The sequence below is a fragment of the Aethalodelphis obliquidens genome, unplaced genomic scaffold, assembly GCF_003676395.1.
Source record: "Aethalodelphis obliquidens isolate GAN/ISIS:26980383/991018 unplaced genomic scaffold, ASM367639v1 scaffold32, whole genome shotgun sequence".
NCBI classification, from domain to species: Eukaryota; Metazoa; Chordata; class Mammalia; order Artiodactyla; family Delphinidae; genus Aethalodelphis; species Aethalodelphis obliquidens.
In genome coordinates, this window is record NW_020837976.1 from 3,041,888 (window position 1) to 3,184,453 (window position 142,566).

The 142,566-nt window shown below is 43.6% G+C and overlaps 5 protein-coding genes across 20 annotated transcripts in view; 2 read left to right on the forward strand and 3 right to left on the reverse strand.

Moving 5' to 3' along the window:
* Positions 1-2,566, reverse strand: part of SLC35D4 (solute carrier family 35 member D4) — a 108,228-nt gene extending 105,662 nt beyond the window's left edge. For 2 of the 4 annotated variants that reach the window (XR_003437254.1, XM_027127608.1), the window contains exon 1: positions 2,366-2,564. Coding sequence is in view for 3 of the 4 variants with exons in the window: in XM_027127608.1 (XP_026983409.1) it covers positions 2,366-2,470 (105 nt within the window). In the remaining variant the exon portion in view is untranslated. Of the gene's footprint in view, positions 1-2,365 lie in introns of all 4 variants that reach the window. The other 2 variants (XM_027127610.1, XM_027127609.1) reach the window with 2 other exon arrangements.
* Positions 2,567-9,778: 7,212 nt separating this feature from the next.
* Positions 9,779-42,524, forward strand: RIOK3 (RIO kinase 3). 3 transcript variants are annotated; one of them, XR_003437253.1, is made up of 15 exons: positions 9,779-10,019; positions 17,700-17,815; positions 18,434-18,579; positions 18,673-18,780; positions 18,967-19,076; positions 20,746-20,889; positions 21,566-21,693; positions 27,152-27,349; positions 28,558-28,717; positions 30,435-30,515; positions 30,604-30,693; positions 31,590-31,697; positions 32,667-32,922; positions 36,642-36,811; positions 42,275-42,524. XR_003437253.1 is itself a non-coding variant. In XM_027127607.1 (13 exons), the coding sequence occupies exons 1-13, from the start codon at positions 9,957-9,959 to the stop codon at positions 32,772-32,774; spliced, it is 1,560 nt and encodes a 519-aa protein (XP_026983408.1). In that variant the 5' UTR covers positions 9,832-9,956; the 3' UTR covers positions 32,775-34,686. The 3 variants fall into 3 exon arrangements, 1 of the variants encoding a protein (XP_026983408.1); XR_003437252.1 differs by lacking the exon at positions 36,642-36,811 and having other exon boundaries at positions 42,275-42,516; XM_027127607.1 differs by lacking the exons at positions 36,642-36,811; positions 42,275-42,524 and having other exon boundaries at positions 9,832-10,019; positions 32,667-34,686.
* Positions 42,525-47,242: 4,718 nt separating this feature from the next.
* RMC1 (regulator of MON1-CCZ1) lies at positions 47,243-68,424 on the forward strand. 3 transcript variants are annotated; one of them, XM_027127603.1, is made up of 20 exons: positions 47,243-47,497; positions 48,197-48,273; positions 50,941-51,025; positions 51,883-51,939; positions 53,068-53,154; positions 56,835-56,975; positions 57,284-57,387; positions 58,963-59,052; positions 59,143-59,248; positions 59,951-60,062; positions 62,934-62,978; positions 63,231-63,284; positions 63,916-64,044; positions 64,528-64,634; positions 66,143-66,262; positions 66,575-66,652; positions 66,952-67,056; positions 67,143-67,211; positions 67,303-67,528; positions 68,259-68,424. In XM_027127603.1, exons 1-20 carry the CDS (start codon positions 47,396-47,398, stop codon positions 68,336-68,338), a joined length of 1,974 nt encoding a protein of 657 aa, XP_026983404.1. In that variant the 5' UTR covers positions 47,243-47,395; the 3' UTR covers positions 68,339-68,424. The 3 variants fall into 3 exon arrangements, with proteins under 3 accessions (XP_026983404.1, XP_026983405.1, XP_026983406.1); XM_027127604.1 differs by lacking the exon at positions 66,575-66,652 and having other exon boundaries at positions 47,266-47,497; XM_027127605.1 differs by lacking the exon at positions 58,963-59,052 and having other exon boundaries at positions 47,266-47,497.
* Positions 68,122-115,630, reverse strand: NPC1 (NPC intracellular cholesterol transporter 1). Of its 4 annotated transcripts, XM_027127598.1 has the most exons (25): positions 115,467-115,630; positions 104,695-104,817; positions 103,664-103,770; positions 101,542-101,717; positions 95,136-95,303; positions 94,319-94,568; positions 92,490-92,563; positions 91,539-91,909; positions 89,872-90,098; positions 87,029-87,129; positions 84,737-84,839; positions 81,891-82,080; positions 81,247-81,429; positions 80,355-80,469; positions 78,446-78,573; positions 78,210-78,350; positions 76,735-76,824; positions 76,141-76,331; positions 75,708-75,823; positions 74,927-75,056; positions 72,734-72,934; positions 71,614-71,845; positions 70,527-70,640; positions 69,553-69,715; positions 68,122-68,948 (listed from the first exon to the last, which is right to left on the reverse strand). In XM_027127598.1, the coding sequence occupies exons 1-25, from the start codon at positions 115,521-115,523 to the stop codon at positions 68,866-68,868; spliced, it is 3,834 nt and encodes a 1,277-aa protein (XP_026983399.1). In that variant the 5' UTR covers positions 115,524-115,630; the 3' UTR covers positions 68,122-68,865. The 4 variants fall into 4 exon arrangements, with proteins under 4 accessions (XP_026983399.1, XP_026983400.1, XP_026983401.1 ...); XM_027127599.1 differs by lacking the exon at positions 103,664-103,770 and having other exon boundaries at positions 68,379-68,948; positions 115,467-115,599; XM_027127600.1 differs by lacking the exons at positions 103,664-103,770; positions 104,695-104,817 and having other exon boundaries at positions 68,379-68,948; positions 115,467-115,588.
* An 11,856-nt stretch (positions 115,631-127,486) lies between these two features.
* ANKRD29 (ankyrin repeat domain 29) overlaps positions 127,487-142,566 on the reverse strand; it is a 44,609-nt gene continuing 29,529 nt past the window's right edge. For 3 of the 6 annotated variants that reach the window (XM_027127612.1, XM_027127613.1, XM_027127617.1), the window contains 4 exons: positions 138,918-139,016; positions 137,215-137,310; positions 134,886-134,984; positions 127,487-129,993 (listed from right to left, as the gene is read on the reverse strand). In XM_027127612.1, the coding sequence (XP_026983413.1) occupies positions 129,910-129,993; positions 134,886-134,984; positions 137,215-137,310; positions 138,918-139,016 (378 nt within the window). In that variant the 3' untranslated portion in view covers positions 127,487-129,909. The remainder of the gene's footprint in view (positions 129,994-134,885; positions 134,985-137,214; positions 137,311-138,917; positions 139,017-142,566) is intronic. The other 3 variants (XM_027127615.1, XM_027127614.1, XM_027127616.1) reach the window with 2 other exon arrangements.

Here is a 142,566-nt window from a genome sequence, read left to right on the forward strand (position 1 = left end):
TTATAGAGAATTGATAGATCATATAATCAAAGAAATCCCTACTAAAGAAACATAAGTATACTCAAGTTTCAAAAAGGCTTTTTTTATTCCTCCCCAAAAAATCACACACTGGGAAAAAAAATGACCTTCCAATTCATACTAAAGAGAGGGACTAAGTGAAGTAAGTCAGACAGAGAAAGACAAATATCATATGCTCTCACTCACATGTGGAATCTAATTTTTTTTTTAAGTGATACAAATGAACTTACTTACAAAACAGAAACAGACTTACAGTTATCGAAAACAAACTTATGGTTGCCAAAAGGGAATGTTGGGGGGAGGGATAAATCAGGGGCTTCGTATTAACATACATACCCTACTATACGTAAGATAGATAACCAGCAAGGACCTACTGTATAGCACAGGGAACTCTACTCAATATTCTGTGATAACATATACAAGAAAAAAATCTGAAAAAGAATGAATATATGTATATGTATAACTGAGTCACTTTGCTGTACACTTGAACTAACACAACATTGTAAATTAACTATACTCCAATACAATTAAAAAAAAAAAAGAGAGGGGGGACTTGCTTTCCCCAGGGTCACCAGAAACCTGACAATCTCTCAGTTGGGGACGCAACAAAGTGGAACACACAGCAGCTGGGCCAGATATTGTGGACATCTGACCCCTCAGCATCGTCCCAGACCCCGGAAGTGCCATGTTATAACTGCGGTAACACCAGAGAAAACCAGACAAACCCCTGGACACTGTTTGTTTTCTCGGGGTATCCACTTTAACTACTGCCCAGTTTACCTAAAAATCCACCGCCTTCTGTGTTTCTCTTCAAGTAAGAACTGCATCCTGTTCATTCTTCCCTTTGTTTTCCTTCCATTTTTAGGGTTTTGTTTGGTTTTTGCATTCTTAGGATTTTTTTCCTAACTAATTCTTCTTAGGTATATTACATTTTTAGGTGTGTTTTTTAAGGATTTGTTTAAAGCTAACTCAGCTAAGGTCAATTTGTATTTCTATTATGTCTTTTAACCAAATTTACAGCACATTATGAATGGGAGAACTGTATTTTATCTTTCTGGGTATCTTTTTCTATTGTTTTCTATGATTGAACACTTTAAGAATTTTTTAAAAGCCTAAAAACCATTAAATGGCTTTAAGCAAGGGTTCTACTGATACTTCACATGATCTGAAAAGTGCAATAGACTGGTGTTGGGCAAGTTTACATTTATACTTTTTTTCCCCATGGATTAATCAACATGTAATTCCCCTTGTATGAGCTCCTAAATGCCACAATTATGGTTAACTACCTGTGCTCTGGTCTGTGTTTCCTAGAAATGGACCTTCATTCTTCTCTAAAGTCTATTTACTCACACAATTCAGTTTGTTCCCCTCCACTTTTCCATGATATTTTCTTTGTAAAACTGAGACAGAGAAAGGATTGAGCATGTGGGCCATGACCTACATCATCCTCAACAATGTTCATGACGATAACAAATGCTCATTTATCGCTATTTGCTAATAGTTCTTTTCCAGAGAGCAAGAGGGTTTTATTCTCAAGAGGCAGTGGGGAGAGAGCAGTCAAGACCCTACAGTGGGGGAAGGAGGTCCTGAGCTCCCTATTGCCACTTTGGCTTGGTGTCCACCCTGGAGTCCAGAACAGGGGGTGATGCCCCACCCTAGCCCACAGGGATCCAACATTTCCCTGCATGGTACCAAATCCAAGGCCAGCTTCTCCCTCCTAACAAAACAAAAACATGGTACCACTGCTTTTCTGCCTCCTCATCAAAAGAGTTCTACGACATTAAACAAAATTAAGTTTACATCTTATTTTTTAAAATAATTCCATGAAAAAATCTAGAATATACTGGAAGTGCCTGGGATGGAGACATAGAAAAAATAGGTTTGAGAATCAGTGGTGTGAGGCAGAGATGGAGATGGATTGATATCTTCTATTTAAAGGTTTCTGGAACCTTGTGGGGTTCTGGGGCAGGGGCATGTTTAGAAGAGAAAGCAGGATGTGCATGATTTCTTCGCCTACTCTTCCTCCTCGAGGGAACAGGAGCCAATTGCTTTTTCTTTCCCTAAAAAGTGGTCCACATATCCAAAAATTAAGTTCCTGGGAATTCACCAGTCAAAAAAATCCAGTTTCCCAGGATATGTAAAGAATGCATTACAGGACGAGAAATGGGGACGGTACCGTCCAACAAATCTTATTTCTAAAAGAGCATGGTACACAGAGTCGTTTTCTTCTCCATCGTCATCAGGAACAAATCAGATAAAAAGCTGGAGGCAGCATTTGTTCTACACACGATTTGGGACTAAGATCGCCCACGGGCAATCATCAGCACCCCGCGCCCGCCTTCCTCACCTTTTCGTTAGGTAAGAAGCCCGCCCTCCTCACCTTGTTCGTGAGGTAAGAAGCCAGGTAGCAGGTACAAAACGTGAGGCCGACCAGGCACCTCCTCATGCACATCTGTTAATTTGCGCCCCTTCCCGGGGACCCCGCAGAAGCCCCACGGCCGCCGCGCGAGCCGGTCCACCTCCACCGCGCCTGCTACGACCGCCACGTGACTGCGAGCTCAGCCAATCCGCGCAGGGACCGCCCCCCGGTGCCTGCCTCTTAAAGAGGCCGCGCCTTCGCAGGCCTCGTAGCCTCGCGGTGGGCGGGGCGGCACTCAGCTGCCCAGGACAGCGGAGGGAGGAATAAGTCCCCCAGGGCTGCTACCGCCCGTAGAGCAAGAGCGGACAGTAGTTGTAAAAAAAGTAGAAAATGGTAGAAGTGGGGAAAAAAGCAGCTGACAGAACAGTTCACAACAGTCCATTAGCATTTAAAGAAAAAATGTCCATAGCTAGCTCTAAGCGGTGGGAGCAAAATGTTGTTTGTGCTTTACTGAATTTTCCCAATTTTCTTCATCGAGTCTGTACTACTTTTGCAAACGACACAAAAGAGCTGACAACAAGAAATGTTATTTTAAAAGAAGGAAGGCTGAGGGGGCAGGAACTATAATCAGCGTAGTTTTTTCTTTAGGAGAAGTCAATCCAATTGCTTTGAAATTTCCATAAAATAAATCCTTCCAGAAGTAGAGCTTCAAGCACAGCCCCTATTCCTAGTCTCTAGGGAGGAAAAATGACCTAGTTAGGCTTCGGGCAGACAGTAGTAGACATGCACAAAAACATACTGAGGGACTTTGTCAGGAACTAGAGGTACAAGTGTCCGCACATATAGAAACATACAGATTTTTAGAAATACCCCATGCACCAGGAAGCCTTCACTCTTTTTTATCTGTATGCCCAATGTAAAATTGCTTATCAAACTGTATTATCCAAGAAAATACTGGATATATTGTCTCCACATAAAACACAAATAAACTAAAAATTTATTTTTCCTTGACAATATTTAGGAAACCTATTTCAGAGCTAAACAGTCCTTACAAAGAAACTTTTTGCCCAATAGAATTTGCTTGAAATAAATGGTTGTTATATACCTGAGATTTCCCTGGACTCTTTTAAGAGGTGAACAAATTCAATTCAGGCCTTATTACTTCCTAGTTATTGCTTAACTTATTTTCTTTGACAAAATTTGCTTAACAAGCAGGAACAACCAGCACAGTAAAGAACCATGCAAATAGAAGTTGACATTCGTAGCAAAAGTGCTGTAGATCTTACCAGAAGTATTGATTTTTCCAAAGCTGCATTATTCTGTTCCACAAAACAAACTAAACTAATACTGAATAAAAATGAAATTACCAGGTCTTACATTGATAAATAACAAGCTGCTATATATGAGACTGTGTTAGACCTTCTATTCACACAAAAAGATTTAACTAGTTGTATTGTTAATTGAGATCTTTGAGGCCAAAGGGTCATTGTCATTAATTTGCTTTTTGAAAATTGACTGTTAAGTGCTCAAAAAAATGTTTCTTGAATAAACAAAGAAGGGAGCTTGGATTAAACAATAACTTGTGGGTTTTTTCTCCTCAAAAATCTTTTTTAATAATGAATTTTTTGACAGCACACATGGACAATTCTCAAAAGATGGCAGAAGTGGCTGTACACTTTTTGAAACTTCCTAAATTTCCCTTAGGAAAAAAGAATATCAATATCTCTTATGGATATAGATGCAAAAATCCTCAACAAAACACTAGCAAATGGAATCCAGCAACATAAAAAAGGAGTACACACCCTGACCACAAGTGATTTATCCCAAGAAATAAGGTTAGTTTAACATCCAAAAATCAATTAATGCAATACACCATATCAATAGAGTAAAGGACAAAAATCACATCACCATCTCAAGTAGAAACAGATAAGGCATTTGACAAAGTTAAACACCCTTCCATAACAAAAACATAAAAAGAGGAACTTCCCTGGCGGTCCAGTGGTTAAGACTCTGCGCTATCACTGCAGGGGGCACGGGGTTCAATCCCTCATCAGGGAACTAAGATCCCACCTACATGTTGCAAGGCACAGCCAAAAGAACAGGGACTTCCCTGGTGGCGCAGTGGTTAAGAATCCGCCTGCCAATGCAGGGGACGCGGGTTAAAGCCCTGGTCCGGGAAGATCCCACATGCCGCGGAGCAACTAAGCCCGTGCACCACAACTACTAAGCCCTCGCGCCACAACTACTGAAGTCCTCACGCCTAGAGCCTGTGCTCCGCAACAAGAGAAGCCACCGCAATGAGAAGCCCGCGCACCACGATGAAGAGCAGCACCCGCTTGCCGCAACTAGAGAAAGCCCGCGCGCAGCAACGAAGACCCAACGCAGCCAAAAATAAATGAATAAATAAATTTTAAAAAAACATAAAAGAAATTAGAAAAAAAGAAGGGAACTTACTCAACACAATAAAAGTCACCTGCAGTTAACATTATGCTTAATGATGAGAGACAATGCTTTTCTCCCTAAGATCAGGAACAAGACAAGGATGGCCATTCTTGCCACTTCTATTCAACATTGTATTGGAGGCTCTACCCAGGAAAATAAGGCAAGAAAAAACTTTAAAGGCATCCAGACTGCAAAAAAAGTAAAACTATCTCTGTTACAGATGACAGGATTTTGAATACAGAAAATCTTCATGAATCCACTAAAGAAATACTATTAGAACTAATAGATGAGTTCAGAAAGTTTGCAAGACACAAGATCAAAAAGTCAACTGTATTTCAATACACTTGCAATTAACAATGTGAAGAAGAAATTAATGAAACAATTTCATTTAAAATAGCACCAAAAAGGGGAGTTCCCTGGTGGTCTAGTGGTTAGGATTCGGCACTTTCACTACTCTGGCCCGGGTTCAATCCCAGGTCAGGGAACTGAGAGTCTGCAAGCCCCACAGCTGTGGCCAAATTAATTAATTAAATAAAAATAGCACCAAAAAGAACAAAATTTTAGGAATAAATTTAGCAAAATAAGTGAAAATTTATACTCTGAACACTACATAACATTATTGAAGGACACTGAAGAAGACCAAAATAAATGGAGAGATACCCCATGCTCATGGATCAGAAGACTTAATATTGTTAAAATGGCAATATTCCCCAATTTGATCTACAAATTCAACACAAAACCCCATCAAAATTCCAGTTGGTTTATCTGTAGAAATTAATAAGCTGATCTTAAAATTCATATGGAAATTCAAGCGACCCGTTATAGATAAAACAATCTTTAAAAAAAACAAAGTTAAAGGACTCATAGTTCTTGATTTCAAAGATTACTACAAAACCTCAGTAGTCAAGACAGTGTGATACTGGCATAAGAATATATATATATAGATCAATGGAATAGAAGTGAGATCCAGAAGTAACTCCTCACACTTATGACCAATTGAATTTTGACAAGGGCACCAAGAGAATCCAAGGAGCAAATTTAACCAGTAGTTCCAGGACAACTGGATATCCACATGCAAAAGAATGAAGGTGGACCCCTACCTCATACAACATACAAAAATTATCTCAAATGCTAAGTGAAAGAAGCCAGTCACAAAAGACCACATGTTGTGTGATTCCATTTATAGAAATAGCCAGAGTGGGCAAATCTATAGAAACAGAAAATAGAATAGTGGTTGTCTGGGGCTAGGGGAAATGCAGAGTGACTGCTAATGATGTGGGGTTTCTTTATGGGGTGATGAAAATGTTCTAAAATTGATTGTGTTGATGGTTGCACAACTTAGTGAACATACTAAAAAATCATTGTATTGTACACTGCAAATTGGTGAATTATATGGTATGTGAATTATACCTCAATAAAAGTGTTATAAGAAAAAACAGACCCCCCTAGCAAAACCACATCCCATGGAGACCATCAACTTCAAAACTAAGGGAACGAGGATAATGACAATCCTTGAGAGTGCTAGGATTGGAAGTGGCCATGAGGGGTAGCTCTGGAGTGCTGGTACTATTCTGTTTCCTGATGGTTGCATGATGTGCTCACTTTGCAATATTCATATAGTTGTGTATGTATTACTTTGTATGTGTATTTTACTTCAATAAAAAGCACACAGTACAAAGAGACAAAGATATGGAAAATATGAAAATGTGGTTAAGAGTCATGGTGGACAGAATGAGCAGGTCTAATTCTATTTAATATGAATTCAGGGACTTCCCTGGTGGTCCGGTGGTAAAGAACACACCTTCCAACGCAGGGGACGCGGATTTGATCCCTAGTCAGGGAACTAAGATCCCACATGCCACGGAGCAACTAAGCCCATGCACCACAACTACTGAGTCTGAATGCCTCAACAAGAGAGACCACATGCCATATCTAAGACCTGACTCAGGCAAAAAAAAAAAAAAAAGAATTCAGTAAAAAGAGAATACATAGAACGTGAGAGGTATTTTTTCCCAGAACTAATGTAAGGCATGAATCCTCAGATACAGTGAATCCTGAGCAAACCAAATGAAAAGAAATCCACTCTTAGACATACTTACATATTCAAGTTCACATTTTTATTGTATTAAAAATATACAACATATAATTTGTTATATAACCATTTTTAAGGGTATAGTAGTGTTAATTACATGCGCATTGTTGTGCAACAGATTTCTAGAACTTTTGCATCCTGCTAAACTGAAATTGTATACCCACTGAACAACTCCTCTTTTCCTGCTCTCCCAGCTCCTGGGAACCACCATTCTACTTTCTTTCTACTACTTTGGATACCTTATCTAAGTGGAATCAAGTACATGTATTTTATTAAAAATTATTCACCTTTTGTTTATCCTTTATAGTCAGAACATTACATCAATTTAAAGAAAATAATGTGCAGTAAAGAGAACAAACAAAATATTTGTTATTAGAAAATGGCAATGGGGATTTCCCTAGCAGTCCAGTGGTTAGCAGTCTTGGCTTTCACTGCCAAGGGCTTGGGTTCAATCCCTGGTTGGGGAACTAAGCTCCCACAAGCCCCAGAGCTTGGCCAAAAAAAAAAGAAAGAAAGAAAATGGCATTGGGTTGCATAACGTTCAAAAACCACTGTGTCCCAACTGAACCTAACTGACCTATATCCATAAAATCCCACTCTAGAAACCTTATGAAAATACTGAGTCATCACTAAACATATAATGGACTTTCCTATCCTTACACTACTGTTCCTTCCAGCTAAATTAGCTTTATAGCTTCTCTCCAAACTTCGTGGTCTAATTTGATAACACCTCCTCCATGAAGCCTTTCCACATCTCATCAACCCACAATGAATCCTGAAATATTTGTTGTCTATAGCTGTCATGTGGCAATTAATCATGCACACTTTCGAGACAGAAGTTTTGTATTATCATTCAATGTTGTTTTGTGAATATGTTATCTCTCCAACCATATCTCACCGTTCTTTTTTTCTCCCACAGGACTTTAGGAATATCCTAAGCAGTCAGTAAATATTTGTTGATTGCCTGAAACAGGTACTTGCAAAATAGACTTAACTAATTTCAACAATAAAGACTAAAGAGCTTTATTTCAGTTCCCTTTAGAGACTGAAGAATCTGCTGATTCCACGTGCTGAGGCAGTGCAAATTCTAGAATAGCTTCATCTCTGTTGATCACCAGCGAGTTTATCAACAGAGATGATAGGAGTAAAAACTGGAACTAAATCTTTTAAACATTGTGCTTATTCCACTTCACAGCAAAATGGCCATTACACCATTCAAGAGCTCACTGTTAAATAGCATAGGACTAAACAAACAGATAACATACAATAACATGCTGTCGTTGGTAAACCCCATTTTTCCTATTAACAATATTTGTAAATGTAAACTGTAAGTATTGTAAAATTCTATTGTCCTTTTTAAGGAGCACATAGTTGGTGGCATCAGGTATATACCTTAACTGTTGACACACAACCATTAAAATTGTTAACCCACAAACTCTGTTCTAACCTGGAACTCCAACTCAGGATGAATAAACTTCCCTTGTCCCCACAGCCCACCCTCTCTCTTCCCTGTCTTGAGTAAAACCTTAGTGTCCTCTGAGACTATTCATTTTTGTCTAGTGTGCAAGGCAGGGGAGAGGGTCTGTACTGTTTGCTCTCTCCAGTGCAGCTCCCAAAACATGATTCCTGCTGCCTCAGGAATACGGCTCTCCTCTGGCATCTCTGCCCATCCCGCTGTCACTGTCTCTAAGATTCCCTAGCAGCAGCATCTACCAACCCCTCTGGATTACAATCTGCACATCTTCTGAAGACCAGCACCTGCTCACACTCTTCCAATTCCACCCCAAGCCCTGTCATCTTGCTGGGTAATTTCAAGGCCCATGTGCATCACCCATCTAACACGCTGGCATTTTACCCTGCTCCCTTAAGCTTCCCGACCTCATCCTCACCATTGTTTCACTGTGGTTTCCTCTCTGGGAATAACCTGCATCTGCTCTACCCTTAAAACACTTAAGGAGTTCACTAACACTCTCTCTCTGAGGTGAAGTTCACTTAACATAAAATTAACCATTTCAAAGTGTAAAATTCAGTGGCATTGAACAGATTCACGATGTTGTGCAACTATCAACTGATATCAAGTTCCAAAACAGTTTATCACCCCAAAAGAAAACCCTTTACCCGTTAAGCAGTCACTCCCCGTTTCCCTCCTCCCCACCCCATTCCCTGGCAACCACCAGTCTGATTTCTGTCTTCATTGATTTACCTATTCGGGATTTTTCTGGTCACTTTATGAAAATCTCCCTACAAAATACTGAATCAAAACTCTGTGCTTCCAATGCGGGGGGCGTGGGTTGGATTCCTGGTTGGGGAACCAAGATCCCACACGCTGCGGGGCGGGGCCAAAAACAAAACCAAAAACTAACAAAACCTTTTATTATGCAGTTCTCTTTTTGCTCAAAGTTACATAACACATTTAAAAAATTTCACATTCCACGCCCCGCCTACTTCCGACAACTGCAATAAAAACAAAATCCGACCGTCTTCTGCAGTCTCTCCTCTAAACCTGACATTTTCTGTCTCCCATACCACCCCAGTTTAGAATTCACCCGGGAAATAATGCATGAACAGAGAGCCTGATTTGCTTGTTTATTTATAGTCCATGCAGTCGAATTCCGTTCAACGAGATCCAGCTGCCCTCTCGGGCAACCGGTTAGGCGGTTCAGGGACAGGGTAGAGCCTGGCCAGCGGAAGCCACACCCATCCGCTGCTCTCCCGGGCAAGGGCGGTCGCCACCACCAGTCCCGAGCCCTGGGCAGCGACCGGAAGTGCGGTCCGCCGGGGGCGGGGAACGGTGACCCAACGCGGAGCCCGGGGCGGCGGCCAATCGGAAGCTAGCATTCCAGCGTAAAGGGCGGAAGAGAAGAGGTCTACTTCCGGACGCGGCTGCCGCCGCCGCCGCCGCCGCCGCTGTAGGCGCCATCTGTCATCTCAGCTCCGGCACCAGCACCCCGTCGCCCCTACCCCGCTGCCTGTCTCCTCGGCGGAGGCTGCTTCCCGGTCCTGCCACCTCTCTGCTCTGTTCTCGTCGCTGACTTCTTACCCCACATGGATCTGGTCGGAGTGGCATCCCCTGAGCCCGGGCCGGCAGCGGCCTGGGCACCCAGCAAGGTGAGTGGCGGTCGGGCCTGACGTACCTGCCACAGTCGCCTGGGCTGGTCCTCTCGGAGGGCCCGGAGAGGGTGGCAGGCGCCGAAGCGGCTCCGCGGGCGATTCGGGAAGTTCTGGGCGGGACCCAGACCACCTCGGAACGGGGGACGGGCGGCGAGGCTGCGGGGCTCGGGGTGGGAGAGGCAGGGAAGGGGCACAGGCTACCAAAGTCCACCCTGGGCGGTTTGGAGTCTCTGTCTAGTTCTACACCTTGGTTTCTGAACCTCTGTAACAAATATTTGGGCAGGACTCGCTTAAAGGTGCTGACATTTGACGGAAAACAAGCACGAACTTGTTTTTCACCGGCCGCATGAATCAGTCCAGTTATACACAGAAAGCCCGACAGAAAGGTGGTTTAGGAAGCTGTTTCCTTAACTTGGCAAGCGTGGTTATCCTACTTGGGCAGTTTCTTGTTTTTGAAGTAGTAAAAGATAAATCCTAGGCGCACCCTCCCTCGGCTCCAGGCTAATTCTCAAGTGTTTACATACTGTTGAGACGGTTATGAAATTCTCATTTACCTGGGTTTTAACGTTTAAGCTTTTCCCTGTAATGGCCAACTAAAATGTTTATTTCACATTTGGTTTCTGGTTTCAGGCTGCTTCTTTTCATGATACTTTCATTAGAAGGTTGAAAAGATTCTTTTGCTACTTTATGGAGGGTTTTACTTGAAAGCAAAAGTGGGTCAATTGCGATTTTGTGTTCCTCAAATTAAGGTTGTGAAGGTTTTTTAACTTCATAATGGTTCTTTTTTGATTTAATGGACATATAACAACATATTTAAGGTGTACAGCATAATGATTCGTTATGTGTATTTATTGCAAAATGCTCACCACAATAAGTCTAGTTAACATACAGGATTACAATTTTTTTTCTTGTGATGAGAACTTTTAAGGTTTACTGTCTTAGCAACTTTCAGATATATAGTACAGGATTATTAACTATAGTCACCATGCTGTGCATGACATCTCATGCCTTATTTATTTTGCAGCTGGAAGTTTCTACCTTTTGACCACCTTTACCCATTTCATGCACTTCTTTACATGCTGACACAGAACATTTGTTCCATATAAAGGGTCACTCATGACTCTTACTAGATCTTCAGACTAGGTCTTAACAGAAAGTGGGGGAAATAAGTAGCTTTTAGGTAAAGCTTTTAGGTAAATTTTTATAAAAGTTCTCATACAACCGTAGAGAGAATCAAATATTCCATTGGCAAATGTGGTTACATCTATGTGTTACTTTGCGTATTTTTTTCTATCAAGGCTTTGTTTACAAGGCCAAGATCAGTAGACATAAAAGGATGAAATCAGTAGAGAGATACTAGTAAATATATACTTTACGTGTTAAACTCCTCCAGGTAAGCATCTGTAAAGCTTGTAAAAATGTCAGATGAAACAAACGTTGCTTAGAATACCTAACCTCAGAACAAACTTACAAAACGAATTCAGTAATAAAATATTTGATATCAGTCATATTTTCATTTAGGTGTACATCATCAGAACTATAAAATTTCATTTTCACTGTTCAACAAAAAATCATCTTGGGGTTTATTGATGTTCTGTTGAGAAGACAGCATTTTCATAGGCAAAACAAATAGAAAGATGCTACAAGTATTAATCATTTCCTTCTCTAACCTCTTGAAAGACTGAAGTGATTATAGAAGCCTTTGTGGAGGAGGTAGAGGTTTGAGGAAAGTCTTGGAAAATGGAAAGAATATTAAAGGCTGGCAGTTCTCGAAACTTTTGCATCAGGACTTCTTTACACTCTTAAAAAACATTGAGGACTCCAAGAATTTTTGTTTATATTGGTTATATCTATTGATATTTGTCATACCAGAAATTAAAACTGAGATATTGAAAAAAATGTTTAAGTGATTATGTTAATATAAATAACATTTTTATATTTAAAAAAACTATTTTCCAAAACAAAAAATTAGTGAAGAGTAGTATTGTTTCGTATTTTTGTAAATCTCTTTAATGTCTGACTTAATAGAAAACAGCTGGATTCTCATAGCTCCTTTTTTCTTCAATCTGTTGCGATATGTGTTAGTTGAAGTATATGATGAAAGTCTATCCTAACAAATATGTAGATTATAGCAGGCATAATTGAAGATGGGTAATAAGAGCACGGTAGACGCGCTAAGAACAAACTGAGTTAATCTCTAAAAATGCATATTTAAAAAAATATTGAAGTGTAGTTGATTTACAATTGTTGTGTTTAATTTCAGCTGTACAGCACAGTGACTTAGTTACACATATACATACTTTTTAAAAAAATTTTATTTATTTTATTATTTTTGGCTGTGTTGGGTCCTCGTTGCTGCGCGCGGGCTTTCTCTAGTTGTGGCGAGCGGGGGCTACTCTTCGTTGCGGTGCATGGGCTTCTCATTGCGGTGGCTTCTCTTGTTGCAGAGCACGGGCTCTAGGCGTGCGGGCTTCAGTAGTTGTGGTGCACGGGCTCAGTAGTTGTGGCTCATAGACTCTAGAGCGCAGGCTCAGTAGTTGTGGTGCACGGGCTTAGTTGTTCCGCAGCATGTGGGATCTTCCTGGACCAGGGCTCGAACCCATGTTCCCTGCATTGGCAGGTGGATTCTTAACCACTGCGCCACCAGGGAAGCCCAACATACATTCTTTTTTATATTCTTTTCCTTTATGGTTTATCACAGGCTATTGAATATAATTCCCTGTGCTATACACAGTGGGACCTTGTTGTTTATCCATCCTACATATAATAGTTTAAAATGCACATTTATATCCTCAGCCTACTTACTACCTTTGAAAATTTTAGAAAACATAAGAATACACATGCACACATTCTAGTAGCCACCAGAGTGCTGCCATCATATCTGATACAGACTCTGGAAAACCTCACTCCACACTCTTGAGAGAATGAGAATGGGAAAGACAAAAACTATCTTAGAACTATTATGAGAATAATTTTGACCTCTTAGACACCCTGAAAGGGACTTGGGGTCCCCAGTTACAAAATCCCAAACTGCTGTTATGAACAAAGAATTTTAGGGAGTATTCCAAGCAGGGAGAATTGACAAACTGTAGGCAAAAGTGAGGAAGTATGTAGCTCTGTTGGAAAGAGCTGTAACAAATGGATTAGTGGTACTCCTCAAAACTGTCAAGGTCGCGGGCTTCCCTGGTGGTGCAGTGGTTGGGAGTCCGCCTGCCGATGCAGGGAACACGGGTTCGTGCCCCGGTCCGGGAGGATTCCACGTGCCGCGGAGCGGCTGGGCCCGTGGGCCATGGCCCCTGGGCCTGCGCGTCCGGAGCCTGTGCTCCGCAACGGGAGAGGCCGCAGCGGTGAGAGGCCTGCATACTGCAAAAGAAACCAAAACAAAACCCAAAGACAAAAAACAAAACAAAACAAAACAAAAACTGTCAAGGTCGCCAAAAACAAAGTCTGAGAAACTCAGAGCCAAGAGGAGCCTAAGGAGACATGATAGCTAAATGTTATATGGTATCCTGGAAGGCATCCTGGAGTAGAAGAGGGCCGTTAGGGGAAAACTAAGGAAATCGGAATGAAGTATGCACTTTAGTTAATAATAATGATTTGGTTCATTAATTGTGACAAATGTACAGTATTTATATGGGGAAGCTGGGTATGGGGTATCTGGGGACTCTCGACACAATCTTTGTGATTTTTCTGTAAATCTAAAAATACTCTAAAATTGAAAGTTTAAAAAAAAAAAAAAGATTAGTGTTGTTGTACAGACCCAGATCACGTTTTGCAGAGATCCTTGTTTTGAGAAGTAAAATTACCCACTTAAATATTGTGCCTAGATTATGTCTTCTACCTGCATGCATGAGCAGAAAAGGGACCTTTCTGTGGGGTTATGGTTCTGTTGACTTGCTTCAAGTTGAGGACTGAATTTTTTTTATTATGTGCCTCCTTCATGTTTGCTTTTTTTTTTTTCAGTTTACTTGATTGTTTCCCCATAGTTGTGTGCAGTAAAACGTTAAAAAAAAAAGTGGGATGGGCAGCTGGGGATGCATCTTTAGGAGTGGAAGGAAGGGGGAATGATTTCCCACTAGTCTGCAGCCAGCCAGATGTGGGAGAATGGTGGTTGTGATGACCCCAAGTTGCTGAGTTTAGTGGTGGCAGTTTCCCAGAGGAGAGAAAAACAAGATTGGTGAGGGGTCTTCAGCAAACCGGAATCAGGGAGCTAGTGATGGGCTTGATAGATGTCATTTAAAGCAGAATAACTAATTGGAAAGGATTGTGTGGAGTTTCCCATCAGATCTTGATGCAGTGGGAAGTTTATGCTGGTGAAGGGAGTAGTGGGAAAGGACGTTGGATTGCTGGGATAGAGCAAGATGATGAAGGGCCTTTTACTCTTATCTCCTTAGATTTATTATTATTTGAACATTTGACAGAGTTTCTCTGTTCACAAGGAGTGTTTGACTTACTGAAGAGTTGCAAGATGACGACACAGGATTCCCCTCCATACACCCACTGGTGCCCATTTGTGGGAGGAGCCCCCAGTGCCTTTTCTAAGCCCCCTCAGGGTGGTGAACCGCTTGTGCCTGTGGAGGACTGTCCCTGCCCAGCAGCTCTCCCTCCAGCCCAGAACATTTTATGGAGGGATTTTGGCTACTGGTTTGAAGAGTTTGGATTTGATTTCAAAGTATAGAAGTTGGCACACTTTCGGAAGTCTTTACTTATTTATCCCACCCAAGGAAATTGTCTCAGTGTGAGGTTGCCCAGCTGAGCCGGTCAGCAGAGGTGCAGGGAAGTACAGCTCTAGAGTCTGAGGCTCCGAGGGGCAAGGTCAGTAGGAGTGGGCAGTTAGGGTATCTTGGTACTCTCTTGGTCTCTGCATGTTTCCCTTTCTGATTCAGTCTATCTTGGGGGTAGGTAAATCTCTGCCACAAAATAACACAGTTGCTGCCTCTCATTTTTGCCTCTCCGAGAGATTTTCCGCTGGTGTTTTAACACCTTAGAATTGATTGACTGCTGGCAAGAGAGTAGAAGCATCAGAAGTGGGTGGGCAGGGACTTCCCTGGTGGTCCAGTGGTTAACACTCTGAGCTTCCACTGCAGGGGGCACGTATTCCATCCCAGATCGGGGAACTAAGATCCCATATGCTAGGTGGCACGGCCAAAAACAAAACAAAAGAAATGGGTGAGCAAAGCAGCTGACTGCAAGGTGGAGAGAAGGACTTTAAAATAGGAGGGATGTAGAAAGGCACCAGACCTCTACCGCCTAGGCACAGCCTGGCAGTTCCATGAGATATCTCCAGGTTTCCTTTTGGCACATCTTGTTCAGTAAATACTTGAATGCCTCGTTATGTCTGAAGCTGTACACTGAACTCTGAGAATGAGAAGACCTTGCCCTTCAAGGGGCTCTTGCTGTGTTGTGGCTGACGCATTTAACTATCTAATACTGATGTGGGAAGATAAAGGAAAGGATCTAATTTTGTCTGATAAAACTGAGATAACCCTATGGAAGAGCTGACACTTAATTGGGTGAAATAGAGAAGGAAGAAAAACCTTTGAGAAAGAAGGGGATGTGTGAGGGGTGAAAGGCGTGGAAGGGTGAAACTATGCCATATTTAGCATTTAATTAGTGTTGCCAGAGTCTAGGATAGGTGAGAGTCAAGACTGGAAGGATAAATTAGGCAAGCTGTGAAGGGCATTCCTTACTGAGAAATTTGGATTTTAGACTGCAGGCAGTACAGCAGTTTGCTTCTCCCATCCCAGGACAAGGTGTTTAGGGAAGCAGTATAGCAAAACACTCTTAAGCCCTACTGCCTTGGTTCAAATCTCAGCACTTCCATCAACAGTGTTATCTTGGGTTAAAAGACTTTTCTGTGTCTCAGTTTCTGCATCTATAAAATGGGGATGATATTGCAACTACTCCAGTGTGTCACTTAATCTATGTAAGTTAGGTGTATTTAGCCAATATAGAGAGTATCCCCGTGGTGCCTGTTATGCTACTGTTAGTCGTTGCAAAATGTGATAGTTCTGAGCTAGAGAATACAGTTATTTGCCTTTTGGAACCTGGACTTTGATCAGACCAAGCATTTCTTGGTAAGAGGCAGCATTTATCTTCTACCTAGAAGATGCAGAAGCAAGTCAGGAGAGTCATGTGGCCAAAAGATTAGCTATATTCTCCAGATTACAGAGAGCGTCAAGATTACAGACCTCAAAATCCTCACCAGGAGAGTGCTCAAGATCTGAGTCAGTGGAAGTCATACCACACCATGAGGAAACCTTCCTGTTGTTTCCAGGCCTGGCCTTATACAAGGCCAGAACAGTTCTGCAATAGGCTAGTATAGGTGGGGGCTGGGGGCATCTCACCAGTCTCAGGGTGAGACTAGATAAAACTTGATTCTGATTCACTTAGGCATAAATATAATGATCATTTATCACCCTTATGTGCTTCACCCTAACAGTTTGAACCAAATAAATCCCTAAACCTCAACGTTATGGAACTTGAGCAAGGGTAAGTTGCCCAGTTATCCCTGGGAGTCACTCCAGCAGGCCGTTAGACCAACTAGAGGGCCTGTACTGGCTAGACTTGATTAAACAAATTTGTGGCCAAAACACTTACCATTATATGCTATATTCTAAATTAGACTCTCAGTAATAGTTAAGCAATGAGTTTGGATTTTATCCTAAAGGCAGTGGGAGACATTAAAACAATAAAGAGCTTTAAGTAAGGAACTGAACCAATCAGATCTGCGTTTTAGAAAAACCATTACGCTGTGGTGTGGAGAATGGAAGCAAGCAGAAAGATGAGTTAGGAGGCTCTTACAGTAGCCCAGTGATGGGAGGATGATACCGGAAAGGGGATAGAGAGCTGGGCAGCTTCAAGAGATACTTAGACATCTTATTCAGTATTAACGGTCTTAATCACTAGACTATCAAATGGAATCATTTGCTGCTGCTAAGTAAAGCCTGCCCCCCTCAAAAATTAGGAATTGTGAAGTAAACCTACGGTTTGTATGTATTTCAAGAGGGCTGAGATAGTGATGCCATCGAGGAGGGCTGAGTGGCTGGCTGCTCTAGAAGAGTCTCACAGAGTATTACTTTGCTCTAGTAGTATTGTTTCAAGAATCTATTTCTCAGCTTCCAAAGTTCAGAAATATAGGATTCATTGTTTGTTATTGCTGTTTTTATTTTCGCATATTCCAAGGTGTCTTGAAAGGGTCTGCCACACACTTTTTACATGTAGAAGACTTACTGCTTAAATTAGAAGGAAGTGTAACTTCTAAGTGGGCTTTGAATTGTGGTAGTTGGTATATAGCCTGTTCCTGTAAGAGGATCTACGCAGAAGCCAAACTATAAGCAGAAGGTTGCTTGGTGAGCATGGAATCAGAACAAGGGGCATTACATGAACTCATTGGCTAGTTGGTGATGCTAGAGTAGCCTGTGCTTCCCCTCAACTGTAAGGACATACCCACCAAGCAGGCTGGAGAGTGCTTTTGGCTGTCGTAGTTTAGGTTTATCTTTGATTAGATTTGAGCTGGGATATATTTTTCCTTTTAAGATGATTTCTGCAAAAAAGGTAAGCATTCCTTTTGAGTTGATTTAGATAGTCTAATTCTCAAAAGATAACCTTATTTCCAAGTTTGGAAAGTACTTTAAGTTCATTATTATGAATAGAATTGCCTTTTTTTTTTTATAGTGTCCATGGGCTACCCCTCAAAATACAATATCTTGTTCTTTGTCTGATGTAATGAGTGAACAGTTGGCTAAAGAATTGCAGCTGGAAGAAGAAGCTGCCGCTTTTCCTGAAGTTGTGTGAGTAAAATTCATAGAGACTCTATTTTATCTAGCAGCTTGTTATAACAGTCTTAGGATTTGATTAGTGATTGTCATGACAAATGATTCAGAAATACATTTAGAAAAGCAGTGCAATAGAAAGAGCACTGTTTTGGGAGTTCACTGATACATGGGTTTTGGTCCTAATTTTGTTACTAGTGTTCAGTATTATCTTGGGCAAACCACTCTGTTTCTCTGGGTTTTAGTCATTGCAACAGTTGAACTCTATTATCAAATAGATTAAAAAATAATGAAGTAGGGTACAGTTTTGATCAAATGTTTGTTGTTTATCTTTTCATATATATGTTATCTCTCCTTTGATCAGAATACAGAACGAATGAATTTTGGGTCTGTTTGGTTTTTATTATAGGCCCTTTAGCTTTCTCTTGAAGCTCTCCTAATCCTAGTTGGTGCTTTCACAGGTGCCTGCTATTGGTCAGAGGGCAGCTGGGCAGGAGAGGGTGAAGGGTTTGGTAAAGTTCTTTTCCATTGTTTCTTCAATACAGTTAACACTGAAAAGGCACATCTCACCCATAACTGGTAGCGTCTCTTTACACAAGCACATTATATTAGTCTATACTGCCTTATTTTGAATAGCGTTGCTGAAGGACCATTTATTACTGGAGAAAACATTGACACTTCCAGCGACCTAATGCTGGCTCAGATGCTACAGATGGAATTTGACAGAGAATATGATGCACAGCTTAGGCGTGAAGAAAAAAAATTCAATGGAGATAGCAAAGGTACTATGACCTTATTGTGTCAACTCCATCGGGTGGTAGAAAATGCTTGCAATGTGCCCCTAAATAAATCTTCAACCATTTTTGCCTTTTAAGTTTCCATTTCCTTTGAAAATTATCGAAAAGTACATCCTTATGAAGACAGTGATAGCTCTGAAGATGAGGTTGACTGGCAGGATACTCGTGATGATCCCTACAGACCAGGTATCTGTGCTTTTATTTTCTGGGGGCATAGAATGGGGATGTAGGAAGACTAAGTATTTTATATTTGTCTTTGAATCTCATTTGGTAATTTACTATTAGATTCAAATATCTTTTTCAGATAATAGTGAATGCAGCAATTTAGTCTTTGCTATTTTTACATACTTGGCTTGTCTTAATCGCCTTTAGCAAAACCAGTTCCTACTCCCAAAAAGGGTTTTATTGGAAAAGGAAAAGACATTACCACCAAACATGATGAAGTAGTATGTGGGAGAAAGAATACAGCCAGAATGGAAAATGTAAGTTACAGAAGTATTACTCTGAATCAAAAGTTTTATTAGAATAAGTTAAAAACATAGCATTCTAAATACAATATCTTTAAATTTCTAAAAATATCCTTCCTCCTTTCTAAGGATATTTTAGATGACAGTATAGCAACACTGTGGGAACTGAGCCACTAATGAGAATATAATGTACCTCAGAATAAAATCCTACATCAATATTAAGAAAACTAGTTTGATTTACATTGATTCTAAAATTAAGAAATGGTTCTTCTGAAAGTAACATTTATTTTTCAGCATCTTATTTTCCATAAAATACCTGAGAAACAGATAACAATGGTGATTGGGGGTTAAGAATGGGAGATAAATATACTTTCTACTGTATACCCTGTTATAATTTTTGAATTTTTTATCTTGTGCCTGAACTACCCCTGCAAAATCAGAAACACAATGTAATTTTTAAAAAATAGGAGAGGGCTTCCCTGGTGGCACAGTGGTTGAGAGTCCGCCTGCCGATGCAGTGGACACGGGTTCGTGCCTGGGTCCGGGAAGATCCCACATGCCGCGGAGCGGCTGGGCCCGTGAGCCATCGCCGCTGAGCCTGAGCGTCCGGAGCCTGTGCTCCGCAACGGGAGAGGCCACGACAGTGAGGGGCCCGCGTACCGCAAAAAAAAAAAAGGAGAAAAAGAAAAATGGCATTTTTTTCCTCCTTCGTAATTATCGTGGTTAATATAAAACATTTAGGCTTTAGAATACAAATACTTGTTAAGTAAACATATTCTAGAAATAATCCAGATCTGACTCTAGAACAACCCTGTCCAGTAGTACCTTCTGTGATAATAGAAATGTTCTGTGTCAGTGCTGTCTAATATGGCAGCCATATTCGACAATTGAGCACTTGAAATTTGGGTGGTACAACTGAGGAACTGAATTTTTAATTTTATTTTAATCAATTTAAATTTAAATATCCACATGTATCTAGTGGCTTCCGTATTGGACATAATTGTCATGGTGTGGGCATAGCTTGTGATTTTAACCCACTCTTCAAAAATAATTGACTATGAAAAAATTTTTTTTTTGGTAAGATTTGGTATGATTTCAAAATATAATGTGTCTTTGTCTGATGTAAAAGCATAAGGTATTTTAGCATATGTTCAAAGCATATGCTAAAATACCTTAGTTTTTAGATGTGTTTGGATGTTTTCTATGCATATAATAAACCTTCCCGGGGCTTCCCTGGTAGCGCAGTGGTTGAGAGTCCGCCTGCCGATGCAGGGGACACAGGTTCGTGCCCCGGTCTGGGAAGATCCCACATACCGCGGAGCCACTGGGCCCGTGAGCCATGGCCGCTGAGCCTGCGCGTCCGGAGCCTGTGCTCCGCAACGGGAGAGGCCACAGCAGTGAGAGGCCCGCGTACTGCAAAAAAAAAAAACATAAAAAATAAAAATAAACCTTCCCTTCCTTTGGGATACAGTTTCTTAAAAAGCCTTGTTTCCCTTTCTGTTGGGCTTACCAGTGAGTTATTTTGCTTTTTCCTCTGTAATACCTGTGGGTTCTGCTTTCATAGCATTATCATCTACTGAGTAGAAAACCCAATCCATGTAAAACTGATTTTCTCATTGTTTTTTGTTTTCACTTCCCCATTTTAAAGTACTCAGATGCTAATTTTTCTTCTTCTTTTTGGCAGTTTGCACCTGGGTTTCAGGTAGGAGATGGAATTGGAATGGATTTAAAACTATCAAACCATGTTTTCAATGCTTTAAAACAACATGCCTACTCAGAAGAACGTCGAAGTGCCCGCCTCCATGAGAAAAAGGAGCATTCTACTGCAGTAAGTATTCTTAACGTTTTTGTTTCTGTTTTTTTAGTGGAAAGATTCATATTAGAAAACTTCATGTTCAGGGAAAAAACAAGATAAAACTTCATGTTTGATGTTTTTTTCATGAGATTGACTTTTCAAATCAAAGATGTAAATGAAACCCAAGTAGCTTTGCCATTTGACTTTTCAGATTTCATGTAGTGGTTATTAATCACTTATTCAAAACTAACATTTCAGTGGTCATAATTAATTTGGACTGTGTAGTTTACATTGCATATGAAAAGTTGTTTCCTGTCATGACATATTTATAATAACTTAATAGTCTACAATGTTTTACCTTAACAAAGATAGTGTATAATATCTGAGAATAATTTTTAAAACTTTAGAAAAACAAACTAATGGTAAGTACATTAGGAGAGCTATTTAAACTTTGGAGATAAAATTTTGACTAAACTAGAGTCTGATTTTTAATGGTTCTTTTAGATATTCACTTTCAAAGACATTAGAGTTACAGAAATGAATTGTATCTCGACAGCACTCTTTTAAGAGCCTATTGTATATACACCTAGGTAAATTAATAATAAAGGTTAAAAAAAGTATATATTTTGAATGTTAGATACTAGAAATGGCTCAGAAAATGTTTTGTGATTACCAGTTATTTTCACTTACAGTGCTTTATCTTTTGTAGGAAAAAGCAGTTGATCCGAAGACACGTTTACTTCTGTATAAAATGGTCAACTGTGGAATGTTGGAGACAATCACTGGCTGTATTAGTACAGGAAAGGAATCTGTTGTCTTTCATGCATACGGAGGGAGGTAAATGAGCAAAATACAATACCATCATATCAACAAAAGCTTAGCCCCTTCTCCCTGATATTAATGGATTTATACAAAATCAAAGTTCATTCTGCATGGCAAACAGTTATTTTTAAAGTGTTATTGTAGGAGGTCTCAGCAGTATAGGGATGTGTAAAGAAAAACACAACCAGGGGTGTTCCCTGGTGGTCTAGTGGTTAGTATTCAGCTCTTTCACTGCTGTGGCCCAGGTTCAATCCTTGGTCAGGGATCTGAGATCCTGCAAGCTGTGCAGTGCAGCCAAAAAAAAAAACAAAACCACAATCATCCCAATTCTGCCATCCAGAGATAACCATTAATAATTTTGTTGTAGACTCCTCCAGGCTTTTTTCTGTGAATATATTATTTTTCACATTATTGTAATTATACCATAACATACAGGCAGCTGTAAGTGGCATAGCAAAATCTGAACCTGAGTTTGACTCAAAACCCACGTCTTTCCACTGTGGGACCCTTTGGTACCAGGTTGGGAGGGCCATACTTAGATCAGTTACCAATTCCTACCCTTTTAATAATGCTTTCATTATTTAAAGAAATGTCTTTAAAGATCATATGCCATTTTAGAGCTTACCCATTTTACTTTTGTTATGAGGGTTTAGTTGAGTAAAGGATGGTATGAGGAAGAGAAAAAATTTTAAACGTGGATGTTGTTGAGAGAACGTGCTTAAGCCAGGAATATGAAGTCACCTGGTTACTTAGCTTTGAAGTCTTACTAGTTCAGCAAGGCTTACTATCTCAGCTATTCCTTTACCTGAACATTATTTATAAACAAAAATGTTAAAATAGATTACAGATGATTCTAGTTTTTTTTAGGTTTAGAAGGTATTTATTTTATACTTAAGGGGATTCAAACAATTATTGGTCAAGTCCTTGTCTTTGTTTTTCTTAATTATTTAACTAGTCTCCCTTTCTAAATGAGACATATACATATAATCATGTATTGAATTATACTAAGTTCCGAAATGAAAGGGATAAAATGAATTTTAGGATAAAATGGCTCAACATATTTCAAGCAACGTGATATGGAGCAATTTACTAAATGTCATTTAAAAACTGACCCTTACCTCATAGGATTTTGTTGGGGGTAAATGAAATCATGTTTTATAATAACTGGTATATATTAATTTTAGTAAACATTTATTTTTTTCTGGCTTTAAGCTCTGTTGCCCTCTTTCCAAATTTCAGTTGAGCGTTCCCTGAGACCAGGCAAACATAACTTAATTGCACAAATTATTTTAAAATGAAAGATTACTCATGGTAGAAATTAAACTGTACAGAAAGGATTAAAATGAAGGTAGCCTTCATCTTACCAGCTGTCGCCCCACAGGTTTTTCCTCTAAGGGCAACCACTATTAATAGTTTTTAGTCTAGCCTTCCAGAAATTTTTATGCATGTATTTCTTATTTTGTTTGTACAAAAGAAATTATATTCTGCATTCAGCATCTTCGTTTTTCAGTTAATATATCTTATATCCTTTTATATTGCTGGTTTATATCATACCAGTTTTATAGTAGAACATTCTACTTTGTGAATATATAGGAATATCTTTGTACATATACTTTGGTGTGTTTTTGCAAATAAATCCTTAAGCTAAATTCCTAACATTTGAAATTTCTGGGGCAGAGACTACATGCATTTTTTTCCCCTTTCTGTTAAATAGTATAAGGTCTTATTGAATGGAGAGTATCAGATTTTGCTCACTGTTTGGGCCTCTGAGCTGGCTATTGTAGCAAGCAATGTTTCTTGATTTCTTTTATTTATTAAAAATTAAAGAAAAATTTTTTTCTTGTATGTCACACCAAAGACCAGAAATCTCAAATTTGTGTTTACATTTTAATGGTAGGGCAGTTGCAGTTTTCTCTACGAGCTAGTCACATCCTCAGGTTGCATACATTCTGAATGTCAGTAGGTATTACCAAATTGCCCTATGAGAAAGTTAACCAGTTTATGCTACCACCAGCAGTATGAGCCTGTTTCCCTCATCCTCATCAGTGCCTAGTCTTATCAAACAATACTTTTTTTGTCAGTGTGAAAGATGAAAAGTACCTTTTTAATATTTTGGTGTGCATTTATTTAATTATGGTTAAGTTTTTTTTTTTTTTTTTTGAGTGTATTGGCCTCTTAAGTTTCTTTTTCTTGTCAATTGCCTTGTTTAGCCTTTTCCATTTTCTGTTTTACTTAATGATGCTTTGATATAATGAATGAGCTCCCTTTCCTTCTGGTGGAATTGGTATTGTAATCTGTACTTTGGCATTTGTAAATTAGCAAAGCTAGAGAGCATTCGGTTTTCAGCAACTGAGAGTAAATATTTTTTAAAGTGTATGTTAGTTTTCTCTGCTACATAACAAATTACCACAGATTTAGCAACTTAAAACAACACCTATTTATTATCTCATGGTTCCTGTTGATCAGAAGTTCGGGCAGGCACGGCCTAGCTGGGTTCTCTGCTCAGGCTCTCCCAGGGCTGCAATCTGCGTGTCAGCTGAGCTGCATTCCTTTCTGGACATGGGTTCCTATTCCCTTGCCACAGTTCAGTTCCCTGCAGCTGTAGGACAGAGGTCTCTACTTTTTGGTTGGCTGTCAGCCAGGGGCTGCTCTCAGCTCCTAGAGGCCCCTGCAGGTCCTGGTCATGTAGCCCTTTCATACAGCAGGTTACTTCTTCAAAACCAGCGGGAGACTCTCTCCCTTCAGTCTCCTGAGACTGAGTCTTAGACAATGGAATGTAATGCTGGGCACGACTATACCATCACCTTTGCCATATAATGTAAGCTATTCAAGGGAGTGGCTATCCCTCCCACACTCAAAGGGAGGGGCTTATACAGGGTTGTACACCAGGGGCTGGGATCTTGGGGGGCATTTTAAGTTCTGCCTACCATAAAGCTCTTCTGGGTTCTGTCAGTCTCAGGTTGGCCAAGTAATCAACAGTTATTTGAATAGTAATATGTTCTAGATTTTTCAGGGAATAAGTGTATAACATGTTTTCTATTGTCAAAGAGCTTATGGTATATCCAAGAGGAGAACGTTACAGTAAGAACCGTTATGGTCCATTAAAGATAATACATAATAGAGTACGCAGTTAGACAAGTGAGACCTCAGGATAGGAATAGAGAACAGAAGAAGATCATTGCCGGTCACATTCAAGGAAGAGGTCATGATGAAGTTGGATCTCAACCTGGATTTTAAAAATAGGTTAAAAAAAAAAAAAAAAAGACAACCCTCCCCACCCCCCAGTACTGAGTGCAAAAAGCTATTTGCAGAATATATACAGTATACCATCTGTTTAAATTTTTAGTTATACAGAATGTAACATACATGGTTTTTTAAAAATGTATGTTTGTGGATACTTACGTATGTGTGTGTATCTTTTTAAAAAGACTAGAAGGGTACTATTCATGATTGTGATTGTCTCTAAAGAGTTGGAATGGGGACTGAAACTACCAGGGGTGGTAAATAATCAAAAGGAACTTCAGCTTTATCTGTAAAGTTTAATTCTTTTAAAAAAAAAAAAAAAGTGGGGTGGGGGAGGGGTGCTGAAAATGGGAGGATTGAAATTTAGGCGATGAGACTTGTCAGTGAGGAAATTAGAAGGTATATACGTAGAGGTAATAAGATGTAAAATTGTGTAAGCAAACCAAAAATTGGTAAGGAGGACCTTAAAAGCTAGGCAGAGGGATGTGTAATTTAGTGAGAAACACAGAAGTTTTTTTAGTAAGAGAATGATGAGATTAATCTTACAAATTAGATTTTATCCTAGAGACCTTCCAAGTTAGGGATCTCCTAAGTGGTGTTTTTGGTTTTTTTTTGTGGTGTGCGGGCCTCTCACTGTTGTGGCCTCTCCAGTTGCGGAGCACAGGCTCCAGACACACAGGCCCAGCGGCCATGGCTCACGGGCCCAGCCGCTCCGCGGCATGTGGGATCTTCCTGGACCGGGGCATGAACCCGTGTCCCCTGCATCGGCAGGCGGACTCTCAACCACTGCGCCACCAGGGAAGCCCCAGTGGTGTTTTTGATAGGGCCTCATCTACCTACGGTTAAATTGTTTCAGTGACAGGAAACTTACCATCTCAAAATCCAAAGACGTTTATTATAACATCTTTAAATTATTGGGAATTTCTTCCTTGTAAAGGATCTCTAGGCTGTCTCCCTGAAAATTGGTTCATTCATTCACCAAGTATTTGTGCAACTTCCGTGTTCCAGGCTCTTCTAGGTGCTGGGGCTACAGCAATGTATGGTACAAGGAAGGTCCCTGCTCTCACAGAATGTGCTTCCTCCCCACCCCTCCCTTCAGTCCCCTTCCAGGACTATCAGATATGTGCTACGCAAATAGATAAAATAGGGTGATGTCATAGTGACTGGTTGACTGCTTTTTATCTGTAGGACAGGGGAACCTCTGATGAAGGTTTCCAAGGTGAGGTGTGTTTCGAAGGTGAGAGTGGACAGTCTGTGCTGTTGGATTGGATGTGTGGTGTGAGAGGATAGATTCTTGGCTAGAGCAGCTGGGTGGTACCATTTACTGAGGTGAGAGACTGGGGATAGGCAGGTTTAGGGTACAGTTATCAGGGATTCTGTTTTGGGCATGATATGTTTGAGATGCCTTCTCGACATCCAACTGAAGTCAAGTAGGGATGAGATAAATGGGCCTGAACTTCTGGAGAAAGTCAAGACTAAGGATAGAAATGTAGCAGTTATCTGTATTTAGATGATATCTAAAGCCATGGAGCTGTCACACTTCTTAGGTAGAGAAGGCAGTTAGGAAGAGAGGGCGTTACTTAGAACCAGTTAGAGTTTGTACTGTAGCCTTCTGAGGCTACCTGGAGGAGGAGGAGTCTGCTGGGAAAATATGGTCCCAGAAGGAGGGGATTGGGAGTTTGAGTCAGATTCTGTGCTCTAGATATAGTTCCTTTCTTTTCCAGACTAACATCCCTTCAGAGGTTCAAAGGTAAATCTTGTCTCTCCTTCTACCTTCCCCCTTTGGTTCGCACTGCCACCACCATGGTTTAGACCCTCTCAGTGGCTCGCTGTTGTGGGACTGTTGAATTAGCATCCTAAGCATCGTCTAGACTCTTTTGCTCCCTTCCATTGAGTTTTGCCTCTGAACCATCCCGGGCAGACCATAGCCTATTTTAAAGTGTATAGGTCTTCATTGTTCCTCAAGTTTAATTCCATAGTCATTAAATGAAGATTATATTATGGGTTGTTGAAAACTGTTGAGAATTTATTTGAAAGTGTGTTTTATTAAAAAAGCTAAAACCTAGGGTTTTCTTAAGACCTCAAACTTGAAGGCTTAAAAAAAAAACCAACCCAAGACTTGACATTCTCAGAGAAGGCAGATCCACTTTCATGTCATAAAATCTTTATTTTGAAATTGTTTTGTTATCTGGCGACTTGAACTGACTTAATGTTTGTTTCTTCCACTTAGCATGGAGGATGAAAAGGAAGATAGTAAAGTTATACCTACAGAATGTGCCATCAAGGTATTTAAAACAACCCTTAATGAGTTTAAGAATCGTGACAAATATATTAAAGATGATTTCAGGTTTAAAGATCGCTTCAGTAAACTAAATCCACGTAAGATCATCCGCATGTGGGCAGAAAAAGAAATGCACAATCTCACAAGGTAAAGAAAATCATCGTGCTAGAAGTCATCTTGGGTGATCACCTGTTTGTATTAGGCCTACCAGCCAGGCAAAAAACCCACACTTTCTTTCAAATTCATTTATAGAAAGTATGAAAGGCCTTGAAATTCTAGTGCTTAAGGAGAGTTTCTGTAAGAAAACATTTCCATGTATATAACCTGAATTCATACTTGTAGGATGAAAAATCCATTTTGTTTTTCTTTCCTCAGTAAAGTTTGAGGGAAATTAAGTCATTTTCAACTGCAGATATTTTGTCATGTATCTAAACGCTATCTTTTCCAGTTTCCCGTTAGGCATATTACAAATAATGATTTCCTTTTTTGTTTCAGAACATGTTTATTCTATCTAATGTTTGTTCATTTGGTGAGGGCAGGGTTTTACCAGTCAAATTGCATTTTGCTTTAATTTATTAGACTTGTTTCTCAATTCTCTACGCAGAATTTATCAAGGAATTTGCTTTGTCAACCAAGAAATTAATAATCTTTCTTACATACAAACCTGCCCACATCTGAACCGTGAAAGCTTTTAATTTTAGTTTGTTTTTCCTAAAGATGTTTGCTTTCAAAAGTAATTATCTATATTTATTAGCTGCAAAAGTCTTCTACTTAGTAGGACTTCTAATTAGAATAATTTCCTAAGAGGTCTTGCTGTCCTCCGATCTCTTTTCTGGATTACTAAGATCTCATCACTGCCTTTCTTAAAATTTTTCAGCGGCTCCCATAGTCTTTGGTGTAAAGTTCAAAGTCATCTTGCGATGTGGAGCCTGCCTGTCTCTGTAGCCTAAACCCACATTGCCCTTCCTCCTACTCATGATCCAGCTGCGTTGATTTATACACACTCCCCACATGGACTGTGCTCCTGGACTCCTCTGTGCATCTCCACAGCATCTCCCCACAGTTGGAACCTGGCTAATTCCTATTTGCCTGCTTCTTCCTTGATGCCTCCTACCCCCACCTCTGCCAGTGCATGTACCACATTGCGCTGTAATCATCTCCTCACTTGTCTGTTGTTTTCACCAGGCCGCAGGCTCCATGAGGGCAGAGGCTGTTCTTACTGCCTTTGCCTTCCAACATTCCCCAGATTACAACATAGTGCCCCCTCATTGCAGGACCTTGTTAGATATTTGTTGAATAAATGAAATTTCCTCTCCTTCTGATCTTTACATTCTTAATCATTTCTTTCTGTATAGAATGCAGAGAGCTGGAATTCCTTGTCCAACAGTTGTGCTACTAAAGAAACACATTTTGGTTATGTCTTTTATTGGCTATGATCAAGTTCCAGCCCCTAAATTGAAAGAAGTAAAGCTCAGCAGTGAAGAAATGAAAGAAGCCTACTATCAAACTCTTCATGTAAGTTGTGCCTTTCAGACCATTCACACACCAGCTTTAAACAATATTTCCTCTAAACGAAAAAAGAAATTCCTAAAATAGTACTATTTTAAGGTGATATAACGAGGACAAACTGAAGTTTGTGAAAGAATGTTAATATTGAAGAATTGTCTTTATATCAATATGCGTATGTCTTGAGTTGTTTTAGGAAAATCTTAGTGGAGAAAGTGAGGGCTCAGTTGTTAGCATTAATGACATAGAAGCCAGAAGCTATTATTGACAAAACTTCATTAACTAAAACTTGATGTTACTGTATTTAGCAGATATAGTGCCTCATTAGTTTGTGTGCCTTTTTGAAACAGTGAAGGGAAATACCTTTCCTGTTGGGGAATTAGAGGGAAGCAGATTTGGTCAATGAAAGTAAGTGATGATGAAAAAGAAGGTAGTAAGGGGTGGTTTCTCCATCTGTGCAGGCATTAGAGTTGGGAGGCACTTGTCAGGAGTCTTGAGGAAGCTATTTATGCTTTGGGACAGCAACCAAATTCAGTCTGGGGTCCTTCAAGCTTAAGAAATGCTCCTCATATTGTTGTTGTTCCTCTGTATTGTCTTTTTTTTTTTGTCTTAATTGAATAGTGGCGAAACATGTTTTTTTTGTTTATTTATTTATTTATCTATGGCTGCGTTGGGTCTTCGTTGCTGAGCACGGGCTTTCTGTAGTTGCAGTGAGTGGGGGCCACTCTTCATTGCCATGCATGGACTTCTCATTGCGGTGGCTTCTCTTGTTGCAGAGCACAGGCTCTAGGCACGTGGGCTTCAGTAGTTGTGGCTCGTGGGCTCTAGAGCGCAGCCTCAGTAGTTGTGGCGCACAGGCTTAGTTGCTCCGCGGCATGTGGGATCTTCCGGGACCAGGGCTCGAACACATATCCTCTGCATTGGCAGGCAGATTCTTAACCGCTGCGCCACCAGGGAAGTCCAAAACATATGTTTTTAAAACAGTCTCTGCGTGGAACTCTTATATCATGCAGCAGTTGATGTGAATATGAACGTATTATCCAAATTAATTTTTTAAGATATAGTTAGATAATCCAACTTTCTCTGCCTTCAGTTGGAAAACATTCAAAGAAAATTAAGCCTACTTTTCTGGCTTCTTTTGGCTGTGGGGTGGCTGGGGCAGAGATTAAGTAGTGATGTGCCCTTCCTATTTGATTCTATTAAAGCTGGGAAACAAAGCATTAATGCTGATTTCTACTATGAGGCTAGGGGTCACCATTAGTCATGAATATATAATGCCGCTTAATTAAGAAGAATACTTCTTTCCCACTCTGTCTGGCAGGAAGTACTTTTTACCTTGGAGTTGTATACACTCCATAGAGCTCTCAGTGGGATGTTTGCCCTTTTATGAAGGATAAGCCTAGGTCCCCTGGTTAGTGACCATAGCTGTCTTACGTATGTGGGATTCCAGGACTACCCTTTGGTCTCCTGATCTCATTGCTGTCACATGGATAGGGAAGTAGAGTGTCATGTGCTCTTCCCTTCCATTGTCTCACTGTGCTCACACCCTCCTTCAGGGTAGAAAAAAAAACCAAAAAACCAGTCCTAGACTGTACAAAGAAGAAGTAAGTTCTTTACCCTGGTTTTGCTCTTTATGGAAAATATTGGGTGACATAGACATTTTAGTTGTGTAGGTAAATTAGAGTTGTTCCTTCATTTTCTAAATGTCTGCCTTGCCTCCTTACAGTTGATGCAGCAGTTATATAATGAGTGTAAGCTCGTACATGCCGACCTCAGTGAGTACAACATGCTGTGGCATGCTGGGAAGGTGAGGAGCATTTTGTTAACGTTCAGGTTAAGTGACTTGATGTAAATTACTGAAGGTACAGAAATCACTGTGCTCTATATTTAAATAGGTCTGGTTGATAGACGTCAGTCAGTCTGTAGAACCAACCCATCCTCATGGCCTGGAGTTCTTGTTCCGTGACTGTAGGAATGTCTCACAGGTAGGCATGTAAACTAACTGTCTTTTTTATGGGCTATAACATATTCAAACATTTTTCTCACTCCTAAGGCAAGTAAGATGATTGTATTCTTAGAAATTAAAGGAAGAGTTTAGTTAACTGGTTGCTTTCAAGGTAAAGAGACAAAGATTGATTTGTCAGATTTCATTTTTTGCAAGAATTTGATTGCATGGCCCACATTTGGGCCACTGAATTAAATTTCCAAGAGAGTAAGTTTTTATTTTGGTTCTAAATATTTAAGCAGTCAAGTAGACATTTAATATATGCACAGTGCTTTAAGGGAAGCTGGCCTGAAGCAAGCCTGCATGCTTACTGCCATTGTTATTAGACTAAAAGAATAGTTTTCCTAGTGGTATAGTCTGACCACATTCTCTGAGGCAGAGTGAACAGATTAGGGAAGGTAAAACTCAGTAATCACAGAGTTGGGAAGCATTTGTTTGCTATTTCTAAAGGAAATGAATTGTCAGCAACAGATTCAGATAGAGATGATCTTCCTAAATATGACAGAACAACTTTATTTTGGAAATACATTCTGAGCCTACTGGAAAATGTTAATTCATGGGATTTAGTGATTATTTTGTGTCTGCTCATTCAAAGCAACGCCAAGCAATTTTACATATACCACTCATACATAGCTATGGAAGGTGCAATATGACAAACTTACTAAGTCTAGACGACAGCCCAGATGTGTGAGAGGACAGTAAGCAAGTAGAACCTGAGTGTAGTTATACTTGAATTGGAAACATCTGTAGCTTAAAAATTACGGAAGGAATTCACTGGCGTTTTACAAGTACACTGTTCCCTGTTTTTTTTGTTGTTGTTGTTTCTAGGAGAACCTTGCTAATAAGTCTACTGACTTTCTTATATTTCTTTACTAGTTTTTCCAGAAAGGAGGCGTAAAGGAAGCCCTTAGTGAACGAGAACTCTTCAATGCCGTTTCAGGCTTAAACATCTCGGCAGATAATGAAGCTGAGTTCTTAGCTGAGGTAAGTGTTACAAGGCTGTTTTTCACCTTGCTGTTAGTGGGGACCTGGATAGAGTAGATAATGAAAACCAGAGCTAAGTTTATCCTCTCATCCCCTCAAAAACAAAATTAATTAGAGATTTTTCCTTTCTTGAGATACTGTTTTTGATCCTTCTTTTCCAGGCTTAAACCCTAGGATAAACATAACAGCAAAACACTTCTTCAAGAAGTTCATAGTTTGGTTGAGATGGACAAATAACACATTTCCAGTATATGCCTTTTTCCCTGACCGGTGAACACTCTGGGTGACACAAAAAAGCAGTAACACTTGGTCCCTGCCTGCCTTTAACTGAATACAGAGATTCAGCAGTGGCCATTCTTGGAAATACCCAGTCATTACAATGTGGACCTACAGAACAATACAATAATAAAAAAAAAAAATACCTCCGGGGAAGTTCTCTGAAAATTGAACAAAAACTGAAAAGTGAAACAGCAGCTTATTATTTCCAGCAACCTGCCAAAGCAGAGAATGATTATAGAATCTGTTCCAGAAATCCCCATATTGACTTGAATTTGGCCAAGCTGTGCTGGAGTCTAAGGCCAGAAGCGAAGTAACAGGAAGATGGTAAATCCAGCCTTTAGTTCAGTACAGTTGCTCTGTACAGTTACTGGGTGTTACTGCTGTTGAATCAACTTTGGAATTTCCTTTTTCTTGTTCCCTGAAAGCTGTATAGGTTATATAGTAAAACATATCTGATGCCAATTGCTAGCTTGATAAAGACACTAAACATCAACCCTGGTAATGGAATCAAGTAAAAACATACATGTATGTGACCCACTGTAATATGTGTCACACACTGTAATTCTTATTCAAGGCCAATGTCGTTAGGAATGACCTAGTTTTAAGAGAGTAAAAATACTGGTTCAATCTCAAGCGTAATTGCTGTGAAGTAGGATTTTGACAAATGGATTTAATATATTAATTTTATAGATAGAAGCTTTGGAGAAAATGAATGAAGATCACGTTCAGAAGAATGGAAGGAAAGCTGCTTCATTTTTGAAAGATGATGGAGGTCCGCCAGTGTTATACGACGAATAGCACTAATATCCACTGCTTTCAGTGTTAACACAGTGGTGATTGTCAGCTGCCATTAGCAAATGAAGTTATGGGTGACTTGAAATACCAAAACATGAGGAATGTACAATGGTGCTTCTGTGCTTTTTTTCCCTTGTAACCCATATGCCAGGTATGTGGAATTTTTAGCTCGGCATTGAGAGACTGAAATGTCAACTACCTCTCATGATATGAATAGGATAATATAATTCTTCACAGCTACAGGTTATCTAGCTGAAATCAACCTGATTTTAAGGATTTGTGGCATAAAATGTTTGATGAGAATTTTTAACATTTCCAAATATGGGAGGAAGGGACAGATGTGTTTACAAGGGAGGCTTTTATTACAACTCACTTGCTTTTTTCACCTCCCTGCTTTGTGTTGCGTCTTTCCTCATATATTTTATTTACCTAAAATTAGCCCTTCTCAGTTCTTTTTCCAGACTGTGACCATGATTCTAAAGGAAAATTTCTTCTCTTTAGTAGCTGATATAAATGGAAATTTGGTTTCAGAATGGCTGACAGAAATAGACATAAGCAAAGTACTTTTTTTGGTATATCTTGAATTATGAACTGAATTCTTCTTTTCCACACTCATATGCAAGGAAAGGCATCATCGGTTTCTGAAAGAGATAAATATATAAGTACTTTTCAACTATCCAAATTTTTTAAATTTAACTTTCAGCTTTTCTACATTTAGGTGAAATAGTTAGGATGTAACTCACGGTGCAGCTGCTCTGCATTTATAATGAAAATGTAAATTATCTAGAAGGACAGAATGGAATCTTTAACCATGTTTGACATATTTTAATGAAGTCAGTGAAACAAAGTTCAGTTTACGTTTCACTCAAACTATATACTTACTAATTGATTTTGAGAGAAATATAGCAAGCTAATTAGAAACATTGTATCATCAAATGATGAAAAGTATGTATAAAACAAGTTGAGTACCAAATTAACCAACTAATTTGAACTATCTGGCCTAACTTTTAATAATGTTTAGTACTGGCCAGACTCCACTTCTTAATGCAGCCAAAGTACATTGGCTTTGTTAGGATTGAAGCTCATTCACTGCAACAGAATCATTCCTCCTATTGTTGGAATCAGATTGGAATCACTAAAGACCTAACCTTTCTGTCTGGTAATAGAAAGTAAAAATCTGAACTTTGCCCTTGAAAGCTTCTACATTAAAATTATTTAAAAATGCCAAATATATTCTTTCTAGAAAAATAGTTTTGTTTCTGTTGTATAACTTTTAATTGCATTTCAGAGAAGTGTGATTTGGGGTACTCATTACGTTTCTGAAATGTTTACCACTATGAAAGAAATATTTAGATGACTGGTGATTATTGGCATTACAGAAGTTTCAAAGAACTAATTTTAAGAACAGTTAACCATTAAATTTTGTTTTGTTTTGTTTTCTGACATACTCTGACGGTAGCAGCAAACTGTTGCTGTGTGGCGTTCCTGGAGTGTGCTGTGAACATGCTTCTTAAGAAATTAAAAATGAAGAGATCATTTTAGAATTGGTTCTCTGTGTGGATTCTTCCTGTTCCTTGGAAGTATTAACTTATGTCCTGGCACCAGGTTACCCCTTCTGTTTAAGTTAAACAGTGCTATTTTCAGCAGTTTTTTTCCTCTCAACTTCCCATCTTTAGATTTCACTTTTAAATGACCTACTTCACATTACAAACAGGTTTTTCCTCTCATATAGATCAGTGAGTAAATTTTTCACACAGTGGAAAAAGAAAGTGGAAAATATTGATTTGCTAAATAGTCAAATACAGATGGGGGAAAAAAATGGAAATAAGCATATTTTGTTTCACTTTAATGGAAGTGGATATATGAATATCTATAAGATAAATTATCAAAATAAAGATTATATGTAGAGAATTTTTATTTCAACAAGATAATTTTTTGCCAGTTTCTTTAAAAAATCATCTTTTCTGCTTACAAAAGTAAGATGTGCATTCTCGTTTATTTGATTTTTATTTTATTTATTTTTGGCTGTGTTGGGTCTTTGTTACTGCACGTGGGCTTTTCTGTAGTTGCAGTGAGCGGGGGTTACTCTTCATGGCAGTGCACGGGCTTCTCATTGTGGTGGCTTCTCTGGTTGCGGAGCATGGGCTCTAGGCGTGCGGGCTTCAGTAGTTGTGACTCGCGGGCTCTAGAGCGCAGGCTCAGTAGTTGTGGCACACAGGCCTAGTTGCTCCGAGACGTGGGATCTTCCCGGACCAGGGGTCGAACCTGTGTCCGCTGCATTGGCAGGCAGATTCTTATCCACTGTGCCACCAGGAAAGCCCATGCATGCTCATTTAAATTTAAATATTATAGAAATTCAGAAATGCTAAAGTAAAGGTCCCTTGCATTCCAAAAATCATTGCATGTAGTGGGGCATACACCCCTGCCAATTTTTTTCCCTCAGCAAATGTTATATTCTCTTTAAAAAAAAAAATCTTTGAACGGAAAGTGAGATGAAGCGAGGTAGCTGATGGTGAAGTGATGATCATGGTAAACCCCTAAGGAAGATGAAGGAGATGGAGGCCCTGAGATATGGTAGAGGCAGTACATTTTCTGTTGTTGCTCATTTAGGCCCTGGGCATCAGAAGAAATTGTTGTCTGCACCTTTTGAAAAACTTCTGAGCAGTTTCCAACACTTTAGAAATTGCTAGGGAAAAGCTCATCTGATTGTATTTTCAAACCTCAATACTTCTATTTTTGAAGATATATATTTTAAGCATGATTGTAAGTTCTCAAAGTTTGTTTATTTTTAAATTTATTTATTTATTTTTGGCTGCTTTGGGTCTTCATTGCTGCACATGGGCTTTCTCTAGTTGTGGCGAGCAGGGGCTACAATTCGTTGCTGTGCACAGGCTTCTCATTGCTGTGACTTCTCTTGTTGTGGGGCATGGGCTCTAGGTGCGTGGGCTTCAATAGTTGTGTCACGCGGTCTTAGTAGTTGTGGCTCACAGGCTCAGTAGTTGTGGCACACGGGCTTAGTTGCTCTGCAGCATGTGGGATCTTCCTGGACCAGGGCTCAAACCCGCATCCCCTGCATTGGCAGGCGGATTCTTAACCACTGCGCCACCAGGGAAGTCCCTAAGTTCTCAGAGTTTATAGTTGGAGGCGTATCAGTTTATTCATTTCAAAGCCTTTTGTTTTTATTCTTCGATTTCATATTTGTTTCCCAATTCATTAATATAAAACGGTTACATTTGGGAGCAGCCTTACTTTTGCTGTCCTGGGCTTTCCAGTTTTTCCCCAAACATAGCTAGCTTTTTGAGGAGTTAAGACCAAATATAGTAGAAAGATAAGAACAAAGCAGATGGAGGGGGAAGGTGGGGTATTCATTTCAGAATAAATGAGTGAGCTACAGCTTACAGCTCTAAACTGTTTTTCTCTCTCTAATGCCTTCTGGCAGGGAAAGAACACATAATCAAATAGAATGCTTGATGCAAAACCATAAGAACGGTATCTGGGTAAAGTGCCAAATGATGAACCAAAATTTATGAAAAATGTGGGAAATATCAAAAAGGGTTTGAAAAATTAAATCTTAAGAAGAAACACATGAGTCCATTGCTTGAAGTTTTAATATATTATTATTAAGTAACAAAAACAGTACTACTCATTTCCTATTTCATCTTTTTGAAGTTGAGTTATATTCGGAAAAGGATAAAACAAATATTGGACAGAGTAATTGAAGCCTTTGTCCCCAAATGTTTTCTCCCCTAAATCCACATGAAGCCTTAACCCCTATCATGACAACTGTATTTAGAAATGGAGCCTTTAAGAAGGTATTAAAAAAAAAAGGTATAAATGTTAAGTGAAGTCATAGGGGCCCTAATCCAACAGGACTGATGTCCTTATAAGAAGAGGAAGCAACACCAGAGACCTCCCTTCACGCAAGCACAGAGGAAAGGCCATGTGAGGACACACGAGAAGGCAGCTGTCTGCACCCCAAAGAGAGGCCTCACCAGACATCAGCCCTGCACTTTGATCTTGGACTTCTATCCTCCAGAACTGTGAGAAAATTAATTTCTGTTTTTTAAGCCATGCAGTCTGTCGTATTTTGTTACGGTAGCCCAAGCAGACTAATACAAAACCCAAGGTAGATATAGTGTTTTTGGTGGGTGGAATATGGGGAGGGCATCCTACTCCTTCAGCTAATTTAAGAATTTTGCTAAGGTGAAAAATATCCAAGATATTTGGGAAAATTTTTAAAGAGAGAAGATGGTATATGGTAAGACAGTATATTACACATATAGAATTATTAAAATTGTGTTGTTACCATTTGAGCTTCCATGAATTTCTAAAAAAACTATTAAGCAGGGTTATTAAAATAGGGAAATACAACAGGTAGGATTTTGGACTTCAGGTGTCTCCGCTACCAACCCCCATAAGCTAGAAGAATATAGACAACATGATGGTAACTTTAGATTAGTTGCAGAGCAACTCCAGACCCTTTGTGTCTTCAGTCAGACCTTCACGTGACAGCAGCCCAGGCCAGCATCATAACTGCAACTCAGGTGGGTCCCTGAGTCAGAGCTACCCAGGGAAGCATGTGCAAATTCTGATTCACAGAAACTGTTAAAAAAAAAATAAATGTTTGTGAGAACTTCCCTGGTGGTCCAGTGGCTAAGACTGTACTCCCAATGTAGGGAGCCCGGGTTCGATTCCTGGCCAGGGAACTAGATTCCTCATGCCACAGCTAAGACCCAGCACAGCCTTAATAAATAAGTAAATAAATATTTTTAAAAATAATAATAAATGTTTGTGGTCTTAAGCCATTAAGTTTTGTGGGTAATTTGTATTGGAGCAATAGATAACTAATACAGTGGATAAGAGGTTGATTCAAAGTTCAAGAAAGACCAATAGATTTTAATGTAACAGAGTACAAAAAATTCATTGATACAGTTTTGGATTCCACATTGCAACTAGCCTTTAAGAAATTATGACTTGCTGAGTATTGGTGTATTAAAGAATATCTACAATGATCTGAAAAGGCCATTTATTTACTCCTTTTTCCAACTACCTATCTGTAGGAGGCCCGATTATCCTCATATACTTCAACTAAAACAAAATACCTCAACAGATTGCATACAGAAGTAGATACAAGAATTCAGCTGTCTTCTAATAAGTCAGACATTAAAGAGATTTGGAAAAATATAAAAATGCCATTTTTCTTACTGAAGTTTTGGAAAATACAGTTATTTTTTACTTGTAAATATTCTTTATATTAACATGTTTTGTTATTTTTAAGAGTTTTTTTTAATTTCTCAGTTTTAATTTTGAATATCAATATATTTAACTCACATAAACAAAAGCTCATTGAGGTCTTCAGTAATTTTTGAAAGTAAAAAGGTGTCCTGAGGCCAAAAGTTTGAGAACTGCTGCTCTAACGGATACAAGCATGAGAATGTACTTACAGGAAAGCAGCTAGAATTGGGCTGGAAATCATATCATGTTGTATGTGGATTAGCCAAAGAATTTGAAGGTGGTTAGTCTGGAAAAGATTTAGGACCTAATGTCTATCTTCTAAAAGGAAAGGAGCATTGATTTTTTTATAAAGGCAGTGTAGAATGGGAGTTAACAGCAGGAATTTGGTAATCAAACAGACCTGTGTTTGAGACCCACTTATGGTATTAAGAGCTCTGTGGTTTGAGCAATTAAATCATGTTTTTCCTTCCTCTTTTTTTTTAATTTGATTTTTAAAATTGTGATTAAATATACATATCATAAAATTTACCATTTTAACCATTTTAAAACATACAGTTCAGGGACTTCCCCGGTGGTCCAGTGGTAAAGAATCCACCTTCCAATGCAGGGGATGTGGGTTTGATCCCTGGTCGGGGAACTAAGACCCACATGCTGTGGGGCAGCTAAGCCTGCACACCACAACTACTGAGCTCACGCGCCTTAAAGAGAGAGCCTGCATGCTGCAAACTACAGAGCCCACGCACTCTGGAGCCCCTGCGTGCCACAACTAGATAGAGAAAACGCTGCAGGCCACAACTAGAGAGAAGCCTGTGCACCGCAGCTAGAGAGAAGCCCGAGCACCACAGTGAAAGATCCTGCCTGCCTCAACTAAGACCCGATGCAGCCAAAAAAAGCCATACGGTTCAGTGGCATTAACTGCATTCACATTTATTTATTTATTTATTTATTTATTTATTTTTGTGGTACACGGGCCTCTCACTGTTGTGGCCTCTCCCGTTGCGGAGTACAGGCTCCAGACGTGCAGGCTCAGCAGCCATGGCTCACGGGCCCAGCCGCTCCACAGCATGTGGGATCTTCCCGGACCGGGGCATGAACCCGTGTCCCCTGCATCGGCAGATGGACTCTTAACCACTGCACCACTAGGGAAGCTCCACATTTATTTTTTAATTTATTTATTTTTGGCTGCGTTGGGTCTTTGTTGCTGCGCGCGGGCTTTCTCTACTTGAGGCGAGCAGGGGCTACTCTTCGTGGTGGTGTGTGGGCTTCTCATTGCGGTGGCTTCTCTTGTTGCGGAGCACAGGCTCTAGGCATGCGGGCTCAGTAGTTGTTGCTCGCAGGCTCTAGAGCGCAGGCTCAGTAGTTGTGACACATAGGCTTAGTTGCTCTGTGGCATGTGGGATCTTCCCGGACCAGGGCTTGAACCCATGTCCCCTGCATTGGCAAGTGGATTCTTAACCACTGTGCCACCAGGGAAGCCCAAGTGCGTTCACATTTTTTATGCAACCATCACCACCATCCATCTCCAAGATTTTTTCATCTCCCCAAACTGAAACTCTGTATCCATCAAACACTAAACTCCCCATTCCTCCAATCTCTGGCAACCACAATTTTACTGTTTCTGTGAATTTGGGTACTCTAGGTAACTCACATAAATATTAGTCAGTTTGTGCCTGGCTTATTTCACTTAGTGTAATGTCTTCAAGGTTCATCCAGGTTGTAGCATGTGTCAGAATTTCATTGTTTTTAAGGCTGAATAATAGTCCATTGTATGGACATACCGCATTTCCTTTATCCATTCATCTGTCAATAGACACTTGGGTTGTATCCACCTCCTGGCTATCCTAAATAATGCTGCTGTGAACGTGGGTGCACAGATATCTGTTTGTGTCCCTGCTTTTTTCGTGTGTATATACCAAAAAGTGGAATTGCTGAATCATTTAGTAATCCTGTTTAAGTTTTTGAGGAATCTCCATACCATTTTCCATAGCCACTGAACCATTTTACATTCCCACCAGCAATGCACAAGGGTTCCAATTTTTTCTCATCCTCACCAACACTTGCCATATATATTTTAAATAGCCATCCAGATGGGTGTGAATCCATGATTGTTTGAAATTTAAGTTTTCCAACTTAATTTTGAAAAAACTCAAACTTACAGAAAAGTTGTATGCCAGTCTCCTAGATTCACCTGTTAACATTTAACCACATTTGCCTATCTCTATATTCTTCGTTGTTATTTTCCTGAATCATTTAAAGGACATTGCAGACATCATGCTTCTTTGTGCCCAAGAACTGTCCTTCAAGTGTGGATCACTTAAGAAGGATAGTCTACAAATTAACATACTTCTATTGGGTTGGCCAAAAAGTTCATTGGGGTTTTTCGGTAATATCTTACAGAAAAACCCCGACGAACTTTTTGGCCAACGCAATATATATTGTCTAATAAATACGCAGTTTACATTCAAATTTCCCCATTTGTCCCCAGAAATGTTTTATAGGGTTTTTTTTTTTTGTATGTGGGATTCAATCATGTTTCACTCATTGAATATGACTGTTATATCTCTTTAGTTTTTCTTAATGTAGAAGTGCCCATTTAGACATTTTAGGTCTCCTTGTTTGCATTTAAAAAAATAAAGATAACTCTAGTATATACTGTTTTATGAGTCTTATATGTCATAATATAGGTGAGGCTCCACTAAAATGTAAGCTTTATGGAGGGAGGGATTTTTATGTTTTTTCACTGGAATTCCAGCACCCTGAATTGTCTTGCATACAATAGGTGCTCAATTAATTTTTGAATGAATGAGTGAATGAATGAATGCCTAACTAAATAATGAGTGGGGGAAGGGAACTTACGCTGTACAACATTTTCCAGTTTTTATACCCAACATGTTAACATCTTTACTTGGACATCTGGTGGGCATCTCAAACTTTCTTTTGTGCTCCACATCTAATTAAAATATATCTAGAATCTGACCACTTTTCATGGCATCCACGGCTACCTCCCTAGTTCAAGTTAGTCTTTTAACTGGTCTCCCTGCTTCTGTTCTTGCCAGTCTCTCTTCCTGTTTCGAACAAGTCTCAACACAACAGCCAGAGTGATCTTTTTTAAACAGAAGTTACATCAGGTCACTTTTTTGTTTAAATTACATGCAATCGGGTTCAGTTTAAAACAAGTCTTTACTAGCTGTTCAAGAAGGGAACAAGTTCTTTGGCAGGACATGAGCTTCTTACCACCTGAGTTGTAGATACAGGGGCTGGATGACCTCATGGTGGGGTATAGAGGGGCATGAGATGGTTGGTTAGATTAGTTAATTGTTAGCGACTTTTCTATATCTTCTATTACCCTAAACTTAAAAAGAAACTTTTCTGTTTATGAAGATGATGCACATTTATTTTTTTAATGCAAATAATGCCAAAGGTAGAAAAAATACAGAAATTACCCACAATACAAGACAGCCACCATCAATACTATTCCTTACACTTCTTGTATACATATATACGTGCAAATACATATATGTAAGGAAACATGAATTCACACACGAAATAACAAAATGAAAAGCAGGTTGTGAAACAGTGATAGTCAAGATTTGCCAGTAAATATAGGCACACAAACTTTTAAAGATAGTTCCTTTTATAAAAATTACACTCACTGTAAAAACCAAAGGGAATTTGAAAAGGTCAAAGACAAAAGTGAAAGTCACAGGCTGTGAGAACTGATATAAAAATGTTGATACATATCCTTCCAGATGTGTCATAAAGCCTGAAAAAGAATTAAAAAACAAGACAAAACAAAAACAAAACTCAGAAAAACAGAAGAGCCTGTGTGTTTTGTGTTTAGGTTTTAGAAGCTGTCAGAAGCACCTTTTAAGCCACTATGGGAGGAACACAAGCTTGTAAAGCTGCTTATCTTAAACACCAGGAGTTACACTGAGCTCTCCGTCGCTCTGGAAAACACAAGCCCACAGTAAGATAAGAAAGAAGAAAAAAATAAACCAATTATGAACTTACAGCTGATTCACTAACACTGGGGCAGTCAGGGCTGGGCAGGTGACCCTAACCCCATTAGGGGTTGAGCTGATTGGAGGCCGCCCCTGTTTTCCCTTCTGCCAATTTTGTAGTTTACCTCCTCCTGGGTAGGCATGCCCTTTAGGGCATCACTGAAAGCCCAGTGGGTACCAGCACCGCTCCTCCACCGCAGCCCCGAAGGTATCTAAAAATACATTTTGCTCAGCTTCTCAGCGTCTTATCTTTCCCCTTCCGCTCAGTGCCTCAGCCTCTCAGCCATCGCTTTCAAAGCAGCAGTTTCCTTGTGGAACGAAGTGGCAGCAACGCTGGACTCTCTTCTCTGGGCCTCCCTGCTCCCCTGGATCATGACTTCTTGGGCTCCAGCTGCCTTGGTAGTTCTCCAGCGCCTTCAGGGAAGATACAAGATCTCCTGCTTTCCAAAAATAATGAAAACAAAGATCCTAATCTTTTTGCTAAATATAAATAATAATAATTCACAAACTTCTATGACTTTAAGTTTGGTTTCTGGAGAACTGTCGTTTTCTTTTTGTGATACCATGTTAGTGTTTTTTTTCACAGTGCTTAAAGAGTCACTCCTAGATATTTGAAGTAGCAAAACACCTTTCTTATTTAGGTAACCTTTTTTGGTATATAAAGTTACACAAGTAAATTCTAGAACTAAAAATAATGCAAGTAACAAAAATTGAGACGTATGGGGGAAAGGGAGGTGAGAGGCAGACCAACGTGCTAAATTCCTCATCTTTTTCAGAGCAGAAAGTAACATATACTGTGTGAAGCTGATAAAACAAGGTCAGTATCTGAGAGTTAACGGTGTTATCATCAGAGCTAGAAAGAGAAATTAGTAACAGTGGCTTCCTCTGGACTGTGGCCTTGAGAATTGCTGTGGGGGAGGAATAAGAGGAGATTTTTTTTCACTCGATATCTTCTGTTCTATTGGAATTATTTTAACCCCCATAATGCACTCCTTTCTAATGACAGCATGTTTTTGTTGATTATTTTAACTCTTGATTCTGACAACCAACTGCTTGGTTCATGGAGCCATTGAACCAGACAGTCTTGGGAGAAGTCTTTGAGCTCAAACTCTCCTGTGAGCTTTTTTTTTTTTTTTTTGCGGTACGCAGGCCTGTCACTGCTGTGGTCTCTCCCGTTGCGGAGCACAGGCTCCGGACGCGCAGGCTCAGCGGCCATGGCTCACGGGCCCAGCCGTGGAGTGGGATCTTCCAGGACCGGGGCACGAACCCGTGTCCCCTGCATCAGCAGGCGGACTCTCAACCACTGCGCCACCAGGTAAGCCCTCCTGTGAGCTTTTACTCCAGGAGAGTCGCAAGCAGGGTGGGCAAGAGGCCTACTGTCCTTCCATGGGTTTCAACATAAAATCAAGTTTTTAGAAAATTTTGGCTCAAATTATCTTCTAAAACAATGCAATACAGTTAAAAGAACAATACTTTGAAATTGTTTAATGAATTTTTTAAAAATACAACTTTTAATTCCCAATAAAAGTGAATTTTATTTTATTTTTTTAAAGGAAACCAGGATTTTCTTTTTTAATTTTATTTTTTGCTGCGTTGGGTCTTTGTTGCTGCACGCGGGCTTTCTCTAGTTGCAGCGAGCAGGGGCTACTCTTCGTTGTGGTGCACGGGCTTCTCATTACGGTGGCTTCTCTTGTTGCAGAGCACAGGCCCTAGAGCGCGCAGGCTTCAATAGTTATGGCACGTGGGCTCTAGAGCACGGGCTCAGTAGTTGTGGTGCACGGGCTCAGTAGTTGTGGCGCACAGGCTTAGTTGCTCCGCGGCATGTGGGATCTTCCCGGACTAGGGCTCCAACCCGTGTCCCCTGTACTGGCAGGCGGATTCTTAACCACTGCGCCACCAGGGAAGCCCAAAAGTGTATTTTAGATATTAAAATTATTCTGATTTGTATAATGAAGTTTTATTTTTCTCTGAAAATCAAATTGAGCAGAGAAAAAGTGTGGCAGCAATGAAAAGACACCAACACGGACGTAGAGCTTTGTATCCCTTCTTCAATTTAATCTTTAAAAGAAACAACGGAAACAAACTGTTACACAAATAACTGAAATGAGGAAGGAAACATTTACCTAAGTAACAAAGGAAATTCACGGAAAGAACTTTCTGGTAACAGAAGTAATTATCAGGTGTGGGGGTGAGGGGACGCAAGACAGAGAAGACTCTCCCGGTTCTAATGCTGGCCCGTCATTCATGGTGATTTCCAAGCTGATGCTGGGCACCAACAGATTTAAGTCCTGGTAACATGTGGAACCTCAAAACTCTAGAAATGTCTGCTGGTCCATTTTTAGAGTCTTGTTGTTTCCCAATGAAAAGATAACTTTTTTAAATCTGGGAAGAATAGGGAATCCTATATGAGTATGGGACAAATATTCAAATTGTCTTTAATGCTGAACTCTACAGAAAAAAATAAGTTTGTGACTGAAAGAGATGGAGAGGCAAAGACTTGGTTTGCCCAGGGCATTTCTGGATCCTCTGGTTTCTGTGTGGCCTGCAGTGGCTGCCCACGTGCTCAGCATTTCCCGGGCCACAGCCACTGTCGAGATCACTGTGTTCCTGGGCCTCTTGCCCACAGCCGGGCAGATCTCAATGCTGCTTGCAGATCCAAGGTAAGCTGCAGAATTAAGCCTCGTTGTCTGTCAGGAGCAAAAATCTGCCGTAATCGACTGAAGCTACCTCTCAGGGAAAAGGGATAAGATACCCAGAGTCAAAGAGACACGACAGTCTTTTCAGAGCAGCCCTCATTCCCCAGCGCCCCACCCCCTGCCACCACAGTGCACTACTGCCTCCCTTGCTTGTGTTTGGCCAACATTCCTGTAGGAGTTGTGTTCAAAATATGCTCTTCTGTGGAGAAGCCTGGGTTCCCTTGGGAGCCCCTTCAATCTCCAGACTTTTCTCATTCCCAGTTGATGGCCTATTGGTGTTGGGGCATGGGGATGGTGAGAGGGGGGGAGTGACCAGGAGGACTCCAGCTTCTTGGCTTGTGCAACTGGGTGGATGGAGGTGCTGTTACCAAGGCTGTTACCCCAGAATTACACCCCTGCCCCTCCCTCGACTAGAAACCAATTACTCGTATCTGAGTTTCAGGAGAAAGCTGCAAAGAGAAGAAAAACAAGAACTGGTTAGAACCAACTAGGCTCAAGATGGCGGCAGATTTGACTTCCTGTGGACCTTAAGCCTCATTACATGCTCATGATAATATGTTAGCTAAATGCCACGCCCACCAGCAGCAATACAGTTGACAACTGCCATGACAACAACCGGAAGAGCCCACAGAAGGACTGAGAAGGAGAGTTGCATCAGTTCTGGGTCCAAATAAGACCCCTGTTCTTGAATAACTCATGAATATTCCTCCCACTCTTTCCAATTCCCTCCGTTTTACCTCGACCCTTCTATATTTTTGGTGTCTCTGCCCAAATTGGGTTGAGAAGTTGCTTTGCAAACTAGGTTCTTGCTTCTCCATTCTCTGGCCATTGAATAAAGCAAAGCTTGTGCTGCTCCAGTCTCAGCATCGGTTTCACTGTTGGCTACGCGAATCTGATTGGAAAAAGAGCCTCCTCTGTGGTCAAGACAAGGGGTCCCACCCGGGCTAGGGCCCCAGAGTGGGTCCAGTCAACCAATTCGGTAACAATGCTGTTAACTGGGTTAGGGGACCCTTGGAGAACACCCTGGTGGGGGTTGATCAGGAGTTTTATTTTAGAGATGTTGATTTCCAGGTGCTTTGAGACATCCAAGGGGAGATAAGGAAGTAGGCTACTGATGTAAGGGCTGAGAGACTGTGATACAAATGACACAGGCCCTACTCTCACGGATCTCACAGTACAACAGGAACGGATTATAATCAAATAATTACAAAAATAAATATCAACAAAGTTTCAAGAGAGTGAGGGAGTGATTAAGAGGCACTGAATGCTACTGGGAAATAACATACAATGACCGAAAAATCTTCGCAAACATAGTGACATGGAGGTCTCTGGGGACCCTGAGGAGCGGTGTTTTGTTCAAATTGATGGGGCAGCATCTGAAAAACTCAGGAAATATGCATGAGATACTATTCTCTGGGTACTTCAGAGAGGAGCTTCAGTAGGGGATATGGGGGAGGGGGTCTATCCCAGGAAGGCTCAGTAGGGTCCTGCTCTGGAACATTTTCAGTGCTCTCTCTGGCCGACTTCCAAGCGCCTTTGTCAAAGCGGACAGCACCCGCTTCCTGAAAGTCTCCACACGCATCTCCAGAAACAACCCTCTCCCTGGTTTTCTGTCTACTTCTCTTGGCAGGCTCTGCTTGTCCTCCTTTGCTGATTCCTGGTCCTGGCCTCTGAAGGCTGGTTGTGTGTGTGTTTTCCTTTATGTCCCTGTCTCAGGTGATCCCACCCAATTCCACTGCTTCAAATATTCCAATAACTCCCACTTTCTATCTCCAGTTTTGTCACTCTTCTGATGAGCTTCAGACCTATATATCCATCTGTCTAGCTGTCATTTCTCTGGATTCACATGTTGAAAACCCAACTCTTGATCTTTCCCACTTCCCTGCCAAACTTCTCAAGCCTCTGTATCCTGGAGAATGGTGCCAAAATCCATCTGGTTGTCGAGAATGGACACCTAGGGCGTCATCCGTGATCATCCCTTCTTCCCTCCCATCTCTGTCTTCTATCTCTTGAATGAGGAGCTACCCCCACCTACCCCCGCCCTCCACCTCAACTATCAAAACCATCAAAAGAGGCTTTCAGACCTGCAAGCTAAACTAGGTTTCCCTGTTGCAAGCTCACAGCAACCAGGTGCTGACCACAGTACAGTTCTCCCTTACTAAGCTCCCTCAGAGGCAGGCTCAAGAAGCCCTCCCAAGAGAAAGGATGCGCTTTCCCTAGACCCGGGGGCAGCCTTGCCCCACGCGAGAACGTGGCCCTAAGCAAGCCTCCCGGAACGGAGTGGGAGGCAGGCCCGGAACGTGTCAGCGAAGGTGCGTCTGGGATCCAGGGCGCCGACGCCCTCCCTCGGCACCCGACAGGCTTCCGGGTCACCCCTCGGCCCTCCGCCCTCCGCCCGGTGGGCCGCACTGGGACCCCACCCTCCCGGAAAGGGGAGGAACCTCTAACGGAGAGCGGGCCTTGGTCTCGGCCGGTGGGGGAAGCCCCCCTCCCGTGGCCAGGGGGCCGGCGCCGCGAGTCACGTGCCGGAGTGCTGGGGGCGTGGCACCAGGAAGCAGCCTCAGAGCCCGCGAGATCGCCGCCGCCGCCGCCGCCGCCGCCGCACTGCCGGACTCCCAGCGCCGGGTGCCGCTAGCTCAGCTCCACGCTGGCGGCCGCCCCCGGGCCCACCGCCGCCGCTGCGGCGCCCGCCATGGGCGAGGAGGACTACTACCTGGAGCTGTGCGAGCGGCCGGTGCACTTCGAGAAGGCGAACCCGGTCAACTGCGTCTTCTTCGATGAGGCCAACAAGCAGGTGCGGGCAGGCCCGCGCCCTACTCCCCCGCGCGGCCCGGCGCGCCCTGCCCGCCGCCCCCGGTGCCCCCAGGTGTCCCGCGCGCTAGGGCCGGGAGCCCGGGGACCAGGCCTGGGGCCTCTCCTGCCGTGCGGGCGCGGGATCCGCGCCAGTCCCTTCCTGTGGGACCAGGCTCCGCCGCGGCCGGGGCTTCCCCCCCCCCACGAAGTGACAGCGGGGCGGACCCCAGCCCCCGCGCCGACCCTGCGCCCCTCGGCCGGTGTGATCAGCTGGTAGCACTCCGGTGTTTCCTCGGCCCCTTTTGTTGTCTGTATTTGTCATTAGTTTCCCTAGCATTCAAAGATTTAGACGTTGAGATTTTCATTATTCTCGGAATTTTGTAAAGGGGCGGGGTGCGGGGGGCAGCGGGGAGGAGGAGCAGGGTGTGCGCAAGTGCCGCGGCGTCGCCTTTGCCGAAACGGATTAAAACTTGGAGCCTCGCTCGGCGGGCTTCTCTCGGAATGGGAGACTTTTTTGGTCTCTACTCTCTTTTTTCTGAAGATTCGTGTGGACACCAAGCCTCTGCAGTTTGCTATGCGCCACGTTAGTTTAGTTGAACCAAGGGTAGGGTGTAGCAGAAATCATCGTTGCAGGTTGGTATATGTGTCTAAAGCCTTTAAAAGTTCAGGCCGTTAAAACGTTGCTGCTTTTCCCTCTCAGGTTTTTGCTGTTCGATCCGGTGGAGCTACTGGAGTGGTAGTTAAAGGCCCAGATGACAGGAATCCCATCTCATTTAGGTAATGATTGTATTGACGTTTTCAGAATATTTCAGCATGTAAACAAAATGGTGTTTTTCTGTTGTCGTTCAGAAGATTGTTTTAAATTTTGTCCTTGTCTCTGCTAAGAGGGCTGAAGTGGGGGGCATATCCCAGTCTGTAGGAAAAGGGAGCTGTGCAGCCTTGGTGGTACATCTCAGTACCTCCTGCAGAGTGAACGTGTGGAGGCCTTCCCTGTTGTTTTGGGATCCAGATACTCCAGTGCAGGGCACCTACTTCCTGACACTTGAAATTAGCCGGTTGGGTGCGTTGATGGGCCTATTTCCGGTTTCTTGAGGGGAGGGCCTTCACTTCCTCTCTGGGCCCAGGGTCTTTGCAGAGCGTTTGGGAGGTGGAGAAGATTCCTAGGTCAGTGTTTCCCATCTAATAAAGTGCATTAAAATCTCAGCTTCCACTATACTTAAGGGGAATGAATAGCAGCCTCTTTTACTTTCAGAGATATCTCAGTTTGGATGATAAACTATCTGGTCACCTTAACTCTTTTGATTACAGAAGGGGAAAGTACAGTGTAGGCCCTCATTTTACATTTTACAATTGGCTTGTGTAAATAGGAGACAGTTTTTGAAGCAGAAAATGAAGCAGCCTCTTTTTCTTTGATCATCATTTGTTTGGAAAACACTGATTGCAGTCCCTGTGCTGGGCATCAGGTGTGGGAAGGCTTTGAGTTAGCTTGGCTCCCTTCTAGAAAAGTCATACATTTAGAGTGGGAGGCAGGTGAGTGGACTCATACAGTTTACTGTGGTAGGTGCTGTAGTAGTGCTCTGTTCAGAATGTGGCCACGGAGAAGAGATGGACATTTGTCTTGGGGTGGGCTGGGGAAGACCACTGCCCAGGCGGGGGAAGGCCTCAGAGTGGAGCGAGGCTTGAAAGACGAGATTCTAGGTAGAGAAGAGAAGAGGCTTCCGGATGGAGGGAACAAAAAGGTATGCAGGCACCGTGTTGGGGGGACTCCGAGTCTGTGTGACTGAAAATGAGGTTTCATGCAGGGAAGGGGTGGGTGGTGGTGTGACCTCTGGCCGCTATATTCTGCTGTGGATTTCGGGCTTTATCTCGTTCCTGAAGGTAAAGGTGGGGCGTGGCATGATGAGATCAGTGTTTGGAAAGAGCGCACTGTTGCAGCATTGAAGCTTGATTACTGGGAGCCTGTCAGTCAGGGATCCCATTAAGAGACAATTGCTATAATCTGAGTAGGCAGGGAAGACCAGCCTGAAGGCACTGTAGACCAGCAAACAATAGGCACTCAAGGGTTGCTTAAGAAGGTCTGGGGTAAGACTTGGTGGTCTCTTGGGTGTGGAAAGTGAGGGTGAGGCCATGATGATCCAGATTAAGGGGCTCAGGAAGGCTTGGGCAGGGGGAGATACTGAACTTAACCCTCTTTTAAAAAAACATCTTATTTACTTTTAATAGCTTTATTGCGGTCTAATTATCATTAATTGCATATATTTGACATATGCAATTGATGAGTTTCGACACGTGTATCCATGAAACCATCACCAGTCAGGACAGTGAACATCCCCTTTCCTCTGAGAGTTTCCTCTGTGGTCCATTTCTTGACTTCCCATGTAACGTCCGATTGAGGCAGTTGTGAGACCCGAGGTGGAGCCCACCTGGCGGTGCAGCCCATTGGGTACTGAGTGGCAAAGAGTAGACTCCTTTCAAAAGCACTGCTGTACGTCAATCAAAAATAAGTAAGTAGGGCTTCCCTGGTGGCGCAGTGGTTGAGAGTCCGCCTGCCGATGCAGGGGACACGGGTTCGTGCCCCGGTCCAGGAAGATCCCACATGCCGCGGAGCGGCTGGGCCCGTGAGCCATGGCCGCTGAGCCTGCGCGTCTGGAGCCTGTGCTCCGCAACCGGAGAGGCCACAGCAGTGAGAGGCCCGCGTACCGCAAAAAAAATAAATAAATAAAATAAGTAAATAAATATTTCACAGCTGCCAGCATCTCAAAGAAAAAAGAAAGTGCTGCTGTGAGGGCTCTGGAGAGGGAAGGCGGCAGTGTGTGGAGAAAGTTACTGCCTGGGTCTGGACTTAGTTACGCCTAAAGGGAGGCACAGGTGAAAGTGCAATGTTCTCAACCCCTCAGTCGCTGTTACCTGCAGTTCTGTCGATTTCTCACGCCACCCGTTGCCAGTTGGACTTTGTTCTTTGAAAAGCAGTCCTACTGATAGCTTCAGAAACATAGTTTTAATTTTAAACTAAGATTTGCTGCTTCCTGAATTTTGTGTGTGTGTTTGCACTGGGTCTTCCTTACTGCACGTGGGCTTTCTCTATTTGCGGCGAGCGGGGGCTACTCTTCGTTGCGGTGCGTGAGCTTCTCATTGCGGTGGCTTCTCTTGTTGTGGAGCACGGGCTCTAGGCGCATGGGCTTCAGTAGTTGTGGCTTGTGGGCTCTAGAGCACTGGCTCGGTAGCTGTGGCGCATGGGCTTGGTTGCTCCACGGCATGTGGGATCTTCCTGGACCAGGGCTCGAACCCATGTCCCCTGCATTGGCAGGCAGATTCTCAACCACTGCGCCACCAGGGAAGTCCCTTCCTGAATATTTAACTTGCCTGTTTTCTTCTCACAAAATGTTAGATGCTAGAATGCAGTTTTGAAGTGTAACTCATAACCTGCTCTTTCTTCTTTTAAAGAATGGAGGACAAAGGAGAAGTGAAGTGCATTAAGTTTTCCTTAGAAAATAAGATATTGGCTGTTCAGAGGACCTCAAAGACCGTGGTAAGACATATCTTTAAATACAGTATGAAGAAAAGGACATTAGAAGTACATTTGGAAGAGAATGAATTGCAAAATTCCAGTGTTAAAGGAACCATTTATTATTTTAATGTCATGGAAGCTATAGTTATGCTGCATTGTATTTGAGCCTTTGGATTCTTGAAGGTGAGAAAGACATTTAAATGGGTACATACTTATGGCCTTAGTTTTTTTTTACTTAATTTTTTACTTAATTTTTTTTTAAAGTAAGTTGGAACCTCAGGTATCTTTCGTATTGATTGACAGCCAGCACCATAGGTTATGCGAAGCATATCTTTGGAGACTTTGTGAGTTAAGCTTACCAGAGTAACTCCATTTATTCACTTCTCTCATCTTTGAATGCTCAACCTAATAGGAGCAGATATTCAAAGCTGGAGCAGCCTGTCAGCATTTTAGTCTTCATAAATCTTCACCATCGCCATTCGTGAAGTAGAGGAAAAGCTGTCGGGAAGGAGGCAGAATCCTGTTTCCTTCTGTCAAGTATTAATTACTAAAATTTTTGGAAAGCCCCTAGTAAAATACAGCAACCCATTTCTCTGAAATCAACCATTTGAGGAATGAATTCTCAATCAGTTTCTAAACCCCGACAGTATTTGGATTAACTCGTTTAAAAAAACTCAATTGTCGGCCTGCTGCTGTTAAGGGGGCAGATTGTCCAAATCAGTCTTTTTATTTTTCCTGTCTTTGGGTTTTGTCAGGTTTTTTTTCTGATCACTTTTTAAATTTATTTGTCTTTTTCTCTTGTCTCATTGTATACCAAAGTAGGTCGGCAGTATGCTGCCCAATCCACATTTCTTCTCGTGTGTGTTTTTGTTTTCCAGGATTTTTCTAATTTTACCCCGGATAGTCCTCAGCTGGAGTACACTCAGGAGTGCAAGGTATGGGCCTGATCCTCTTCCAGCTGGTGAGCGTTAGCTCCGGGGGTGGAGGCGCAGGGTAGCGTGGTCATTTAGAGCAGGAACTTGGAAGCAGGTTGTGCTTGAATGCTGGGATCTGCCTCACGTTGGCTCTGACTTTGGACACTTCTTAAAGTTTTTAAAGCCTGTTTCTTCGTCTGTAAGATGGAGCTGGAAGAATTAAATGGATGCAGGATGCTGAACACCGAGCCACGTCAGCACTTGGTGGCTGTCGTCTTCCTGTTGCCCCTGCCCTTCTCTGCTGGGCGGCGATAGCAGCCTCTTTGGAGGTTTTTGGAAAAGGAGTTCTTTTTCCCTTTTTCCTGACGATGTTTTCTTTTCTCGACTTGTGCTCTTCGTGTCCTTCCCCTTCCCTCCTCCCTCCCTTCTTTCCCTCGGTGGAGATTCTAATCCATTTTAATTAGATTTGCCGGCTATGATGAACTAGGCTAGTGGGGGCTCAGCTCAGCGGGCATCGCGGCACCCGGGAAACCCGCAGAAGCTGCAGGTGGATAGGGTATAGCTTTTTCATTTTTGTGACGGTTTTGCTGATTGGGGATCCAGGTGGGTCCCTCAGCAAGGAGGGGCCCATCTGCAAACGCCTGAGCCCCTGGCAGAGCTCCGGGTGCTCTGTGTGCAGCAGAGCCCTGGCCCTGGCCCAGCTGCCCTTCGGCTCTCACTGCTGCTGTTCACCACCTGACTTGGGACGGGGCTCAAGGCCTCCAACCCCATTTGGGGCAAGAGCCACAGAGAACCTTTAGGCCTTTATACTTTTATAACGCCAGCTTTTATGATGTGTTTGACTCAGAGTGTCAGCTGTCCTTTGATTCCTAAAGTAGAGGTTGGTATCAGTGAGTGCTGGGCAGTTGCCTTTCTCTCTGTCCTGTTGACGAGAAGGACTTCAGATTCAAGTGCCTCAGTGAGGCGTTACAGGTGAAAATCTGGGAGCGGTGTATTTAAAAGAAAGTTTGATTTGTTCATAAGTAATCAAATCTCGGTAACTTTTATTAAAGAGCAATACAAACAACAAGGTATTTTAAGCTTTTGAAGAGAATTATACATACATTTTTTTTCTTTTAATTAAAAAGAATCTTTTACAATTCTTTTCAGACCAAGAATGCCAACATACTAGGATTCTGCTGGACCAGTTCTACTGAAATTGTCTTCATCACAGATCAAGGAATCGAATTTTACCAGGTACTGTGTTACTTACATGCGCTAGAGAAAGGTCTGTGATCGTGTTTGGGCCGCCTTTGAATTCAGCACTAGATAGATAGTTTGAGATTCCAGAGCTTCAGTCTTCCGTTTGGGTTTTTGTTCTTTTTTTCTAATTACAAGTAATACATGTTTTTTGTAAAACATTCAAACGTTACCAAGATATATGGAAGGTAAAAGTCCCCCATAGTCCCTAGAAGTAACCATTAGATGCATGTTCCTCCATTTCATTCCTACTCAGGGAGCAACATTTGTTTATTTTACAGAAATGGTTATGTTGTATATAGACTTGTGGCTTTATTTATTTATTTATTTTTGGCATAGCTGTCATTAGACGTCTTTCCATATTTGTTCTGTCGTGTGGACCTGCTACCGTTTAACCAGTTCCTGTTGAACTTCATGCTTGTTTTCACTTTTTAGTGATTACAAACAATGCTACAGTGATTTCAAGCAGTGAACGGGTTTGTAACCATTGTTTTATATTCTTAGGTGAGGCAATTGTTGGAAGGGAAATTACAGCCTAGGTACAAACATCTAGAAAGCTGAAAAGATATCACTGAATTTCTTCTAGAAGTTGTATTCTCACTAGCAATGTAGGAATCTCCATTTTCCAAAGCTTTAGCAGAATTGGATGTTGTAAGTCTGTAGACATTTGCCAGTCTGAGAGGTGGAAAGCCATTTTAATTTGTATGTTTCATTACGAAGGAGGGAGGTAAGCACCTTTTGTGTATTGTACATTTGTGTTTCCTCTTGAACTGCCTCTTCCTCTTAAAAAGAATTTTTTTTGTGATAAGCACATAACGTGAAATTTACCGTCGTAACCATTTTTTAAGTGTACGATTCATTAGCGTTAAATATATTCACATTGTAGTGAAACAGATCTCTAGAACTTTCATCTTGTAAAACTGAAACTCTGTACCTATTAAACAACAACTCCCCCATTTCCCCTTTCCCAGCCCGTGGTAACCACTGTTTTTCCCCTGTTTCTATGAATTTGTCTGCTTTAAGGACCTCTGCCTCATATAAGTGGAATCATACAATGTTTGTTTTTTTCTGGCTGTCTTATCTCACTTAGCATAATGCCCTCAAGGTTTGTCCATGTTATAGCATGTGTCAGAATTTTCTTCCTTTTTAAGGCTGAATAATATTCCATTGTTATGCATACACCACATTTTGTTTATCCATTCTTCCACTGATGGACACTTGGATTGCTTCCATTTTTTTGGCTATTGTGAATAACGCTGCTAGAAACACGAGTGTGTAAGTCTCTCTTTGAGACCCTGCTTTCAATTCTTTTGAGTATATACCCCTAAAATGGGATTGTTGGATCCCATGGTAATTCTGTTGTTAATTTTTGAGGGGTTACCGTACTGTTTCCATACTGTTTCCACTGGCAGTTATGCCATTTTACGTCCCCACCAACAGAGCACAGGGTTCCAGTTTCTACACATCACCACCAACTCTAGTTGTTTTCTGTTTTATTGATAGCGGTCATCCTGCTGGTTGTGAGACGGTGTCTCATTGTGGTTTTGGTTTGCATTTCTCTGATTAGTGATGTTGAACAACTTTTCATGACTTGTTGGCCATTTGCATGTGCTCTGGACAATGTCTATTCAAGTGCTTTGTTATTTGGGTTATTTCTTTTTGTTGTTGAGTTGTAGGAGTTCCTCATATATTCTGGATATTAACCCTTTATCAGATAGATGATTTGCAAATGTTTTCTCCCGTTCCGTAGGTTGCCTTTTCACTCTACTGATTTTACTTTGCACCTTCCTCTTTATCTTCTAGTATGTTCTAGCTGCCTGACCTATTGGGAAAGCTTCTGAGATCTTGCTAAGTGGAGCCAATGTGGAGAGTGTTAGTATTCTTTCAGGTGTTATCTTTGTTGCCCTAACGAAAGCAGTGTAATTTAGAATGTACTAATGGAGGAGATATACCTGTGTAACAGTGTGCAAAGTGAATGTTGTGGTGCTTTGCTGTAGGGCTGTAATCAGAACCTTAGCTGACCAGCAGAAGGAAAGAAAAACTACACGAATCCCATACGTACAGAAATAGAATTTTGTACCTATGATAGCAAGGAAATGACTGCTTGCTTTACAGAAGGGTTCCCTCGGGCAATCATTTAAAAGTATAGCTTTCTGTTCTCAGTAGTAGAAAAGTGTCCATTCAGGTCCTCTAGATGGTTTTCAGATCTTCAAGAAATAAGTTAGAAAGAAAGAGGACTGTATCACATCTTTATTTTATTGTACCTGGATTATCGAGAAACCCACACCCCCAACCCTGACTTCCAGGTCTGTTCTGCAGGGCAGTGTTCTGGGAGCATTAACATCTTGGGGCTGTATTCAGCATTCCTTAATGTATCAGAAGATTGAGAGTATATTTGAAATGTGCCTTGATTATAAAATACTAGGTTTGCATGCCGAGTCTCATGAACATGTCTGTTAGAAGAAGGGAGCCCCTCCCAGCCTCAAATTGAGACTGCAGGCTGGGTGGTGCCTGGTTCGGTGCACGTGGCTCCAGGGGCACGGGTTTGTTTTGACCGTTTCTGTGACAGTGAGGATGCTGCTCCTCCCTGCCCTTCGGTGGACGGTGCCTGGGAATGAGGAGGCTCAGCCCTGCCCTGCAGTGAAGTGGGCTGCCTAGGCCGTCACTGGGGAGGCAGGTCCCCTCGCCTCTCCGAGCCTTATTTTCTCCCCTCAAATTGGCCTAATGATGCCCAGCTCTCAGCGTTGTGGAGAGAGTAAACGAGCTAAGATTTGGAAGCGCTAAGCACAGGGCTGGATAAATGGTAGCTGTGATAAATAAAAATGATTATTTTTTTCTGTTTAACCTACTGGGTTTTTTCTTCTGCTTTTTATTATTTTCTTCATTTACTGTGTCAGTCTTCAGACTTTTTTTTTTTTAATTTATGGCTGCGTTGGGTCTTCATTGCTGCGCGTGGGCTTTCTCTATTTGCGGTGAGCGAGGGCCACTCTGCATTGCTGTGCGCTGGTTTCTCATTGCAGTGGCCTCTCCTGCTGCAGAGCACCGGCTCTAGGCACACGGGCTTCAGTAGTTATGGCATGTGGGCTCAGTAGTTGTGGCTCGTGGGCTGTAGAGCGCAGGCTCGGTAGTTGCAGTGCATGGGCTTAGCTGCTCCGTGGCATGTGGGATCTTCTCAACCAGGGCTCGAACCTGGGAAGGGACAATGCAATGTCCCCTGCATTGGCAGGCAGACTCCCAACCACTGTGCCACCAGGGAAGTCCCAGTCTTCGGACACTTTGCTGTTGTGTTTGTTTGTTTTTGGCCAAGCCGCGTGGCATGCAGGATCTTAGTTCCCCAGCCAGGGATTGAACCCATGTCCCCTGTAGTGGAGGCGTGGAATTCTAACGTCTGAACGACCAGGGAATTCCCCATTTGCTGTTTTTATTTATTTTTTTTTGCGGTACGCGGGCCTCTCACTGTTGTGGCCTCTCCCGTTGCGGGGCACAGGCTCCAGACGCGCAGGCTCAGCGGCCATGGCTCACGGGCCCAGCCGCTCCGCAGCATGTGGGATCTTCCCGGACCGGGGCACGAACCCGTGTCCCCTGCATCGGCAGCCGGACTCTCAACCACTGCGCCACCAGGGAAGCCCCATTTGCTGTTTTTAAATGAAGGCTCTGTTTCTTGAACTTTGCATCAGGTATTACCAGAGAAACGGAATCTGAAACTCCTGAAGAGCCAGAACATCAATGTGAACTGGTACATGTACTGTCCCGAGAGTGCTGTGATTCTGCTGTCCACCACGGTGCTTGGAAATGTGCTGCAGCCCTTCTACTTCCGGGTAAGAGTCAGCTTCCCTTTAAAAAAATTTCCCCTCCTACCTTGTTCCTCTAACCTCCTAACTGATCCAGTAACTTCAAAGGGGCACGTTCCTCCAACAAGAGCCTTGCCACTTCCAACCACTAGAGGGCACCCCGTACCATCCCATCACCGCCAAGAATGAGTCCTTCTTGGGACAGGCCCCTGGGACCCTGGAAAGGATGGAAAGACATAGTGCGTGTATATCCTCAATGACTTGATGTGGGGAGTGCTAAAACATCAGAGGGGGTTTAATGAGCTTTTCTTAAAACTTTTTTCTTCCCCAAACAGGCTGGCACTATGTCAAAGCTGCCCAAGTTTGAGATCGAATTACCAGCTGCACCTAAGTCAACTAAACTGAGCCTCTCAGAGAGAGACATTGCCATGGCGACGATGTATGTCTGTTCTTTGAGAGAATTCCTTCTCATAATTGCTTTCAGGGATATCATGATAGAAGAAGCATGTTGTAAGAACTCCAGGGCTGCCCGTGCTCCAGTAGCCTTGGAACACAGGCTAAGGACTCCGCCTTCCCTGCTTTGTACCCAGATCTTAGGAATGTAGAAAGCCCGTCATCTTCTTGACATTCTTTTTTGATTTTATTAACTTTGTGATCTTAGGGAATTTTTCACCATTCTAGTCTGATAAAATGAGAACATTGAACCAATTTATTTCTTAGGTTTCTTAGTTTTAGAAATTTCTTTTCAGTCAGTGAGTCAAAACTTATCACACATTATTTTTTAGCTAAAATATATCATACTTGTTCTAAAGAAAAACATAGTTTACATTTTTGATCTAACAAATGTAGACCTGAATTACTTATGTAGGAAGGTATATTTTCATTTGGAAACGCAGATATCTCAAATTTTAGAACTTTATTATGAAAGTTTCAAACACACAAGAATAGAAACTGATACAAAGAATCTCCTATATACCCATATTCAACAAATATAAACAGTTTGCTCCTAAATTACTTCTGATTCTTCTATGGCCTAAAACAGTGGTTTCCAAACAGTAAAATTTTTTAGCATTTAGAATGCTTTTTTTTTTTAAGAAATCTGTGGCATCCTGGTTTAGAAAAAGATAAAATGAGAACAGTCCTTGCAAAGGGGGAGACCCTTCCCCCAGTCTCCTCCTTGTCCCTGAGGCAGCCCCAGCAAAGTGTGAACTCCTGGAATAAAAGTGTACATGCAGGAACTGGTCATGGCAACATTTATCAGATGAGGCTTAAAAGTCAAGAGTGATAACATTTTCCTGTGATTAAGGAATGTACTCATTATATAAAACTGGGAAATTACAGAAAGTTAAAAAGAAAATGGACTTAGCATATTACTCAAGGGCAGCTATTTGACAACATGTATTTCGTTCCAGTAGTTTTGGACATTCTGCATAAGTCATTCTGCAGAAGTTTGTGTTTTTATTTTGAAATATTTTGATCAAGTTATATTTAGTTTTGTTTCTTTTAATTTTATTTTTGGCTGCGTTGGGTCTTTGTTGCTGCGCGTGGGCTTTCTCTAGTTGCGGTGTGCAGGCTTCTCACTGCGGTGGCTTCTCTTGTTGCGGAGCACAGGCTCTAGGTGCACAGGCTTCAGTAGTTGTGGCTCGTGGGCTGTAGAGCACAGGTTCAGTAGTTGTGGCACACAGGCTTAGTTGCTCCACAGCATGTGGGATCTTCCCGGACCAGGGCTCAAACCCGTGTCCCCTGAACTGGCAGGCAGATTCTTAACCACTGCACCACCAGGGAAGCCCAAGCTATATTTAGTTTTGCATCCCCCCTTTTCACTTAACTTTATAATAGGCTTTTTTATTTTTAAGCTAACTGCACTGTTTTTGTAAATATTTCTGTTGGTTGCGAAATACCCCATTAAGTAAATATCTCTTAATTTACTTAACTATGGCCTTATAACTCTGCAGTTAGAATGGAGGGACGTCAAACAGCCAGTATGACTTACGTCTCTTTGTTCTGTGATTAGATACGGACAGCTATATGTTCTCTTCCTGAGGCATCATTCTCGGACCTCCAATAGTACTGGAGCGGAGGTAGTCCTATATCACCTACCACGGTATATTTAATGCTTTCTTCCCCTTCTCCGATTGTAAAATGTGAACTAAAGCTTGTCGATCTATTTTTTGACCTTTCTGTCGTCCTACAGAGAAGGCGCCTGTAAAAAGATGCACATACTGAAGTTAAACCGGACAGGGAAGTTCGCCCTGAACGTGGTGGACAACCTGGTGGTCGTTCATCATCAGGACACGGAGGTACGAGTGTTGGGGGGTGTCCTGCTTGAAAGAGCTGTGAAAATGGACAAAATATTCTGAAAGAGACTAGAAAGTGCTTTTTATGCTCAAAGTTTTGCTCTTCCAGGTGGAATGGGTTTGGATTTCTAGATGGTTTAGGAAAACCCTACCAGTTGACTAACATAATTAAAAACTGTTTCACAAAGTAACACATGTGAGGAGATTGGACTTTGCAACAATTATTTGGTCGAATCATCTAAGCTGGGGATTCCCTGCCGAGCCAGTGTGTTGTGTGAGCACATGAGCCCTGTACTTCCTCTGTGAGTGTAGATGATGATGGTTTTGAGGCTCTGTGGCCACAGAGAAAGAACTAGAATGATCCTGCTGCTTCTACCCCATCAGCTGGGTGTCTGGTGGGAGACAAGCCGTTTCCCTCCTTGCCTCCTGGAGGCTGGTGACACTCGTGTCGATAACTAATAAAGATGGAGCTCTTCAGAGGCAGCATGTCATAGATTCCAGGAGTACTTCTGAGAGCTGATAGACATGTACAAGAGAGCTGGGATGTTCCAGCAGGTCCCTCCTCAAATAAGAACCAGCGTGCAGGGGTGGAACGCAGACACGGGGCTCCTTCAGCTGACCCCAAACGGCAGGTGTGAGGTCACGAGAGGGACGGGTGGAACCGTGGTTTGTCTGATATCACCATCTTGTCTTTCTCCCCCTCAGACATCAGTGATATTTGATATCAAGCTGAGGGGGGAGTTCGATGGCACCGTTACCCTCCATCACCCGGTGCTTCCAGCTCGATCCATTCAGCCCTATCAGATCCCTGTGGCAGGTAAAAGGGAATATCCGTGTGTGCATGGATGGGGGAGCAGATAAAGGGCTTCCCAGATCTGTTTGCTTTTGCAAGGGGTGATTCTGTTTTTTGTTTTGTTTTTTAAATGATACTCCTGCTGATTCTTTAAGCTAAAATTGTGTTCTTGTGAAAGTGTTTTTTTATTTTTTGGTCCTGTGGGATCTTAGTTCCCTGACCAGGGATCAAACCTGCGTCCCCTGCAGTGGAGGTGCAGAGTCTTAACCGCTGGACCACCAGGGAAGTCTCGTGAAAAGTGTTTTGTGAGAGAGAAGACTCTTCCTTTGAAGAAAATAGAACGATTCTCTTCTCTGAGCTTTAAAATGGAGAGTTGTGATTACCCATTGAAGCCCAGAGGTTTTTTTAATGTTGAATAAGACCTTGACGTTTCTGTTGGTCTGTGCTCTGTGGCCCTGAGGTTAAATTTGGTTGCTCAGGGCTGTTATTTTAACCTGGGATCGCTTTTCCTCATCTTTCTCACATTCTGCGTCATAATTATAATAAATACTGCGTTTTCCCTTGACTGATGATCACAGTAAGTACTTAGGCTGCGGTTCTGAGGTTATTCTGAACCACTCCTCCAACCTGAAGAGGTGGCAGTAGGAAGTCAGAGAAGAGAGAGGGTCAGGATTTCAGAAAAAGGGAAAGAAACCATTTGGTTCCTTTTGCTTTTTCCCAATGTAATCGATTCTAAGGTAGAACTCAAATCATATTCTCTTCAAGGAGACTGGAGTCTAGAGTAAGCTAGTTGAAGTTTCAGTGTGTAAACCATAGTCAGATGGTACACATTTGGAACTCTGGGAGGAGCGTTTTGTTAAAAGGAATCCCCGTCAGATAGCTTTGGTGTGTCAGCCTCGCCTGCTGGCAGGATATCCTGGTACCTGTCACAGGGAAGAATCAGATCAGGCCCTGGCTGATGGTTTAGCAGGAGCACTTGCCAGCTGAGCCAGAAGCTGAGCAGGGTGTGAGAATAAGCTACAGTGGAGCCTTGAACAGTGGGGTTCATCCACATGTAATTTATGTCAGCCCTCCATAGCCGAGGTTCTGCATACAAGGATTCAACCAACCACAGTGGGTTTTACTGTTGAAAAATATTCCTGGGCTTCCCAGGTGGCGCAGTGGTTGAGAATCCACCTGCCAATGCAGGGCACACGGGTTCGAGCCCTGGTCCGGGAAGATCCCACATACCGCGGAGCAACTAAGCCCGTGCGCCACAACTACTGAGCCTGTGCTCTAGAGCCCGCGAACCACAACTACTGGAGCCCACATGCCATAACTGCTGAAGCCCGTGCGCCTAGAGCCCGTGCTCCAAAACAAGAGAAACCACTGCAATGAGAAGCCTGTGCACTGCAACGAAGACCCAACACAGCCAAAAATAAATAAATTTTTAAAAAAAGAAAAAAAATATCCCTGTATAAGTGGATACATGCGGTTCTAACCCGCCTTGTTCGAGGGCCAGCTGTAGTTCGCACATTTGATTAGGTCTCTTGGCCCTCTGTTCTTTCCAGCTTCTTCCTTTTCCCAGGTAGTGATGTTTAGAAGAGTAGATTGTGTCAAATGCTTGGCTTGTATCTGCTGCTCACTCAGCATGAAGGTAACTGCTGGTGAATTGGGGCAGAAACAACTATAAACGTTTCAGTCCTTCAGCTCTGTTCCGGTTGTTTAGGACCAGTAAGAAGGTAGTCAGGTTCTGATTGGCTGTTGATATAAAGCAAAGGCCAGGTGTGGCTAAAACAAGAGCCCAGAGATTAATAAGAATTCAAGAGTCCGTGAATCTCTGGGCTTCTAGAGTGGGTTGGCAAAGCGTTTTTTGTGGTTAATGACTTTTTGTTTTTCCTGCTAGACTCCAAGCCCCTCACAGGTTTGTAGCATCTTTGTATCTTGCCCATCTGAGCTGTTGCAGGTGTGCTGTCACAGGTGCACTGTCGCAGGTCAGGAAGAGCTTGTTGGACTATTTTGAAAGACGAGACCAGCAACTTGGGGAAGAGCCAGCCTCCCTCGTTTCCCCTTCTGGTTTTGGTCTGTCCAACCAGTGGCTCTCGAGTAGGCTACACGTTAGGATCACCTGGGGGCTTTCAAAACCAAAGCATTCAGTCAACGTGATGGGTAGCCAGTCAAGGCCCACGTGTAGGACCCTCACTCGTAGGTTCCAAGCGCAAGTGTTCTTTGCCTCAGCTTGTCTGGTCTGGCCCTGTCCTCTACTGGGGGGTCTGTGCAAAATTACCACCTTTTCCAACCTGCCGACTGAAACCTATTTTCCGATTGTACCTGGGTAGCTGGAACAGAACTAGGAATAGTCATGTTCAGTTTGCAGGCCGTATTTATCAAGGTTACTGCGGGCTTCCCCCCCAGACATACACACTCGAGCAATGTCACTGGTAGTTGTGAGTCCCTGTCACGTGAGGGTTTTATGGAGGGGTCTGCTTCCCAGGTGAGATCTCTGCCTGGACCTACACTGTGCAGTGGAGAATTTAGCTCATTATTTAGATAATTAAGCCACAAAACACTTTGTTTGAAATAGTCTCAGTGAATTATCTGAGTATTTGATTCTGAATCACTCAGGTGAATTTCTCAGTTCTTTAATGTGCGTGTGTGTAAAAAAGAAAACGCTGTGAATTGAACCTTGACCTGCTTTCTCCTTGGCGAGACATCTTCATGGATGGTTCTCGACTTCCCGCTTCCTCCTTACAGGTGTTATCAGTGGACACGACAGTTCACTTCTTCGTTATTTGACTACAGTTGAATGAACATTTACTGAAGGAAGCATTAAGCGTTACCTTTACGTCCCAGGATTGGCAGCACTTTCTGGCCGCGTCACCAGCCCTCACACACACGTGTCTCCTCTCTTTGTAGGTCCTGCTCCCGTGACCAGCCAGTCCCCCATCCCGTGTAAACTCTGTATCCTTTCCGAAGGCCTTGGCTGGGAACAACAGGGGAGCTGTCACCTCTCCTTACACTGGGGTCTGAGGGTGGTCCGAGCCCCCGGTCAGGCGTGAATAATGTCGTGGGAAGTGCCTGTGGGGTTTCCTTCCCATCAAGGGCCGGGCACCTAGGGCGGCCTCAGCAAACAGGGTGGGAGGATGCTAACGGGAGCTGGGTTTGCCTTTTGTCTTCATCTCTTCCTGGTCTAGAATTTCCTATAACATGTAGATTCTTCATCCTGGATTGTCTTTCAACCCGACATCATCATCAGTGCGAGCCAAGGTGGGTCGTGGTGGGGGTCACGCTGTTAGGAAGCTGGGCTTGCTGGCAGTCTCCCGTCCGTCCTGAGGGGTGCCAGCCCTGGGAGGCTTGAGAAAGGGGTGACTCAGATCATTTCCAGTGAAGCCTTTGGTTCTCCTCTCCTGGAGCCCCGGTTGAGAAGGGCTCTGCCCGCCTGCCCGGCAGTGTGGGCGTCAGGAGGTTCAGGGCTGGTGGACGGCTGAGTTACGGAGCTCCTTCGGGAGCCTCAGGAATTGCCTTGTGACCAATGAGCCAGAGCAGGAGAAACCGGAGCCCAGGACCAAAGTTCGTGCCCTGCAGACACCCGTTCTCCCTTCAGGGTCAAGGGGGTTGGTCAGGTGCGGGGAGGGGTCGCCTGTCTGTATGCAGTAGACACTCCACGGGGGCGCGTGGAGGGTCACTCTGAGGAGTCTGCCGACACGCAGGGGTGCTTTGGCTGCCAGTCCCACTGTCGTCAGACGTGTCCTGAACATCGCAGCCTGTGCTTTGGCGTGAGAAGCAGCCACTGGCTGTGCTTTGCAGCACGTCCCCCCATGAATGTTGAGGGGAACCAGCTTTGGGGCTTTTGTTTTGGTTTGCGTCCCACTATTAAATTTGCTGCCTCTCAATCCAGGTTACCTCTGGAACCTCCAGGTGAAACTTCAGCCCATAGTAAACCTCTTGCCAGATAAAGGCAGGCTCATGGACTTCCTCCTCCAGAGAAGGGAATGCAAGACCGTTGTCCTGTCCGTGTGCTCGCAGAGTAAGTGGGGTCCTCACCCTGCGGTCTGATTCCTGACACTGCCTGCGCCGCCCACTGGGAGACGGGCCACATTTTTATCTTGTCTGCAGCCGGTTGGCTTAGTGACAAGTGGATTATTTAACCCCCTGGAAAGGCTGCTCAGTATAAAAATGACTTGTCTCTACAAGACATTTCCTGGGCAAAGACTAAACTAAACATGGGCACACGTGAGGGTAGAGGCTGCCCTCCCCAGCTTGAAAACAAACCTGTTTCAGAATCCAAGTCACTCACGACATTTATACCTACTTTGAGAATCTTCTGACGCCCTCCGTAGCTACGTTAGTAACCGGCAAGGGCTGGCGAGAGCCCTTGTGCCCCAGTCTCTACACCGTTTCTCCGAATGCCCTGGTGGCCCCCGGAAATGAGTCATTTCTCTCACAGTGTGTTTAAGTTCTAAAGTTCACACAAGGTTGGCCGACCTGTGTGAACCCTGACTCCTTCCAGTGTTGACAGAGTCAGACAGAGCAACGCTGCCTGTGATAGCCACTGTTTTTGATAAACTCAACCAGGAGTATAAGAAGTACCTGGACGCCGAGCAGAGTTACACACTGGTAAGTTGACGAGGGCCTCCTCCCTGCTCCACCCCGGGTATATTGTCTGTGTAATTATGACACAAGATTCTGACAGAATGACACCACTGAGGTTTGCTGTGTGCCAAAGGGCAAGGTGGCTGGCCGTAGGGGGAACGTAAATCAGAGTCCCTGTGTCCCATGAGCTAGAGGCTGAACATCACTTAATGTCTTCACCTTCTTTTGTTGTTTTTTTAAAAATTATTATTTTCTCTTTTGGCTGTGTTGGGTCTTTGTTGCTGCACGCGGGCTTTCTCTAGTTGCAGCAAGCAGGGGCTACTCTTCATTGCGGTGCGCGGGCTTCTCATTGCGGTGGCTTCTCGTTGCGGAGCACGGGCTCTAGAGCGCAGGCTCAGTAGCTGCGGCCCAGAGCATGGGCTTAGCTGCTCCGCGGCATGTGGGATCTTCCCGGGCCAGGGATCGAACCTGTGTCCCCTTCTTTGGCAGGCAGATTCTTAACCACTGCACCACCAGGGAAGCCCGCTTTTGTTGTTTTTAATCTATGTTTGATCTTACACGTAGATAGCTCCTTGGTCTGCCTTTATTTTATGGATAAAAAAAGCAGTCTCAGTTTGGTTATTTTATATGTCTTTCTGCCAATCCAGAGCCTAGACTCAGTAAATCAGAAATATAATCATTTTGCTGCTTGTTCTTCCTTTCCTTTGAGGATGTACTAGCTATAAAGAATAAGACGTGTCCTGGCACCCAGTCAGCATCCCCTCAGGACTGTGATGACTCAGCGTCAGCACTGTGCTTTTCCTCTAGTGGGCTCAAGTGCGTGTTGTGAAGGGCTGGAAAAAATTAGCATGGCTTATCGGGGTCTGCTGTACTGTTATTGTATCTTCTGAAGCTAGAAATAAGTTCAGGAGAAGTGGAATGAATGATTCCACTTCAAGAATCTGATTAGTCCAAAGGCTAAAAATGGAAGTGGTTTTAAACAATAACAAAAACCCCAGAACGCCCGTCCCCTCAGCTCCTCAGGGATAACCCGAATGCTGGGTGGTCTGTGATGAACAAAACCCCCGAACGCCCGTCCCCTTCAGCTACTCAGGGATAACCCGAATGCTAGGTGGTCTGTGATTAACAAAATTAGGGAGTTATTTTAAGAGGTTAAAAAAAAAAGTCTCCCTGGCAGTCCAGTGGTTCAGACTCTGTGCTTCCACTGCAGGGGGCACAGGTTCGATCCCTGGTATGGGAACTAGGATCCCTGCATGTGGCGCGGTGCAGCCAAAAATTAAAAAAATAAAAGTCTCGGTAAAACTATGACTTAGGCTTCTTAGTTCCATCCGTGAACACTGGTGTATTTCCTGACCTCCTAAACTCCTCCCCGGCCAGCACAGGAAAGAGTTTTGTCCAAGTAATGAAGTAAGTGTCATCCTCTGCTCACGTCTTAGGCTCCCAGCATCTAGGGGTTCAGTCTTTCTGGATTAACTGCGAACACGCCATGTCCCGGAAGATGACTGAGGTCCCGTCTGTGATGTATTGTGCAGGCACTGGAAGCGGGGCAGAGCCGGAGCGGCCCATTCCTCAGGAGGCCGGCGCGCACCCAGGCTGTGGTCGACCAGTCTGACATGTACACCCACGTGCTGTCGGCGTTTGCGGAGAAGAAGGTAGGGGAGGCTCGCCGCCCCTTCTGGACTGAAGGTTCCCAAAACAAAGATCTCATTTGAAGGAGACTGAGGAAAACGAGTAGAACTCAGAATGTGATTAGAGTAACTGGGTTATCTTGGGTGAGGACTGAATGCTTATGGTTTGGCTTCTAATACACAGGCCTAAAGATGATCCCCGACTCGGGAGGTTCTGGAGGGGTTTGTGCAAAAGCAGCCAAGTAGAACCCTGGAAGCAGGGGGGCGGATAAACAAGGAGCTGTTACACGGAGCCTCCTCTGCCACTCTGGTTCTAAACACTTTTCCCCTCTGTAGGAGATGCCTCAGAAATTCATGATAGCTGTGCTCATGGAATATATCCGCTCTCTGAACCAGTTTCAGATCACAGTACAGGTACCTTCAAGCCAGCATCTGTGGTCCCACGTTAGAGGGGCAAGGGATTGTTCACGTAAAAGCACTGTCAGTGCCTAACTGAGATGACTCTCTGTACGCCACAAGAGTCTGCACACCTGCCTCAGACTCAGTGACCCTCCTCACGTGACCCCACCTTCTCAGGTGGAATGAGCAGTTTCAGGCCAGGTTGGGTTCTCTCACCCGTCACTTAGAGCAGCCGTGGTCCTCGGCATACTGAGCCTCTAGTCTGTCGTAGTTGGGCGACGTGGACACCATCTCTCCTTCTGTCTCTGTCTCAGCATTATTTGCACGAGCTTGTCATCAAGACGCTCGTCCAGCACAACCTATTCTACACGCTGCACCAGTTCCTGCAGTACCATGTCCTCAGCGACTCGAAGCCTTTGGTAAGTACCACCCAATTTTTACTTTTGTGACTTAAAATTTGACCTTTCAACATACGGCAAATCTAATCTGAAAATGGGTCTTCCAGGCTTGTCTGCTGCTCTCCCTGGAAAGTTTTTACCCTCCTGCTCATCAGCTGTCTCTGGATATGTTGAAGGTAACTCTGATACAGCAGAGTTTTAAACCCCATAGAAGCATGTTCCTATTACTTGCACTGACCCGGATTTCTCTCTCTCCCTTACTTCTAGCGACTTTCCACAGCAAATGATGAAATAGTAGAAGTTCTCCTTTCCAAACACCAAGTGTTAGCTGCCTTAAGGTTTATTCGGGGCATTGGTGGCCATGACAACATCTCTGCACGAAAATTTTTAGATGCTGCAAAGCAGACTGAAGACCACATGCTTTTCTACACTATATTCCGGTTTTTTGAACAGCGAAACCAGCGTTTGCGAGGGAACCCTAGTTTCACACCAGGTGAGAATATAGCTGCAGGGAAAAGACCTGGGGCGACCAGAGACTCGGACAGTAGCAGGAGAGCACTGGCAGCTGGGGGGGCGAGAAGCCTTTTGGTTTGGAGAACTCTCGGGTTAGTTTTTAAAAAACAAAATTTTGTACCAGCCCGCATAATCCTTAGCCTGTTGTAGTGAGAGTGGATTCAAGGTGCTGACGGAACTGGAGTTCTGCTCTGGAACTGCAGTGGGGTGTCGGGGTGGAAGGTAGGGTGGCCTGGGCCCAGCTCCGTCTGACATCTGGGCCTGGAATGGCCCTTTCTGAAGAATTAGGAACAAGACAGGAAATGGCTGCGGAGGGTTGTAATGGCCTGGGGCTTGTTGATGTTTTAGTTTTAGGCAGAAAGCATTGGTTAATCACTCTTATCTCCAAAGTTATGAAATCTAAAGCACCCTCTTCCTTAGGATGGGGAGGAACCTGTAACTCTTTCAGGGCTCCCAGCATTCACTGATCACCCTGCTTCTCCCCCATCTCTCAGGGCAGAGGGCAGTTTGCTTGGGGCTGTAAAGGTTCTGTAATGGCACAAGCTGGGTAAACAGAAAGGACAACTCAAGAGCTTAGGAAAACAAAGTATTTTATGAAAGAAAAATAAGTCAAAACCCAGTATCCACATCTAGGAGCTGCAAAGTGTTCATTCTCGTTTTCCTCCTTTCGTGCCTTGCCTAACAGATTAAATCTGTATTTTCCTTCACAGGAGAACACTGTGAAGAACACGTTGCTTTTTTCAAACAGGTTTTTGGAGACCAAGCTCTAATGAGGCCTACGACATTCTGAGGTCACTTGCTAGTTTTTCTTTTTATATATATATAAAATGTGTACAAAGTTAATTTATTGCGTTAATAAAGCTCTTTAAACTACAAGATGTTGTAATAAAGTATATCTACGACATCCTCAAATGTTACTAAAAATATGGTATAGAACTTGTGTGATGGCTTACTCCTACAAAAGGAGAAACATTGCATTGATTGGCCTTTAGAAAGTGTCAGTGAGCAGAGAGCAGCCTTCCTAGCGGTCCCTTCTGCCTGCCCGAGAACAAGGCTTTGTTCCTGGAGAACCGGAAGGCGCTCCAGCATCTTGGGGCTACCTCCAGGCTCAGTAATACTGCTTCAAGGCAGAGTCTGCATTCCTGAGTTTACAAGCGCTATGGCCGAAGCTGCTGCTGTTAATAGCCTGACATCTGCTCCTGTTAATAGCCTGACATCTGCTCGCACTCAGGGTTCAACCGAGCCTTGACAACGCAGCTGCTGTCCAGTGGTAAACCGACTACCTGACCTGCAGAGTCTCCGAAGCCCGTGAGCGGGCTAGAAATTGAGGAGCCGCTCTCGCTCTGTACCTCTGTGTCGCTCTTGAGCGGCCAAACTTTTGGCTTTATTTATCGGTGGTCCTGTGAGGGATAAAAAGAATGAACTTTGGGATCATTTCTTTAGGAGAAAAGGAGATAGTTTCTACTCTAACACAACTTCCTATCCCCCAGAGATTAAGGGGGAAAAAAACCCCCTCATTTTCTTAATCACAAAGCTATATATCAAGCAAATTAGTACTGTTCTTTCAGCCACAGGTCATTTACAGAAGCTGAAGTGACCACAGAGGCAAAAAGATCCTAAGGAGAACTCCAAATTAGAGGTGACCAGCAGAGGCAGTGTTCCGCTAGAACAGCGAACGGAAATGAGAGCTGTTCCAGGGCACCGCTGGGCTGTGGCTGGACGCGTGTCCTTCACCTCAGCAGGGAGGAGCCCTGGGCTGCTGACGCACAAACTCACTTCCAATCTGACGACGCGAGGCCTCCAGTTTTCTAATGAAGTAGTATGGACGAACAGGAAGCCCCAGGATTGGAGTTCTTCTCTTAGAAGTTTTTTTACTCAGTGTTATTTATCAAATGACCATCAGTACAAGTACATTCAAATACTTCAAAAGAATGTTTCAAGGTATCCTTTTCCTTTAGTATCATGCTTCCTCCATCCCACTAGGTTAAAAATAAAAACTCTTACCTATGTAACTGAGCAAGACAGGGAGGAATATTAATCCATGAGTGGCTCCCAGTAAGACCATAGCGAAATACATCCTGAAGTAAAATCTCTTGAAAATTTGAGATTTGGCGAAGGCCAAAACCGTAATGCCTCCAAATTTCGTTAGTGTGATTCCGCTGAATACCTAAGAGAAGAGAGATGCGGTTAGAAGCAACTTTTATCACCTACCGTAACTGAACACTTCCTCACAGAGGGATTTCTTAAAAGCCAAGGTCCAAAGTAATGGGGGACCGAACCCCAGCTTTCAGATTTACTGTTAAGTAGCATTAGGCTCTGCCTAAATTGTTTTATTTGCTACTTATGAATCTGAGGGGAAAAAAAGGTGTAATAAGGGTAAAAGCTGTGTATTCTGCACAGACCCCATGGCAGCCCTGAAGTCTATCAGTGCCATTTTTTCAACAGCATTATTTTTCAATTAAGGTATGTACTATTTTTTTAGGCAATGCTACTTATTTACACACTTTTTGTTGTTACTCTGTAACAGTGTTGTCTGGTGGTAAAGTAACTGGCTCATAGTTCAGTCCTGTATCCTGGTTTAGCCTGAGAAGATTCTCCAAATGTGAACCACAAACTGCACACTGGGCTCCAAGCATGGCAGCTCCCCTGCTTTTCAGCACACGTGGCTGGCTTGGGTTTTAAACGGCTCTCAAATCAAACTTCTCTGTTTTACTGCTTCAGCCATACTGTCGTCTGCAAAGGAGTCTCTAGCAGTAACAGTTCTAAAGAATTTCAGGGTGGAGCTCTATGCAAGATACAGCTATTTCATGAATTGCCTGAAAACCTATAATCCTTAGGAGCTGCTGCTAAGTAAAAGATACAAATTCTGCTTTCCCTACTGAATCTTAAAGTTCCTTCTCCTGAGAAACACTCAGTCACCAAGCTGGGTACTTCGCGGTGAGGTATCTGCCCGAGTCATCTGCTCGGGCTGTACTTACAGAGCTGCCCATGCGGGAGAGCGCCTCTTCTGCCCGTTCCACGCGGCTTCCCTTCGTGCTCACCGTGAACGCTCTCGTGATATGGCTGCAGAACTCCACGGAGATGCCACAGCTCTGAAATAAAGTGCTTCCTTTACAACTGCCCTTCTCCAGTTAAAAACAGTAAAAGCAACCACCCCTTTTCCTGGGATCTGTGGTTATCAGGGCACCTGGAGGTAAAGGAGCCCGGAGCACCGCCTCTAACTTACAAGACAAAGCTCCCATCACACCAACTTAAACTGTCCCAGGAAGCGTGTGGAACCCTCCAGGCACAGTTTCCTCCAGCAGATCTGCCTCTATTACGGAGAAACAGCTGAAACCTCTCAAGTTCCCCCCAACCCCCAGCCAGCCAGCACACTGTCATTTCTTTAGCTGGGCCTCACTACCACTCCCCCTGAAGCCACGTTCAGTTCGTATCTGAAGAGCAGATGCACTGTGTCTGTTTTCTGTTAATACTTTCTCAAATGTGCACATATTCAAGACTATTAAAAAGCACCTGGCAACCACATGGAAGGCAAAAGGCCTTGGTCAGAAAATTCCACTGAGAAGGGGCAGTTTTTCTAACTGAAAACTGAACATCATGCTGTCATCAGGCTACATACTTTGGCAAAGCACCCTTCAGAATAATAAATTTTTTTTTTTTGCGGTACGCGGGCCTCTCACTGTTGTGGCCTCTCCCGTTGCGGAGCACAGGCTCCGGACGCGCAGGCTCAGCGGCCATGGCTCACGGGCCCAGCCGCTCCGCGGCATGTGGGATCTTCCCGGACCGGGGCACAAACCAGTGTCCCCTGCATCGGCAGGCAGACTCTCAACCACTGCGCCACCAGGGAAGCCCCAGAATAATAATTTAAAGGCAGAATGCCTAAGCCAGACCATGACCTCACATTTCCATTGCTATACGTACCACCCACGTCCAACTCCACCTGCCACTGACCCCACCTGACCATGTGCGCCAAGAGCAGGAGCTGGCCTTGATCTCTCACCCCAAGAAACAATGTACAGCAGTGACATAAGGAGTGAGGGACAAACTGAGTGGACCAGGACTCACCATAACCAAGTTGACCAAAGAAACCGCATTCAAACTGATGCCCCAGAGCCACATGACGCCGAACATGTTGACCAAGATCATAGCAATGGTGACGCACATGATCACTGCCGACCACAGCTCACAGCCCAGGAGAACCACGGTCACCACGAAGATGGCACCCAGGGACACACCGAGGTTAAAGAGAGTGTCGTCAATCATGGTCAGGTACTGTTCGTAGAAGACGTAGAACACGCTGGAGAGGGGGAGAAGGTTCTGTTACAGCTTGTTTTTGCTTCCGGAATCTTTACTCCTCATCCTGCCACAACTGCAAAACAGAAACTACCTTGAGAGACATCCTCACACAAAACCTCCCTGTTTGTGCAAGACTCACCTCCAGCAGTTAAGCTGGACCTCTGGCCACTGACACCCAAAGAAGGGCCTCCGAGATATGTATTTTATATAAGGTTTCTGTTCATGTGCCCAAATTTATAGGCATTTATTGACAAAGAATATTCCGTGGTATTTTGGGAAAACAAGCCCTGGTCTATCCTGAGGGCTAACCCCAGCCAAATGGGGTCTATGCAGGGCCTGAGAAGAAAATGCTTTTTCAGCAAAGTTAACCAGCTCCTCTAAGGAGTCAGGACACCCACTCCAAGAACTCCTTCCACAGGAAAACAGGCTGTCCTCCTGCCAGGAACAGGTCCAGACTCCCTTCAGTGAGATTACAGGGGTTGGGGGGAAAATCACTTGTTTCTCCTACTTTTCTATATTTTCTAAATTCAGTATTTCATAAAATATTTTCTTTATGAGGAAAAAAAAGGAAAACAATAAATGAAAAAAGAGAAACCTCCATAAAGTCACTGTCCCCAGCGATCAGTTGCTGGGCCCGCTCTGTGAAGCTGCTCCCCAGGTGCCGCGACCCGTGCCCCCCGCCTGTTTTGCAGGGTGTGAGCTCCAGCCCCGAGACCTCAGTAGGTGCTTCAGATTCTGGCCCAGGTGCCGTTTCCTGAGACAGGCTTCACCTGTGCTCAGGATGGAGCCAGGTTCAGAAGGAAAACCGAGTGTCGGCCCCCCCAGCAAGGGAACCCCAGGGTGTGGGCACTTCCCCAGGACACCCTCATTTACAAAATCCACACGTTACCTGTATGGGAACACACGGTGATCACTTCCTTCCAGGCCCATGGTTCTGGTGATGTTGCTGGCGATGAGGCGGGCCTTTTCCATGGCGTCGATGAAGTCAGCGGAGGTCTTGAGCACCGTGTGGTAGGTCATGAAGTATGTGGCTCCGACGCCCGTGCCGTTGCCGAGGATGTTAACTGCCGCGCTGTAAGCGGCGTGTCCCCTGGGAGAAGACAGTGGTATCAAAGGCAACACCTCATGCCGTACCTGCAGAATCTGAGCATCAAGGCTGAGTGGTGTCACCTGACCCTGGACTCAGGGATCAGACCAGCTGTCAATTTCAGGGACAGGGAAGCCCCTGAAAAGGCGCGATGAAGGTTTAGCTCATTCCTTCCCACACTGGCTTTTCTTTGCTGCTTTGGTTTCTTTGATGCGTAGCCACTACTGTTTCTGTAGCTGGTTCTGCTCACAGCCCAGTGTGTTCTTCTACAGGGTTTGCTCAGCAGTGCTGTGTAATAGGAGGCGCAAACGGACAAGGGCCCTGAAGTCAGACCGCCATGAGGTCGACCTCGGCCCTGGAACCCTGAGCAGAATTACTAAATTTGGGCTGCAGTATCATCTGCAAAGGGTGTACTACCACCTACTCATGGGGCTGTGTGGTGAGTCAGTGAAATAGTGTCAGTGAGGTGCCTGGCACGATCCTGGCACACAGGAGGCTCCCTGTCTGTTGCCCTCCTACGAGTTGAATTCATTCTGACTTCTTTTATGTAGCCGAGCATTCAGTCTGCCAGGAGACCAAGCTACGGGGTTCATTTCTTCTTTATTTTTAGGGACAGGCCTCCCATGGTACCTAGTCTAGGTCTCAAAACACAGATGTGAGATGTATGACTGACGGGACTCTGGTCACATTATGTATTCTTACGAAGAACAGGGATGTCCAGCGTTTACCTAATGTACACCTGGACACTCACCTTCCTACCAAAACATCCAAATCCGCCCACCTCCAGACTTCAGTCATCTTTGCTATTTCTGGGCCAGAGATCCTGTTTCCCACAGTAGCTGGCTGCCTGGCTAGATGGGGGAGTCAGACAGCCCATAACCTCATGTACAGACAGGCTGGCAAGAAGCACAGTGGGGCTAAAAGAATCTAAACCTTCGGAGCTTCCCTGGTGGCGCAGTGGTTAAGAATCCACCTGCCAATGTGGGGGACACGGGTTCGAGCCCTGGTCTGGGAAGATCCCACATACCGCAGAGCAACTAAGCCCGTGGGTCACAACTACTGAAGCCCGCATGCCTGCAGCCCATGCACCGCAACAAGAGAAGCCACCGCAATGAGAGGCCCAAGCAGCACAGCGAAGAGCAGCCCCCGCTCGCCACAACTAGAGAAAGCCCGCGCCCAGCAACAAAGACCCACTGCAGCCAAAAATAAATAAATAAAATTTAAAAAAAAAGAATCTAAACCTTCATCCCGGGTGATGTCACCAGAGCAGAGCTGCAGTGCCCCATATGCTCCAGACACAACTGGACAAACCCTTTCACATCCTGAATCGCCTGCATCCCTCCCCACAATCTGCCCTGCCGGTGGTCTGCACAGGACTGTGTCCTTCATGCCGCCAGGAGGGGAGTGTGAGACAGAATGCTCAAGCCAGGATGGAATCGGGTCAGAATGAGGAGGAGTTTTCTTTTTTTTTTTTTTAACATCTTTACTGGAGTATAATTGCTTTACAATGTTGTGTTAGTTTCTGCTGTATAACAAAGTGAATCAGCTACACGTATACATATATCCCCATATCTCTTGCATCTCCCTCCCACCCTCCCTATCCCACCCCTCTAGTGGGACACAAAGCACTGAGCTGATCTCCCTGTGCTATGTGGCTGCTTCCCACTAGCTAGCTATTTTACGTTTGGTAGTGTATATATGTCCATGCCACTCTCTCACTTCATCCCAGCTTACCCTTCCCTCTCCCTGGGTCCTCAAGTCCATTCTCTACATCTGTGTCTTTATTCCTATCCTGCCCCTAAGTTCTCCAGAACCATCTTCTTTTAAGATGAGGAGTTTTCTTTAAAGGCGTTTTGGTTTCTCTGCGGGACAGGGTGGGGAGTGGCAGAGAAGAGGACCTTCCCACCCACCATTCCCACCCCAGCCCTCCCCAGCTTCCCAGTGCAAATTAAAGGGGAAGCGGCCACACAGCTGAATGGGTTCCGTGTCACTTACCCTTTGCCACACTTGGGGTTCGGGTTATCGGAGAGGAACATGGGCAGGAACCTCATGAAGTCTGCACCCTGAGGCCTCTGCTTGCCCTCTGGAGTCAGAGGCCGGCAGTGGACGCAGGCAGGGTCAACCACTGTGCAAACAGGTTGGGGGAGCCACGGTGAGAAGGATGGGTCTCCATATTAAAACATTTAAAAATAATGATAAAGAAGTGATGGGAACTCTTTTCCTGAATCCTTCTGTTTATCCCAAAGCTTCAAACACATGGTTTTCACAGTCAAACTTGAGGTCCCATCTTCATCTAACACAGGCTGTACAAATGTTCTTCCCTGAAGCAGGTTTCCTGCTTTAAGGACAACCTCAGTATGTTATTATCAGAGCCCAGGACGTCCATGTTTTTATCAAGAAAATCCTAGGACAGACTCAACACTTTTACAAAACCATATGGCAATAGTGATAAACAAAGAAAAGCACTCCCATGAGAAGCTACGGCCAGATACCAATCAAGAGAGACCAACAGCATTGTCGGGAAAAGATGACAAACCTGAAAACCAGGGTCCCCTGACCTGGGCCCTGTTCAGCCTGCAGCCCCATCGGGGGCTGGAAAGGGGACAACAAGGTATCTCCAGAGTGCACAATGGAGGAAGGGGATGATGCCAAGGGGAATGAGATGCAGCAATGGCAGACAAACAGGTGGACGTGGAGGCAAAATGCAAATGACTTTTAAATTATAATGTTAAAGTTCTTCAGAAAAGAGGGGAAGATCTGGAAAAGGACCAAGTACCCGATGCGTTGCAGAACCGATCCGTGCTGTTGTAGACTCTACAGCAAGACGACTGTGGCTTGACCCAGTCAAAATAATCGTCAATCCAGGACGAGGGAGCAAAGCCTATCCGGGTACTAGAGAAAGGAGAGAAAGGGTTACTGATGCCCCCACAAGGGGGAAGTCTTCAGTTTCAGTCCCTTTTCTTGAAATCCAAAACTTCCTTTTCTAGACCTTTTAATGCCACCCAGTCAGAAGACAAACCACGTTAGTGCTTAATGGGAAAAGCTTCAGAACGTGAGGTGGTAAATTTGCCCTTTAAAAGGTTTTGCTCAGGTAAAGCTAGATTCAACCCACATTTGGCAAGATAGATTTTCCAGGAAAAGCTATCTTAAGAGAGAGGTTTCAGGCCGAGGTCCCGGGCCAGGAGCCCGTCCGCAGCTGGGGTACTGACTAGTTGTCCAGCTGGGCGGCGGTGAAGATCTGCTGCACCAGCGAGTCGTTATTGCAGCCCAGGCCCCCGCACACCATGTTCTGCCCTTTCAGAGAAGCGTAGTCGTGCCCTCCCTCCATGACAAAGTACACGGGCGGGCCCGCGTGCAGGTAGCGACTGAGGGACTGGAAATAATCCGTCACGTAGGAGTCCTGAGAGAGAGAGAGAGGACAACAGGACACAGTGTGAACGTCCTGTGCAAGCGAGAGGGGGGCTCCCGGCCGAGACGCCTCGAGCCCAGGTTCCTGACTCCCTCCACAGCCAGCGCCCCCTCCCCACCCTGGGCCCAGGGGCTTTTCCAGTTGGTCCCACCGTCAGCAGGGCACCTCACGAGGTCAAGACCGGCTGCTTGTGTTCTGCAGCCATGCCCAAGGCCTGTGAGCTCAGAAGGCCTGGGCCTCATGGGCAGAGCTCTGGCGAGGTTCCTGCAATGCGGGAGAGCCTGCCAGCACCCACGTTTAGAAGCGGACATCAGCTGAAACACCTGCGTGAGTATTTTGAAAAATGCATTCACCATGGGCTAAATGAGTTAGAATAAAAAAGAAAGCGTCTTACATCTGGCATTGACAGAGACTGATCCAAGCCGATTTCTACTTTGTTCAGGACTGCGATACTGAATGACAGAACGCCCACAAATACCGCTACCTGGAATATGAAGTGAGTTACAGAGTTAGAGTTGTCATGATTAAAAACATAAATCATTTATTTATCTATTTATTTATTTTATTTATTTATGGCTGCATGCAGGATTTAGTTCCCCGACCAGGGATTGAACCCAGGCCCCCTGCACCGGGAGTGCTGAGTCCTACCCACTGGACCACCAGGGAACTCCCTAAATCAAATCTTAAACACACAAAACAGGACTTTTCTAAACGAAAAGCAAGTTTAAATGACACGCTAAGAAAACAAGGAGTCTGGGACAGTAGCCGAGGTCACAGTCTCAATAGTAAAGCCACCTGGGTTCAAATCCTGGCTCTGCCACTTACAAGCTGAGTGACCCTGGGGAAGTCACTTAACCTCTCTTAGCTTCTATTTCCTCCTCAATAAAACAGGAAAAATAAGACTTGTAACATCAGATAATTTTGTGGATTAAATGAGAAAATTCTAGGGATAATCCAGAATTTAGCGTAGTACCCGGTTCTGAGCACAATACCAGATATTAAGTGTTCAATAAATGTTAGGTGTTACTATTACTTTTTTTTTTTTTTTGCGGTACGCGGGCCTCTCACCATTGTGGCCTCTCCCATTGCGGAGCACAGGCTCCGGACGCACAGGCCCAGTGGCCATGGCTCACGGGCCCAGCCGCTCCGCGGCATGTGGGATCCTCCCGGACCGGGGCACGAACCTGTGTCCCCCACATTGGCAGGCGGACTCTCAGCCACTGTGCCACCAGGGAAGCCCACTATTACTTTTACTGGAATGAATTTACATTCTTTTAGTGGAGATGTGATAGATTATAGCTGTTGGCTGTATCCAGTGTGTAAACTGTACTACAAAACGCTCTTGCATGGTTACTGGGGATGAGGGACAGTGCAGGGGAGGGAGGTGGGTGACACTGAAGGTGCAGGACGAGGGTGATGGAACAGATCTATATCTTGGTGCTTACACGAATCTGCACATGTGATAAGCTGACACAGAACTGGACACATACATTGTGCCAATGTCGAACTCTTGGTTTTGATATTGAACTACAATTACGTAAGACCTTGGGAGGAAACTGGCAAAGGGCAGCTGGGTCCTTCTCTGCACTACCTCTGTTACTTTCTATGAATCTGTAATTATTTAAAAACAAAACAACCAACTTAAGACAGAAACTCTTGCTTATATTGCCTGCTAAAAATATTTTATATTTGTATATATTTGCTTCTGCATTCTTGTGTGTGTGTATATATATATATATATATATATACACACACACACACACACACACACACACACACTTAACAGCTGTCAGAATCCTTCCCAAGCACTCTGACTTCTTAGGAGGCATGTGACAACTTTGGGGAGAAAAACCACAGACAGGCTCCTACCACAATGGGCCGCATCCAGTCCTTAAGCAGAAATGGAGCATAGGCGTCTCTGAAGAAGCGGAATAAGCAGCTCTCCGAGGCCTGGATGCCTGCTCTGTCTGCCGCGCCCCCGACACAGCAGAGGACGTCCAGCCGGTTCCTCTGAGGGGATGAAGAGGAACAGAGGTCACCCTCCAGCCGCCTCATCTAGATTCTAGACTCAAATGAAACAGGCTGCACGCCAGATGACAACTTACCTCTTGCCGCTTAACGTCTAACCCCAAGAGACTCACAAAACAGGTAATCTGAAGGAGGAAGTCAATGAGGACCGCCATCCCCGCAAAGAGAGAGAAGGTGTGCACAGCCGGCATCACGGACAGGCCTCCTGCGGGGAGAAGAGAGCAGCCACGTCCTTCCCAGCTGAGGGCTCAGCAGGCCTCACCGGCACGTGCACGTATGAACACGCGGCACCAGAGCAGGCCAATCCCACAAGAAGAATCCCCCCAATCCTCCCACCCAAAGGCACTCTGCACAATCTGCGGGTGTCACACCAGAACCACCTGGGGTTCCAGGGACCGGGCCCCCTCCTACTTTATCAAGACAATGGGAATTCAACCCCAATTCTGCTGTTCAGAATTCTATGATCCCAACTCTATACTTTAACAAGCTCTCCAAGCAAATGCATGCACTTTCACATTTGAGATCCATTAACACAGGCCATTTCTTATAGTACCTGCTACACTTCAGTCCACAAGAGGGATGGTATTTCCCATATGCTATTATACATCCAGTCAGTCTCTCGGTTTAGTTACAAATGAGGATGCTCCAAGCGTCCTCCAGGCTAAGACTCAGAAGCTGAAAACTGGCTGCCCATGGGCCAGATATATATAAACCCATTTTAGAATTTAAAAACAGTTTTTAAAAAATAAATAGCCAATATTTAACAATGAGATTCACAGTGTCACTTGAGAGGAAAAAAATCTAGATTCACAGCGTCGCTTGAGAAAAAAATTGGACCTGGCAGCACTGGGCCAGCAACACATAGCTGCCTCTTGCAGATGGGACCCCAGACTCTGGGTGCCACGGTCCCTGCTGCTCCTCCTGTCCCCCCAAAGTCACTCCAACCTTGAGGCCCAGGGTCAGCTGCTATCACCAACATACTTGCACTGTTTTTTTTTTTTGTAATAGAAAAAGAGGAAGTAACCGTTTTGCATCTGTATCCATAAAGAGAAACCACAAGAGCCACAGGTTTGTTTCACAGTGCACTGCTTCGTGGAGACGGGGGATGATATATGCTAACGGCGTGTCTGTGTCCAAAGACCACACCTACGACGTCCCTCCCATGGCCCCTTGTAAGATGACCTGGTGGCCCCTGCAGGCATTTCCACTGGGACCCACGGATCGTGTGTCTTCCCTGGACTTACTGGGCGATTCTAATCAGCGTCCTCTGCAGAGGATGTGATCAGTTTTCTCTTACTACATGCCAGACAGGGGGGTGGGCAGTGCCCTGCTAGTAAGGCTACCGATTTCTCCACATGAAAGAATACAGAAGTGCTGGGTTTTGTGCCAGTTTATTCTGGCTCCTTGTATTGAGGGAAGACTGAAGAACTCCTGCTCATTGACGAGGCTGCTTCCCAGTGAAATGTGTGCGCAGAGGCGGGGAGACTGCCTTTCGGAACAGTGGCAAACACCTTGCGAGCTAACGCCTGTGATTTTGGAGTTGCTGCCGAGAGTGCTGTGACGGGAAGGACCCTGTGGCTGTCCTTCAAGAGTGCTATTTTCAAACCCCAGCACTTGCCATGGGTGCCCTAAACGGGCAGGGGCAGGAGTCCTAGGTATCTGAACCCCAACATCAACACCATCCTGAAACAATGTGAGAAGGAAGACACTTGCTGGGAATTCCCTGGTGGGGGAACTAGGATCCTGCATGCTCCGTGGTGTGGCCAAAATTTTAAGAAATTAAAAATTAAAAATAAATAAATAATGTAGTTAAAAAAAAGAAGACACTTGCTAATGGCATCCGAGATACTGCCACCAATTTTTCTCGTGGTCCACTCTGATACTTTCCAATCACAGAATAAAACTTAAAAAAGAGCACAAAGGGTCATATACTGATACACCCAGGCTCAGCAAACCTCAGGGTTGGCAGATTCAAAGAGTAATTACCTAAGAAAAATGCTACCGTCTCTGAAAAGGATGACAGGAAAATACTTGGGGCCACTTCTCCCAGGACCCGGCCCACCTGCTGGTCCAGCGTCTCCCCTTGGAGACGTTCATCTCTCTTAAAAATAAAAAAAAAAAAGTTAAACACGCGACATTAAAGTTTCTCAATTACAATGCCACCTCTTTGCTTCTTTGGTGCCTTGTGTTAACCTGATGGTAAAAAATAATGATTAGCAGCATCTACTTGTTGTTTGTGAACTTTATACAATAAAGCAGTGAGGACCCCAAACTTCTCATGTTGATTCATTTGGGGTATTTCTGAAGCCCGGAGCCAGGTAACAGGTGAGAATCTAAAGGAAGGATTGAATCAGGTTATCAGGAAAATACAAGCAACGCAGGCTGCAGGTGGCTGGACCTTTAAATAACACTCCTACATGCCACTGGGTCTCTGCCCAGGTAAGCGCTACAGGACAAGGGACCCTGGGAAAACCAACGGATTGACGTCATTTTTTACATCAGTGGGTCCTGTGCTGACCTTTTGCCTTTTAGTGGCACCTCTGACAAATCCCTCATTCTTGTACACTATATTGAGAATCATTTTAATAGCTGTTGTGCCCAAAATATTTTCTACAAGCGTGCTAGCCCTTTTTGCACACATGTTGCACATATTTTAAAACCAAATTCTCACTTTATATCTATGCCACCAACCAAAGAGAATGTTGGTCTCAATCTTCTTGGTCTCAAAATGTCCAGAACAAGTTACAGGCACCAATAAGCAATACAGAGGAACGAAAACGAAGTCTCCACATGCCACACTCAAATACTCCGCATGGAGCTGAACAGCCGTATGTGGAGCCTGGTACTTGGTCAGACGCTGTGAGACTCTGAAACGCACCTGGTAGGTCTGGACCAGAATGAAGATGTTGTCCACTCCCACGGCCAGCACCAGGAATGGGATGACTTCTATCACAATGAGGGTGAAGGGGATCCCAATGTAGCTGAAGATGCCCAAGGAGCACGCCACCGAGCTCAGCACGATCAGGATGCCCGCAATGCCCAGGGAGATTTTCGAATCCACCTGGAGACGCCACAAAGACATAGATCCTCATTTAGGGTGTTTTCTGTCCTGTTCCTAAAAGGTCCTCATTTTCACCTCTTTACCTGGATATTGCCCATCTAGATTTAAAAGTACAGTTCCCGGTTTGAGACAAGATATGAAAAGTTGTCTAGGTCTTCCCTAGCAACATATTTTATCAGCTTACATTCTTAGGTGATGGCAAGTTAGAAAAAAAACTGGATTATGTGAAATAAACTTTAAGTTGAAGAAATTGGAACTGAAGAAAACAGATGCAGGAAGCAGAAAATGTGACAAACAAGTAAAACACAGGACAATTTAAGGTAGTTTTGAACATAATGAATTAGGATTAAGCAGAGGCAAAAACATGCCATCACGCTGTGTACTGTCATTTCCCTCTAACACACATACACACACACATGCACACACACACCTGCACACACACACCTACACACCCCACTTACCAGAAACCTGCTACAGCTTTCGATATGCCCCAAGGCTATGGAAATATATAAAAACATGATGCCATAGCTGATTAGAACAGTGAAGATATCGCTGTTACTTTCACGGTTTATTTCATCTTCAATACTTCGTTCAGCCTTAAAAGAAATGGTCAGATTTGGATTCTTGTAGTTTTTCACAAAATTAATAAACCTAAAAGGGTAAGCAAAATTTTGTATTTTTAGTTAAAACTTAGTGACAACTAAGTAAGGAACTTCTTCGTAACTTCTACGACACACTTAACCCTTATACCTTGTTAGGACCTTCTACACTGGCAAGTAGAAGGTAGGACACTTCCAGATTACGAAGTTCCAGACATGCTGAGTTTTCCAGTATTTAAAACAGGTTTAGAACAAGTTTAAAAACTGCTTCATGGTCTCACTTCTTTTTTTACTAAAAATGATTTCTAAATGAAGTATATTATACTACAGACATATGCTCATGGAACAAAAATTTTAAAAGTTGATCTACAGATTCAATGCAATCCCTATCAGAATCCCAGCTGACTTCCTTGTAGAAAGACAAGCTGTTCTAAAATTCACATGGAATTGCGAGGGGCCCAGAATAGCCCAAATCTTCTTTTTCAAGAACAAAGTAGGAAGATTCACACTTCCCAATTTCAAACTTACTACAAACCAACAGTAATCAAGACAGTGTGGTTACAAGCACAAGGCAAGGACAGGCATACAGATCAAAGGATCAGAACTAAGAATCCAGAAATATGCCATGTATCTGCCTTCACCTAATTTTCAATAAAGGTGGCAAGACTATTAATGGGGGAAAGAATATCTTTTCAACAAATGGTCTGGGGCAACTGGAGAGCCATATACAAATAAATGCAGTTGGACCCTTACCTCACACCATGTATAAAGATTAACTCTTAACTCAATGGATAAAAGACCTTTTAAATGTAAGAGCTAAAACTATAAAACTCTCAGAAGAACACATAGGTGTAAATTTCCAGGTCCTTGGGTTAGGCAATGTTTCTTGGCTATGACACCAGAAGTATGAATAACAAAAGAGAAGATAGATAAATTGGACTTTACTGAAATTAAAGACTTCTGTGTTTCAGAGGATACCATCAAGAAAGGCAAAAACACAGATTGGAGAATGGGAGAAAATATTTGCAAATCATACATCTGATAAGGGACTTGTAGGATATATAAGGGACTTGTAGAATATATAGCAATTCTTATAATACGGTAATAAAAATACAAATAACCCAGTGAAATAAATGGGCAAAGGATATGAATAAACATTTTTCCAAAGAAAGTTATACAAATCGGTGCATGAAAAGATGCTCAAATTCATTAGTCATCAGGGAAATGCAAATCAAAACTGCAATGAGGGAATTCCCTGGTGGACCAGTGCTTAGGACTTGGTGCTTTCACTGCCGTGGCCCGGTTCAAGCCCTGGCTGGGGAACTAAGATCCCGCAAGCTGTGCAGTGTGGCCGAAAAAACAAAATAAAACAAAAAAACTGCAATGAGATACCACTTCACACCCACTAGGATAGCTAGAATCAAAAAGTCAAATAACAACAAGTGTTGGCGAGGTGTGGAGAATCTGAAACCTCCATACACTGGTGGGAATGTAAAATGGTGCAATCACTTTTTTTTTTTTGGCTGTGCCGCACAGCACATGGGATCTTAGTTCCCCAACCTGTGGAAGCAGAGCCTTAACCACTGGACCACCAGGGAAGTCCCATCGGTGCAGTCGCTTTGGAAAAAAGTCTGCCAGTTCCTCAGAGTTACCGTATGATCCAGCAATTCTACTCCTAGATATATACCAACCAAGAGAAATGAAAACATGTTCACACAAAAACTTGTATATGAATGTTTGTAGTATTATTCCTAATAGCCAAAAGGTAGAAACAGCTCAAATGTTCATCAACTGATGAATGGATAAACAAAATGTGGTATATCCACAGGATGGGATATTCTTCAGCCATAAAAAGGAACGAAGTACTGACACAGGCTACAACTTGGATGAACCCTGAAAACATTATTCTAACTGAAAGAAGCCAGACCCAAAAGTCCACATACATGATTCCATTCCTATGAAAGTCTGGAATAGGAAAATCTAGAGACAGAGAGTAGATTGGTGGCTGGGTAGGGCTGGGTGTTAGGAGGGTGACCAATAAAGGAGATGGGATTTCTTTCTGTGGTAAAGAAAATGTTCTAAAATTGACCATGGTGATGTTTGCACACATCTGTGAATATATTAAAAGCTACTGAACTGTACGCTTTAAATGGGTGAACTGTATGGTATATGAATTATATCCCAACAAAGCTGTTCAGAGTCCCTGTCTTCCTCGGTCCCCTCTTCCCATTCTCTAGAGGTTATACCACAGCTAACCAGTTCCCAGGTCATTTGTTTGATATCTTTTCTAGGCATGGATGGCATGCATAGCATATATTTGTCCAAACATGCTGACTGCAGTTTTTAGTCACTATCTTGAACCATTTATTTGTCTCACCATCTTTAATGACGAAATAATATTCTACTGTACTTCTCCCTACTAACGTACACTCAGCTTGCTCAGGTTTCGCTGTTAGAAAAGAATGCAAGGAACATTTCTGCATAGATACTTTTGCATTCTTGTTGCAGGGATATGTATTAAAAGAATGTTTATAGGTAAATTTATTAATAGATTTTTTTTTTCATAGCACCACCAGTACCAAGTGAAAAAAATGGCATAACTTAGATCTACTGTTGGTTAATGTAGTTGAACTAACTGTAAATGCTTTCTGCTACAGTCCACCTTCCCACAGAAAGGACAGCTTGTTTAGACCCTGTGAGCAACTCACTCTCTTTCCCAGGCCTGGGCCTTCTGGAGCTTCTCTGTATCGTTACGGTAATTATTGACAGGAAAGGTAATCACAAGGGCTGTGGCGTTATTGTAGTTTTCATCTAGAAAGGAAAAAGGTGACATCAAAAAGCAGATTACAAGCGTGCAGAAAACTAGATCAATACGAGGGGAAAATCACAAGCCAGTTAGGTGCCTGGTTTCTCATGGGGCTGAAGCCTACACACACCTGAGCTCGAGGAACACAACAGGAGATCTGGTGCCTGTGTAGTTCAGCTAGTGAAGAAAAAGGACCCTCGTGTGGAAGTAGGCACAGTTGTCATTCATATCATCATTACTACACGGCACGTGCATGGTGACAATTTCAAACAGAGCGGAAAGGTGTTCAGGGAAAAGCCTCTCTCCTCCCTCAGTCCCCGTCTGTGTCTCAGCTCTCCTCCCCACACCATGGCACTGTGACTCCTTCCAGCCACGGTCCACGTGCATAAGCACAGTCTCCCCTTCCCTCCTTGTTTACACAAGCAGTGACACACTCTTCTGCAAATGCTGCTTTTAAAGGCATATCCTGAGAATGCTCTGTTTTAGTACACAGAGAGTGTCCTTATTCTTTTCTCTGCTGTATGATATTTCCTAGTATAATTTAACCAATCTCCAGTTGATGGCTATCTTTGCAAATCTTTTTGGTATTATATACAGAATTACTACAAAGAATAACCTGATATTTCCAATATGTACAATGTAATTCGTAGAATCAATTCTTGTAAGTACAATCACAGAATCAAAAAATATGTGCATTTCTAATTTTGATAGATGCCCCCAACTGCCCTCCAAAGAGGCCTCCTGTTTTTCATTTCTTTCTTCAACAAAATATTTACTGAGACCTACTTTGTGCCAGACATTATCTTAGAGACTATGGATACATCAGTGAGCAAAGGAGATAAAAATCTCGGTCTTCCTGGAGCTTATATTCCAGTAACCATTTATACCTCCACCAACAATGTGGTTTCCCCACATTCATCCACAAAAGATTTTATCAAACACTTAGATCTTTGCTAATCTCTTATGTAAAAGATTGAAGTGAGAGGCATTTCACTAATTTGGAGTGAGGTTCAGCATTTTCCCCATATAACTGAAAGCCACCTGCATTTCTTCCTTTGTTAACACTCATATGGCTTCTGCCCACTTTTCTTTTGGGTGGCTGACCTTCTCTCTTTTCCCCAAGAGCTCTCCACATATTAAGGAAATGCTGTCTGTTATGTACACTAACTTTTTTTTCCCTCCAGTTTGCTGTTTGTTTTTTAAACTTTGTTTGTTCTCTACACAGGAGTTTTAAATTCTCACGCAGTCAAATTCATCAGTGTTTCCTTCTGTGGCTTCTGCATTGTGTGTCCTGCTTAGGAATGCCTTCTCCATTTAAAAATTATTTTAAAAAATTCACCCTGCATTCTCTCCTAGTACTTTAGTAGTTTCACTTCTTATATTGTAGTCTTGGTTCCACTGGAATTTACTCTGGTGGAGGGAATAAGGTAGAGAACAAATTTAATTTTGACGGCTGTGGCTACCCAGCTGGTGACACCATCTTTTCCCCACTGATTACAAACCACACGGTGTTACATAAGGCAGAGTAAAATTTACAGCTCACAACTTCTCCCTTCCCACTGGATGAGGAGAACATCTGGCTTCTTCTTTAGGCTGGAGAAAAACTGTTAGGCTGCCTGTAATGAGGCTTCAGATGCCAAAGCTGTCACATGATTCACTACCCCATCACACCTAATAGAATCTGCTCCAAGGTGCTGCAGGAACCAGCAAAGAGCAAACCAACCGCCTCTCCCACTATAAAAGTGTTTGAGTTCTTAGCCAACTGGTTTAGAAGGAAAAAAATCTATCCACTTTGTTTCTTTTCCCCCGTCTCACATATTATCTCTCCCCCATTACAGATGTTCTTAACCAGAGGGCTACAGACTCCACAGGGGCTCTCTCAACGAGTTTCAAGGGTTCCATGAACTCCCTGAAACTGAGCAACGTATTACGTGGATGTACACAATGGCATTACTCTGGGAAAACGTCCTTAGCTGTCGACAGCTTTCCCAAGAGTAACCTAAAAATGGCTAACACCACTTCCTTCAAATGCACAATAAAACCCAAAGCCGAAGGAGATACTATATTTGGGACCCAATATACTGGGTAAATGATAAGAGTGCTCGATTGATGAAATCTTCGTAATTACCACTTGACTGTTAATGACAGAACCAAGACTCCTTTATCTAGCAGGAAGAGTAGAAGCTTCTCTCACCATCGTAGCCTCCTAACACAAGCCACGGGAACACTGGTCCACCAAAGGTCCCCAGGCAAGGATCGTGGAGCAAACTGGTGTCATTCAGGGAGGCGGGGGCCCTGCCAAGAATGCAGAAAACACCGCCCAATTAGAACAACCTTAAGACGCCACAGAGACCGAAACGTTTACGCAGCAGTCATGAGGCGGATTAGGAATGTGGGCCTGAGGTTGGTTCCTTGGATGAATAATAACAGTTCAGTAGTTGCTTGTGGGAGCTCAGCATCACTGAGAGGCAGGCACATACAGTGCAATGTGGTTGATGTCACCTGGTACACAGGAGGGGGCCGCTAATACGTGGGGAAAACCGCCACCATGAAGAAAAGAGCTGTACAGGCCAGGTCTCTAAGGCTGAGGGGGGATTCACCTGGGAGGGAAGAAGTGAGGGCTTCCACACACCACACTGGGGGGAAGAGAAGAAAGAGCGTGAGGACAGGTACAGGAAAGGATAGAGTGGACGGCGGCCTGAAGGACCACAGGAAGTCCTGGGTCTAGAGCATGGGGTACCCATGAAGGGGGGCCTCCCAGGCAGGGGGTGGGGCTAGGAAGGAAGAGGGAAGCAGTGGAAAAAAGGGGTAGGCGCCATGCTAAGCAGTTTGGATTTTTATCCTGTAGACACTAGGGAACGATCAGATTTGGGGAAAAGGGAGGTCATGAGCTGTTTGACAAAGATAACGCGGGTGGCAAAGCGGAAGGAGGTCTGGAAGTAGGAAAGAAAGAAGCAGGGAGACCAGGCCAGGGACGCCAGCAGTGCAGGAGAGACAGACAACCGGTGACAGGGAACCAGCATTTCAGCACAGAAGTCAGGCGGACGCTGGGCACACATGAAGGTCCTCGTATATAATGTGAACCACCGCCCTTCAGCGCCGAGGGACAAGGGACGGGCTCAGGTCCTGGGATCAGGTCACTGCTGGGGGCGAACGGCAGGGCTGCAGGGCTGCATAGAAGCTGAGCCCTGTCAACCCACACATGTGGGGCTCTGCTGCCACACTGCGGGCTTGAGGGCTCATGCTGAGGTTAAAACCCACACAAGCTACGTGAGGAAGAGTCCAGGCAGCCCGTAAGGGTAGGCGTTGATGCCATCATGTGATGCGGGGGAAGCAGGAGGTCTGTGCTTGGTTCTGGGCTAGCCGGGCTCCTGCAGGGCCTGCGTGCCCCCAGGCGGAACAGCCCAGGGAAAGGTGGAGGGTGAGGAGGGAGTTGAGAGCTGGGGACGCACAAGCGGAACCACAGACAACACACACCTCTGCCGCGCAGGAGAGGAGGTGCTCACGGTGGTGTTTCCACACCTGTGTGAACCACGCTCCCCTCAGGCAAAACACCCATCTCATGTGTCTCCCCTGTGGCCAAAATTCTGTTGATATTTTATTTTGTAAAACAAACAGAGAGAAAATAACTTTTTTCTTTAAACATTAAAGTTAAATAATACTGAACCTTTCTTTCCAATTGCCAGTGGCCACCCTGTACCACCTGTCCTTCGGAGAACACTGCTTCGGGTACACGGGCTACACTTATTGTTTCACGGGCTTGTGTTTATAGATGTGACATCCTGAAGAGAGTAAACACAGCCCAACCATCTAGAGTCAGTCATATTCCAGTAACAAAAAGAGACGGAACCTAAGGTCACCAAACCAGGCCAGAAGCTAGAGCAGTTGGCTGTCAAGATATGGTTAACTGAGCAGCACGTTCACAGGTGACAAGGAATAATTTCTCTGCTTCCATAATGAAGAAACAGCCAGGGCTTCCCTGGTGGCGCAGTGGTTGAGAGTCCGCCTGCCGATGCAGGGGACACGGGTTCGTGCCCCGGTCTGGGAAGATCCCACATGCCGCGGAGCGGCTGGGCCCGTGAGCCATGGCCTCTGAGCCTGCGCGTCCGGAGCCTGTGCTCCACAACGGGAGAGGCCACAGCGGTGAGAGGCCCGCATACCGCAAAAAAATAAAAAAGAAACAGCCACAGTGGTGGTCTGATTGGCTGAACAACTGTCTCTGGGCCAGATCAGGCCAAGGTACATGGATGGCATCCAGAGACGGCAGACGCAAGCCGCAAGCCGCTCCTCCTGCCGCGGGACAGGCCTAAAGATCACCTCACAGGTCACCAAGCACGGCTCCTCTGTGTCTCATTCAAACCATACACGCACCCTGCCCAGCCAGTCGAGCCTCCGAGGCGAAGCAGCTTCAGTGCCCTCCGATCTAACTGCACCCTACTCCAGCCCCCACTCCTCGAGGGGATGCTGCACATTTTAGAAACTCAGTATCATGAAATAAATTTATACTTGAAAGACAAGAAAAAGCACTACAGGCTTCTATTTTTGCACTATTTAACCAGCTCAGGAATGCCTGGGGCGGTGCAACTATGTGTTATCAATCCAGGCGGGAGTCAGGGGCTGAGCGGTACCTGCCGTTCCTCAATGACACACCACGAATGCCTCACCCCAGGGCCTTTGCACCTGCTGCCCGTCTACACGGAACACTCCCCCCACCCCCCCACCCCAACTCTCCCAGGCCTCCGTCTTCCCTTCTGCTGACCAGGTCTCTGCTGCACCGAGAGCAGCATGCCCCCTGCACTCCCTGCCCTCGCCCAGCTTCCTTTCCCCACTGCATTGCCTCGACCTGGCACCGTCTCAACCCGGCATCAGGGCCAGCAGCTACTGTTCACCCTCTGCCTCCCTTCATTAGAAGGAAGGCTTTGCCGGGAGGATCCCGCTGTTTATCCCTGCTGGGGCTCCAGTACCTTCAACGGCGTGTGGCCACAGCAGGGGCTCCAATGTTGGAGGAATGAAGGAAGGACTGTCCCCGCCACTTACCGAACGCAGTACAGGAAGTGTGTGTGGTAATCCGCGTACACAAAGAAGTAGTCTCCTACTTTGTGGTCCAGCACGGAATGGCTGTTCTGGAAGTAATTTAACACGCTCATGATGGTGCAGTGCTTGTTATACGGTGAGAGAGGGGCCAAGCAGATGTCCTGGAGTGTCACAGTCTCATTGTTGTAAGATGCAGTAATGTTCTCGATGGCTGTTTGTAAGTCAAGAACCTGAAGGATGATTTTTAAAATAAACAAACCCAGAAATGTATCAGTTTTCCCTCAGAGGCTGACTAACCGTTATCGCCTGGAGGAGTCAGAAGGTAAAGAGGGTTTGGCGAAAATCCTTCCTGAGACAGGGAAGGCTGAGACACATGACGGTTTAAAAAAAAAAAAAAAAAAAATTTTTTTTTTTTTAAAACATATTTTTGGTGACTTCCCTGGCGGTCCAGTGGATAAGACTTCACCTTCCAATGCAGGGGGTGAGGGTTCAATCCCTGGTTGGGGAGCTAAGATCCCACATGCCTCGCAGTCAAAAAACCAAAACATAAAACAGAAGCAATACTGTAACAAATTCAATAAAGACTTTAAAAATGGTCCACGTCAAAAAAAAAAATCTTAAAAAGAAAACAAACATATTTTTGCTGAGGAACAGCAAACTGGGATGGAGACCCCACCAACAGGCACCCAGAGAGAGGAGGGGGCACCACGACAGGTCAGATCCCAGTGCAGGACACACGAACATCTGCCCTCCCACCCTTCTCCACAGGGACCCACGAGGCCACAGAGGGCAGCCTGGGGTCATCTGTCTGATCTTCCTGACACTCCCTCCCCTCACCAACAAATACCACCTTCCTCCATACTATGGTTATTTATGTATATTCTCGTACTTTCTAATAGAGAATATATTCCAGGAGGTAAATGACAACATTTGCACCTTTTGCAACAAGCTAGGAAAAAGCAACAGACAGTCATTGGGTGGAAAAAAGATCCTACTAAAGTCTTGAGAATATTTTGATGTTTTTTCAAGCCATCAAGACTTTCTGTAGGGCAACAGCAATGTTTAAAGGAAAAACCATGCAACTGTGCAACTGTTCATTAAAAAATAAGTGGATGCAGTTTAGTTACAGATAAGTGTCATAAGGGAGAATGGGCAGGTTTAAAAGCCTTTGTAAGAGCACGGGATGGATCTCGTTCCAAATGCACCTCCCACCAAATGCAGGCAGGGAGCCCACATTCAGGCAACACTAAGTTCATTCCTGCAGGCGGATCAGCAGTGATCCAGCAGCTCCTTCCTAGGTCCCCAGGACAGCGTAAGAGGCTTTATCCCTTTGGGTCCTGGTGTATTACTTTTTAATTATCACGGGAAAAAAATCCATAAGTTCCTAGGTGAATTATAAATACATTCTGTTTCAAAAGAGAAATGCTCATCTCAATTTCAAGCAAGACCATCTGTATGAAAGAAATACCAAAGCGGTCTACAGTAAATTTTTCATTAAATTCAACAGCTATCACTTTTTTGAAAAGTAAGTGAAAAGCGCCTTTACCTTTATCATTAAGGTTCACAAGATAAACCACCACACTCAGCCCCAAACCCACATCAAGTAAACTGGTCAAAAGCTGACAAAGTGCCGCATCCCCCGGAATTGATTTCTGCAAAGAGCAGATTACCTGGTGCAAGATGTCTATGGCAAGTGGAGGCCCAAAGGGCACGTCGGCTCCAGAGGGGTAGGGATGGTACATGTGCGGCTGGGTGAGGGGGGCTTGGATGATGAGCTGCTCGGTGCGGAAGAAAGGTCCGAAGTGTGTGTCGAAGTACTCCTTCTCCCGGCGCGCCTGGCTGCCGGGCGCAGACCAGAGGTCCACCGGGTCTGTCGTGACCTGCACAAACACCAGGCCCGAAGAACAGGCGGCGATGAAGGCCACGGAGAAGAAAACGATGCAGCCGGGGTGTTGGACGCAGAACAAGCCCCACCGTGTGAAGAGCCGCTGTAGACGGGTTTCGAAGGCGGCACCCAGAGAGTCACAGCAGGACGGCCCCCCTGGAAGAGCGGGATAGGAAGAGAGGGTGGAGGTTAAGAGCCAAGCCATTCCTGAAAGTCGGAACGGGGAGAGCATCAGTTACCACTGCCCATAACGGGACTAGCGCCCACACAGGACACACCGGGACGTGCACAGGACGATCCCCTGCCCGCCCCCCACCAGCTACTTGTCTGCTCTGGAAGCGGCCCTGCTCACCTGCCCACACCTATCCCCACCCCTAGAGGAACGGTGCTCACACACAAGCCTCGGAAAAGCAAAGTGCTCTCAGCACTCTGTCCAGAGCAGTTCCCTCCAACCTTTCCTGCTACCCCGGCTCTCAGCCCGCCACGCTGGCGCCTCCACAGCTCTCATCCCAGGCCAGGATCATTCTACTGCTATTATTAACTGCGTGGTTCTGATCTGCCACCCTGACCAGGTTGTTAGTGCCACAAAGGCAAGGACCCTGTCTCCATCACAGCCATGTCCTCGGCACGAGCTCAGGGCCTCTCCTGGAACAGGCATATAAACGTTTGTTGAGGAAATGAACACTCTCGTGCCAAAATGGTCCCAACCCTTTTAGTTAAGTACCAACGTGCCTACCTTTGTCACTGGCATTTACAGAGAAAGCAATATTGCCATCAATGGGGGTGTACTCGGAGACAAAATACCGTTTTCTGGAAAATAAAAGCATGCAAGTCGTGTTCGTGGACCTCGGCACAGTGAGGCTGTTCTTCTGACATTCCCACACGAGCTTTCCCATTGAAAGCTCACTTCCTCATCCTGTTTGCTTCCTCCCTAATTGGTGCCTGCCTTCCCTTAAGTTCTCTTGCTCTGGGTCTCTCTGCTCATCAGTCTCAGGGGAGAATTTATGAGGGTATCAAAAAAAAATTAATAAAGGATAATTTCACCTTGTAGCCCTCATTTACATTTAAAAGTTTTAGGTTCTTTAAAAACACAGTAAACACTATATTGCAGGAGCAATGAGCACATCTAGTGCCTAGATCTTGGTTTCTAAACACCACTCTCCAATGAAAGGAACCAGGACTCCTTGCAGAAGAGGATGCTTCTAGGGCTGGAGCAGGGAAAATAAGAGAACATCTTGTGATTCCAGAAAATAAGAACAAGCTTGAGAATTGGGGTGGGGGTGGGGCATGCTTAGAAAAGCATAGGAGCCACCAGAAGATGCTCCCAGTGGTTGAAACTGGGAAAATTTGAGCAATAAGATAAATGATGATACTGAACAGAGACCACAGAATTTTCTTTAAAAGTCCATGATGTAAACGTAACTGAATAAATAAATAAGTAGAGGAGAAAGGATAACTCTGTACAGAGTAAGCCCAGTTAGTACACGGAGAAGGAACGAGGGAAATACAAAGGCACCAGCAGGCAAACACCACAGGAAATAAGTGTTGAAGACAAGATCCACGGATGGATGCTAAAATCAGTGGGCGACAGTTTGAGGAGAAACAAGGTATTAACATAGTCTCAACATACCTCCTCTATGATATTTATCAACTCCAAAGGGAGAAATAGTAACTTCACCATTACTGTAGTAGAGAAACCCAGCCACCTTCTTAACGATCGAGGCTAACCTCACCAGTGATGAAACATACTGACATCATAAGCCCTTGATATGATACATTGAGAAAGACACGTCACTTCTGTGATATTGTCAAAAACACCTAACCTCAACCTAATCACAAGAAAATATCAGATAAAGCCAAACTGGGGCACATTTTACAAAATAACTGACCAGCACTCATCAAAAGTGTCAAGGCCATAAGAGAAAAGGAAAGATGAGAAACTGTCACAGATTGGAGGAGATGAATAAAACAAAAAGTGAACGTGACATGGGATCCTGAAACAGAAAAAGGGTGTTAGAGAAAAAACTGGTGAAACTTGAAAAAAGACTGTGGTTTAGCCAACAACAGTATACCAATGTTGTTTTCATGGTTTTGATTAAATTATATTCCATGGGTGATGTGCGTTGTAACACTAGAGGAAGCCGGTAGAGGATATAAATAAACTCTACTATTTTTGTACCCTTTTGGTGAGTCTAAAATTATTTCAGAATAAAAAGTTAAAAAAAAATGTGCTGTCCTAACTCAAGACGCAGATGTCTAAAAGGTACAGTATCGCATCTGAAAGGATTTGAATCAGATTTGGCTCATGAGACTCTGTGTTAAAGAACGGCTGCTTTAAACCACATGCCATTTTGAATAAATCAATGAAACTGACTTCCAATGTTTCAACGGCTAAATAGGCTTTTGATTATTGACTAGTTGCAGGGCATAAGCAATTCATGGAATGCTATTCATGCAGATATTCGTTTCCTATTCTAATGAACCAAAGTCTACCGAGCGAAAGCTAGAAGTGCCACTTGGGTAATTTTGCTCTTCTTGTCCTGGAGGAAAAACAAAACGGATTACCTGTAGCACCACATGGCAAAGAATGCACCAAAGAACACGAGCAGGAATGCCATGTAGGTGCTCCACATGATGACGTACATGGCGTCCAGACCCAGGATTCTCCAGGGAACAGGAGGGGCGGGGGGCTGGGGCTTGGGCCCACAGACGATCGAGCAGTCCTGGCAGCTGCAGGGCCCCGTGACCTCATCCACGGACTCGTCACAGCCCTTGGTGGCATTGTTCATGGGTTCCATCTCATGGGCTGGAAGATCTGTGGGAAGGATTGTGTTGAGTGAGAATCTCCATTACAAAAAAAGCAAACACTACAAGGCTTGTGTTAAATTATATTTAAACCCAATGATAAGCACACTGAAAGTAACACAAATGGAAGAATAAAAAGGACTGGAGGTTTCTGGGTGATCAAGTTATGTTTTGCTGCTTAGTCCTGTAAAATTTTAAGTTAACCTCAATAACTCTGGGCATAGGGTTTGTCACCGAGATCCAAGTCCACCACATTCCACGGTAAACCTCCAATCAAGTTTTATCTCCACTGAGGAGCTAGTCTAATGCTATGGCAGAGCTTTTGAAAAAACTTTTTTTAATAAACAGCTTATTCGTTCAATTCTGTAGCAACATCTGAAGGCAATTCTTCTATCTCCACTCCCATGCCCAGCCCCTAACCAACCAGGGGCAGGATAAATGCTCTAGTTACCTCTCTCGCTGGAGGAAACTCTAGGACCTAGTGATCTGAATTTATCTTCCTACTGCAGGTTAAGGTTCCTGGGCTTTAAAAAAATCCTAAGTACAACACACCAAACGTGGAGGTCTTCATCCCCACCTGAAAAGATGGGCGTGATGGTGAAAGGCGCCTGGCCGTTGTCCTTGTTGAACATGTACTCAATCCAGTTGGTGGCGTTGCAGGCTTCGGCCTCCTTCCCGCACAGCAGCCCCAGGGCTTTCTCGTTACTCGAGGGGGCCTCCACGTCCCTGCAGGCATTGTACATGGCTGGCAGGGGAGGAAGGGAAAAGACTGAAGCCGAGCGGCTTTAATTCACCAGATGAGATCTTACCGGAGGCCTCTCACGTGTGACCTTGGAAATCCAGACACACTGCAAGCAGGAGCCTCGGGCTGGGGCTCGGGACAGTAAACACTAAGGGCGGGCGGGAACGGAGGTCACCTCTGAAACCAGCTTGTCACCCTACAAGTAACATCAGGCCAGATTCCAAGCAACTTAAAAGTCAAAGACAGGAAAGGCTTACGTCATCGCAGTATCACCCCCAGTGCATGCAACAGCATACTGAAGGCCGAGCAAGGAGAAGCTAAGGACCTCAGTGTCTCTTCAGCCAGCAAAGCTGGTTCCAGGAAACTCTACAGCTGGAGAATGACGGCACTTCCAGGGTAAAAACTGGTTTCAGGACAGACTTCACATGTGAATGACCCCAATACCACTCTCTTTTTGGGTTTTATTTTAGTATGCATAAAGACAACACACGAAATAAGAATGTCAATGACATGTTGCACATAAGGAAGCAGTGGTAATGGGTCCTATCTTAATATTCAATTACCAGTCCCTGCTTGTTAGAAACTTCCCAGGACCTTCTTCCCCCAAACTTTAAGGAGATACTTATAAATTCATTGTGTTTTATCCTCACTCTTGAAAGACAATTTAGCTAGAGCGATAGTAGCTTCTTTAGAACTATGATAATTCCATTGCCCTCAGGCCTCTATCATTGCTGGTTAGAAAATCTCCAATTGTCATTCTTTTGAAGTGATTTCTATCTTTTCTCTACTTGCTTTGAAGTGATTTCTATCTTTTCTCTACTTGATATTTGTCTTTGGAATTTTATAGTTTTCATGAGCTATATTTAGGTATGGATTCCTTTTTTAAACAGCTTTATTGAGATAATTCACATACCATACAATTCACCAATCTAAAGTTAAAATCTAATGGCTTTCAGCATATTCATAGATATGTGCAATCACCACCACAGACAATTTTAAAACACTTTCATCACCTTAAAAAAAGAAACCTGGTATCTTTAACTAATGCTCCCTATCTCCCCATCCCCTCAAGCCCTAAGCAACCATTCATCTACTTTTGTCTCTATAGATTTGCCTATTTTGGACATTGCATATAAATGTAATCATATAATATATAGTCTTTTGACTGGCTTCTACCACTGAGCATGATGTTTTCAAGGTCCATCCATGTTGCAGCATGGATCCATATTTCATTCCTTTTTATGGTCAAATAATATTGCATCGTATGGATGTACCACATTTTGTTTATCTATGTATCAGTTGATGGATATCTTCGTTGTTTACACCTATTATGAACATATGTTTTCATTTCTCTTGTGAGTGGAACTGCTGGGTCATATGGTAACTCTTATGTTTGTTTCAGGAACTGCCAGACTGTTTTCCAAAGTGACTGCACCATTTTACATCCCCACCAGAGTGTATGAAGGTTCTAATTTCTCTACATCCCGGCCAACATTTGTTATCTTTTCGATTCTAGCCACCCTAGTGGGTGTGAAGCGGTACCTCATTGTGGTTTTGATTTGCATTTCCTTGATGACTAATGATCTCAAGCATCTTTTCATGAGCTTATCGACCATTTGTATAACATATTGGAGAAATGTTTACTCAGATCGATTGCCCATTTTTAAATTGGGTTATCTACTAATTGAGTTGTCAGAAGTCTTTGTATATTCTAGATACAAATCCTTTATTAAATACATGATTTGCAAATATTGTTTTCGCCTCTTTTTGATGGTGTTCTTCGAAGCACAAGTTTTTTATTTATTTATTTATTTTTTTTGCGGTACGCGGGCCCCTCACTGTTGTGGCCTCTCCCGTTGCGGAGCACAGGCTCCGGATGCGTAGGCTCAGCGGCCATGGCTCACGGGCCCAGCCGCTCCGCGGCATGTGGGATCCTCCCGGACCGGGGCACGAACCCGTGTCCCCTGCATTGGCAGGCGGACCCTCAACCACTGCGCCACCAGGGAAGCCCAAGTTTTTTATTTTGATGAAGTCCAAGATATCTATTTCTTCCTTTTGTTTGCTCATGTTTTTGCTGTCATATCTAAGAATTCATTGCCAAATCTGAGGTCATGAAGATTTATCTTGATGTTTTGTTTTTTTTAAATTTTTAATCCTGATGTTTTCTTCTAAGAGTTTTCTAGTTTTAGCTCTTACATTTAGGTTTTTGATCCATTTTAAGTTTTTAAATGCAATTTTTAAAGGTCACACTCCATTTAAAGTTACTGCAAAATACTGGCTATATTCCTCACGTTGTACAGTACATCTTTGAGTCTATCTTATACCCAATATTTTGTACCTCCCACTCCCCCAGGTTTATATGCTGCCCCCCCTCGCCACTGGTAACCACATTTGTTCTCTATATCTGAGTCTCCTTCTTTTTGTTATATTCACTAGTTTGTTGTATTTTTTAGATCCCACGTATATAAGTGAGATCATACAGTATTTAATTTTGTCTGTCTGACTTATTTCACTTAGCATAATGCATCCATCCATGTTGCTGCAAACATTTTAAGTTAATTTTTGTATATGGTGTGAGGTAAGGGTACAACTTTGTTCTTTTGCATGTGGCTATCCAGTTGTCCAAGACCACTTGTTGCAGACTATTCTTTCCCCCATTGAATGGTCTTGACACCCTTGTCAAAAATCAGATGACCATAGATGTATGGGATTATTGTCAATTCTGTCTCATTTTTTTGTATGCCTATCCTCATACCAGTACCATACCATCTTGATTTCCACTGGTTGCTTAGTAAATTTTGTAACTGGGAAGTGTGATTCCTCCTATTTTGTTCTTCTTTTTTAGGATTGTTTTGGCTATTCTGGGTCCCCTGTAATTTCACGTGAATTTAAAAATCAGCCTGTCCATTTCTACAAAGAAGTCAGTTGGGATTCTGATAGGGATTGCACTGGCTCTGTAGATCAATTTGGGGAGTACTGCCATCTTATAACAATATTAAGTCTTTGATCCATGAACACGAGATGCCTTTCCATTTATAAAGATCCTCTTTAATTTCTTTTAATAATGTTCTTTAGCTTTTAGAATATGTTTCACACTTTTTTTGTTACATTTATTCCTAAGTATTTTATTCTTTTTTTTTTTTTGCGGTACGCAGGCCTCTCACTGTTGTGGCCTCTCCCGTTGCGGAGCACAGGCTCCAGACGCACAGGCTCAGCGGCCATGGCTCACAGGCCCAGTCGCTCCGCGGCACGTGAGATCCTCCCGGACCGGGGCACGAACCCATGTCCCCTGCATCGGCAGGCAGACTCTCAACCACTGCGCCACCAGGGAAGTCCATTTTATTCTTTTTGATACTACTGTAAATGGAATTTTTTTTTAAATTTCACTTTCAGATTGTCCATTCCAAGTGAATAGAAATACAACTGATTTATATATATATTCTCTCTTTTTTTTTTTTGGCCACGCCATGTAGTATGTGGGATCTTAGTTCTGCGACCAGGGATGAAACCCACGCCCCTTGCAGTATAAACAAGGACTCTTAACCACTGGAGTGCCAGGTAAGCCCCTATTCTATTTCTTCTTAATTTATCTGGTTTGAGGATTCATTTTCTTTTCATAAGCCTGAAGATTCATCTCTCATCCATTTTGGAAAATCCCCAGCCATTATCCTTTTACTTACTGTCTCTCCCCAGCTCTCTTACCCCCATATGTCACTTTTAATGATTTCCAGAACTTTATATCTCTATGCTGTTTTCTGAGTAATTCCCTCATATCTTCCAGCTAACCATTTGGTTTTCAGGTTTTAATTTATCAAATATTTCAAGGATACGGAAAATATGCAGAATATGATTCTCATGTACTTGCCACCCACCTCTACCGATCTTACTATTTTACAACATTTGCCTCAACATTAACAAAAACACATTATACATATAGCTGAAGCTCCCTCACTATCCCTTCCTATGGGCATCCACCCTTCCCTAAGGTAATCACAATCCTGAGTTTGATGTTTATTTTTCCCAGGCACGTTTGTGTACTTTTATGATATATTGTATCCATAAATATGTAGTACTGTTTAGTATAAACATACTATATATGTTCTGTTACTTTCAGTCAGTATTTTTAAGTGTCATTCACGTGACTGACACAATCCTAATTCATCCATTTTAACATAACAGACTATGACTATGCTCCAGTATACTGATCTGTTCTCCTCTTAATTAGCCCTTAGTGTCTGCTATTCATGTATCTTCTTTGGTAAGGTGTCTGTTCAGGTCTCTTGCCCACTTTTCGATCAGGTCGTTCACTTCCTTATTGTTGAGTTTTAAGAATTCTTCATATATTTTGGGTAACCGTCCTTTATGAGATTATGTCTTTTGTAAATATTTTCTCCCTGTCTGTGCTTGTCTTCTCATTCTCTTGATGTCTCCAATTTTTCATGATCACAGAAATGCTACAATGAACGTTTTTATATGGTTCTCCCTCCTTACATGCATTAAGAGTTTCTCTAAGGCAGGCACCTCTAAGTGGAATTTCTGCGGTGAGGGTTTATTTATCTTCAAGTTTACCAGGTATTGCAAAACTATTTTTCAAATGGTTTTCAAACACTCACACCAAGTTACAGTTACCAGTGGAGTAGTATATTAGCATTCCTCTGCCTCTACATCCTCACCAATATTTCGAGTTGACCAGTTTTTAAATCTGTGCCAATCTGATACATGAAATGGTAGCTCACTGTTTTAATCTGCATTTCACTGACTGCTACAGATGCTAATTATCTGTATTTATAAATCCTTTCACTTCTGGTTTCTGCTTTTCCTCTCTTGTCTAGAATCCTTTCTTACCTTAAAGTCATAAAGACTTTCTATATTTACTCCTAAAAATTTCCAAGATTAGGATTTTTACTTTGTTAATCAAAAATAAAAATTAGATGAATAATTAATTTCTCACTCCATTTATCAACTAGCCCACTCTTTCCCTTAATGATTTGTAACAACACACCGGTATCAACTGTCCACATGGATGGTTCTGTTTCTACACAGAATGATCTCTCTTCATCCTGTCAGGCTGTCTTTTACGTCACATCTTTTGGTAGATTTATTCCTAGGTACCCTACTTTTTGTTGCTTTTGTGAATGGGATCTTTTCTCTAGTAAGTTTTTTTGTTACGTTTTTAACTGATCATTATAATTAAACTTATATGTTGCTCTTATAGTCAACAACTTTGATGAATTATTTTCTTATTTTATTTATTGTTTTTGGGCACATTCTTTATTCAGCTGCATCTAATCTTTTAATCTACTTAAATGACAATTCCTTTTTTTTTTTAAATTTTTGGCTGCATTGGGTCATCGTTGCAGCATACGGGCTTTTCTCTAGTTGTGGTGAGTGGGGGCTACTCTTCGTTGCAGTGTGTGGGCTTCTCATTGCAATGGCTTCTCTTGTTGCGGAGCACAGGCTCTAGGCACACAGGCTCAGTAGTTGTGGTGCACAGCTCTAGAGCGCAGGCCCAGTAGTTGTGGTGCATGGGCTGAGTTGCTCCGTGGCATGAGGGATCTTCCCAGACCAGGGCTCGAACCTGTGTCCCCTGCATTGGCAGGCAGATTCTTAACCACTGCCTGCCTGTTATATATCTTAACCACTGTGCCACCAGGGAAGCCCTATAGTTCTATTTCTAATCTGTTCATTCTTTTTCTTTAGTGTCCTATTCTTGTAGAATTCTTTCATTTCAGTCATTTTCAACAAACATGACATGGTCTTTTTCAGATTGTTCTATGATTTCTAGTTGCTGGGGTACCCTTTCTCCTATTTGCTACACCTGCTTACTTTCTCTTCTCGTGATCTGTTTCTTCAAGGTCAAAAATCTCTCCTCTGCCAACTAGTTCTACCTTCCACCCCATCTCCTCAGTCTTGCAGTAATTCATGAAGTTATGCCTTTCATGTCCACTAGAACCAAAGTTCCAATGGTTTCTAAAATGTATAGAAATGAGCTTGCACATACTAAAAATTTCCATGTGGGAACTTATGCTTAGGAAGGAGTTAAAGCAAATACTTTAAGGAGATTGTATAAAAGGTTGTAGCTCAAGTCCCAGGATACAAGCAAAGCAACAACTCACATTTCAAGGCCAATGGAACTAAAAACTGTCATTTTCACAGAGTTGACAGGACAACAAAAAGGGACAATTTGATCCACTGTCCTGATACCAAATATAAAAGAGGAATAATTTAAAAGTTTACTTACCATTGGCAAAACTCTCTCCAACATAGTATTGTAATTCTTTTACGTTTGTTTTTGTCTGGTTTGTAACAGGATCAACATAATCTTCCACTGCTGTAACGTTCAGAAACTGACTTTGTCGAGGGCTACATGTCAGCTCACAAAACAGGTTCATTAGGTTATAAAAACAGGATGGACATCTAAAAGGAAAAATAAACTGCTCTGTATGATTTCACGGATAATAGGGCCAGCAAAAAGATGATTTAAAATAGACAAAGAATGTTTAAAATTTATTGTAAAATGGCAAATGGATTACCATGAGGACATATTAAACCCAGCAATTCCAAACCTAAAACCTCATGTTAAAATAAAGACACCTCTTTAGAAACTGCCCTAATTACTACATTTGTGCTGCCCAGATGTAATTTCAAAAAGAGACAAATGCTCTCTGATTCTGCACTTTATAATTCAGACATGTTTTCTCTGTCTGGAACTTAGAAGGACTTAGAAGCATCATGGTGACAATTCTGATTGAGAAGAAAAAAGGGAAAAAATGAGATTTACACACTAGTTTTCATCTTATAACCTACTGAAGGGCTCTCTTCCGATCCCCAGATAATCCTAGGCTCTCTCTAAACACAAGAGGATTTCCCTGTGACATGAGAAGATAAAGAGAACAGCAGTGGTGTCCTCTGGCTGCATGCATTTCAGAAGCACCTGGGTTTTCGTAAGAACCACAACTGTCTGCTGTCTTCCAGGTTCAAAGTTTAAGCTTCTAATGTTGACCAGTTATGTGGCAGAAGACCTCTCTCTCCTCTTTGGTTCGCCGTCATCTGTAAAAGCTATTGCTTCATCAGACTTGCATTCTTGCAACAAAACCAATCAGGATTGCTCTCTATTCTGAATGCATCCAGACGACCACACGTGACACAGAACAAGGAAGGTGTGGTCCCAGCCTTCAAAGCCTCTGGTCTAGTGAAGGAGCAGACACCCACACTGACTTGCTTTCAGGAGTTCCGTGCTTTACTGTGACAAACAGGAACGACAATTACACCATTCAAACAGAATTCGCTCTTGGGGTGCACAGTCTTCTACTACTTGCCATAAATTACAAACCTCTTTCTATGTTACTCCATTTAATCTGTACAATCATCAGTTTGGACAGCTGCATAGTATTCCATATTAGCATCTCACTGTTTGCTATTACAAATAAAGCTTTGCTAACCTCTGACAACACGGGGGAAACTTGGTTATCTTTTGATGTGTACGCCCATAATACCTCACGGAGAGCAGGTGCTAGATAAATATATTTTGGCTAACTGACAGCTCCAATCTGGCTACAGCAACATCGACTAGGCTTCCTTCCACAAGATAAGCTGGTCTGATTAGAGTCTCAACTTTCTGATCTATTATATTGTTTGCTGTCCTCAGAGAACAATTTACAGATGGTTTTTCACTCTATATTGCTGATTGAAAATCTGAGGAGAAGCTAAGTTTCCGAGTGGACACCGACTTGTGCCCTGTCACCTGCAGTGACACCTGCATAGAGAAGCACATGTCCTTCCCACCCGCCTTTATCAGGGTGCTCAGCATGCTGATCTAAAGACCACCACCAGTTGGTTCTTCTGCACATTCGAGAACTGCTGGGTAAGCTTAGAGAACATGTATTACGAAGCCCTTTTCACTGCCCCGGTCACACAGAACACACTGGATGGCAAACTAATTTTGACAAAACCAGCCGACTCTGCCAAAACAAGCTTTGAGCAGTTACCAAAGGCCGGCTCTATGAGGCCTGGGTCACCATAGGAAGAGAGAACCACGCACAAAGCAGGGGAGGGAGGCAATGCAGAGGACTGCACGGAGGAGGGTCTCAGGTCAGAGAAATGGGCAGGAACCCCTCTCCTCCCCACAGCACGAAGGGGCTCAAGTCTGAAGGGACCCAGACCCCAGTGCAGGTCCCCTTTGGGATGAAGACATCTCAGAGGAAAACCAAGTAGCAACTCTGAATGTAAAGAGAGAACTGAGTCTGATAATTATTACTTTATCAGAAGTTACTGTTTATTTCTGAGAAGTCATAAGATAGCATTCTTAAAACAAGAGCTAACTTTTAAACCTATTTTTCCTGCATGCCTGGCAGTCAACCCACCTGGACAGAAACTGCAGAGGCAGCTGCAGGTTGTCTTTCAGTGTCCGAAGCTGCTGAACATCACAGCAAAGACTGACGTTGCCGAAGAAGAACCCTGGACAGAGTTCCTTTTGGGTGAGAAAGCACGGACATCAGAGGAGCACAGTTAAATAAGGACAAGCATTCCTCAAATATAAGACCATTTTATTCATATCGCCCTTTTTAGGTACACAAGGGTGAGACACCTATATGCAAAGTGCTTGCAGAATTCTTTTAAAAGGCTATCATACTTACTGTTTATAACTAAGGATTCACAAAAGTAGAGGCAGTAGAGGCATTTTAATTTTTTTTTTTCTAATTGGGAAGCTCACTTTCCTCCCTTGACAATCATTTTACCTCTTTTTAGGTTATTTGGTTAAGTTTAACCAGAATGCTATTTACTCTTTCCATCAGTCACTCCAGGGAATGTCAAATGCCTTTAATAATTCTGATGAAAGGAGTAAGTCCAGGTGACCCGCTATCGTGTCAACTGCAGCCTCTAAGACCAGTCTTTCCACCTGGATATTTCCAGTTCTTTTCTAATATCCCTGTGTATCAGGGATGGTGAAAGAGACAACAGGAAACAGATTCCTGGTAGCAGCCAAAGTTCATAGGCTCTTGGTGGAAACCGGAAGAATCACTAAAGTGAACAGAGGACAAGGGAGTCACAGCCACTTAGCAGCCTCGTCCACTCAAGTCCTGAAATCTAGGAACAAAAAGAGTTAACTTTGAGTGTATTTTGAAGAAGCTGCTAAAGCAACATCTGAGGTACCAAGATCAGTCCCTAAGTAGTAACCTGATAATGGGAAACTTTATGAGCAAGGTATAGTAAGCCCCCCAAAATTACGCCTCTGGAGTTATGTTATCTTCTTTGTGCTACAGATAAGAGTTTGGGATGAGAAAAGCCCATTCATTTCATCTCTATCCCCACCCCACGGTAATATTTAAGGTATAATTGCAGAGGATCTCTGATTAGCATTTTGTGTTCCCAACGCCCAAGACAACTAACTCACCTGCACCAGGTCATAGCCGTCCTCTGGCAACGGCTTTGGTAGCCCAGAATATCTGCAATTGTACCTCTTATCTCCAGATGCAATTCCACATTCTCCATACCAAACACAGGACTGTGAAAATACCTACAAAAGTCAACCCAAAACTCGCTTCATTAGGGCCTCAGGGATAACACAAAGTTCAACAGCAAAGGGCACCCACTCAAGCCCCATTCACAGAAGCTTCCAAGGTTACCTGCAAAGCCAAGTAACAGCAAGAGGCACTGGTTAGTTTAACATTTTGACAAATATTAATTAAAATAGACCAAAATGGACTTGTCAAGTCAGTCAGCGAAGGAGGTAACAGAAATTCCTTATTTACATGATTTCTACTTCCTGCTAGATTATTTATTAATAAGAGGAAGCCTTATTCCACATAAGAGTTCCACATAAGAGTCACTAACAATCAGTGTAGAAGAAAGCAAGATAGTATGTGAGTCTGTGATTACTAAGGCTCTATTTTTGCACATCTGTATAAGGAACTGTGTCAGGTCTAAATAATGAAAGATCATTTGCGTATCTGTTAAGGTTAATTAATATCAGCACACCATGAGTAATGTGAAGAAAAGACCGTAAGGAGGAGAAGAATGAATACCTTGTCCTCGAGATTTAAGTAAAAGGCAAGAAATGTGCTCACTTTAAGGAAAATCCCCTCAGAATCTTAAAAACATTAAACCTCTTGTGTAAAGATTTCTCAAGAGCCACTCCTATTCCCCACGTGAGTCACACGGTGGGGTTGGGGGGAGGAGGGCACCATGTGACTCATCCCATCAGCAAGGCCACCGAGCTCCACCAAGCTGGCCAGGGTCACGGCCGGCATGACCCTGCAATCAGCTATCGTGTAGGGAAACAGGGACTGTTGAGAAGCAACCATGGATCCCAAGATACCTGTTGGAAAAGTCATTTTAAAAAAATCGGCATAGAAGCAAGAGAGTGAATTCTCTCCAGGGGCAGTGGCACGTGGGCCGCACACTGCAAGGAGTTAAGCTGGGCTGTGTTGGTCGCCGGCATCAAGACACAAAATCCCACAGCCTTGAAAACATGAAAGGAAAAACAGGCAGGAGGTTGAGGGGTGTTGAGAGGAAATCTAAGGGCCCAAATGACTTGTCTCTGAATTCATTCTTCAGATTTTTTAAAACAGAAATTATGACTTACCCCATCTTGTTTCATTAAAAGTCATATGTTTAGGCCACAAGGAAGGGAAATTATACAAATGAGGAAGCAACAAGCATTTAACAACACCACATCCCAAACCTCTGGCAAGAAGTTGCAAAATTCCACCATTTCTATATAGAAGACTCATAATTATGTCCATAAACCTAGCGAATCTAGAGAAAGTACTGCCCTTTCCAAAACTCTGGGTTTCCCACTAAAAGGTCATTATCCATCTACTGAAGTTTGAAAAGGCAAATAAGCTAAGGAGGGGTGACAACTGCTGATACTGACCCGTAATTTACACACAAGGGACACGTCCCTTGGACTCCCCCTCACAGAATTCTCAACAGACCAACAGGGCAAGCAGGTCCCGGCCAGGGGGCACTCTGGCACGTCACCCACAGGAGTGGCAGGAATCCAGTCATAAAAACGCAACTCTGGCATGACTAACAGGACGGACGGACATCTGGAGTCTAAGTTCCCCCTCCTCAGCACTTAGCACTCTACGGGAAAATAAAGATGACCCAATGCTGTTTGGTCCCTATTTACAAGATCATCCTTTATAATCTACACCATTCGTTTCAAAGCAAAGTTGTTTCCACCCACCAAGTAGAAGAGATGGGGCGGGGCGTGGGGTAGGGAGGAAGGGCTGAGGGTTGAGCTTGAGGGGCGGGAGATCAGGAGTCCTGGGTTCCTCAATAAATGTTGAGCCTGGCTGCACCTGGAGCAGGTAACCTGGCTGAGAAGAGCAGGAGTCTCCCACCTGTGAACTGCACTCAAAACCCCGCTTACGTCACAGTTCTGGTGTGAACACTGAATGCGGGAATAAAGGAGGAAGTGCTTAGGAAACTAGAAAGCACTACCACTCAAACGTAAGGAATTATTCTTAATGTCTTCCAACTGTTTGGGACCTCACCAAAGAGGATCCAAAGACCTGAAGAAAATAAACTGCTCGTGGTTTCTTTGGGGCCAGGAAAAAACTGGGCTTGAGTCACTGCTCTTAGGTTTGCTTTCCCAAGTCACCTACCTAAAGAAGCATGAACCGGCGGGGCCCAAAGGTACTCACAGGCCACTCGCTGTGTGCCAGGCACTGTTTTAACTGTTCTTACATATTAACCCAATGAATCCTTACAACAAATGCACGAGGGAAGTTTTTTTTTTTGGCCACACCGCACGGCATGCGTGATCCTAGTTCCCCGACCAGGGATGGAACCCGTACTCCCTGCAGTGGAAGCGCAGAGTCTTAACCACTGGACCGCCAGGGAAGTCCTGGGAGGTGCTATTATGCCCAATTTACAGATGAGCAAACAGAGGCAGAGAGGCTAAATAACTTGTCCCAAAGCAGCAGAGCCAGGATTCAAACCAGAACATTCTAGTTCCAGAAACAGACTCTCAATAAGATATAATCAACCCTATAATTAAGGTCCTCCCTCAAGGGGGTCCATCATCCATCCCTTGTGCAGGCCGGTGCGCCTGTGCACTCACTCACACGGCTGCACAGGTGGGGAGGCTTCTTCCCCACCTCGAGTCTCTCTCCCCAACTCCCCTCGGCTCACCTACAGCTGAAACCCAAGCATCTCCTTCAACCGCAGGCCCCGCTGGTGCCGAGGCCCCTGGGGACCTCCACCACCTGGCTTCCTCCTCACCCACGTGTTCAACCTCATCTCTGTTTTGGTCCCTTCACCTGCTCCTGCCCATGAAGCTGCTCCATTTCACCCTCCCGCTCAGTCAGACCACCCCCAACTCCTCTCCAGCTGCACCTCCAACCGCCTGCTGCACAGCCCAGGTGCTCAAAAGGAAACCAGTCTTTCCTCCATCGCCAGGCCCTCTTCATCAGGGGCTCAGGCCCAGGTACCTTTCCCACCAACCTCCCAGGAAGCCTCGCCGGTGCAGCCTCCCTCACCCCTTCCCCCCCAACCCCCTCCCTGCGAGCCCACAGCCATCCTCTGTCCACCTCATCACCTCCCACCACGTGGTCTGCTCCCATGGGGGTACACCACGCCCACGGCACCCAGGCACTGGATAAGGGTGCCCCTGTCACCTCAATCCCGCAGCAGATCTGTGAGGCTGCCACTAAAATAACACCATTTCACATACGAGGAAACTGAGGGTTACACAGGTAAAGTGACCCATCTGAGGCCACATCTGAGAACGGCAGAGCCAGACCCGACCCAAGGCCTGGCTGGTTTGGAAGCTGGAGCTCTTACTCCTTATGCTGCACGAGGGTCACTCCTCAGCGGACCACTGACTAGGCTGAGCTCATCTATGCAGCCCGTCAAGAACCCAGCTGACATCCGAACAACTGGGGTTTCCAGGCTCCAAAGTGCCACGGCCCAGCGGTCGGACTTTATCAACGAAGACAACGGCTCACCTCAAGATCCCTGGGAGATGTCCTGGAATGTCAGGGCAGCACAAGCCGACACCAAGACTAAGGGCACGCCGAGCAATCAAGGGCTCAGGTACAGGCCACGTACTTCCTTTCTCAGGGAAGCAAGGTGTCTGGGTGAAAGCTGCCTTTGCTCTGATACAAGAACAACTGGTGCTGACTTCACACCAATGATACTCACCTGGGGAAGGACATATCCTGCCCGATACTGAAATAAACTCACCAAGGCTGGAGGTCTGACAGAGCCCAAAGGGCACCAGACGGCACGTGAGCTCAGCTCTAGAGATGGACGGTGGTAGTTGCACAACATGTGTTGTACCTAATGTCCCTGAACTGTACTTTAACTTAAAATGGTCGATTTTATGTGTATTTTATCACAATACATGAGCTCGGATGCCCTTCACCATGTAAGAGAAAAGCCCAGTGGCAAGGACTGCAGACAGCACGTTCTTGGTTACACTGAGATTAAACAGAGAAGGGTGACCGTCAGTTGAAACACCATGGGTCTGAGCGTCATGCGACACAGCCAGAGTCTCTAATAACAGGTGTTGTCAAAGCTCCACTTGGGGTCAGTGGGGGACAAGTTCAAAGAATGATGATTCTTCACAGTTCCTCTCATGGGCACTGACCAGTCTTACAGAGCTATTCATGACCACAAGAACTGTCTTATTTAAGCATTTAAACATTTGACTGATTCCTAAAATGTTAAATGAGTGTAGATTTTATTTTCCTTAATTACACAGCACCCACCCATCACAAATATTCAAACATTACAGGTGTATATGCGATAACATTGGAAGCTCCCCCTTACCTCTCCACTGCCACCCCATTCCTCAGGTTTAACCAATGCTAACTTATTAGATCTAGGTCTTCCGGGCTTTCAATTCCCTCCCACAGGCAAACCTGTAGAGATATATCCACGTAAACACACACAAATGCAGTAACTTTTACATAATCTCTACTACCTTCCGTGACTGGCTGTTGACTCTACCTGAACTGCCTCTACATGTATTTCTCGGGGTCCCCAAGGCCGGACTCCAGCCCTTGTCTGCCCTCCCTTGTTTTCTCCACACATTTCAGTCCACCCCCATCTCGGAACGGCCTCCCCGTTTACAAGCCTTACCCAAGACTCACTGCCTCCACTAAATTTAACTCTGACTCCTATCACCTGGATCTGGTCATGGTGCTCCCCCGTCGGGTGAGCTGTCCTGGGGCAGAGGCAGGTTGGCCCCAGGCAGCACCTGGCTGGTGCTCACGGGCATCCATCCTCACTGCTTGAGTCAGCAGGTGTCCTGCACCCAGAGCTCAGGCAAACCATTTCTCTGTGACTTACATTCCACAAGCTCCCCTGGGGATCCACCAGGACACAGTGGATAAACTTTTCCTTAGAGGACCAAATATTAAATATGATAGGTTTGTGGGCCCTAAGGTCTCTGTGCTACATACTCAACCTTGTCTGCTGTAGCTCAAAAGTATCCACAGACAATGGGTAAAAGATGGGCGTGGGTGTGTCCCAAGAAAACTATCCACAGCTACAGGCTCTAGCCAGGTCATAATTTGCTGGCTCCTGCTCTAAGATCAAGGAGAATTTATGAGTATCACAAAGTTGTGCATGAAGGCAGAACTTGCAAGAGTATTTTCTTGCCTTGGTCTCGAATGCCCTGTGAGGCCACAGAATCCTAAAGGGCAGAGCCCAGGTGTTATACTTCCTTTGAAATTTTCTATAGTATCTCATCCAGTGTTCACTCATTCAGAAACTGTCAAAACGTACAAGATGAGTTAAAGGAGCTTGACTGGATTATGTAAGAAGTTGCTTTGGCTTTAACCCAGAATTTAGTAGTGACAAGCCTAGGCTATCTCTGCTTTTAAAGGTTAGGCCACATGGTTATTTCACAACATGCTCTAGAGTTTAATTATTGGATATATGACTGCACAGGGAAGCATCTTTCAATAATAATAGGAATAGTTCAGGAAAGTTAAAAAAAAAAGCCCCTTCTGCTACGTGTCAGCAACTCTAGCAGCTGCTAAACAGACTCTAATTGGGAGCTCCCTGAAAGCACATCTTATCACATGGAGAAGCTCTGAACATCAGCAACAGAATTCTATACTCCAGGGTGAATATTAACTCATGTTCAAATGCTTAATGAACATCAACTGAGTGCCAGGCACAAAGTTGAGTGATTTCTCCCTCATTGCCTCGTTTATTTCTCAGACACCCCATGGAATAGTAGTATCACAGAATTTTACAGGTAAGGAAACTGGAGCTCAGAGAGGATTCTCTGAGGTCACATGGCTCATAAGTGAGAAAACCAGTAATGAGAAACAAGATTTTGAATGCCAAGTTAAGCATTCTCCCTCCTATTCACCTCCATACCCACCCCACCAGCTGCTGCACTGTTCAAACTTCAGCTCAGTTTGTACATGGACGTATCCTTAGATTGTGACAATGTGCTAGGGATGGGCTGTCCCCTCCACTATCATCCTACACAGGTGTCCCTCTTTCCACACAGCCTTGTTCAGCTGCAGGACTAATGACTACCATTTACATACAACTCTAGGCAGCTGTCAAGTCCTGACTCACTTTCTCAGGACCAGTGACTGTCCTCAGCCCCAGGCCTGTACCTGGCCATCCCATGCAGATGCAGTGCAGGGCCTGGGCCCCTCACCTCTGTTGCTGTCCTGGATGAGTAAAGCTCACGATGGAACCTGGAGACACACCCAGCTGCAGCTCTGGCGAGGGGTGGAGCTGAGGGGCTGGCCTGGCCAGTCAGGATAACCCAGGAGGCGGTGGCCCAGAGAATCCTGTCCAGAGATTAAGCTGCCTACTGTGTCCTTTGGGGTCAGGTATGCAGACCAAACAAATATGACAGGACATTTGGGGTGGAGGCTGGTCTACTCTGACTTTTATTGACGGAATTCTCTGGAACTCTGTTTTATAGCCAACCTGGGGTAGACATATCCACATAACAAAGGATAATTTGTGTGAGCACCAGGAACGCCTTTAGATGGGTATTTTAGATATATTTTTCGAGTTAGATGGGCTCAGCCAATCTTCACTTTACAGATAACCCCTCCAGCTTGCAGTTTAACTGACTTGCCCAAGGTCACACTATTAGTTAGTCTTAGACATTTCTGAGCTCCCGCACTCACAAGTTTGAAAAATAATCCAAAAGCCACAAGGCTAAATCAAAACCATGAAAGTGGATGGGGGTGTATACTGTCCGCAGGTGTCTTCCTAAGGAATGTTCACACAACGTGACAATTGAACCAAGGGTCATGCCAGTAGGCTAAATCCACCCCTGATCTATCACAGGCTTTTGGAGAAGCCACACTGGAGCCAGCAACATGCCTTGAACGTTACTGGCCAAGTAGAACATCTGCTAAACACCCATTCAACAGAGCTTGCTAAATATGAATAACCTGGCAGCAATATTCTGAATTTGAATAAAGCAGAGCCCGGAAGTCAGAAGACAGTGGCTCAAGCCCCAGTCTGCCATTTACCAACTATGACCTTGAGACAAACTTCAGCCTTAAAATCCATATCTGTAAAACAGGAAAAACAGCATCACACCTATCTTAAGGAGTCTTGGGAGGTTAAAACAAGACCAAAGGTGTCATCGCAATGGAGTACTATGCAAAAATTAGGTAATTCCTTTTTCCTTAGTCTCTTGTAATCCAGGATGCCATTTAAAAATATTGAGATAATTTACATACCATAAATTCACCATTGAAGTGTACAGTTTAATGGTTTTTAGTAACAATTGGGTAACTTTCCCCCCTATTTTCTCCAGTTTTCCTTTCATCCGCCCAGTAAGCATTAATTCACCCTCCAACACTCAGCTCAAAAATGGACTCCCCATCACATTCTGTCCCTTTATTAGAGCACACTTTTCTTTGCATTGTAATTTTTTTGTGTATCCACTCGTGCTCCCATCAACTATGAACAAGACAGGGATAGTAACTACTAACTTTTACATAGCACTTTACAGTTTGTAGACAGACCACTTTCTGACTAGGTGATTCTTTCGATCTACTAGTGTATCCTACATTGCACTCACTTCACATTTATGAAATTACTGAATGACGGTAATTTGAGTTCCTCCGTGGCCCAATTCTAAAGATTCCCTCACAAATCCCCCAAGAGCACACTTGCATCAGAGAGAGCAGGGGTTTTTTGGGTGTGTGTGTGTGTGTGTGTGTGTGTGTTTTAAAGTTTTCTTGCCAAAGCAAATATTCTAAAGACTGAAAATAACAAGCATGTTCCAAGCAAAGGAAAGCCTGTCGGGCCACCGTTGATCTTTGCAATCACGCAGACAACAAAGGCAAATCCAATTCTGATCCCTAGTAGCCTCTGAATGCCTCACCGATCTTATCCCCTCACCCAAATCCATGAAGGCCAATGATTTGTTGATTCAGGCCCTGCTGGAGATGGTAAATATAGTTCTTGCCCTCAAGGAGCCTGCAGCACGGTAGTTCATTCAAACATTTCTCTGTCTTTCCACAAGCACCCTGAGGAGTAGGTGAAGTTGTTAACCCCATTTTACAGAGGAGGAGACTGCCTTTGCCCAAGATCACTCCTGGTAAGAGGAAGAGTCAAGACCCACACCAGGTCTTTTAACTCCAAGACTTGTGCCAGGCCGTAAACGCTGCTGCTGCTAGAGCAGTTTAAACAAAGATTGAGAACTTCAGAGTGAAGGCATTCTAGTTGGGGGAACAGAGTAACAATGTCACAGATGAAGATGCTTTTGAACTGGGCCTTGGAAGATGGGCAGGGTTTTGACAGCAAGTAGTTTATTTGGCTGGAGAGCTGGTGCCCTTCACAGATCTGTGGGTGAAAGAGCAGACGAGGCACCTGAGATCAGGTTAGAGACGGCCCACTCCAGGCTTCCGCACAGGTAATGTGTCATCTGTAACACACCCCTGAAAGCACCCCTTTTAGGAGGAGTGGAGGGAGGGGAAGGGTTACCCAGGAAAGAGGATTCTTTGTTCTGGGTAATATGACAAACACTGAAGGAATACAAAGACCTATTCAGCAAGGCGTTTTCTTTCTGCCCACTTGCTAATAATAAAAAGCCTCATTTTCCCTTGATTACTTATGTTAGTAAAATAACTGATCACAGCATCAATCAAGGAATGGGAGAGACTGGGGAAGATTACCCACATTCGCTCCAATTTCAGAAAGTTATTCTTCAATGCTCTCAGGCTGAAAGATTAACCCATTCCCGATCTCCTCAGGAAAAGCAGTTTTAATGGCTTAATTCCTACCCAGGCCTCATTATGGTGCAAGTCCCTCAAGAAAAAGCTTATAAATATTACAGTCAGGAGAGATGCGTACTACTTCTCAAAACTGCACACATTATTTGGATGAGCACAAGGTTTAAAAACCACGCAGTCTTAGTAATGTGATTTCATCATCTGTAAAACTTAAAAGTTAAGGAAAGCAAAAATCCCCCACCCCACAGAGGTATTTCAGACTTTATGAAGGACAGTTAGTCTGCAATTCCGTGACAGAACTTTACTGGTGCTCAGACTCAACCCAGACGAGCTGCTCATCACTGGTGAGAATTCTAAAAGCGGGAACCGCCCGCCCCCCCCATCACATCTCAGGTGTGAGGAAATGCAGGTACTGAAAGCCTCTGCAGACATGAGGGAGCTAATCTTAAAAATATCAACACAAGGGTCTCCAGTTCATATTTGCAAACCCTCTCAAGGCTTCCAGGCATTTTGCAAGAAACTTGTGACCAACCCCTGACCCATCCCAAAAGTCCTAGGAGGAGAGGCACTCATTTACCATCAGCCCTGGCTGCTACCTTGAGGTAAAAGGATTTCAGAGATAAATTAAAGCTACTTAACCATGTGAAGCCTGCCTGTTAGATCCTAACCTAAAACTCTCGGGAAACTGAATAGCTGTATTTTCAAAGCAAATAACTGCTGCTATTTCTTGAGTTTTTACTACAGTGATGCGATCTCTCCAAACATCATTATGCATGGAGAGACCTCAATAACTGTATGAGGAATTGCTTATCTTCAGAAAAAGTTAGGCTTGAAAGAGTAATGAGCCCAAAGCCGCAGAGCTAGCAGGCGGTCTACCGGTTGACCCCATTCCAAAGCACCTCCCCGAAACCTGCTTTCCTCTGCCTCCCCTCCCCACCAGGTGTGTGCTCTTCCACAAGCCCACACCCCTGGCGACGCCCACACGCACACACAGGAGGCCCTTCCCGGTCAGCCACACCTACCCCCCTGCTGAGAACTATGCAGACGCCTCAGGAGAGCTTTTCCTGGTGCAGGAAACCCCTTGATCTGCCTTCCCCTGGGATTCACTGCCCCCTCATCACTGACACACCTATGAGTGGGCACGAGAACCTGGGATTCCCATCCGGATCTGGTTTAATCAGCACTAAATCCTTAGACATCCCTCCGGACACCCACAGTTTTAAAGGATAAAACTGTAGACACACAAATAGCAGCGAGGCGCTCATGCCCAGGGCTTCTACCAAACCAGGGGAAAGCCGACCCAGGGAGTTCCAGGCCCCTCCTCTCCACGGCTGGTATTGCGAAATCCAATTAACCCGCGCACCTGTCGGCCTCAGCTTCTAGAGATGTAAAGGGAGTGGGTAAGAAGTAACTTGCACTCTTTAGAAGACCAAGCTGCCTTCTGTAAAGTACTTAGGGCTGTTCCAATCTGGGGCCTGACGGATTGCTAACTTTATCTCCCCTCCCTCCTTCACCTTTAGGGGAGGAGGAGAAGAAATAAAGTGGTCAGATCTTCTAAACACATTTACAAAGAATTCGCGTGCCTCTGGCAGAATTAAGGGGGGAAAGGCAGGTTAAATAATACGAACCCTATTTCCTCTCTGCCCATGTTCTTCCTCCTCCCTTCACCCCATACCCTAAATCCAGAAACGAGGTGACCACAGGTGAAAGGAGCTCCAAACAGGTCAAATAAGCAGCCCCCAGTTGCCACCGTCTTCCAGACCACAGGGAAAACCGCGTGGCCGGAGAAAGCCACCGGGGAGCTGTGGGGGGACCTCCAGGGGCTCCATCGCTAGACCAACTTCCCCGGGATCCGCTGGACCCGCGGCTGGTCCTCTCTGGGGCCGGAGGCGCCTGAGCCTCTGGACAGCCCGCAGCCCTCCCCGCCTCGCGGCCTCACCACGTCCCCCACAGCCTGCCCGGGTCGCCGGCGGCCGCTCACCTGCGCCGGGCAGAGCAGCAGCAGGAGGAGGCCGAGGGCCGGGCCGCACGCACTCATGCTGCCCTGGCGCCGGGCTGCAGACGTCAGCGAGGGTACGCTGGCAGGCTCCGATCGGCGTCCGAGTCTGTCGGGGTCTGGCGCCGCCTGAGGGAGGGAACAAGCGCCAGCTGCGGCTGATTGCGCGCGCAGGTCAGGAATGACGATGGCGTCGTCGGCTCCTCCCACTTTTGGGCGGGGCCGCTGCCGGCACTGCCTGGACCCGCCCTAGACCTGTCCTGGGGCTGGACGGGCCCGGGGTGGGGAGCGGGACAGGGGCGGGGCTAGTCGGGACCCGACCGCCGGATCCCACAGCGCCCTCCCCAGTCCCAGCTCGGCACTTCTCCGTCCTGCGGCGCTTGGGAGCGCAGCCTCAGGCCAGGGACTCGCAGACCCGGGCCCCTGAGCATATCCGGGAAGGATACTTCTGGAGCTGTCCCAACGGCGTGTGGTTTTGATGGTTTAACTCCTTTCTCCCCTTTTTGTCTCTCCTCGATGGGAGACGGTGGCGAGGTTTTAGCACGTGGGATTGCGTGCGGATTATCTTCCCACTTAAGACCCCACTTCTCAGCGGGTCCAATTAGCACCCTAAGCAAGTTCTCCTTCCAAACCCAGTCACCCAAAAGGAATCCATGCCTGGGCACTTCTAGCAAAGCGGGGGGCGGCGCCACGCAGTGGCCTGACAGTGTTGTGATCCGAGAGCTCCACGGGCAGTGCGTGGCTGTGGACGATGCCTCAGAGCTACCCAATCTCTATTTTCTGTCCTCTCAGCCCACTTTTGGAAAAGCGCTAGAACCGCACCATCTGCTGGCGGAGCCAAGCGTGGCAGGGAATGTGCGGACGTCAGAAGAGCCCGCCACCAGCCCGGGGGGAGGTTTGCCCCAGAGGTGGGACCAGAGTCCGTTAAGTTCTAGGTGAAGTGAAGTAACAAAGATAAAGAAGCATCTACGTTTTTAAGTCTTACACTTATTATAATCTTTTTACATTTATTTTTGTTATATGTATTTCTGGTAACATTTTCCTTCCCTTATTAAAACCACTCAGAAGCATCAGTCATTTCCATTTTGAAGGTAAGGAAATGCATGTATGTATCTCTTCTCCGTACAGTGGAAACCAGTTTACAATGAAAAGACTGAATATCCATCTGTAGCAATAAACAAACCCAGTGAAGGTAGGACCATGATGCAGGTGACATTCCCATCCCTACTCTACAAAGCCTCTGATTCAGTTACCAATTTGCCTCCCCACCTCCTCAGCCCTGAAATGTCCACCTGTCTGGCTGGGCACCGAAACTGTAGGGATTCCCTCTGGACCTTCAGCCATGACGACCCCCTGGCCTCAGGCATCTGCTTGCTCTCAGGTGCCTGGTGCTCTCGCTGATGATAAGGTAGTATGCTTCATGCAGAGATACTCAAATTGTTGTCACTGAACCAGCTGGCAGCACCACCACCTGGGAATTTGTTAGAAATGCAAATTATGGGTCCCACCCTGGACCCACCGAATCAGAAAGCCTAGCGGATGAAGCTGCCCTTTTTAGTTTAACAAGCCCTCCTGGTGGTTCCAATTCACATTCCAATTCAAGAACTACCTCTGTAATGTATTCCCTGGATCCTGGTGGGTTAGTTACCCTTCCAATATTAGCAAAGTCCTTATGGGGGAAACAAACAAACAACCTTTACTAAATAATTGACTTGAATAAAGGTAATTTTAAGCACCACATGAAACATTTCCGGGATGGGCAGAAATTTTGATACCCAACAAATTGTCTACTATTCACCAAAATAGTAACTAAAAGATCTTTTAGCTATATATATTTTTTCTGGTTCTGTTTTTTTTTGTACAGCTTTGACAATATCCAAAAGGCTAGAATATATTTTAAAAATAAACGATCATATTTTGAAGAGAAATTTGTTTTGCTGATAAAGTAATCCATGCTCATGGTGGAAACTTTGAAAATACACAAAAGTTTACAGACAAGAATAAAAAAGTCATATATAATTCCACTATTATGGATAATCTATGTCACATCATGGTGTATTTTCTTCTTCTCTGAAAATTGTTTTCACTCATAAAGAAAAAAAAGTTGCCTGCCATCCCAATTCTACAAGGATTAAGCCTTTAACCACTGCAGTTGCTAATGTGTGCACCCTGAGGGGAATTCAGGATGGAGAAAAACTGGAAGTATTCTGTGCATCGGATATACTGACCACTAGGTAGCTAAGATACGTAGCTAAGGAAAAATTTCAAAAAGACCCTAGATTCTTTCATCTTCCCCTACTTAGAAAAGCACTAAAATCATTAACTTGAAATGTCCGTTCTTTGTGATTAGCAGTGATCTTTTTATGCTTGATTACAAGTTTTTTTCCAAGCAGAAAAGTTCACATACATCCTGGTTCCTCCCTTACCTCTTTGGAGCAGTTTCTCAGAGTTCTCTGAGAGGCTGTCTCCCAGGCTCTGGTCCTCAGTAAGGTCCCCAAATAAAACTTGACTCACAACATTTACATTGTGCGTTTTTTTAAAAATATAGATTTATTTGTTTTTGGCTGTGTTGGGTCTTCGTTGCTGCCCATGGGCTTTCTCTAGTTGCGGTGAGCAGGGGTTAAAGGGGCGGGGGGGGGGGTGGCTACTCTTCATTGCGGTGCGCGGGCTTCTCATTGCAGTGACTTCTCCTGTTGCAGAGCATGGGCTCTAGGCGCGTGGGCTTCTGTAGTTGTGGCTCGAGGGCTCTAGAGCACAGGCTCAGTAGTTGTGGCTCACGGGCTTAGTTGCTCCGTGGCATGTGGGATCTTCCAGTGTCCCCTGCATTGGCAGGTGGATTCTTTACCACTGTGCCACCAGGGAAGTCCTACATTGTGCATTTTTATTTCAGTTGACACACGGTTGAGGTCCTAAGAGAGACTTTTTGTTTAAATAATACTCAATACCACTGTCATTATAAACCCCATTCAGCATTGATTGCATAAAAATAAAGGACAAAACAAGAGGGTCAATGAAATTATTACATGTATGCATCTTTATAAATGTGCAGAAACATCCTCCAGAAAACACCTATGTATTCGAAAACATGTACGTGAATAATATATGGATGGGCTTTTTAAACAAGTGGGAGCATACGGTATACAGTTTACAGCTTACTTTTTTACATTTAGCAATATGCTTTTCCACCTCAATACTTTTACTAGCTTTATGGATTTCATTGTGTGTATATGATGACATTTCTGAAGCTAGCACTGTAGGCCAATCTCAGAGCTGTGCCTAAGTCAGTGAAATAGAGTTCACCACCAAAAAGTATTTCAAAATGACTTAAGCCTCAAAATTGCATTTCTGAAACATGGGAAGGGTTTGTATATCTCTAGTAATATTGTATAAATTCACCTTTCTTTTTCTTATGCCTCCTCACATTCCTGAGCTTGTCTGGATTCCACAAAGCTTTGCATCTTTCTGTGCCCTCTGCTTTCCTCATGGTATTGCATCACAGAAGTCTAAAAGCTATTGAACATTTTCCTTAGGGAGAGAGATGAGAACGTTGACCCAAAACAAATTTCTTTTTACCTAGCAGATGGAAGGGGAAGGCTAGAAATAGTCTGTTAATAGTTTTTGATCCATTACATAATTTATTTAATCAATCTCCTGTTTTATGTTTGGTTTGTCACTTTTGTTACAGGAAACAGTGATGCAGTGAACACCCTTGTACCTAAATCTTTACAATCATATACAAATAGAACTGTCGGAAAAATGTATATATTGTTGGATCAAACGAAATGTGTATTTTAGTTTTGATTATTGCCAAATTGCCCTCCAAAGAGATTGCAATTGACACCTTTGCTAACAACATATGGAAGTACTTGATTCCACCTCTTTGCCAACACTTATCTTTGCCATTCTGTTAGGTGAAAAATAGTATCTGTGATTTTAATTATTTTGTTTCTTATTTTAAAAAATATTATGATGCTTTAATTTGTATCTTATTAATTATAAGTGAGATTAAGAATCTTTTCATACACTTATAAATTTTATTTCTTTGTCTGTATTCTTCATTTTCTGTTAGTTTTTTTTATATTGATTTGTAAAAACTATTTATTAAGAAAATTCACCTGTTGATATAGCAAATGCAGTGCAGAAACTTTTCCTAATTTACTAGTTTACAGGGTTATAAAAAATTATTCCATGTTTTCCTTTAGAGTTTTAATGATTTCATGAAGATAATGATCCATCTGGAATTATTTTGCTGCAAGGAGTGATGTGAAGATCTGGCTCTCCACCTCCCCCCAGAGCCTCAGCGATCAGATGGACACCTGCTCTTCTTAAAGTCATCACTGGTTCTTGTGTTGCCAAATCAATGACAACTCCTTTGTTCTCATCTCACTTGGCCTCTTAGTAACATTCAGCAGATGATCACATATTCTTCATAAAACATAGTCTTCTTTAACCCTCATTCTCCTGGGTTACCTCATTGGCTAAGCAACCACTGCATCTCATTTTCTAGACTAGGGATGTGATTTGAGCAGGATATTCATGTTAATAAAATTTTATTCCAATAAAATAACTTTGAGTTCTTCTAATATAGAAGCTTTTTTTTTTTTTTTTTTTTTTGCTGCTGCTGCTGCTAACTTGAAACCTGCAAAGTAGGCAGTGATTCAAGTGGTCAAAGAAAAAAGAATGCCTAACCTCTGCACAGATTGCAAGCTTGCCTAGTTTCTAACTTGAAGGCTGAAATTCAATAATAGGAAATGAAGATAGAGCTGGGCCTTTGGGGTACTACTGACTTAATCTGGTGATACCTGAGACCGTTCCTGTTGGACTCAGCATGTCTTCACTTTGCTCTTTTTTTTTTCCCACTTTTCCCTCCTTGTATTAGTCAGCTTAGGCTGCCGTAACAAAATACCATGGACTGGGTGGCTTAAACATCCGGAATTTATAACCCACGGTTATGGAGACAGAGAAGTCTAAGATCAAGCTGCCAGTGAGTTCTATTTCTGGTAAGCCCCCGCTTGCTGGCTTGCAGATGGCTGGCTTCCTCATTGTGTGTTCACATGGTCTTTCCTTGGTGAACGTATGTGGAGAGAGAAATCTCTCTCTTCCTCTTTGTAGAAAGTCAAGGAATCCTATCGGGTTAAAGTCACACCCTTATGACCTTATTTGACCTTCAGTACCTCCTAAAACCCTGTCTCTAAATAGTTACTTTGGGGGTTAGGGGGACATATAAATTTGGGGGAGGACACTGTTCAGTCCATAGCACACCTCCTCGTGCTCAGGGCTGGGCTATGACTTTTGTTGGCTCTAAGTGCCTTTGCCTTTGGGGGCCCCTCCCTCCTTAAAAAAAAACACTTAAAATTATATTTTACAACTGCATTTGGTATGAAGATGGATATAATCCAAGCTGATTTCATTATTATATATTTATTATTATATTTTTATATTTTTCTTCTGATTTTAAAATAAATTGATGTTAAAACATTTTATGAGACCTTGAAAGTGTCGGGGACCCTAGGCACTAGGCCTACTGGGCTTAATGGAGAAGTCGGCCCCACTTTTGTAGACATTGTAAATTTTGCTAACAGACAGCCCCCAAAAAGGTCCAGGAAGAAAAGCTAGAGCTGACTCTAAAAGCACCACCTGTAGACAGTCGGAGGATGGCCAGTTCAACACAGGGAACAGGAGAAGGTGACCAGCTCACACCTGTCTCCCTCCGTCCGACTACACACTGCGAACACATTTTGGTGAAATATAGGAGACCTTGAGTTAATACTTCTGCCAAACATCTAGGGAGTTTCAGGTTGAGTGTTTTTGACAGCCTCTTTTTGGTAATAGACTTTTTTCTTAATATATAACCCATATATAAAGTATATAAAACTTGCCTGTACAGTTCAATGAGTTCTTACATATAATGTACTTATATTATCTATTACTTGATAACCAATTATCCCAAAATGTAGTAGAATACAAGAAGAAACTTCTACTATATCAGAGTTTCTGTCAGCCAGGGATTAGTGTGGTTCTGGGTGGTTTTGGCTTGTGAGGTTGTGGTCAAGATGTCAGCTGGGCTACATCATCTGAATGCTTGACTGGAGCTGGAATATTTGCTTGCAAGATGCTGCTGGCAGGAGGCCTCAGTTCCTCTCCGTGTGGGCTTCTCCACAGGACTGTTGTGTGTTCTCAAGACTTGCAGCTGGCTTCCTCCAGAGTGAGTGATCCAAGAGAGAGCAAGACAGAGCCTCAACTCAGTGGCATGCCATCACTTCTGCCATATCTGCTGATCACACCGAACAGTCCTGATACAATGTAGGAGGGGGACTATACAGGGACAAGAATTCCAGAGGAGGGGAGCATTGGGGACCTTCTTGGAGGCTAGTTACCTCAGATCCATGTAGCCATCAACCAGAGGAAGCCTATAGAACATTTTCAGGACCCTCATGCCTTTTCCCAGTCAATATCATCCCCTCCTCCAACCAAAAGACAGCCACGATTCTGACTTCTATCATCATAAATTGCTTTTACTGTCTCTGAACTTCATGCAAATGGAGTCATATTCTTTTGTGTCTGGTTTCTTTCACTATGTCTGTGAGATTCATCCACATCACTTATAGCAATAGTTCATCTTTTTTTATTGCTCAGTAACAGTCCATCGTATAAAAATACCATGGCAGACATTTGGATTGTTTCCAGTTTGGGCTATGATAGAGTTGCTATGAACATTCTTGTACAGGTCATTTCTTTGAAATAAGCCCTCAGTTCTTTTGGGTTCTGCAATAGAGTTTTAAAACTCCATACTTAAGCAAGCCAAATTTTACAGACATCTTCATTTAAAATAGCTTACAGACACAACTCATGACTTCAGTGTCAGTGGTTTATAAGGGTTCAGGAATGGGTTATTTTTGGTCAGACTTATGGTAAAGTATTGTTCACCATACTAAGGATACTTGAACTGGTGATTAATCCAGTCATGGGTTGCGGTGTAGCTTACACTCGCGTAGGATGCTATTAGCACGGGGATACCTTGAAACATGGCTGTCAGTGGTTTTCACTTGGCATTCCCTGATCTGGAGGATTCAGTCACATAATACAGTTTCCCTCATCTGGGGTGGCTTTTGGTCTTATCTTTCCTAAAATAGGGAGTCTAACTTGTAAACGGAAGACTTTTCTAAGGCTATTCTTTAAAGTTCAACTGCGAGAAATAGGAACAATCACAGCATTTCCTAAACATTAGAGGGTTACATTCTAGTGAGGGAGAGAAGAAGAGACCAGCGATGGGAGAAGTCATTCTTTCTGTTGCCAGAGATAAAGCTGACAAGTCATCTAATAAAAACTGAAGATCTTGGGAATCCCCTGGCCGTCCAGTGATTAGGATTCGGCGATTTCACTGCCTGGTTGGGGAGCTAAGATCCTGCAAACCTCAAGGCGTGGTCAAAAAAAAAAAAAAAGCCTGAAGATCTTTAACTTCCTTTAATTGTTAAAATGTGACTTCACTTATATTTTAAAATTATCTTAAAATATTGCCAAAAAATAAGGGTAAGTCGCCAGGAAAAGATTCTAAGACTTTCCAGGCCCACTAATGCATAAATTATTTAACTGAGGACTAAGTACAGTCAGAGAGCTTGGAGAAAACACCTCAGTATTACTGGCTTCTCTCATTGTGTTTGGTAAGTTAAACAGAGTAAAGAGACAGGCCGGTCTCTCAGTCAGAGGAATGTGAAATAAATTATTCTAAGTTTGCCCAGAGAGCATAGAACATATTTTTTGTCTTATTTCGTTTTGATTTTGGTTTTTGATTTTCTCTGTATTTTGAAGCACATGTAAGTACATGGGTGTGAGCTGATGAGGGAAAATGGCACGAATCATCATCACACGGTGTGAGTCTGTACATAGCTGGGTCTCAGCATGGTTCTACATGCTCATTTTTTAGCACCTTCTCACAGTGAGATAGAACTCACTAATTAAGACCAACTGACCAGCATAGATAAGTGTATTATCTTGCACTTTACCAAGAAGGTAGTAAAACATTAACTCTCAGGCACCACACAGATCCTGCACAAAGTTCCTTGTTGGTGACAAGCAGAGGTAGTACATTCTGATGGCTGCCAACAATTCCTAGAAAGTGTTAGGAGTGGTTTCAAAAAACAATTCTACCAACAGAACTAGAATCATTTCAAGTCAACCATTTAATTTATCATTAGCGGCAGGTCCTGACCAGACCCCGTGCTTTTCCTCTCCAACACAGGGCCAGAGTTCTTTGACGACTGAACAAGCTCACCAAGGGCAAGGCTGTGCAGCAAAGGAGGTCTGGAATTTGCCGGCCCTAGTGTTTCATGGCCACACTTCTTCATGGCGTTTGTTGCCTGCTCTCCTCTTCTTGAGACTTTCTCCTCCCTTGATCCACATTTCACTTCCCACTCCTGTCCATTTCATCTCTTCTCCTTTGCTGATTCCCTTCTTCCTTCCAATTTCCTTCTCAGCTATTTCCTCTCACCAGAGTCTTTCTGGGGGACCTCATTTGTCCCATGACTTCGACCATCACTTCTACGTAGATGATGCCCAGATCAGGAAGAGTCTTGTCCTAAACATTAAGCTGCTATTTCCAACTGCCTTCTGGAGTGTATTTCACACATTCTTCAAATTGAACATGTCCAAACTCCCTCTCCCTCTGTCCCCACCCCAACCCTGCTGTTCTTTATTTCCTAGAGAAAATTTCACCATCCTCCATGTAAACCTCATATGTGGGAAAGACTTAGCACAGCAGACCTGAGACTGCTGTCTATAGAAAGTCTTGTTTACAAGGTTGGCTGCTGGCTGGCATCTGGACTCTTGACTGGCAAATCGTTCCCTGCACTGATAGAAAACTTTCCCTAAGCGATAATGGCTCACGGTGCCTCTGCTGTCTACACAGACAATGTGGTTTATGCTAAATGCCTGATTTCCTTCTGGAATTCTGGTAAATACTAAGGCAGAGGGTGCCTATGTGACTAGCTCCCAGTTAAAAGCCCGAGTGAGTCTCTAATGAGCTTCCCCAGCAGATAACACTTCATAATGTTGTCACAAGACTTTCCTAGAGGAGAGGACTCTTGGAAGCTTTAACCTGGTTTCCTCTATATCTCCATTTCATTTCCCTTTCCCTTTTCTAATTTTGCTATTTATCAATTTCGCTGTAATCTTAGCCATGAATATGACCATACAATGAGCCTCTTGAGCCTTCCTAGCAAATCACCAAACCTGGGAGTGGTCTTAGGGTCCCCTGACACACCTTAGTATAAAATTTCTAACTCTTCTTTCTTTTCCTCACCCTCTCTTTTCAATTAATTGCCTAATTATCATTAGCTCTACCTCTAAATATTAAAAACAAAAAATGTCCCATATTCTCCACCCTCACTGCCTTGATGCCATAACCGTGACTCCATCTGGGCACCATTCTCTCCCCTTTCCCCCACTAAAAAAAGCAAAACCCAAAGATCAGAGGGTTTAGCATTGGCCTCATAGCATTGGGAGGTTATTTCTTGTTAAAAAAAAGAATTCAACTGAGTACATTTGAAGACCTATTTGGCTTTATTCAAGGAGTCATGGGAATTCCCTGGTGGTCCAGTGATTAGGACTCTGCGCTTCCACTGCAGGGGGCATGGGTTCCATCCCTGGTTGGTTTACTAAGATCCCTCAAGCCATGCAGGGCAGCCAAAAAAAAAAAAAAAAAAAAAATCAAGGATTCATGAATTGGGCAACATCCCACCTAGCAAGTAGAAAGGAGCTTTAGGAGCTGTACAAAATGGAAGGTTTACAAAGGTAGAAAGGGGGTGGGACAAGGAAGTCACAAAAAAGAAAAAAGGTTACAGTATTTCAGGCAAAGTCACCTTCCTTTGGGGGAAGGGCAGGGATCTATCATGCAGTTTACCTCACAGGTGCTGATGTGGTAATTCCAGATGGAGGGCTTAAAGTTCACACTCCTAGGAGTAGCTGAAATTGAAATTAAACCTAGGTTTGCTGTTCTGGGGGCAACTGACTCCATTTGGGTCCTGTTGTTTCTTTTTAAAAGCACTCTTGGGACTTCCCTGGTGGTCCAGTGGATAAGACTCCTTGCTCCCAATGCAGGGGGCCTGGGTTCGATACCTGGTCGGGGAAATAGATCTTGCATGCATGCTGCAACTAAGAAGCCTGCATGCCTCAACTAAGACCCGGTGCAGCCAAAGTAAATAAAATAAATCTTACAATAAACAAATCTTAAAATAAACAAATAAATAAATAAAACACTCTCAAAGCCCGTTTTCTTAGCTGCAAGATGATGATGATAATAGTGCCTGTTCCATAGGGTTGTTGTCAGGAGTAAATAAGAAAATGCATATAAACTTCATGAGATTATCTATGTAAAGTGCTGAGCACATAACAATCCTTTAACAAATGTTAGCTGCTCTTTCTATTGTTAGTACTAATAATCTGTAGACTCCACTTGTGAGGCTCAGCCAGTCCCAGCACCAAAACCACTTCATAATGAAATTAGGACCTCAGCTTCTCACCCCTGTAATCTGAAGCGCAGGCGCACCCCGAAATGCAGGCATCGCTGTCAGTTTCCAAGTAGCCTGGCATTTGCGGGGTTCTCTTTTCCTCTGAGTAGGTGCCCCAGTGTGGGGTAATGATGAGACATAACTCTTCTGTGGTTGTGAAAGAGGAGAGAGGGGGCAGGGCACAACATTTAAGGGGACTTTCCTAGCAGTCCAGCGGTTGGGACTCTGCACTTCCAGTGCACATGCCGCGGGGCACGGTAAAAAAAAAAAAAGAATAAATAAATAAATAAGTAAAATAAAATAGTTTATTCCCAAGCTCTCTTAAAATAAAACAAAATAAAATAAGAGTAACATAGCTGTTGAGAATACGACAAAAACTGGTTAGAACCGATTCGGTCCAAGATAGTGGAAGATTCAAGCTGAACCTCGTCATACGCTCATTGTAATACATCAGCACGTTAAATGACATACTGACAGGCACCCTGACAGTTCTGAGGCTTCCGATAAAAGGCCAAAGAGTGGGCCGTGGCCCAATTCCTGGAAATCCCCGCCCCTTCCCCCAAATAGTTGAAATAATCCTCCCACTCCTCAGCCTGTGAAATTACCCAACACGTAAAAACTAACCACCCCATATTTCGGGGCCTCTTGTCTTCTGAGATGGCCCACACTCTGTATGTGGCATGCGTTTCTTCCAGGGCTGCTCTTGCCTTTTGAGACAGACCGCATTCTGTCTATGGAATGTGTATCTCTCTAAATAAATCCACTTCTTACCTACCACTTTGCCTCTCCCTGAATTCCTTCTGTGCTGAGACATAAAGAACCTGAGCTTCATTAAGTCCACGTGACCATTAGACCACGTGTGCAATCTTAATTAAACGACAGGATTCAAGTCCCAATCTGGGTTTTGGCTGGGTTTGAGTCCCATCTGCGTTGTGTGGTTTCAGTTGCAGAGGGTGGATGGAACAGGGGAGGATCCCAGAACGGCCATGGAGTGCTCCAGATTCCTAATGTTACCGTTGCAAATACTTGTTTCCTAAATATGAAGTTGTGCAAAAATCCTCAACTATTGCAGAAGAAAGAGCCAATGCAAAGGACTGAAGAGCCAGGAGCATCATAGATAATACAAATGGATATTAAGACGTTCTCACACACACACACATAAAGATCAATATGTGAGGTGATGGATGTGTTAATTACCTAGCTGGGGGAATACTTTCACAGCGTCTACAAATATCAAATCGTCATGATGTACAGCTTAGAGTTTCATTTTCAGTACCTTTCAGTACCTTCAGGTACCTCTCAGTACCTTTCATGACTATCCCAGGAATTTTTGTTTGAATAAAAAACCTTTTGGGATCATGACAAAAGTTCTCCATGGTAGAAGTAATGAAATCATAGGTCCATAAAGCTTAATCCTTTTCAGTTTCCAAATATCAATATATTTATCAACAGAGCGGAATTATTCACTCTAAAATTCCATACTATTAAAAATCACACTGAAAGAACTTCTGATTAAAAACAAACAGGGAAAAGGAAAAAAAAGGAAAAAAAAAAACAAACGAACAAACAGGAAAAATCAGCAAAGGCAGATTGGGTAGTACGTTAACTTTATTTTGAATTATAACATGGAATTTGTCATCAAACAAATGAATGTAATGAAAAACTTTGGGGATTCAATTAAGCAAACGATTTGCATAGGAATTGCTACTTCTAAGTTTTAAGATGCAGAGCACTGAATTGTGAATTAGATTAACATAAAGTAAGAATCATCTACCTGTGTGCAAAATAAATGCAATTTAACTTTATTAAAAAAAGTTAAAAAATGCAATTTAATTTTAAATAACAGAACTTTTGTTCAGTCTTTGGTGAGGGATTAATACAATCTTCTTCCCTGCTATGGATAATATTTAGACTCATTTAGACTAAATGTGATCCTTCTAAGCTAGAGACCTCTTACCTACAGTTAAGAAGGCCTCCTTTCAATATTGTTAAAGCTACTGAATTCATTCTTTATGCCCCTAATATTGGTCAAAAACATTATCCATTTTAAAGGATCTAACAAATAGGCCCAGGACAACATGCTCTAGTGAAAAACATTAAGTTTGTCAACATTAAGTTTGTCATTTCATCCCATTTTGTCTTTTGGAACTTTGTTTTCAGTACCCATTATACTGTTTTGATTTATATCAGTGATGAACAACCTTTTTTTTTTTTTTTTTTTTTTTTGGTTGGGGAAAAAAATAAAGCACTTCAGGCCACATTATTTTCCTCTTCAAAATGAATATAGCTTTATGAAATTCCCATAAAAGAAGATGTATTTGTACAACTTTGTTGAATAAAAGAAAGCCAGCGTGGAGATGGGCACTGCTTTTTAACTACTAAAATGTTTATATCTGGATGTCTTAGCAATACAGACAGCTTCTAATTTTTTAATCCAGAAATTAGATTGCAGGCTCGTTGCCTGGGTGGTCGGCCCCCTCTCTGGGGGCCCTGTGGGTTGCTCATCACTGGCTTTGCTTGTGACATGGATTAAAATAAGCTGATCTTTGTTGATTGACTGTTTTACTGATCATAACAAACTTTAAGAGAATATCTTCTAATTTCAAAATTATAACTCATTTACTGACATAAAGATAATACTTTTAGTACCACCATTGCAAGTTGGTTAAAAAAAAAATATATATATATATATATATATATGGTTTAGAACATTTCCCTCCATCTTAACATAGAACATTGGCTGGAAACCAGAGCAGAACATGAACAAGAAAACTAAAGATGTGTTTAAATAACAAAATGCCACCAGTGTTTATTATGGTAGATTATAGAAAGAAGGTTTAATTTTTGTGTGTGCAGTTAGGCACTGACTGAGACATTTAGACACCATTGATCATAAAGTGCATCGAGTATAAATTTTGACCCCCTTCAAAGGAATAATTCAACAAAACCCAGGTTTCTTTCTTGGAATCAATCAACCCAAATACACGCATAGATGAACACTTATTAAATACTAGTAACAGTCTTTTATTACTTATACTTCTGCAATAGTAATAACAACATATTATATCACATTTTATCCAAGGACTCCAAAGTCATTGTATCAAGCAATTGGTGTTGGAAGCTCAAGAGTCCACAGCATATTAAGTCTACTTAGTTACGGCACAGGAAATAGATTCCCAGCAATAGACCCAAAGTAATGGTTCAAAGAGACAAGCCTACATTTCTTGTGGTTTGTAATTTTCTGAATTTCCAAATTTGCCACTTGTATCCTATCATACCTACAACATGGACTCCAGGTAAAAATGAACAATTTTTCTTTTTTTTATAGTTCAACAGTCCATCTTTGAAAAGCACATGGTGGAATGTCAGAAGTGGCTTTTCAATAATATAACTTTATACATTATTGATTCATAGAGGAGAACATTTTACACTGGAAATGACATACAAATATATGTAAAGTACGATGGAGCCATATCTTTGAGCACACATACATTTAACACAAAAGCAAAAGTGCACCAATTCACTGAAGGTCAGACTTTCAGTCTTTTTAAAGGAACAAAGCTTTCTGCTTCCTTTCTGTTTCTATTTTTAAGACAGAGGGTTTAACTCTATCTTAGAGTTTAACTGAAAGACCCAAGTTGATGTAGTTTAAAATGAGTTTCTGTGGACTCCACGAACATGCCAGGCCCCCTGGAGTGGGGCTACAGGCCAGTGTGAGAAGCCCACTACATGAGAGGAAGGGGTCCCTGAGCTGCTCTGCTTTTGACTCAGGGCACAAAGCACAGCTCTTCTTGGTCAGGGACCCAGCGTGGGCATTCTGGGCGTTTTCCTTCTTCTAGGCATTTCCAACACTATTTGAAAAGCAATTTCTTTTTGGACAATATGATTAAGGTTTCTATCTTTCAGTCGAATATGAAACTAAGTTAGCTCTTCCTGTGTCCTTCTTTACTTCGGAGGAGATGCAATATACGTTCATTTTTGGTTAGTTCTGCCGGAAGTTCATTGGCCTGAAAGAAGATAAGATAGGCATGAGTGAATTCCCACAGTTGGTGTGGTTTCAGGGACTCCAAAGAGGGGCCCCTGACCCACACTTGCTCCTCCACTGATGAAAAACCCCACTGGACTCAGTCTTTTGTATCAAGGCATTAAAGGTTTTCTTTAAATGTATTTAAATATAAATATCACTGGTTACTTTCTTATCTCATTGTTAGTTATTTTTCTTTTTAAAATTTTTTGCAGTATAGTTGATTTACAATGTTGTGTTAGTTTCGGGGGTACAGCACAGTGATTCAGATACACACACACACACACACACACACACACACACAAACACATATATTCCTTTTCATGTTCTTTTCCATTATGGTTTATTACAAGATATTGAAATATGGTCCCCCGTGCTATACAGTAGGCTCTTATTGTTTATTTACTTTATATATGGTAGTTTATATCTGCTAATCCCAAACTCCTATTTTATCCTTCCCTCCCTTTCCACTTTAGTAACCATAAGTTTGTTTTCTATGTCTGTGAGTCTGTTTCTGTTTTATTAATAGGTGCATTTGTATCATATTTCAGATTTGACCTATAAATGATATCATATGATATTTGTCTTTTAGAGTTATTTTTTCTATCTAGCCATATCCCTTACCAGGCTATAATATCTAGGAGGCCAGGGTCCATATCTTATTAATCACTGCATCCTCGTTTCCAGCACAATGCCTAGCTTATCTAGTATGTTGTAAATAAATCGATTTGATAACTTATTAGTTTATTATATAAGGCACTCTGTCTGCTAGGGACTTGAGACCCATCTTTTGATGAGAAGGCAGAGTTAGGAAACACCCAGAGCATAAGACACACAGGGAAGAACAGCTTCAGTGGCCCAACACCCCACCTGATCCAGCCTCACTCTATGTCCTTTCTTTTCACAGTGCTGCTAAGACACATTCTGTAAGTGTTTACTTTGTGAGTGAGTCCCTATCTTAAGAAATAGACATTATAGGGCAATGGTTCCCAAACTTTTTAGTCTCAAGACTTCTGTACATTCTTAAAAATTATTGAGGACCCAAAAGAGCTTTTGTTTTTAACTAATCAAAACTGAAAAAAATTTAAGTATATTTATTAATTCATTAAAAATAATAAACCCATTACAGGTTAACATAAATAACATATTTATGAAAAAGAACTAAATTTTCAAAAACAGAAAAGTTAGAAGCATAGCACTGTTAACAGTTTTGCATATGTCTTTACTGTGTAGCTTAAAAGAAGACAATTGGATTCTTATATCTGCTTCTGTATCCAATCAATTATCTTAAAGCTAAATTGCCATGTGGAATTTGAAACCACATCAATGAATTTTTCTACTCTGTTGCATTAAAATCCATAGGTCTATCTATCTGCAGGTGGATTTTTTTACCTATGCATGTTTGTAACATCATGTACCGGCCATTTAGAAAATAGTAGCTCACTGAGTTATGCAGATCTTCCAAATGTTGACACATTTTATTATACAATCCTCAAAGCTCACGTCATTCATTAATATTATCACTGATTCATCAGAAAAGCTACAGGTATCGGGAAGCTGTCAGGCTCATGTGATGGATACAAGTCCGTTCTTTCAAGTAAAAGTGGAGCTCCCCCCCAAAAGTGGCTGGCTCCCTTTGTAACTCAAACAATTGCACAAGTGCTTTTCCTGAGACAACCATGTGCTTCAGCCTACAGCAGAAGTGCTTGGTGCAAACTTCGAATTTTGTTACATAGTAAAAAGACATACAGCAAGGGTCAAGGTTTCATAAAATTAAAATTGTTTGCTGCTTCATCAAAGATATTCTTAGGTAAAACTGGTATTTTTATAAAATAATCTACAACGTGTAAAATAACTTAGAGGTTTGTACAATCATTTGCCGCTACAGTTTGTGACCCTGCTTTGATGCGTGTTAAGGTGCCAACAGTTTCATCCGTCATTGCCTTTGTACCATTACGGCAAATGTTGGCACAGCGAAAAAGGGCAAATAGTGTCTCTGTATTATTAAGAATATTGTTTCGACCTATTAGAACCCTTGAAAGGGTTTTGAGGACACCCCAAGGGTCCACGGAACACACTTTGAGAACAGTTGTTACAGATGAATAAAAGGATGTTCTTGGGAATTCAGGGGAGAGGCAATTAAAGGGTAGAAGGGCAACCACATCAGGGAGAGAACTTGGATGTAGTTGTTTTTTTCCCCTGCAGTTAAACCTGGAACCCCGGCTGCTCTATCTGAAACCCTGATCTTAGGTGAAGCTCCTGCAATACCTACCTTCTAGGCTGGATCCTGCCCTCTGACCCCCACTTACTGGCTGGGACCTCACTTGCTGGGAATGATGAGTTTGCCACAGTGGTCTGCTGTGCAGCATGTCCTGCAGCTGCACTCCTGCCCACCCAAAGGACCCTTGATGCTGGTGCTGGACTGACTCTAACAAGAGGTGCTATTCGATGCTGCCTTAGACCAGAGACCCCTCTGTGGGGTTAAGTCTAGTATTAGCTTAGTTCCTCAGGAGCAGATGTTGTATAGGCCTAATGCCTGGGGCTGAGAATAATGCTCCTGGAGAACGGACCTGAGCAGCATCCAGTCTCAGAGTACCCTCACGAAGAACTAACTGTTTTGCACCGGTTACTGGTCCTTGGTGACAGGCTGGCAGGTAGCCAGAGGATCCTCTACAGTCAGGAAGAGGAGTGGATCTAAGAAGCTGCACCTCTGTCTACAAGCTTGTTAAGTTATGGTGTGTGTGACCATCTCCATGAATGTCCATATCCATTACCATTAAAATAGGCTTTATACTCTCAAACTGTGTTGCTTCAGTCAATCACATCACTGTTCTGTGTGTCATCCATATAGTTTTAAAAACCTGGTCTCACTCCTCTGTCAGGAGGGTCCCCACTGAATTCTCAAGTTGCTCAGGTTATGATGGCTAGCGCCCAGGCTAGCTCCTAAAGGCCATCTTACTCATTATGGAGCAGGACCATAGGTCCATACTCATGACCCACAGCACCATACCACTCTCTGTCCCCACTGCTCCTGGGAGAAGATGTGTTCTGAGTCCTCAGTTGGGGGTATCAGGAACATGGGATCCCCACACCCATGGGGATGGCTACTGTGTGGGGAGAGGTACTGGGCCATTGGTTACCCTCTCCTCTGGCATCTGCCCCAGAGCAGAAGTCCTGGAGCCCCTAGAGCAGAAGGGTGCTTCTGTACTGGCTGAAAAGTGACTCTCTCCAGGAAGCCTTCGATAGCGTTCTTCACTTCCTGCTGACAGCCCTTGTCACTGTGTGTTGCAATTGCTTGTTTAACTATCTTTATTCCCCAGTAAACTCTGAGCCCCATGAAGACAGACACTATGTGAATCTCTTTCACTATTATCTCCCCATAGACAATGTTCACAGCACAGTGCATGGCATCTAGCAGGCACTCAATAAGTGTTTGTTGGATGAATGAATAAAGGTCAAGAGTACCCCCTCAAGAGTCCTGAGTGGCTGCTGGAATCCCAACACCCTTGCTTCTGGAGCTGCCTCTGAAGAGCCTGGCTTCTACAGGCTGCCTGGTGTGCAGGCGTGCAGCTTCCTGGCAGCTACTCCCGGCTCTCCAAGGGCTTCTGCAGGATAAAACTCCAACACAGGCAGCTACACAGACACTCCAAAGACCAGCATTTTGGTCACCGGAAATTCCCCATAACCATTATTGCTGAGATTCCACGAGACACACAAGGGATTGCATCTTTCAGTTTCTATGTAAAGAAACTGCCTTAATTCAGTACTGGGTGGCTTAGCAACGAAGACTGATCTTTTTAGGACATCTGTGTCCAAGGTGCAAAGATAAGAGAGCAATTGTGATTTCAGCGGGCTCATCACACAGCCAGACCAGCTAATGGAAGACAAACCCATGTATCTCAGGAAGAAATAAACAGAAATGTTGTCTTCAAGTAGTTCAAAGGTAGGAACAGGGGAAGTAATAATTCCACGTGCTAAGTGGAAAGAGAAAAAGTGGCGGCTCTTGTCTAATTGCACTTCTTAATAGTTTCTTTTAAAAATATCATGAAATGTTATATGATTTTGGTTTTATTAATAAAATCTAATACAGTAATAGATGCTTATAAAAATTCAAACACTATCTAAGTATAAAGTGAAAGTTGCTTTTCAAACCCTCCCTTGTTAATAAGTCCCCACCATACTTCCTCCTTCAAAAGTCAGTAGTTTCAGTGTGCTTCCTCTAGACCTTTCCTAGGCTACTCTCCCACCCCCAGTCTCTACTTGTGACTGCTTATGCAGATGTTGAGTAGGAGGAAATACAATGACAGTCATTTGTTACTGGGCATCCTCCCACCTCCAAGTTTGGCTTAATTGAAAACTAAGAAAATTTTTGAGCTGTGAAAAAATATGGGTTGGTTTTGCTCAACTATACTTCAATTAAAAAAAATATGGGTTGGTTTTGGAACTGTGGGGCAAAGTCCTGTTAACAATATAAAAAGCAACATCTTCCCCATGAGGTCACCAAATAGAGCACAGGCAATTCTCAAGGTACCAGTATCCAACTCACGGAGGATGGTGATTAAACTACCGGAACTTTGACATTTTTAGGACACTTCTCAGATGATAGAATACTTACAACCTTACTCCCCACAACCACTGCCCCCTACCCCCGCCCCACTGTTACCTGAATATCACTGATAATAGAGGGGTTTTAGTATAGTCCTCTGGGTCCAAATGTACTGCTCACTCATAACCTATGATGACAACATTTTATGCCCTTACTATGCCCAAGGATGAGGAGCGACTGGAGCCAAGATGCTGTCTTGGCTTCAGCAGACGCCGCCTTATCTCTTTGCACAGGCGCCCGATGGAGGGAAAAGATGACTAAGACGGTACCTTGTTTCTCAGGGCTGGGTCTGCCCCTGCTTCCAGGAGCAGCGCGACTGTCTTAATATTTCCGCTGAGCACTGCCACATGGAGTGCTGAGGTCCCATTCTAGGGGAAAGGACAGTGTGTGTCAGGAGAGAGCTCACAGCCATCAGCACTCGGCCTGATGAGACTGTAATGCTAGAGCCTTGCTCATCCTTATCTTCCCTTTCCAAAGTCACATCAGCACCTAGTACAGTGTCCTCAGGGACACCGTGTATGGTCAGTATAAATATTGCCAATAACCTTTTGCAAGTGAAATAAGGCATCTGCCCAGCGTGTACATGATTTCATGCTCACTTGGTCCGTTGTAGAGGCATCAGAACTTGCTGTGGGAAAAACAACAATGCTACGTCAAACATTTTTTTTTCTTAAGGTCTTTGTGCTTTTGGTGAGCACACTTCTGCAAGGCTGGAGGAATAGCCTGCTCACCTATGGGCCGAGGTGTCAACCCAGCTGTACACACTCCACACGCGCAGGTGGGTAGGAGAGCGACTGGGAGCTACACGGCTTAAGAGTAAGAGTAGGTGCGTTGAGGACCACCCCCGACCCCAGCCCTGAGTTGGAGCATTTCTGGGTACTGAGGGGTCTAGTGGATAGGTTGCTGACATTTTATGGAATTTACTGCAAATATTTATTGACATAAGGAAGCAGCTATGCGCAGCGTGTAGCTGGATTCTGGGAGGGGAAAAGAGAATATAATAAACCCAATATAAGAACGATGGGCAGTCACAAGACATCTGTTCTAGAAGGTACATATGTCTGTGAATAGTACCTAAATGCAAGCTTAGTTTTCAAATTAACTACTTCATATATATACGTAAAACACTTTCTGATCTTGCAGGCACGTTAAATATCATACCCAGAGAAAAACTCCAGCAAAGTAGCCGTTTTCCCTGTTTGCTTCACCATGTTTGCCAGGTGCAGCAATACACTAATCTGGTAATATTTCACTTATCAAAATCTTAACCAACTTACCAGTGTTGCCGAAGTGCAGTGTGGCTAAGAATAAAAAACGAAGCCTAAAAGCTGTCTGCAACACGACTAGATATTGCAAAGTCCATTTCTGGAGCTAGTTTCTTTTATTCATAGAGAATTCATTTTCACAGACCGTTTATTCTTACTTGCCAAACAAGTTTTACAAGTACAAAGTACAGCTTTTTTGACTCGTAAGCTCATGGAAGATTAGAATTAGCTCACTGGGGCAAGAGAGAATGGCATACCAACAGCAGCTCCGTATCAGCTGACAGCAACAACGGAGCCTAAACCCATAAAGATCAGACAGAAGGCATCTAAAGGGCAAGTAGACTTTAGATACATCAATAAATCCAAAAAAGTGCTAAACTACTGTCCCAAGTTTAGAACAGGTTTGGTGTCCTCTATTTAACAAAACACTAGAGTGTATACCAGGAGTCAGCAAACTACAGCGCACAGGACAAATCTAACTCCCCCCTCCCCCTGCCCCGCCTGTTTTTCTACATCCTGATGAGCTCAGCATTTTAAAATTTAAAAAAGAAGACTATTTTGTGACACGTAAAAATATAAAATTTTAGAAATACAACATCCATTAATAAAGTCTGATCGGATGCAGGCATACTTTTTGCTGTTGCCGTATTTTCTACGGCTGCCTGCTTTCTACAATGGCTGAGTGGAGCAGTTCCAACACAGACTGTACGGCCCACAAAGACTAAAATATTTGTTACCTGGTCCTTTATTGAAAAAGACTGCCAACCTCTGGTAGATACTCTAGTTGAGGAATATTTTAATCCAAAATGATTACAACTTAAAAAAGGAGTTTCGGGGCTCTGCTTTCTGGAAGACGCAGCCCTCCAGAATGACACATTCTCTGACGTGTCCAGATGTTTGAGGCTTATATCATTCCACCTAAGGTAACGATGTGGTTCTTTGCCCCAGATAATGAAGAGAAGGAATGTGAGTCCCTATCCCTCATGTTTTCTGGGACACAAATCATGTGTTTCATTTGTGGAGGATTTCACAAATCTTCCAATGATATATCAATATGGGTGATTTCCAATTTAGCAATTTCAGTACCATTGTTTAATTTTTTTCCCCCTAGAAAACTAGGTACCTACAGACTCTGGTTCACTCTTTTTATTACCTTCCCATTTCTACCAGTGCCCGGGAATCTCTAACATGGATAAGTTGTAGGCATGTTCTCTCAGTAACACAACTAACCATGCAAATGGTACCCAGATCCCACTGCAGTCCCCAGTGTGGACTTCTTAAATTTCTATCCTCTCTCTTTTACAGTTGGTAAAATTTTCTCTGTAGGTCTTACCTTCAAAATACCGAGGGTGGGTGAGAATTTCAGCAACTCTTTTATGACATCATTATACCCTTTGTTGGCTGCCTTCAGTAATGCTGTTGTACCATCCTTTACAGAGAGAGGAAAAGAAAAGTTGATTATTAACATATGTGTGTGTTGGATAATAATGAAATGTTGGTTGAGAACTGGGAATGTGCTTGTCAGAAGGAGGCAAAATGTGTAAATGAAAGCAGAGGCCTGCAACGTCTCTTAATCTAAAATCATTTTAGAGCATATTAAACAGTTAATTCTGCGTGAAAGAATACCACACAAAATATGTGACTTATTACAGTATCTTCAAACCCTGCCATCTGGGAATTCATGGTCTTCTAGTCCCTTAGAATATTGGGTACAGGAACAAGGGGAATTTCAGAAGGATATTTTTAGAACACAGATGGACTAAAGAGGCATTCTCTGCAGTTCATGACTTAGAAATTAATTGTTGAACTTTTTTTTTAAAGTATTTTTCCACTGTGCGGCTTGTGGGATCTTAGTTTCCTGCCAAGGATTGAACCTGTGCCCTTGGCAGTAGAAGTGTGGAGTCCTAACCACTGGACCGCCAGGGAATTCCCAGTTGAACTGTTTTTAATGATTTAAATAATTGTTGAACTGTATCTACTGTTTTAAAATTTTAAATTGCTTTTCTTTTTGCCTTCCCGTGTATACAGCCTTGCTCTTGTCTGTCCTGGGTACCTGCCTACCTGTGGTAGTGGTGATGGGGGGAGAGTAAGAAGGGGATAGATTGAAATCTGTTAAAAAAAGAATGAAAAGACAAGTTCAAAAATTAATATTAAGCTCTGTCATCCTTTTCTGGCCTGAGAAGAGATTTTCCAATTCCCCCTTCCTCCTACTTTCACGCATCAATTTCTGTATTTGGAGGATTTTGCTCACAGAGTTCTCCTGTAGTAAAGGAAACACCCCAGGCTGCTCTAAAGGTTTAGCTGGAATCAGGAGGAAGATGAGAATAGAGGATTTTTCCTTTCTGACTTCAGAGATTGTGGGAAGGAAAAAAGAGAGAGTGGAAGAGAGGACAGAGAAGTGGTCAGGAATGTGTATTTTGGTTTCCCCCTTTGTGGGCTCAGACTTGGGAGAGTGGAGGTGGGTCACACAGGCAAGGTAATATTAAGGGCAAAAAGGCCAGATACTGTAAAAAAAAAAAAAAAAATGAAGTGACCCCAACAGAGGCTAAGTGGAGGCCGATGGGGGATGTGGTGTGGGGGTCTGCAGCTCGGGGAGCCGGGGCACCGAGGACCCCAAACCACAGACCCCGCGAGCCAGCTGCACTGTGGCCTGGAGGCCAACAGGAGGCGCAGCGCCAGGCAGACCAGCAGCCGCTGGCGGACACATCCCCAAGGGCAGCCGAGGCCTGAGTCTCCTACCTGGTCCTCCCGGGTCATCCAGAGGTCAGCCCAGGTGGAGGAGGAGCTCAAGGAATTCAATATTTTCCCCTTAGAGGGACTGAGCAGCAGTTGCTAGGTTTCAACTGATTCAGACCTTTCCCTTGTTTTCCTGCTGAAGAGCAGGCGGAGGTTGGGAGAAAACCCCGGTGAGGAAGAGACAGAATAAAACTGCGTCTCCTCCGCACGTTTCAGTTGAGTTAAACTCGGAGGTCAAGGCTTCAATGGAAGACGTCCCCATCCGAGCCCGCGCGTGCGCGCGGCAGTCCTCGCACTCACGTGGCGGGCGGCGTCGCGGTCGGCTCCGCGCAGCAGCATCACACGTACCACCTCGCTGTGGCCCATCTGCGACGCGATCCACAGCGGCGCCGTGCCGTCCTGTGGGGAGAGGACACAGCATCCACGGGATGGCGGGTTACGCCCCAGGGAGGGCTCCCAACGGCCCACGACGAGGGTGATTCTGACCCACGTAAGTAGGCTGGCATTGGGCAGTGCCCGGACTACTTGGGTAAGTGCCAGTATTCAGATCTTGGCTTATAAAAGCCATTGCACGGCAGGACCTTTTCACGGGACTCCAGGGAACACGCGTGGGAAGCGGCTGTGTTGCAGGCATACCAAGCAGAACCAAATTCGACAAACCCGGGGAGAGGCCAGCCTGTCCTTATTTTGCCCAGACTCTGCCTGTTTGCTTTACGGGTGGGTTCACACAACACACCCTCCTTCGTGGGGCCCCCTCATTCCTACAGGAGAGGGGGCGATTTCCTCTGAGGCCGGTCTGAGGGTCAGAAAGCTAAAGACATTGCTCCCACTCTGCTCTTGTGTCCAGAATCCTTCCAAGCCATGTCATTCTCAGGGACCATAATTTTATGCAGGATGTGATACAGCATCTTCTGGGGGCTGCCGCACAGTGCCCAGCTACAGCAGATTGATAGTTTTGGTAAAGCCTGCTGTGTATTATGTGCCCAGTGACCCTTTTTCTGTGCACACTGAGCCATGAAGCTGAGGTATGTTGCTCCAGAGAAGAAGAGGTGAAACATCCAGGGGACAGAGAAGGAGTTGACAGCAAGGAGGGTGGTTCCTGCTGGACAGAAAGGAAACTAGAAAACCCTTCTAGTGCAGGAGGGAGGCACTAGAGAGGAATGGGGGAGGCAGGGTCATGAGTGTCTATGTTTTCCTCCTGCTCTGAGTTGAATCTGGGTTGGGTAAGCTAGGGTGCTAGAAACACCCAGATAAATTATAGTGAATTCCAGATAGGAAAGGATTTTCTCCTGTTCTTGGAATGAAACCCAGGAAAACTGCAAGCCCCCTAAGGAGCTCTGTGCTTGGCCGGTGCCTCACAGGTAGAAGAGAAACGGCCGTGGGAGCCGTCTGGACCCATGTTGGACACGCTCCCAATACCCCGGGCCCACATTCCCCCAGGAGTCCCTGCGTGCCTGCCTGAAGGAAATCAGAAGTGCTGGCTGAACAGTGGCCTGGAGTAAGCCTGGGTTGGGGAGATAAGGCCACGGGACATCAGGGACGTAGATGATGGCAGGGCCCACATATGGTGGACCAGCTGCGCCTTCGGGGACCAATGCAGGATGCTCAGGGACCAGGGAGGCTGACAAGCCAGCACAAGGAGCAGACACGAGCATCCCCATCCCAACTCCAATGCCAGGGTGATAGTCTGACCTCTGAGAACTTGGGTCACCTGGAGAGAAGGTCAGGAAGAGGGAGAACCCAGAACTGACTAACCTTAACCTCAAACGCAATTAAGGTAATGGGACCCAAAGAGACTGCCTTAGTCATGTAAGACTGAATTATTCATCAGTGGGACTGTGGGCTGAGAGCAAGATGATTCAGGTACAGAAGCTAAAGTTTCACTTTCTGCTGGAGGATATCATTTCAGCTCCAGTGTACCACCTGCAGCAGGAGCAGGGTCACTGCCCACTGCTGTCCTGGCAAAGGGACAGAGGACCAAGACCTTTGAGTGGGGTGATGGCAAATCAGGAGCCTAGAAGGATCTGGGGGAAATCCAGCTGGCTACAGCCCAAGGACTGTGGGCAGGGCCCTGGGAGACCGGACAGAGGGTCTGGGCTCCACAAAGGATTTTCCTGGGCTCAGATGCGGATGCACTTTCCCCTTCTGCCCGCTCTGGGTTCATCTGTTCTTTGTCATCACCGCCAGAGGGCAGGCAAGGAAAGGCAGCCAGCAGGCTGTTCCCCGTGCTTTCCAAGGGTTTGGTTGTTTTTTTTTTTTTTTTTTTTGGTTGTTTTTAAATTCTATTAATTGACACTACTATGTGGGAAAGTGCTGAGAGGTGCTATATCAGCAACAACTATTATATTATAACAGTAATGTTTCTATATTTTATCAAATGTTATCACCTTAATTGCAATAGTCATAGTAGGTGGAAAAAAAAGTCACCACTTCCTGGTTGTGAGACCTTAGGGAAATCCCTCTGAGCCTCATCGTCCCCTTCTGCAAAAACATTAGCCTCACAGAGATACTTGTGAAGGAGAAAACATACAGAAATGTGCTAAGCACAAGGAGTGGCCAACAGATGCTTAGAAAATGGACCTGGATATTATTTATCATGAAAAGCAGTAAGTAATTTAATTTGTACTTTTGTCTACAAAGCATTCCATGTTCTTTATCTAATTTGATTCTCCCAGTTACCCTGTGAGATAACTGATAGAGCAGGTAGGAACGATTGGGAAAATGAGATTTGGGAGAAACCTGTGTATTTCCTTACCGGTGCTTACTTCTCCAAAGCTGATTTTTGAACCCAGGAAGTTGAATGTGAATTAGAGAACTCTTGTCAGATCCAATTACTTATCAGTTGATTATCTAGTTTGTGAAGAGGACAGGTTTTCCTCTTCCGTACACCTCAATTTCTGCCTTGTCATATATTTTCCTTCTATTACAATAGTCAGCTTCTTCATTGTGAAGATGGCTTCATAATAAAAATGAGGGCAATTCAGTCGATTTAGCTTCTTTTTTGTAGAGCTTTGGAGAGAATCGGAGTAGGAAAAACGTCTGAAAATATTTATGTGAGTTTTAAAATACTTCTTGACAAAAATATACAGTTTTAAAGTATATTAAATCAAAGAAATTGTCATGAAGTAGAAGTTACAATCTCAGCTGCACTTTTTTTTTAAAGAAATAGAACACTTTGCTTGAAGAAGATGGGATTCACTGGGGTTATGACAGCTGTTGTTTACTATTTGTGTGCACGACAAGCGGAAAAAAATTTATTTTGCATACCAAGTGGTACACTGGCTCCATGTAAGAAAGGAATGATAAGGAGGGCTGGTTAAAGACTGAATGAGCTGATGAGGTAGCAATGAGTTCCCCACGCCTGCAGAGGCTTGCCAGTGGCTGATTCCCAATCAGCTTCTAGTACCTGATGGATGGTTAAATAGGGGACTTTTGCAGTTCCTTCCAGCTCTGTTATTCCCTCATTCCATTTGAGATAATATTTTCAAGTCTCCTCTAATATATTTTTATAGAGAGGTCACAGCATGAGATGGAGTATATGATGTGACTTGTATTAGAGACTAAATTTTATTTGGTCTTATTTAGGCTCCTAAAGATGATTTAGAAAAAAGAATTAAAACCATAAAGCCATTCTCTCCCATGGCAATAAGTGTATTAAGTGGCACTAACTCTTTGCTTCTACTGCCTTCCGGTACCTATACTTAGGCTACTTCACCTGCAGGCTTGAGCCAGACAGCAAGTGCTGGGGACCAATTCTATTCTAAGTTGGGGGTTCAAGGAACCTCATCAGTAACACAGGGGGGTTCAATATGGAGACACTTTGCTACCGGCCCTGGAGCCCATTTCTCAGTACTGGGTCCCTCTACTCTGTGTCCTTGGTCCAGCAAATGAATCTGTAAAAGATGTTACTAGATGCCTGCATTGCCCACACCCTGACCCATTCTCCCAG

Bases quoted from the DNA above. Each gene is read 5' to 3' on its own strand.
- RIOK3 (XM_027127607.1), top strand. From the start codon at position 9,957: ATGGATCTGGTCGGAGTGGCATCCCCTGAGCCCGGGCCGGCAGCGGCC. The intron at 20,890-21,565 runs GTAAGTATTCTT...TATCTTTTGTAG, and splicing joins AAAAGGAGCATTCTACTGCA to GAAAAAGCAGTTGATCCGAA. The intron at 31,698-32,666 runs GTAAGTGTTACA...TTAATTTTATAG, and splicing joins AAGCTGAGTTCTTAGCTGAG to ATAGAAGCTTTGGAGAAAAT.
- RMC1 (XM_027127603.1), top strand. From the start codon at position 47,396: ATGGGCGAGGAGGACTACTACCTGGAGCTGTGCGAGCGGCCGGTGCAC. The intron at 51,940-53,067 runs GTATGGGCCTGA...AATTCTTTTCAG, and splicing joins AGTACACTCAGGAGTGCAAG to ACCAAGAATGCCAACATACT. The intron at 59,249-59,950 runs GTACGAGTGTTG...TCTCCCCCTCAG, and splicing joins TTCATCATCAGGACACGGAG to ACATCAGTGATATTTGATAT.
- NPC1 (XM_027127598.1), bottom strand. From the start codon at position 115,523: ATGAGTGCGTGCGGCCCGGCCCTCGGCCTCCTCCTGCTGCTGCTCTGC. The intron at 95,304-101,541 runs GTAAGTAAACTT...CTCCCCTGCCAG, and splicing joins TGGAGAGAGTTTTGCCAATG to CCATGTACAATGCCTGCAGG. The intron at 81,430-81,890 runs GTAAGTGGGGTG...TGGCGTCTCCAG, and splicing joins AAAGCTGTAGCAGGTTTCTG to GTGGATTCGAAAATCTCCCT.